This window comes from Squalius cephalus (genome assembly GCF_949319135.1).
Source record: "Squalius cephalus genome assembly, chromosome: 5".
Classification (NCBI taxonomy): domain Eukaryota; kingdom Metazoa; phylum Chordata; class Actinopteri; order Cypriniformes; family Leuciscidae; genus Squalius; species Squalius cephalus.
Genome location: NC_137126.1, coordinates 9,257,413 through 9,401,591, shown reverse-complemented (window position 1 = coordinate 9,401,591; position 144,179 = coordinate 9,257,413). Strand labels below are relative to the sequence as shown.

Sequence of the window (144,179 nt, the reverse complement as noted above, 5' to 3'; positions counted from 1 at the left end):
TGCTGGTTAACTGGTGAGACTGCATCTTGAAGTATAGTGAGCATTGTAACAGGAACCCGCTGCAATCATCCGCCTCTCCGCTGAATGTTGCTGGTTGGGCCATGGGACTGGCAGCGGGTGAAGCAGCGGGTGTGGAGTGCAGGAGAGATTGGCGAGCGGCGTGAAGGAAATCGGTGGGAACGGTAGGTGGGTTGTCAGACACAGTGGGCAGAAGGGAAAGGCTAACTGCATGAACCAATTCTGCAAACGGATCGATGGGTCGATCCGCTACAGTCTCCGTGGGACTCTGCATGTGGTCTGGTCTTCTGTCACAGTACAGAAAGAGGCAGACAGGTAAATAGTGAAATAGATGTTTATTGAACAGAGGCACGGAGTGGAACAGCAGATGAGACGGGTGAGTATGCAGTGGAGAATCAGAACAGGATGATGAACTTAGCTGGATGATAATATAGATGTCTGTTTGCAGATGGCGGCACATGATACAGCAGACTGATGACTGGAGACAGAAGACGGAAGATGGAAGACGGATGACGGGCGATCAGTGATCGGAGATTCGAGGGTGAAGTTCTGGTATGCGATCTTCAGGTGAGTAGAGGAGTCTGTATGTCAGGTAAGGACAAGACCAGTGAAGGGGAAGTGTCTTTATATAGTGTGCGTTGATGATAAAGTGCAGGTGCGGTGAATCAGAACTCCGGGGAGAGTGAACGAGAGGGCAGAGTGTGCAGATCTGGTGACTCCGTGACAGGAGGGGGCTTAAAAATGTTGTCAATCTGACAAATGCATGTGTAGACCAACAATTAAAAAACTTCATGTGCAATATGGAATGCGATAATGATTCCATGTCTACATTAGACAAAAGGACAAACTCAGTTGCAAAATGAATGTGGATTGTAGACCAATGATATGTTTATTTTCAATTATTGAAACAAACTTAAGCCACTTTTTATTAGGGGTGGGAGAAAAACAAATCAATTCTCTGATGCATCGCAATTTCCTCTTAAACAATTCTGAATTGATTCTGCAAACGTAAGAATCAATTCTGAGCTGTTTTCCCCCTGCATATCCACAAAGGTACTTTTGTGTGCTAGAGACATCCATATTCTGCATGATGCCAATTACACACAAAACCCACACAAAACTATCAATAAGTAAATAAACGTGTATAATGTTTCAAGGTTATGTGAAATACAAGGGCAATCACAGGCATCATTGCACAGCTTCAAAGCATTCTCAAACACTGAAAGCACTTTTTGTTTATTGTTTGTAATGTGCTTCTTTGTTTCCCTTTGCTTGATATGTTTTAAAGCTACATACAGGTATGTAATATTTATTTTTAATTTGTAATTATTTTTAAAAAAAAAAGTAATTATAAGCAATTGAATAAAATTCCACAAATAAATTAGATAATCGGTAAACTCAATAATAACAAAAAATGAAATCAAGAATCGGATTGTGATTCTCAGAATCAGAATATGATCGGATTTTGATCTGCCTAAAGATTCCAACCACTACTTTTTATAATATCTTTTCAATGCTTGTTTGTCACAGAAATGTCTTTGAATGGACTTAATGTAGGGTCTTTTCTCAGAAAATATTAAGATATTAGACAATTTGCCAATAATCTGATTAATCAGCATAAAATATAATAATTTTTTTTTTTTTTTAAATGAATCGATTGACAGCCCTAAAGATATTCTGCTCAAGTAGCATTTATAATATTTTAGTCATTTCAGAACCATTATTTTAAATGCATTATATCTGACTCACTGATTGTGTCTTCCATCATGTAATATGGAAAAAACAAAAAACAGCCAGCAGCCATATTGCCCTGTAGCCCAAGACTGGTTGCCCACTGAAGCTAAGCAGGGTTGAGCCTGATTAGTACCTGGATGGGAGACCTCCTGAGAAAACCAGGTTGCTGCTGGAAGAGGTGTTAGTGAGGCCAGCAGGGGGTGCTCACCCTGTGGTCTGTGTGGGTACTAATGTCCCAGTATAGTGATGGGGACGTCATATGCTCTCATTGACAAATGCGGAACAATTAGTTCATGCGTTCATGACCTCAAGGCTAGATTATTGTAATGCTATTATGGGTGGTTGCCCTGCATGCTTAATAAACAAACTACAGCTGGTCCAAAACGCAGCAGCAAGAGTTCTTACCTGAACTAGGAAGTATGACCATATTAGCCCGGTTCTGTCAACACTGCATTGGCTCCCTATTAAACATCATAAACATTTTAAAATATTGCTGATTAATTACAAAGCACTAATTGGTTTAGCTCCACAGTACTTGAGCGAGCTCTTAACGCATTATAGTCCTTCACGTCTATTGCGATCTCAAAATTCCGGCCAGTTGATAATACCTAGAATATCAAAATCGACTGCTGGTGGTAGATCATTTTCCTATTTTGCACCAAAACTTTGGAACAGTCTTCCTAACATTGTCGGGGAAGCAGACACACTCTGTCAGTTCAAATCTAGACTAAAAACACATATCTTTGGCCTAGTATACACATAACACATTATAGACTTCTATAATTCAATGTTAGGCTACATAGATTAGGTCAGCCGGAACCGAGAACACTTCCTATAAATCCGGATGTACTTGTTACATAATATTAGTCTCTCTGTTTATCCCGAGGTTTAACACAGTCCGCCGGATCCAGGCCATATCCAGATCTGATGAAGGACCTGCGCCTGGACACGACGACAACGCAGCCCTGAAGTGTCAACTAGTCTCTCCCCTGTGAAGGCCTCCTTCCCTTCACCTCTGTACAGATAAAACGTTGTCGGGATAATTCCGGTTCATGTGGCTACACGGAAGTGATTGAAAATCTGTATTATACATTTTATGGCCAGACAAGTAGTTTGTTGAGGGTTGGTTTGTAAAGAAGGACTACACGCCTGTGCACATATATATTTAAACGTGCATACCTATAGACTAAACACGTAATACGCATGTGCACGCCATCAGCGTTCTCACAGGTTTGCATTTTTAAAGTTTGCACAGAGAGAACTTAAGGGTTTTCTGTTAGAACGGTGTCGTGTTAGCGGCCCCTAAGTTAATAACTAATGATAGTTGCGACGGAAGTGAATCAATCAAAACTAACTTTAGCTGGACAATAACTTCTATAACTTCTAACTTCTAAATTCTAGAGCTGCTGTAAAGCCAAAACAATCTCTGTTACTTTAATTTCCTATTATCATTGTAAAGCTGCTTTGAAACAATCTATATTGTTAAAAGCGCTATATAAATGAAGGTGACTTAACTTGACTTGAACACAAACACAATCCCATAGATGTGTTCCGGTTCAGTGTTCCAGTTTCCGGGTCGAGTACGCTGTGCGCGTTTGTGCTGCCGCTTCGAATCCTGGATTGTTTGTACTGTTTGTCTGGTTCGGATATTTTTTCTTTTTCATCGGAACTCTGTGTTGATTACTCCGTTTCTCACTATTTGCTCACTGACCTGGACTGTTGTCACTGCACTGACCACCTCTGCTGTCTGCAAGACGTTGAGAATACTGTGCGTGTCTGTGCAGCTGTTTCGCACCTGGTTGGATTACTCTTTCACTGTTTAAACTCTGAACTGAACTGTTGATAAGTCTGCCATCGGGCTGCTGCGAGCTTTCTTCCCTGTTACATCTCTACCACACTCGGCTCCTCAGATGGGTGAGTTACCGCTCTCTCTGTCGGTTGCGCTGTTTGTTTACTGCTTACTATCTGGGTGCGTTGCCTCCTATTTAGTCAGCTGTTTTGGTGAAGTGACGTTCAGGTTTGGCTAACGTGGTTTTGCTTGTGATTGGGCTTTCACTTTCTCAGCATCAACATGCCTTGTGCAAAAACATTTTTTTCTTTTTTCCTCTGCATTATTTTTTGTCTTACATCTGTGATGGATATTGAATATTCTACATCACAACTGAGGGCCTTTAACTGCCGCCCGCGTCTTGATTCGGTGACGTATGAATACTGCCAGAGACTAGGGATTCTCCGTCGCCCAAGATACATACACCGTTCGCGGCGCACACTCTTGAGTTCCTTTTGTTCAAAGCCTGACGCTCCTCCTTGCATCTGGACCAACAATAGACTATCTTCCATGCCTAGACAACTGCCTGCCGGTCCCACCATTCAGCGTTCTCTGATCTATCTCACTGATAGCGATCTGCAACATACACCTAATTTGAATCCATCGCATCATCACTTTGCACTTTTGAACTGTCGATCAATTTCGGACAAAGCCCCTTATCTCAATGAAATGATCACTGACAATAACCTTGACATTTTTCTTCTCACTGAAACTTGGCAAGTTCCTGAAGATTTTCTACAGTTAAATCTACTTACGCCAGATGGATATAATTATCTGTCCAGACTGCGACCCCATGGTAAAGGGGGTGGTCTCGCTATCATCCATCGTGATAACTTCCGTATCAAGCAACTTGACTTTCATGACACCAGTACATTTGAGTACATGGTTTTGAAGGCTGACTCTCTCATAATTATTTTGCTCTATCGACCTCCTAAGGTCCTGTCTAACTTCTTTTCTGAACTCCGCGAACTGTTGACCCTTGCCTGCTCATTGTCATTTCCCATTCTACTGCTTGGTGACTTTAATATTCATGTTGATGCTGTTTGCTCTAACACCAACCAGTTACTTTCTATCTTTGAATGTTTTAATCTAATTCAGCATGTTAATTTTCCTACTCATACGCGTGGTCATACCCTTGATTTGATTTGTACATCAAGGGCCAATATCTCTTCCATCACTTCTACTGACACTGGTATTTCTGATCATAAATTCCTTGATTTTAGCCTCAGCCTGCCTATGCTTAAGAATTGTTCTACAACTGTCATATCTTACCGCAATCTCAAAGCTGTTGATACTGCATTATTTTGTACCTCCGTTTCCTCTTCTAATCTCTCTGATGTCTTTGATATCTCTTCACCCTCACTGATACTATCTAACTATAACTCCATAATCTCGGATATCTTAGATAAGCATGCTCCTGTCAAGACCAGAAGTGTCCCTTCCACACATTCGTCTCCTTGGTACACTCCTGAGCTCCGTATCTTAAAGGCCACTGGTAGACGGCTTGAGCGTTACTACAGGAAAACTGGCCTGACTGTTCACCATTTGGCATTTACTGAACATATCAAAAAGTACAAATCGGCCCTGAACCTGGCTCGTTCCAGTTTTGTATCTGCTACAATTAATAAATCAAGTAACAGGCCAAAAGCATTATTTAACACAATAAATAAACTTACCAAACCTCCATCTCATGTTGCTCTAGCTTCTGATGAACTTTGCACTTTATTCTTGACTTACTTGCTAGAAAAGACAGATGCCGTAAACCAGTGCCTCTTTAATGATGCTACTAACATTAGTTATCTGCCAAATCAACCTGGTCAATCCCTGTCTTTCTTTTCTCTGTCTACTCCTTCTTCTGTCTCTGAGTTAATCTTGAAATCCAACCCTTCATCTGGTCATCTTGACCCTGCTCCTACTACTCTTCTGAAACGTTGCCATTCAGTTATTTCTGCACCTATCTCTCACTTCATCAATGCATCTCTCACCTCTGCTTCATTTCCTCTGTCACTCAAAACTGCAGCTGTTACCCCTGTTCTCAAGAAACCCAACCTTGATCCCTCAGTTTTATCTAATTATCGTCCCATTTCAAATCTCCCCTTCATAGCTAAATTACTAGAAAGTACTGTTGCCTCCCAGCTTCAGTCTTTTCTAGTTGAAAATAATCTTTTTGATCCTTTTCAGTCTGGTTTTCGCCCTTTGCATAGTACTGAAACTGCACTAGTTAAGGTACTGAATGATCTGCTTCTCTCTGGTGACTCTGGTTCTCTGTCTATGCTCCTGCTGCTTGACCTCAGCTCTGCCTTCGATACCGTCTCCCATCAACTACTCATTTCGCGCCTTTCGGATGTGGGTATTTATGGTGCTGCTCTTTCCTGGTTTTCCTCCTATCTCTCTGACAGACTGTTCTACATTTCACTTCAGAATTTTCGCTCACCTACTGTCCCCCTGAAGCAAGGTGTCCCTCAGGGATCCGTTCTTGGGCCATTATTATTTATAATCTATATAATACCTCTTGGTCAGATCCTCCGCCGTCATGGTTTTAATTATCATTTTTACGCTGACGACATTCAATTATATACTACCTGTACATCGACTTTATCTCTCACAACTGACAAAATTTCTGCTTGTGTACATGAAATAAAAGATTGGCTTCATTCAAATTTTCTAAAACTTAACATGGACAAAACTGAGATTATTTTCACTGGACCTCCGTCACTCAATAATAAAATTCCTACCAACTTCACCTGTGAGATCGCTGGCTCTCTTATCAAACCATCTAGTACTATTAAAAATCTTGGTGTAATTTTTTATTCCTCTCTATCTTTCCACTCTCACATTAATTCTATCACTAAATTGGCATTCTTTCATCTACGTCGTATCGCTCAGCTCCGTCCCTTTATCAGTATCTCAGATGCTGAAACTGTCATCCATGCATTTGTCACCTCACGTCTTGATTACTGCAATGCACTTTTCATTGGCCTATCAGCTAGCTCCATTTCCAAATTACAATACATTCAAAACTCTGCTGCCAGACTACTCACCCACACCAAGCGTTCTGCACATATTTCCCCAATTCTGCATGATCTTCACTGGCTTCCTGTGGCTTACCGTATCAAATTCAAAATTCTCCTTCTCACTTTTAAGTCTCTGCACGGCCTGGCTCCCCCCTATCTCTGTAACCTGCTTCTCCCCTACACCCCGACTCGCTCTTTACGATCCGCTGATTCTAGCCTTCTCGTCGTCCCTCGGCATCGCCTTGCTTCAATGGGGGGCAGATCATTCAGTGTTGTTGCGCCCAAAATGTGGAACTCTCTCCCCCGATCACTCTGTTCTGTTAACACTATCTCTGAATTCAAATCCATGCTCAAAACTCACCTATTTTCTGAATGTTATAATTCTTAATTTTCCAATTTTCCAATTTTCCAATTTTTTTTTTTTTTTTTTTTCTCAAAGTTATATCTGTTTGTATTCTGCTGGTTGCCGCCCCATCTACCCAATTTTCACTTACTGTACTTGCACTCTCAACTGCCTACTGTTGTTCTGTCTGCTGTCTTTGTCAACTGCCTTTATTGTTGTTTGTTTATTGTAAAGTGTCCTTGAGCTCTGGAAAGGCGCTATATAAATAAAACGTATTATTATTATTATTATTTGACTTGACTATCAAAAAGCACTGTCCTTCGGATGAGATGTTAAACCGAGGTCCTGACTCTCTGTGGTCATTAAAAATCCCAGGATGTCCTTCAAAAAAGAGTAGGGGTGTAACCCCGGCATCCTGGCCAAATTTGCCCCTTGGCCTCTGTCAATCATGGCCTCCTAATCATCCCCATATACTGATTGGCTTCATCACCCTGTCTCCTCTCCACCAGTAAGCTGGTGTGTGGTGGGCGTTCTGGCACAATGTGGCTGCCGTCGCATCATCGAGGAGGAAGCTGCACATTGGTGGTGGTTGAGGAGATTCCTCCTTCCATGTAAAGCACTTTGAGTACCCAGAAAAAAATGCTATATAAATGTAACTAATTATAATTATCAAATGTAACTTTTGATCATGAATTAAATATCGAATATATTTGTGTTGATATCTCATTATCATCAAGTATGCATTTTAAAATTGTTTTATATAATCCTCCCTCTTTTAAAGATGTATTTTATGATGAGTTGAATAAACTGATGAAATTGGTGGCCCATAAGTCCGAAGTTATTGTACTAGGTGATTTTAATATAGACTGGTCTAATTCTGGTAAAAGGAAAAAACTTAAAACCTTAATGACTAAATTTGATTTCACCCAAATAATTAAGAGTGCCACAAGGATCTCAAAATCTTCTAGGACACAAATAGACCTAATTTTTTCGAATAAGGATGATCGGATTTTGAAATCATATAATTTTCTAACTGGTTTGTCTGACCATAACATGATTCTCGTTGCCCGAAAATTATTAAAAAAAAACGTCTGCTAAATATAAACAAAACACAGTCAAATATACTGACCATTTTAAAGCGTGATTTTCCTGCTGTCGATAATGAATTAAATGCTCTTGACTGGAGCACAACTTTAGACAATGATGATGTGTATATTTGCTGTAAAGAGGTAATGAACAAGGTTGAAGGGATCATTTCTAAATTTCTTAAAAAGCAAAAGCATTTGAAAAAGAGAACACTACCTTGGATTAATGAGGAGTTGAAAAAACTAATGAAAGAAAGAGATTTGGCTCTGAAAAAATCTGTTAAAACCAAATTAAGTAGTGATATAAATATTTTTAAAAGTCTTAGAAATCGAGTCACTAAAAATATAAGAAAAGCAAAAGCAGAGTATTACATCACAACAATAACAGAAGCCAAGGGAAGCCCTCTCATAATGTGGAAGCAAATAAATGGTATTGTGAAACCGTCAGGCAAATCAAAGAACATCCATGAGCTTAGAATTGGAGGTAGGCAGATTAGGGACAGTAAACAAATAGCACTGGAATTTAATACGTTTTTTGTTTCGTCAGTGGAAGAACTGGTGCAACAAGTTACAGTTTTTCTCGATTGCTTAAACACATTTCTTGAAACTATGCCTCGTATTCTCAAAACTATAAACACAAATCCATAACGTCTCACCCAATTCCCCAAACATCCTATTTTCAGGTCAAAATTAAGCTCTACACTCAAAACCATTCACTCTTGCTGAAAAACCAAACTTTGCCCTCAGACAGGACACACAAGCCCTCAAAATCACACACACTACAACATAGTCTAAGACACTGGTGCAGTAAATTCAAAACAACATTTCCAAAACTGGTAAGTTATGTTGCTTGTGGTTCCCGCCCTCACAAACCTTTTCACTTGATGAACACAAAAGACAGAACCAGAAAACACACACACAAAAACATTTTTTTTCTTCCTGTTTTACTCTCTTTTTTTACTCTTTTTTTTTTACTCTCTCCTCTAATTTTTTTTTTATATTTACTTACAGTAAGATGTGTGTGACCAACATATGACAGTAAAAGAGCACACACAAACCATATTCTAATATGGAATTCGAATTGTATTGGAATGGTAAAGAGTGTTGGGACGTAACAGGAGGGCCTCCACTCAAGGATACAATATGATGGACACGTCTAAGAATGTTCCACATATGGTTGAAATACCTAGATTGATAACATTCTGGGAGTCAAGACTATAAAGGAGAAAGGAAGCCCTCCCTTCGCGGTCACACTCTGTGTCACTCTGTGTGACTGTACGGCTGCTGGCCTTTTCTTGCAAGAAAATACACCTCATCAAAGACTATTGGAAATGTTTGTCTCTTGTTCAGTGATAGAATTTTGTTTGCCACCACACCTCCCTGAAGGTTCTCGAGGCGACGGTAAAGCGACTCAAATTTGGCCTTACTTGTAGCCGAGCCTTCCTCATAGTCATACCATTGACAAAGACATGGGCAACTAGAGTGGCTTGAATTTCATCTGAGACTGCTTGTCTTCTTGTCCTTGCCCTTCCTCCTCCTCATTCTTATCCCTCTTCCTTCATGTCTTTCTGGATCCATTGTTCCAAAATGCAATAAATTGATTTGGGCCCTTTTATATTGAAGGATCTGATTGATGTGTGCTAAATTTTGACTCTTAGTGTTTCCACCTGGGTAATTGTTTGCTAACTGAGCTGAAGCTGTGCTGACTTGAGTGAACAATTTTGAATGCTAGTGCTTTCTAAATGACAACATGGTCTAGGCAATGAGAAATGAAGGGATTTGTGTGTAGAGTTTTGCAGTGACAGTTCAACAAATCTGACTCATGTGTCAAAACAGGGAATAGTGTTTATAGTTTAGTGAAATGGGTGTGCTTTTTGATAAATGGCGTTATGGTTTTGAAATTTTAGTTCAAAAGCCTGGTTATAGTGTTTAAGCAATCGAGAAAAACTGTAATGCAGAACAGCAACTAAAATTCACTAAACATCAATCAATAAACCAATACTCTTCATTCTCACTTCAGCAGACCAATGAAGCAAAAGTGCTTGAAGCAATAAATTCAGTTAACAACAGCTATAGTAAGGATCTTTTTCACATAAATACAGTCTTTTTGAAACGAAATAAATACACTTTTGTAAAGCCGCTGACACACTTGATCAATTTGTCTATTCAGAGCGAACAATTCCCCACACCTTGGAAACAGGCAAAAGTTATGCCATTATTTAAGTCAGGAACACCTGACCAGGCATGTAATTATCGGCCTGTAAGCATCTTACCTGTATTTTCAAAGGTGTTAGAAAAAATTGTGTATGGTCAGCTTATGGCTTTTATACAATCAAATAAAATTTTACACCCATAACAATTTGGCTTCCATCCTCAATACTCCACCGAAACTGCAAACTGCTTCTCTGTGGAACAGCTCAAACTTGCAATAGATAGCCTAGTGGAGAAATTGTTGGCGCCGTCTTTTTGGATCTCAAAAAGGTGTTTGATACGCTAAATCATGACATCCTTATCCATAAACTGTCCAATTTTAACTTCACAACATTAACTTTACTTTTGATTTAAATCATATATTGAACTGAGAGATCAGTGTGTGGTGGTCAATAATGAAATGTCTACATTCTTAAAAATTAATACAGGAATACCGAAAGGGTCCATTCTTGGGCCCTTGCTCTTTACACTGTATATTAATGATCTGCCAGCCTCATGTCCTACAGCAGGATTTCAGATGTACGTTGACCAGAGTCCTGCACGGGTCCGATTTTGTAAATCCGCACCCGCCTGTACCCGCAGTGCTTCAAACCGCATCCGACCCGTTTTCCGACAGCAGCACTAATTAAAATCCGCACCCGACCCGCTTAAAACAGAACCGATACCCGACCCGCACCCGAAATAAAATCAGTTTAGCCAATCACATTATAGACACAATTACAAAAATGTTTATTGCCAGGTCATACAGAAGTTATTACACGACAATTAACACAAGGACAACTTCAGCCGAAGCTGTCAAAAGGCCGGTACATGAAGAACATGGCAAACGTTACCACAAAACTGAGTAGCCTTAACATTTTACCAATCGAACAGACGCGGCTACAACACTATATGCCACGCAATTTCGTCTAGCCTACATCTGATAATTTTGGGTTCAAACACGCCCTGCACACCATACTTAACAGTGTTAAATTTGAAAAATACTGTTCGATAGAACTGCTTGTTACCACAGTATCTGCGTGCTTCCTCGGCGATGAAGTTCCACATTTGCGGCTATCCAACACGAAAATGCATGCAGCAAATAAGCCTTTCACAATACTTTCTTCAGATAACTCCAAATTTCTCCCACATAGTGGATTTGATTTTTTATGACGTATTGTCGACAACTTTACAATCTCCACTAGCTATTCTTTTCTTCAACTCCTCAGCATCCATCTCAATGACTGCAAGCAGATCGCGCGCTGCGCGCGGTTATGATGCATTTTTAAAAGTGAAAGTAGCCTAGGTAACGTTATAGATTCCTGGGAGGGCGTGGCGCGTCGGCACAAATAAACTGATGTGGATTTTAAATTATTTTATCAACTTGAAATACAGGCATATTTTTATAGATGTGTTCCTAAAAATATGCATATATTTTTACGTTTGCATGTGATTGTTTTAAACCCGTGTTTAGACCCGTGTTTCCCCCGTGTCCGACCCGACCCGCACCCGTATCCGACACGGTTGGATATTTTTCACCCGGTTGAGCAAAATTTGCGGGTACCCGAACCCGTGCAGGACTCTAACGCTGACGATGCAGTGGTTTATGTGCGAGGGAAAAGTGTGCATGCAGTTTCTGATGAACTGGCAAAACACCTGCAAACTGTGGCGGTGTGGTTTCAAAATGCAGGTCTGACATTGAATTTTAAAAAGACTATGTCTGTTTGCTTTGCCTCAAGATTTAAGTCCATATCAGAAGAACTAAATTTACGGATAATGGGGCATAAGATCCAGCAGGTATCAGAGGTCAAATACCTGGGCCTTGTACTTGACTCTCAACTTCAATTTGACAGTCATATTAAAAAAATCTGTCGAGTAGCCAAAGCAAATCTTTATACATTCAGATTGATCAGGGATTACCTACCGTTTCATGCTGCTCACACTTTCATGCACGCCATGATCTTCTCGCATTGAGTTACTGCATCTGCTCATGGTCACATGGCTACTGTTAAGTGTTAAGCCACTTCAAATGATTTATAACAAAGCGGTTAAAATCCTAGATAGGAAACCCATTAGGTCACATCATTGTGTTAGTCTGAGGAATTTAAACATTTTATCTTTGGCAAATTTCACTAAATTTTCTCTGTTGAAGCTGATGCATAAATGTTTAAATCAGCAAGCCCCACAGGTCTTGAGTGAGTGCATATACTCAGGGCTGTGGGTTCAAGGACTAGAGGAGCTCAGAACGGGAACTGTCAGATCCCGAAATGTAAAACTTCATTTGGACAATCAGCTTTCTCTGTACAAGGCACTAAAGCCTGGAATTGTTTACCCACTGAACTGAAAGGTGAGTCAAACTGGGTCCTCTTCAAATATAAACTTAAAGACTCTTTAATCAGAGGTCAGAAATGTGACCACTGACTGTTCGTTGCATTTATATTGTGTTATACTGTATTATTATGTTTATTTTACCAATGTATTGTTTAATTTTATGTAAAGGCCCATTAGGGACAAACATTGAGAATTAGCTTTGGCTAAAATGTTGTAGTATGTAACATGAGTTTATGTAACATACTTGTCCCTATTCAAATAAACTTAAATAAAAATAAAATATTATTATTATTATTATTATTATTATTAATAATAATATTGATCAGATTTTTTCTTCTGTTGTTTGGATTTCTCATCACTGGTGACTTTTTTTTTTTTAGGCCAGACCCAAATAAACAGATGCACAAACACTGGAGAGGAGAGAATCATTATAAGGTCCCATAAGCATTTATTAAGTCTCTTGCATGGTAGAGGGAACAACAGCTCCTCTATAAATGGCTAATGAGATTGGAGAGAATAAAGCACAGGTTTTGCTCGGGTCACTCAAAAGGGTTCGCTGCTGATTACATTTGCTTCCATTTGCTTGATATATTTATCAGCCTTGTGAAAAAGAAAAAGCATCCCTTGCAAACCTGCAGAGATTTAATCCAAAGTATAAACAAAGCTGAGACTGCTGTGGGTCTTTGGTGCATTACCATTTCAATCACATCCAATTTTAGTTTTCATTTTCTTTGTAATGTTTTGGGTTGTACAGCACATCTACCTGTGGGTTGGTAAGACAAAGACAGAGATGCACTTCACCATCCATATCAAACAGATTAGCACATTCAGGCTGACGCAGACAGGGTTTAGTGCTGTTGCTGTGACCTGAGATCTTCCAGTACATTTGTGGCAATATATTTCCTCAAAGCAAGAGTGTTTTACATTGAATTCATAATAAAGTTAACAGTTTTGTGTATCTGTGTATGCTTATTTGTTGTAATATACAGATATCTTAGATACATCCATAAGAAAAATCCCTCATCTCATAAATGTCGCATACTGGCTGTGTAATTTAATCCAAAAACAATGTGTGACGCAGAATGAACAATATAAAGTGAGATGATCATTACTGGAATCAAGGAACAGGTGAAAACTGATTAGTATCCATAGACACCAAAGAACTAGAACTAAAACCGAGACAGCGAAAACCATGAACTATGAAACGACACTTAAAGGGAGTTAATCAAAAAAGGAAAATTCTGTCAATTTACTCAACTTATTGTATTGTTGTTCTTCTGCAAATAAAAAACTACGGAAGAAGATTTTTGTTTTAAACCACATTGACTATTATTGCATGAACCAAAAAGTTGCTACATTCTTCAAATACTTTCCTATGAGTTCCAAAAGAAAATTCTTGAATATATTCTGTCATTATATTTAATAAAATAACAGAATATATATTGACCAACCCAAATATACATGCTATTCCAAGATGGCTTATGCTAGTTTGATGTTGGTCATGCTGGTAAGCACAGCAGTATTGTGTCAAAATTACAAAATTATGTCATATATTTAAAATAATAACATCATTTTGTTGTGTTTCGGAGACTATTGTGCTAACAAAACATGATTAACTGGAGGTCAGTGACACTGTTTAAGCTTACTGTCACGTTGTGGGTTTTGCTTCTTGTTTCTTGTTCCTTGTTCTTGTCTGTCATATATGATCCCCTGTTCTAGTTTGGTGATCCTGCCATGTGTTCCCTTGTCTGTTGTGTCATGTTGTCATTGGGTCATTGTTTAATTGTTCACAGGTGTCCCTTGTCATGTCATTAGTCTTTTGTGTATTTATGTTTGCCTGTATCTTTGTCGAGTATTGAATGTTTCCTGTTATGTTGTGTAAGTTTATGTTCTTGTTTTTGAGTTCAATGCCTTTGTTTCATGTTTGATCACGTTTTGGAATCAATTGCATTTGGGTTCTGACTACTACTTGCCTTCGGTGGACTTCATTTGTTACATAATACTCGACCAACATGGACCCAGCAATTTATCTCTTCCTCCTCAGCCAAGGTAGCCGTCCTATTGAGGATTACGTGGAGGAGTTTTGCGGGCTTTGTCAGGGGATGGACCGTGACAATGTCTTGAAAGGCATGTTTCGCCATGGACTGGATGATCATATTTATTACTGCATGCCTGGCAATACCCCTCACTACACTCTGGCTCAATACATTGACTGTGCCCTTTTAATTGAGTGGCTCGTCATTTACTGTGGGCTTTGCGGATGAGGAGCCCCGCAAGCTCACAGTATCCTCTAAGCCTGAGCCAGTTCACGTGATGCCCACTCTAATATTGGCAACTCCAGTGCTCACACCGCTCACCAGCGCATTCACCCCAGAGCTTCATCTTGTCATGGCGGCTGCCGAGCCTGAGTCTCTTCATGTCAGTCCTGCACAGCCTGCTCCGCCCTGGCTCCCCGAACTGCCGGTGACGCCCACATTCCTTGCACGGCCCGGGTCCGCCATGTTAAAATGCATTTGGGTTCTCACTACTACTTGCCTTCAGCACGAGCCTGGCCCTCCATCCCTCCATCCCTCCATCCCTCCATCCCTCCCCCAAGACTCCGCTCCACTACCCTCCTGAACAATTGTGTTTTTGGTTTTGATTGGCATCGGGAGCCGCCCATAGAGGTGGGGCTATGTCACATTGTGGGTTTTGTTTCTTGTCCCTTGTTCTTGTCTGTCATGTGATTCCCCTGTTCTAGTTATGTGATCCTGCCATGTGTTCCCTTGTCTGTTGTGTCATGTTGTCATTGGGTCATTGTTTAATTGTTCACAGGTGTCCCTTGTCTTGTCATTAGTCTTTTGTGTATTTAGCCCACATGTTTGCCCTGTGTCTTTGTTGATCTATTCAAGGCGACATCTATTCTAGTGTATATATATCTATGCACCAGTCTGCGTACACGTCACACACCAGGATGCGCGCGCGCCCTCAGATCACTTGGACGTGGCTGTGTACAAGAGTTAAAAACAATATAAATACTGTTCGTTTTCTCACACAAACCGCTCGTTTCATGTCTTAGGCCATCAATGTGTACTTACGATGGGGAATTGTTTAATTTGGACGATGGGGAATTGTTTTAATTTGGACTCTGTGTATGCACTTTGAGACAGTGACCACAGACCTGCATTATAGGACTGACAGACAAGAACGGTTTGACCTAAAAATATCAAAATTGAAACTACTGCGGAAAAAAAGACACCTACATCTTGGATGCCCTTGAGGTAAGCTAAAACATACCAAAATTTATTTTCAAAGTGAACTATCCCTTTAATGAGAGATTCTGTGTTTTGACATATTTCTGCAGAAAACCAGGAGTTGACTATGAATTTTAAAGAATAATTCAAGTTTATCCATTAATGAGAAAACAATAATTTCATAGCTTCTCTGTATGATTATTTTTGCAATTTGCTGCATTAGTTATAACTAAGACATTCAGAATAGCTGATTCATTGTTTCAACATTCATTGATTGCTTTATAAAGATAGTGTGACTGTCTGATGAAAAGAGTGCAGAGATGGTAAAAGGCAGTCACTGCAAAATGCATTTTGTTCTTAACTTTTACGGTCTAACAACTGCAATTGAACCATGGAATGATTCAGAAAGCAGAAATAGCCAGAGAGAGAGAAGGTAATAAAAAACACAATAAAAAGCACATCCAGGTAACATTTTATTCCAGAAACAAATGAAAAAATAAAATGATCAAAAATGATCACATTCTACATAAATGATGTAAAAAATGCTTTTTTTTTTTTTTTTTAACCAACAATTGATTTTTGCATTGCAATTTCCCTTCTCATTACTATAATGCATTTGTTAAAGAATGCTAGATTATCATCACTGTAATACATTGTTTTGGTAACACTTTAGAATACTGTTCCTTCATTAATGAATAATTACACAGGAACAAACGAGTAACGCAATATTAACATTCTACTATTAACTAACTAGAAACTCAGATTAACAAATTAGTAAGTAATAGCGCTCAGATGAATGTAGTAGTTCATTATTAGCTAATTAATAACTACTATTTTTTTCATCCCTCCCAGAGAACTACTATCTACAGGTTCATAATTAACATGAATAATGCATAATTTATAATAAAAGGTTATGGTAACCCACTAGTAATGACTCAAGTATTACTACATCATTCTAAAGGAACTACTAATTATTTGGATCAGTATTCTAAAGTGAAAAACATGATAACTACCTAATATTGACTGAAGTCATTGTAAGCTTTTGAGATTTTTGTAAGCTTTTGAATAGTAATTCCTTCCAATGGATTTGGTAACACTTTAGTCATTACTAGTGTGTTTCCATGATCTTCACTTTAGAATACTGATCCAAATAATTAGTTGTTCCTTTAGAAAGATGTAGTAACAATTGAGTCACTACTATCCAAAACCTTACAAAAGCCTTAAAACTTACAATGACTTCAGTCAATATTAGGTATTTATCATGTTTTTCACTTTAGAATACTGATCCAAATTATTAGTAGTTCCTTTAGAAGGATGTAGTAACACTTGATTAATTACTAATGAGTTACCATTACATTATTATATATTATGCATTATTAATATTAATTATGAACCTGTATATAGTAGTTCTTAGTAGTATTCAGTGAGGTATGAAAAATAGTAGTTACTGATTAGCTAATAGTGAACTACCACATTCGACTGAATGCTATGACTTACTAATTCGTTAATCAGAGTTTCTTGTTAGTTAATAGTAGTTACTACAATGTTAATAGTGCGTTACTCATTTGTTCCTGTGTAGTTATTCATTAATGAAGGAACAGTATTCTAAAGTGTTACCATTGTTTTTAATACAGTAATAAATACTGCAATACAACAATTTGTTCATCAATCTAAGTAGATTTACCATCACAATATTACACAAACAAATGCTTCACAATTAAAATAATATATATTACAGTAATGAAAAATAGATTTTTGGATCTCATTTTTAGATTGGGATAATGAGACATTTATGTCATAAATGTCATAAAAATAGCGTCACAATGCTAAAATGCTTAATGGTCCTAAAAAAGGCTTAAATCTTGTTTAATAAATCTAACTTCTTGTTTCTTTCTTTTGATTTTGAGGTGAAAAACGACCTGGGTGTGTTCTTGACAGGTTTCATGAGATCCACCCTGTTATCTTATATGCTGCATCTGTTCAACCATACAGTAAAAAGCATGTCAAGCAAAAGCTGATCCACAGAAGTAGAAGTAGGTGGTTTTGCTATACGCTAAAAGGAGAGAGCTGCCGTACAAGAACATAACCATTGTTCTACTGACACATCACCATGGTTACTCTTGGTAGTGTCCTACTCACTTGCCTGAAGGAAAAGCCTCTATTCTGAATCAGGGTCAACCAAATATAGCCACAACTTATGGAAATGGCTTTCAGGATAAAAGTAATCTTTTAGCTAGTGGGAAATGAGGTCTACAGATGGTTCTTTAAAACTGGAGGTGTATGTTTACCAACAGTTCCCTGAACTCAAAATGTTGCCTAACTAAAAATACACCCAAATTTAATGACTCACAAGGAATTTTCATGAGCATTACCTGTAAGAGCTATTTCATTGGTGTAAAAGAAGAACTGTCCAGTCACTGGTGCATTTAGGGATAGGTTTAGATTCTACCTCTAAAGTAGTTTTTAGTCAGTGTAAAAAGGTGGTGTAATGGGCAACAGCCACTTTGGAATAAATTAATTGGTCATGGCTTCTGTGCTTGCTAATTGATTGTAAACAATGCATTCACTTGTACTGGACAGGGAATGTCCTCCTTGAAGTAAAATATGTGGGTAGTGTGTAGGATTAGCACTGAGCTCATTACAGACTAAAATTCTGAATCCAGGCTCAAACCGAGGGAGTAGTGCGTTTCTACAGCTCCAGACATTTGTCCTTATGCAAATTCTGTCTGATTCATCTTTTGCTCCTTTTTTGTATCTTTTTTTTTTTTTTTTTTTTTTTGGAATATACATATCAAAGGGTATCCTAGACCTTTCGAATTTTTATATTTGGAAATGTTGATGGTTTGGAGTAGACAAAAGCTTCAGACCAGGAAATCTGTAAGAAAATTAAACATGCCACTTGTGAAAAAGAAGTGCACTTTACTGTACTGAATGCTTTCATATCTTAAAAGTATGTTGGGTAACACTTTACCGAAAGCCTTTATGTATAATGCATCATAAAGGTATTAATAATGTATGTTATAATGCATTATTTCTTAATTGCAACTGAAGTTAAAATGCATTATAATATTTGCAGATACATCTGAAATTGATTGTTTGTTATGTGTTTTAATTAATGTCTATTACACTTTCTAAAGGTGTGCCTAATGAATATAAGTGCCCTATTACAGTATAATGTATTATAACTGTGGTTGCAATTATTCATGAGACCATAAAATGCCTTATAAGGTCAAAATAAAAGGCATAGTTAATGCATTAAAAATTATTTTATAATGCCTATAGTAGAGAATACGGTCCCACTTTATAAGTGGCGTTAAGTACTATGTACTTACATTGAAATTAATAATTTGATACAATGTACTTATTGTGTAACTACATGTTTTTACATTGTACTTACATTTTAAAATTTCCTGCATGTACAGTAATTACAGCTGTAATTAATTTATGTAGTTACATTTGTAATTACACAGTTGACCCTTCCCTTACACCTTAAACCTACCCAATCCACCACACCTGTCCCTAACTTTACCCGTATCACACATCAATAGCAGCAAAAGTGTTTTACAATACAACATGAACACAAAAAGTACATTGTACTTATTTTTCAATGTAAGTACATAGTACTTAACACCACTTAATATAAAGTGGGACCGAGAATACATTTGTAAGTGTCGATTAGGTAACCTGACACCTCAGGTTAGTCAGGTGCGTATAGGGGAAATCTACCACAAATATAGGCTCGGTTTCACAGACAGCTCTTAGACTAAGCCAGGATTGGGCCTTAGTTCAATAAGGGCATTTAAGTAGCTTTTAAAAACATTACTTTGTCTTGAGACAAAACAATGGCACTGAGATATTTTAAGATATGTAGTTGCTTAAAGGCTATAAAGGCTTTCAGTAAATTGTTACTGTATGTTTTTTTTAAAAACTGTACTTGCAGATAATATAATATTAATGAACCTAAAGGCCACTTAAGTGTATTTAAAGAGAGTGCACTTTCATGACCGTTTCTTAACACACTTTGGTAGGTTAAAAGTATGTTTTAATTACCTCTTTAAAGTTTTAAGTAAACTTATTTTGATGTGCTGACTAACAAACTAAGGCACATGTAAAACACTTGATTTTAATTTTAACTTTGATTTGTTAACTGTACCAAGGGAGTGAAAATCAATTATTTCTTTGTGTAATTGTTTAGAAAGGATCTGCAAAAAGGTCACAGAAGTTAATATAGACAACGGAAAAGAATAGGGTATTATTTGCATGTAGAAAACAAAGCAGCATAGAAATGTTATAGAGCTTGTCTAAATATAGCTAAAGCATTTTTTTTAAATGAAGCCAGGAAGGGGCTGATTTTCCCATGGGAGTGATTCCGTGAAGAGGAACACTTCCATAACGTGAAACAAGAAATTGTTTACCCACATTTTATCACAGTCACTTGGCAACAGTGTGTGCTACAGTATTGATCTACTGTTGTGTTGCATTATATTTAGTACTTATGCTGCATCCTTCTTCTGAAACATGTCTTATCAGCTTGTATGTTGTATTGTGTTATTTTAACTTTTATGTAACCAAATAAGAGGTTGAATGACCATTTCTCATGTCTGTTGAATTTATTTGACAAGTAGAAAGGGATTTTTTGAATGGTTCCGCATGAGTCAAAGGATTATGATACTGGTATTTTGCATACTTATCAATTATTTTAACTCGTTAAGTCTTAATACATTTGATATAATGATCAGTAAGACTGAAATACTGTGGGGAATTGTTTGATGCTAATGATAATGTTGCAATTTAGTGCATTGAAAATTATATTAACTTTAAATGTAATATTGAATAGCACACTGCAGTTATCATGCTTATTTAGCCACAGCTTTGATCTGTTCATATCCCAGCTTGTGATGCTAATAGACTTTGATGGTCTTGTCATGAAAATAAACCCTTTGTTCAAAACCTTGTTCAAACTACAAGGTTGCTTCTGACACAGGTCACCTCTTATAGCTTCTACATTGAGTGTGCTTTTTTCATAAATTCATCTAATAAGCCCAGATAAACTCTTGATGAGTACCTGATGAAAGCTTTTGTACTCATTAGTAATGCATTATGGGTATGCATCTGAAGGATTATATAAGTAGTGTCTATGCACTTGAGGATGTATTCTTGTCTCTCTAAGACAACTTGATGCATGTTAAGTGTGAATGGAGCAAACTACTGTTGTAAACTAAGGAGTGTCCATCCACTACCTGACATTCCTTCAATTAACAAACTGTTGTGATATTGACAGCTTTAGTATAAGTGTACTTTGCCCTCCAGTGGACAATAGGATGTATGACACTGGTATGTGTCTAGCTATCTTGCCTGCTGGCTACATATTCTAATTTTAGTGCTATCTTGCAGTGCGATGCACTCTGCACGCCTCAGTCACACTTCGGCAGCCAGTGATTAGGCTTGAGTCATGAAATGGTAGAAAGGTTCACTAATGGTGCTGAAATGACTCCACTATCCACAATCGGTTTCTAAGCCTAGCACAGCTAATGGCTGTGAGTGTATGTGTGCATTTGTGGGTGTGTAGAAGCTCTTGGGCCCTCTTTCCCTCTCTCTAGGGGGTTTGGAGTAATACCGCACAGCAGTGAAATCTAATAGCAGCTGTGAAGAAATTAGCTGGGGTATATGGCCCCACATGCTGCCCTAGTGATTTAATCTCACTTCAAAATCCACTGCTATAAAGATTAAATAGGCATGGTGGATAAAGATATGGTATAAATAGGCAGTGCTAATCAGAGTCAGGGCTTATCTTAAACAAAATTGTGTAACATATTTGACAAGATATGATTATGCTTACATTTCCAGAAACATAGGCATTTATAGGATGGAATACTAGCATACTGCTTACTGCGTACCCTATTTCACAGTAAATTGTATGCTATATTCTGCCAACAATTTATTCAAACTGCAAGATTACTAGGTTACTAGGTTGTAACATTGGTAAACTGAATTGATTCTGTTGCTTTTTGCTGTTAATCCAATTTTGTACAAAAATGTCTTAAAGGGTAGCCTGGGTTTCCCCATGCTGCCTTGCAGCGCGATTTTATTCACGCTGCTAGGCAGTCTGGCTACCATGGACCAGATTTTCGCCTCAGTTAGGGAACCAATCACAGAACGGGGAGGGAGCAGCAAGACGATGACGACATCTATGCGACACACCGAAGCAGTTTGTTTATATCTATGGATCTAACATGAGACGTAAAAATATAGGCCTATGCATATTTTTAGGAACACATCTACAAAAATATGCCTGTATTTTCAAGTTGATAAAATAATTTAAAATCCACATCAGTTTATTTGTGCCCACACGCCACGCCCTCCCAGGATCTATAGAGCTGGTAAGTCCCGCCAACCTCCGTAAAACCCGCCTGGACCTCAAGGTTGAAAAATCGTCAATGCAAGTGAATGGGAGAAAATAATTTTCTGGTCCCGTTTGAATTGTGCCATGAATGTGAACATATGTTGTCTGTGAATTTTTTATATAACTTTCCATGTTACAAGTTTGACAGTATATGGTATGATTCTTCGGCTAGCAGTTGTGGAAAAGACATAACGAGAAAGACTACATGTCGCCTATGTGACGTCACCCCATAAAGTTGACTTACCCGTGGTTTTCGCCAACCTCAATGATTTTGTCCTCTTCCTGAAAGAAGGCGGTGAAGTGCACCAAAGACACAGCCATGTTTAGCGGGATCCATGAGCTAGTGTCCGTGTGCGAGTGCTGCTGACGTTTTAAACGCGTCGAAAGCAGCGAGGAGTTGTAGTCCACAAAGTGCTCACCCACAAAGTCTACCCGTATCAAACTTCTACCCGCTAAATTGTAGCATTCTTTACACGAAAAGTTATATAAAAAATTCACAGACAACATATGTTCACATTCATGGCAAAATTCAAACGGGACCAGAAAATAATAATTTTCTCCCATTCACTTGCATTGACGATTTTTCAACCTAGAGGTCCAGGGGGATTAGAGGAAGGGGCGGGACTTACCAGCTCTATAACGCTTCCTAGGCTACTTTCATTTTTTAAAAATTCTTCATAACCGCGCGCGCGATCTGCTTGCAGTCGTCGAGATGGATGCTGAGGAGTTGAAGAAAAGAATAGCTAGTGGAGATTGTAAAGTTGTCGACAATACGTCATCAAAAATCAAGTCCAGTGTGTGGGAGAAATTTGGAGTTATCTGAAGAAAATATTGTGAAAGGCTTTGCTGCAAACATTTTCGTGTTGGATAGCCGCAAATGTGGAACTTCATCCCCGAGGAAGCACGCAGAAACTGTGGTAAGAAAGCAGTTCTATCGAACGGTATTTTTCATATTTAACACTGTTAAGTATGTGTGGTGTGCAGGGCGTGTTTGAACCCAAAATGGTCAGATGTAGGCTAGACGAAATTGCGTGGCAGATATAGTGTTGTAGCCGCGTCTGTTCGACTGGTAAAATGTTAAAGGGACAGTAAGTGGGATTTTCTCCCATCTAGTGGTGAAATTGTATTTTGCAATCAAATGAATAGTGCTCTCTAGCGCCTCGCATTTTCAAATGTGTGTTGCATCTACGGTAGCCATTATGTACCAAAAAGCTATGACAGGATGTCCTCTAATAGCACTTCATCGAGTTTTCCTTCGGGTGAACTGGTTTGTTATTTCAAACAAACTACAACTTGACACAACGAACAAACGAATGTTACAGTTTTGAACAAACAAAACTTACAACCTTGTTTATAGGGCCTTCTCTACTTTACTCAATAGTAGAGATACTACTTTGATACTATACCTTGAAATGTGCTGGGGTTTTTTTTATTTAATTTTTGATGTGCACAAATAAATGACAGGTACCATAAGATTTTCTTCTTGCTGTTCCTTTTTTTTTCTTCGTTCATGCATGTTACGAATGCATGAATGAATGAATGAATGAATGAATGAATGAATGAAACATTTATGTATGACTTGAGCAATAAATAAATAAATAAATAAATAAATGTATCAATTTTCAATACCACAGGGAAAAACTTATAGGCCTACTGTCATATAGATATTTTTATATGACAAACGCAACCTCCGCAATTCAACGCCGAAAACTTATGATTTGCATTTTTATTATCAATTTGTGCGCATTATTTGTTGTTATTAGAGACTTCCGACGATCCGAGATTGATGGTAAAAATTGTTTTTTTACACAGCACCCCTGCTCTCGCCAGAAGCACCCCAGGGTGCCGCGTCACTCCGCTGGGAAACGCTGGTCTATATAGGCTAATAAAAAAAATAAAAATAAAAAGCCTGTAATTAAGACCTTAACATTGACTTACCTGTCGAGAAGAAAGCAGGCAACTTCAGCGTCTCTTTTGAAAGCTTTCTCCTGCATTAGCTATCCCGACATTATAATAACCCTTGTTTTTGTAATCTCCGATCACGTTTCCTTTTACGGTCTTATTGTGGACTTTTTCGACGAAGAGGACTCGTTATCCTGTGACTTAACCGTGCAGTGCAGCCTTTTAAACTTGCCGGGGCAGTGACAAAAGCGCCTCTCACTGCTCTGCTCCGTTTCTGCTGGTTTCAGTCACGTGACGCGGGCTCTGAACGAAAACGCGTTGTGGAAACGCGTTGGCCTAGTACTTTTTGTCCCTCTCTGCTATTATAGTTTTTCAAGATGGCGGAACTACATGGAAGCCTCCGTGGACTTACCCGTCCTATGTATATAAAGATAATAAATTCTTCGTTTACGAGGATAAGTCACATCATTGGCAGAGGTATTTGTACACCATTGAGGACATATTTATGAATAAAAATATTGATTTTAGATAATAAAATACCTAAAAAGTTACTTATTGTCCCTTTAAGGCACTCAGTTTTGTGGTAACGTTAGCCATGTTCTTCATGTAACTTTACCGGCCTTTTGACAGCTTCGGCTGAAGTTGTCCTTGTGTTAATTGTCGTGTAATAACTTCTGTATGACCTGGCAATAAACATTTTTGTAAGTGTGTCTATAATGTGATAGTCTAAACTGATTTTATTTCGGGTGCGGGTCGGGTGTCGGTACTATTTTAAGCGGGTCGGGTGCAGATTTTAATTAGTGCTGCTGTCGGAAAACGGGTCGGGTGCTGTTTTAAGCAGTGCGGGTACAGGCGGGTGCGGATTTACAAAATCGGACCCGTGCAGGACTCTGGTGTACACATAAATCTCTGACCCATCGTCTTCTTTGTTGAATATCTGTCGCTCTACATACATGTGACGGCCACGATTACTGTTTCACATGCCTGGGCTTAAGTGTGCTGAAATTTGGAAATCCAAAAAATGTCCAAACCCATCTAAGGTTAAAAATTGTATTGATGTTCAACAAATAAAAAACAGATATAATACAGATGAGCAAATGCTAAAGCTTGGGTTGCTGAATATTCGATCGCTTACTCCAAAAACACTCATTGTTAATGATATGATTACAGACTATAATCTAGATGTGCTGTGTTTGACAGAAACCTGGCTAAAACCAAAACAATTACATTACTTTAAATGAGTCCACCCCGCAAGATTACTGTTATAAACATGACCCTCGTCTGAAAGGCAAAGGAGGAGGTGTTGCTGTAATTTATAGTAATATTTTCAAAACCACTAAGAAATCAAGTTTTAAATATACTTCTTTTGAAGTGTTGGTGCTTAATGTAAAAATATATAGTGTAAACAATAATTCACATTTGAGATTTGTGCTGGCTACTGTATACAGGCCACCAGGGCACCATAAAGATTTTATCAAAGAATTTGCAGACTTTCTCTCAGAATTAATATTGACTGCAGATAAAGTACTAATTGTTGGTAATTTTAATATACACATAGATAATGAAAAAGATGCATTGGGATTGCCATTTAAAAACGTAAACTCAATTGGAGTTAGACAACACGTGTCAGGACCTACTCATTGTCGTAATCATACTCTAGATCTAATATTATCATATGGAATAGATGTTGATGCCGTTGAAATTCTGCAGCAGAGTGATGACATCTCAGATCATTATCTAGTCTCGTGTAAATTACATTTAGCCAAGGCTGCAAAGCCGACTCTGTGTTATAAATATGTTTGACCTATCACTTCTGCCACTAAAGTTTGCTTTATCAATAATCTTCCTAATCAGTTTCATCATCTCAGCATCCCAGACAGCTTAGAAGAACTAGAGGTATTTCGCATTTCATGGAAGGAGAGCTCGATTACTTACAGAGAGGCTTTAAAAGCTGCTAGATCTGCTTATTTTTCAAACCTATTAGAAGAAAATAAACATAATCCTAGGTATTTATTTGAAACACTGGCTAAACTAACGAAAAAGAAAGCTTCAAGCCCAGAAGTTTCCAAGCAGCACAGCAGTAATGACTTTATGAACTTCTTCACTTATAAGATTGATAATATCAGGGACAAAATTATAACTATGCAACCATCTTCTACAGTATCGCATCAGGCAGTGCATTGTAGTCTCCTTGAAGAAAAATTTGATTCATTCGTTGCTATAGGAGAGGAAGAATTTACTAAACTCGTTAAATCATCTAAATCAACAACATGTATGTTAGACCCTATACCGACTAAGCTACTGAAAGAGATGCTCCCAGAGGTCATAGATCCTCTTCTTACTATCATTAATTCGCCTTTGTCTCTAGGATACGTACCAAAAAACTTTAAGCTGGCCATGATTAAACCGCTTGTTAAAAAACCGCAACTTGATCCTACAGAATTAGTCAATTATAGGCCGATCTCAAATCTGCCTTTTCCGTCAAAGATATTAGAAAAAAAAGTATCCTCACAACTGTGTTCCTTTCTTGAAAGAAATGATATCTGTGAGGATTTTCAGTCAGGATTTAGACCGTACCATAGCACCGAGACAGCTCTCGTTAGAGTCACAAAAGGTTTGCTCTTATCATCCAATCGTGGTTGTATCTCTCTATTAGTGTTACTTGATCTTAGTGCTGCATTTGACACTATTGACCACAACATTCTTTTAAATAGACTCGAACATTATGTTGGCATAAGTGGAATTGCACTAGCATGGTTTAAATCATACTTATCTGACCATTATCAGTTTGTAGTACTGTAAATGAAGAGATGTCTTATCGATCACAAGTTCAGTATGGCGTACCACAAGGCTCAGTACTAGGACCACTGCTGTTCACTCTGTACATGCTACCATTAGGAGATATCATTAGGAAACATGGAATTAGCTTCCACTGTTATGCTGACGATACTCAGCTGTATATTTCTTCAAAACCTAACGAAACTTACCAATTCACAAAATTAAAGGAATGCATAGCTGATATAAAAAATTGGATGACTAGTAATTTCCTACTTCTAAATTCTGAAAAAACAGAGATTCTAATAATTGGACAAAAAACGTCCTCACGTAATAACCTAGAATACTGTCTAAAACTTGATGGCTGCTCTGTTAAGTCTTTGTCGTCGGTTAGGAACCTGGGTGTGCTCTTTGATACCAATCTTTCATTTGAAAGTCATGTGTCTAGTATCTGTAAAACCACATTTTTCCATCTTAAAAATATATCTAAATTACGCCATATGCTCTCATTGACAAATGCGGAACAATTAGTTCATGCGTTCATGACCTCAAGGCTAGATTATTGTAATGCTCTACTGGGTGGTTGCCCTGCATGCTTAATAAACAAACTACAGCTAGTCCAAAACGCAGCAGCTCGAGTTCTTACCAGAACCAGGAAGTATGACCATATTAGCCCTGTTCTGTCAACACTGCACTGGCTGCCTATTAAACGTCGCATAAATTTTAAAATATTGCTGATTACTTACAAAGCACTAAATGGTTTAGCTCCGCAGTACTTGAGTGAGCTCTTAACGCATTATAGTCCTTCACGTCTATTGCGATCTCAAAATTCCGGCCAGTTAATAATACCTAGAATATCAAAATCGACTGCTGGCGGTAGATCCTTTTCCTATTTAGCACCAAAACTTTGGAACAATCTTCCTAACATTGTCCGGGAAGCAGACACACTCTGTCAGTTCAAAGCTAGATTAAAGACACATCTCTTTGACCTAGCATTCACATAATGCATTATAAACTTCTATAATTCAATGTTAGGCTGCATAGATTAGGTCAGCCGGAACCGGGAACACTTCCCAGAAATCCTGATGTACTCGTTACATCATAAGAAGAATGGCATCTACGCTAATTTTAGTGTCTTTGTTTATCCCGAAGTTTTCCCGCAGCCTGCCGGATCCAGGCCGTATCCAGATCTGACGAAGGACCTTCGCCTGGACGTGATGACAACGCAGTGCTGAAGTGCCAACTAGTCTCTTCCTATGGAGGACCCCTTTACCACTCTACAGATAAGGCGTTGTCGGGAAAACTCATTTCACGTACCTACCCCGAAGTGACAAAATAAAATAAAATTCTGTATCAAAATTTATAAGGAAAGACCAGTACTTTGTTTAGGATTGGTCTGTAGGGAATTACAAACCTGCGCAAATATATTCAAACGCACATAACTATAGAACCAATTCTTAATGCGCATGTGAACGCCATCAGCGTTTCTCACAGGTTTGCATTTAAAGTCTGTGTAGAGAGAATGGTGTCGTCTTAGCAGCCTCTAATTTAATAACAAATGATCGTTGCGACAGAAACAAATCAATCAAAACCAGCTTTAGCTGGAAAATAACTTTATTAAAGAACCACTATAAAGCCAAAACAATCTATGTTACCTTAAATTATACGCTTATCTCTGTAAAGCTGCTTTGAAACAATCTACATTGTTAAAAGCGCTATATAAATGAAGATGACTTGACTTGACTTGAAACTGTGCTCATGGATGGTTTATGTTCTCTCTTGAGAGCATGACCATGTCTGCACGTTGTTTGTCTTGCCTTTCTCATTAAGGTTTAAGTGATCAGCGTGCCGTGTGCCGTCAAGCTGCTGGCTGACAGTGTGGGTTGTCATGGCAACCCAGTGCGCATCGTTCTGCGATCTAGATGCGCGGTCGAGACTCAAGTGCCTCAAACGAGGTAGAGTCCCCTCACCTATGCCCCAATCTAGTTCTTCTTCTGGTGCTCCAGAAAAGGGCTACTTCTGCGTATTGCCAGGGTTACCGGAGGATTATAGTGAGGGCTTCCCCGCCCGGTAACCAATCCGTGTGGGCCCCTCACTCCTCTATCGCATCGCAAACATGTTGAGACTTGTTTAGTGTTTGTGGGTGGTTATATTCTCTTATGAGAACATGACCACGTCAGCACATTGTTCGTCATGCCTTTTTCATTAAGGTTAAGTGATCAGCGTGCTGTGTGCCGTCGAGTTGATGACCACATTCACTGTTCTGCATGCCTGGCAGCTTCATAATGGGATGCTGGTCATTCTCATGATGGACCTAGCATTTCATTCGGTTACACTGGGGGCTCAGTGCGACACGTAATCGCCTTGCCCCGCCCCGTGCCTTCCCGGATGTGTGTGAAAAGCTTTTTGCAGAAAAAGTTTTTCCTCTCTCACTACCCTCAATGGTGGGGCGGCAGTGCTACTGCAGAACGCCTATTCCCTGCATTTGACAGCCACCCTGCAAAAAAAAAAAAAAAAGAAATTGCCAAACAGTCATAATGCATGAGGTTAATTCTGAGTCGGGGTTGAGCTGTGCCTGATGACTGACCGTGTTTAAAGTCACAGCGCTGGCCCTTGGCCAGATGATGTCCACCCTAGTGGTCCAAAAGCGCCCCCTGGCTAAACCTTGCAGAGGTGTGAGACATCGCCAAAGTTCGCTTTCTCGATGCTCCCATCTCACGAGGTGGCTTTTCAGCGACACTGTTGGAGACTGTGCCCAGTGGTTCTCCGCAGTTCAAAAGCAAGCTGAGGGAACCAAAAGCTTGCCACAATGTTCTCCCTGAGTCACTGGTGGGCTGCCCCTCAGTCTGTTTGTCACCAAGGGTGTCAGTCCCCTGCGAAAAATGCCATCCGAGTCAGGTCCCTGCATTCCGCCGTGCTTCCCCACTCCGGGTACGTCTGTTGTGCCGTTGGTCCCGCTTGTACGGTGTCTAGGAGCCTGGCCATCGCTTAACATGACAGTGCGCCTCACAGAGGCCCGTGTCCAGTCAGTGTTGAACTGTGTGAGCTTGCTCAGGCGCAGAACAGCGGTACCACTGAAACTTTTTCAGAGGCTCCTGGGGCATATGGCATTTGCAGCCACGGTAAAGCTGCTCGGATTGCTTCATATGAGGCCGCCCCAACACTGGCTCCACGATCGAGTCCCGAGATGGGCGTGGCAGAGCGGCTCGTGCCGGGTCCAAGTTACCCCGCACTGTTGCCAAACTCTCAGCCTGTGGTTGGACCCTTCGTTCCTGCGGGCAGGTGTTCCCCTAGAACAAGTGTCCAGGCATTCTGTGGTCACCACGGATGTCTCTGCCACTGGCTGGGGAACCACGTACTATGGGCATGCAGCTTCAGGTCTGTGGACGGGGCCTCAACTGCATTGGCACATCAACTGCCTCGAGTTGTTAGCAGTACATCTTGCACTGGGCCGCTTCAAAATGCCGCTACTAGGCAAGCATGTACTGGTCTGTACAACAGCACTGCGACCGTTGCGTACATCAACCGTCAGGGTGGTCTACGCTCCCGCAGCATGTCACAACTCGCCTGCCATCTCCTCCTTTGGAGACAGAAGCATCTGAGGGCTGTCTCCCTCCACCCTTAAACTGTATGTTGCCGCTATCGCCGCACATCACGATGCAGTTGAAGGTAAGTCGCTGGGAAAGCATGACCTGATCGTCAGGTTCCCTCACTCGCCCTATACCCTCTTGGGATTTGTTTATGGTCCTTTCAGTACTTCAGAGACCACCCTTTGAGCCTTTGCAGTCAGCAGATTTAAAAATTATGTCCTGTAAAACAGTACTCCTGGTCAGAGTCCTGCAAAGGGTCGGGTACCCGCATAAAAGTGGCTAAAACGGGTGGATTGTGACATTCCTAAAATTCACGGCGGGAATGAGGGCGGATAATGAACTCCTTGCAGGCGGGTAGCGGATGAAAAATATGTGCAATATTTGTATGTCTAAATTACCATTACACATACGCAAATATGTGTTTTAGTCAGGCCATCCTTAAAATTTTCTTGTTTGCCGTAACCCGACCGACCCTGACAATTTAGGACCGACCGACTTGCCGGTTGTAAATTTGTTTTTTGTTTTTTTTTTTTACTCTTCAAACAACTAATACAAATGCAATAAAATGATATTAATTATATTTTAGTAAGTATTGTGTATATAAATTGCCCATATATAGGCCTACATACAATCATAGGCTACGCTCTTTCTTTTAAATAAAAACCCGTGGCGTCATCTATGATTATAAGGGCTGTAGGCTATATGCGAAATGAAACCAAAATCGCGACACTCAGGGCCAAGAACCTACAATTAAAACTTTCACAGAGATATTCAGAGATTTCACACAAATATTAAGAATTGGCATATCAAGCAAAATAATATTCGCTGATTGATCAAAAATCGTATCTCTCCCCCCACATGCTCACCGGCAACACTCCGACATTAAATTTCTCTGTACTGTAGGCTAATAGGCCTATGTGTTGTAGCCCAGTCATTAAAAAACGATTTACCCCGGCCCGGATACATGCCCAAGGTTCCTACCAGTCCCTTCCGGGACCAGGTAGTGAACCTGCAAGCGCTGCCTTCGGAGGAAGCAGACCCAGCCCTGGCTTTTTTCTGTCCCGTTCACGCTCTGCGCCTATACGTGGACAGAACGCAAAGCCTCAGGACCTCATATCAGCTCTTCGTCTGTTACGGAGGCCAGCAGAAGGGAAAGGCTGTCTCTAAGCAGAGGATGGCCCACTGCATAGTGGATGCCATCGCCTTGGCTTACGATGCCCAAGGTGTGCCCTGCCTGCCTGGGTTGAGAGCCCACTCCACTAGGAGTGTTGCTTTTTCATGGACACTGGCACACAGTGCCTCGCTGACAGACATCTGAAGAGCTGCAGGCTGGGCGACACCTAAAATGTTTGCTAGGTTTTATAGCCTACGTGTTGAGCCGGTTTCTTCCTGTGTGCTCGCTTCAACCAGCCGGTAACACCGCTCTAGTGTCGGCTTGCTGCGCCACTCCCCTCCTATGGACTGGATACGTGCGCCATTTGCTCCAGTTGAGTTCCCCTTTAGCCGAACCCTGTTGAGTTCCTCCACACCCCTTCGGCTTTGAACGTGGCGGAGCGTACGATGCTAGGCCTACCACTGGTATTCACTGGTGGAACGTGTGCTAGGCTGGGTCCATATGTTGCGATTCCTACGGCGATCCCATATTTGTATTCTTCCATGGTACGGCTCCCTGCGGCGAGCCTGTGTTTTCCCTTGGCAGAGCCTGCTCTGCCGTCACTGACCGGTTGCGTCTCCCCCTGTTATCGGCTGGAGCCACCTCAGTGACATTCCATATGTTGTACTGCCCGGTAATTCGCTCAGTCCATATGTGTTATCCTCCACATGTTACCTCCCTACGGGCAGGATGTGGCTTCCGCAGTGTATACCTTCAAACAAAAGGTTAACGCTTTCCCAGTGGTCTTGTGGAACAGCAGTGACTTTCCTGGCCTAAGCCCTGTCCTATCTCCACCTCAATATGCAGGAGGATCAAGTGGCTTTTGTCTAGGCATTGGAAGGTGGCAGCACTAGTTGCGTTTTAATAGGGATCCCAATCAGTCGACACGTCAACTACGTCGAACGTGAGCGACTGAAAGGCAACATCTCGGTTACGTATGTAACCCTCGTTCCCTGAAGGAGGGAACGGAGACGTAGTCCCATCGCCACTTTTGCTGGACCACCGCTGACTCCGGGCTCCGCTCGGCTCCTCAGCGAAAAACAAGAGGTGCGTGTATCCGCTTCCGTGTTTATACCCGCGCTGTGGGGCAGAGCGCAAGATGCAATTCACACACATCAATGTACATTGGCTCGTTTTAACAATAGTCGAAGATGACAGGCTCCCTAAGCGTGATCCCAATCAGTCGACACGTCGACTACGTCTCTGTTCCCTCCTTCAGGGAACGAGGGTTACATACGTAACCGAGACTTTTTGTATACTGCTGACTCAAGAATGGTTTATTGTAAACAAAAGCAGACATCACTTGGCCAGCATTTCGTTGGCCAGAGGAGAACTGAGACTGGTCCCCCCCACCCCCCAAACGTTGATGCATTATTTTCCTGATTTGAAACAATCTGTATTGTAAATAAAGCTGACTTGACTGAAAAGAACCTGAAAAAGAGCGATTTGTTTACAAACAGGTATTAACACTTATACTTTGATATTCTTGGAAACAGCATCCTTGGTTAGGCCACAACCTGTACCAGCATGATGAATATATACAGGAAATCTTTTCATTTCGTTTGGGCAGATGTTTGCTCATCTGTGTATCAATGTATCCTTCTATGCATAATTTATTTTCCCATCATTGGTGTTTGTCAAATACAGTCTGATTGTCCCTGCCCTATTGTGTTGTGTAATTAGTGAAATCATAGTGAAATTGTAGTCTCCAGAAGAGAAAATGCTGGAGCACAATCTGAAAATAATGAGAGTCAGCAGTACAGTCTATGACAGAAATGACTGTCTGTGTTTTTGAAAATGTGTACAAATAGCAAAAGGGTCTGTGTGTGTGCCCCAAAGTGAGAAAGATAATGTGTTCATGTCATGTGTTTTCAAACTATAGAAGACATTTACTTTATATCTGATAGGCAGTTTTTTAATGATAAAACCCCCTAAAATGAATGAGGTAATTTAATATCTTGTATCATTTTGGGCACCACAGACACATTGTTATCCTTTTTGGAAGAACCCTGTATCAAATTATACAACATAGAAACATCCATGTAAGGGCAGGCTTCAGAAAACAAAAGTGACTCCAATTTTAAGACAGTTTAGAGCTGGAGAGTAAAAAGCTGAAAATAATAATAAAAAAAAAAAAATTAACTGAAAAAGATTTTATTTTAAACATTTAAAAAAGATGACATTCTTTATGAGTCATTGAAGTAGATAATGAAAATGCCTTCCCAAACACTGAGATTATTGCTACTCTACTTCATTCTAAAAGGTAGGTCTATTAGACATCTGTACATCATACAGTATAATTGCTCTGTTATTTATTTATTTTATTAGAAAACTTTCTTTCTATGCACACTTTTATATATATATATATATATATATATATATATATATATATATATATATATATATATATATTATTTTTATTTATTTATTTATTTATTTTTACTGAATTACGAATCTCATTGAATATGTGGGCTTATCTGTTCCCAATAAGCCACAGTCACCGCCATAAAGCTCTGGTCTCCACTCGGATGGATGATTAAAATGCCGTGTCAGTATGAATATGAGACTCAAGGAAGTATCCAGCAGCTGTCCCTGCAGTGGAGAAGCCCCAGGAACCAGCTCCTCTGCCACCTGATCAAGCACAAAAAGTACAGCAACTGCACAGCTGGATACTCAGTGCACTACAACCCAGGGAATATTACTCTCATCATCACTGAGGTGAGACAGGAGGATTTTGGGAGGCATGTGTGTTCTGTGAGCAAGCTTCACGAATTCTCAGACTTCAGCATTGAATTAAGCCAAAAGGAAGGTGAGGATGGTGCATTAAATGAGGAAATTCGCACTAATATCTTTTCATTAAAAAGTTATGTCAGATGCATGAATGCATGTACCGCATCAAGTTCTGTACTAACTCACAACTTGAAATCTTGTAATATGTTTAGATCTCTCTGGTGAATTACCAAAAGGCAAGGTAGATCAGTCAGGTACTGTATGTAATTGTACTCAGTTCATTTATCAGAGGACATTCATAAAATATTATGGATACAGTTTTTATGATGATTTTAGATTATTGATTGAGTGCCTAACTCTTTTACCCACAGGTTCTGCAAAGGATCATTTCTTCCTTCTTGGCTGCAGTCTTTTTGTATCCATTTTTGGGTGATAATACAAGAATAATGATCATTAGTGGTCCCAGACTAATCTTTCACACTAGCAGATGCCATATATTCTGACATATGGGCTATCTTATACTGTATATCCCAAAAATAAGAAGTCATTGTTTTTTATTGTTACTTTTCATAACAGCACCACTGGATGGCAGTATGCTCATGAATATGACTAAACCCAATTTTAAAGAAATGAGGTATGAAGTACTTGATGATTGATGTTTAAATAACATTAATTAACTTTTTTGTTATTGTTAAAGATACAATAAAAGTGCAAAATTAAGAATAAAAATACATATAAAATATATATTTTTCATTTTTTTCTCTGTAACTGGCTATATACAGACATTTGACCCTGCACAACTCAAAATATGGGTAAAACAATTGAAAAATCAACTCTTCATATTAACGTTAGCTTTATTTTTTATGGACTACAGAGTAATTTATTTATTTTGAGATCAGCGTGGGTATAAGATGTGTATTTAAGTTCTTTCAGACCTAACCAAGCTAGGAAAAAAATCACTGTGCTTTGCACATCATTTCTGTCACTAATTCAAAATGCACAGTGTGTTTACGCATGTGCGTGTTAATAGTGGGGATGTGCAATGTCAAATCAGCATGTCAGATAATTGACAAAATAAATACAACAACACAAAGGTTTTAAAATACAGAGTGACATGTTGTTTACCAAGTTATTTGCCTTGTTATTCCTTGATTGATGCTTCTTTAATCAAAATTAATCTAGGATGTGATGAAATGACACTTGAATGAGCATTAATTTAGCATGAAACATTCAGCATTCATCTTTACAGACAGATTGGCTTGTATCCATTATAGGGGCCTGTGACATGAGCTCACATGAAAAAGTGTCAGCATATAAACATGGCTGTATGTGTGCCTGAAGGATTCTGGCTTGACATGCCTGCCACCTTCTCAAAGACAAATCAGCCTTAAAGCATTTAATGCTTGACTTGCTATTTTAGTCATACAATGTATTTAAAGGGCACAAATAGCTGGAAACAATGACAGTTATGTACATGTTAATACATAAAGATGCTGTGGTAACAAATAATTTCATGTTTTCATTGTTATAAATGCATTGTGGCAAAATATAATAAGTTATTAAGTATCTTGAATTATTAAATATTTAAAAATGTATAAAAGAGGAAGCATGCTTGTATAAGAAAAAAATATGAGACTCTCATTTATTCAAAGTGCACCAGAGGTTGTACAAGTGTAACTGGAATTAAGCATGTAATTTGAGAGTCTGCATGCATGAGACATCTTTATTCATTTTAACCTGTCAGCATAGAATAACATATTAGGCTGTGACCTACAGATTAAGGCTAGTATAAATGTTTTAACTGTGGTGGTGCCATGGCACACTGATGATTCACATGCTGTTCTTTTGAATTTTCTATTCATCAAAGAATCCTGCAAAATGTATTACTTTCTACAACAATATTAAGTAGCACAACTGTTTTCAACAATGATAAGAAACGTTTCTTGGGCAGCAAATCAGCATATTAGAATGATTTGCTGAAGGATCTTGTGACACTGAAGATTGGAGTAATGATGCTGAAAATTCAGCTTTGCCATCACAGGATAAAATATATATATATATATATATATATATATATATATATATATATATATATATATATATATATATATATATATATATATATATATATATTTATTTTTATATATATATAAATATATATATATATTTACACCAAAAAAAAAACAACAGTTTTGAGGTAAGAGAGTATCATTTCACATCAAATTTATAATATGATTTGCGCTCATGCTAGTGGATGTTGAATGACAGAACTAGTAACATCTGAATCATCAGGTTCTCTCGTTCAATTTATTATATAACATATACTGTACACAAGCTGTACATTTACATCAAAACACAACTAAAAATTTCTTATTTGACCAGACAGTGAGGGTTTTAACACTTTGCTGGATCCACAATGGGTGCACAGAATAGGAAAGTGTACAGTACAGTATACAATAGCCTTGATTTCACACAACTGTGAGGGTGACTAACACACACCCACGCTGTCTGTTGTGTTTTTACAGTTGTTGGCTTATGATTTATATATTTGTTTTCAAATTGAATATGCTCTTTTTCATTAAAATGTTTCATAATTGTTTCTCCTTTTTAAAGTAAAATGTTTTGCATTGTTTTTCAACCCATCTTGTAGTTTTAAAGGTCGTAACAACAGCACTTTTGTACATTTATCTACAAAGTTTAGGGATAAGTTGTAGATTCCCTTGTAAAAAAAAAAGATAAAAGAAAGGCTACACTTTTGCATATACTTTAAAAAAAGAGTAGCTACTTATTACAGAAACAATACTTAACTTACACTGAACTTAATGTATTGTTTTCAAACACATGTGCATGTTATTTACAATTAAATGACAATGTATTATAGTTTAAATTTATACTAAATGCAATTATTTGAACTTAAGAGGGCTTTTTGGTCCATTTAAAAAAGTAGGACTTATACATCGCTATATGTATTCTAGTAGAATACGTCTTTATATTTTATTTCAATAATTAAGTCTATTGTCTTCGATATTAGTGTACTGCTGAATATACTGACACGTATTTCTGGTAATATACTATGACTGTATGTCATGTATTTCAGTATATTTGTAATTACTTTTGAAATGATGGAGTTGAAATGTAGTACATTTAAAAAATATTAACTTAAAATGTAAGAACAAATAACACACTACAGTTAAAATTATACGTACGTTGGTAACACTTTACAATAATATTTCATATGTTTATATTAGATAATGTATTAACTAACATGAGCAATACATATTTTACTGTGTTTGTTAATCTTTGTTATAATTTAGTTAATAAAAATACAGTTGTTCATTGTTTGTTCACTTTAGTTCACAGCACATTAACTAATGTTAACAAATACAACTTTTGATTTTAATAACGTATTAGTAAATGTTGAATTAACAAAGATTTATAATTGCTTTAGAAGTGCGGTTAATTTTTAGTTCATGTTAACTAATGCAGTTAACTAATAATAAAACCTTATTGTTATGTGTTACCATTACGTTAGATGTGCTTTGTTTAGGTGTGTTAAGAAACATGAAAGTGTACTCTATTTAAGCTGGCCTACACACTTAAGTGGCCTTTTTTTGTCTTTAAAAAACAAACAAAATAAATATGAATTAGGCTGTTTCACTTTATTTTGATGGTCCTCCCTTTAACACATTCTGTTAACTAATGTTGCACCCACATCTATACTAACTCTCATTAGACTGTTAGTAGAGTATTAGCCTAGAGTGGTAGGGTTAGGGTTAGAATAAGTTGACATTTTCTTGCAAAGTTACTTATAGTTTGTAGAATGTCTGTTGGGGGACCATCATAATAAACAGTAAGCATATATTAGGCAGACAGTTTAATACTCTAATGAGATTTAGTTGACATGTAGTTGCAAAGTTACTTATATTCAACAGAAAGTTCAAAAGGGACTATCTAAATAAGGTTATATCATAACATGTGACACAGCCTGAGAGAAAAAAAAAAACTGTTATGGACGTTATAAAGCAAAATGTGTTCATTATAATATTCGCCACGTCTTGTAACAAAATAAATAAGTTAAACAAAATGACAAATCTTGTCAATGCTTCTTAAACTGGTTGCGTTTAGCCAGAACCTACGTTATTTTTAAGAGTAAAAAAACCCATCAAAATCAAGTTTATCTAATGTTTTCACTTTCTATTGTACGTGTTATATAAATACGTAGGCTACAATAAAAAGTGAAAACTGTACAAATATTTAATCTATAACAATCGGCACGAAAACCCAGATGAAGAAAGGCGATAAATGGTTGCGTGTGATGGGGAATATCACGCGTTCTGATTGGTCCATTCAGCTGATCATCATCTACAGACTGTCAGAGCACATACAGAGAGCTCAACACACTGAAAGAGAGAGAGAGACCACATCTTTACCGATATATTCTTCAATCATAGTTTAACTGGACAACAAATCTCAAACTACTCAAACCTGTCATCTCAAATCGCTATGGACTGTCGAAACGTAAGTGGAGTCCGTGTTTATGTTTGTACAGCTTAAAAAAACTTATGAATTATGCATTTTTAAGACATTTTCAACATTTATGATTTCTCTACAGTTAAGGTCAAATTGAACTGCAAATGTCGTGAGTTGATACATAATCCAGCATGAACTATACCAACTTGGTTGAGTTAATATTTTAGGATTTACTGTATATTTTAGGATTTGCTTGACTCTAATTACTTTAAAATATTACATTTGAAGATGAATTAAAAATCATTAGGATTACAGTCTGATTAATTCGCTTAAACCAAACATTATCTAAGTGACTATTAACAACAGCATGATTTAACAGAGAACCTGCTGTTGTTGGGTAGGAGTATTTTAAAAATGTTTCAATGGTATCAATGTCCTGGCACAACTAATAGCCTATGAATATTTTTAAAGTTTAAGGCAACATTGATGACTGGTCATGTTTTTGTTTTAAATCTGTTCATATATTCACAGTACAGAGAATGACACTATTCACTGTATGAAAGGACTTAAATGTGGTTATGTGTATATTATGTGTATGTTAAGGATATGTGCAGTGTATGCAGTTGTTTGTGGCGAGAAGGTTTGACATCTGGTCTTAGAGCACTTCATTTTTACAAGCTCAAACACAAGTACAGTTCTACTATTTCCACATTACATGTTGATTAAAGTGGTAAAATAAGATAGAGACTGAAAGCTGGTTAATGTAAAGTTGGTCAAATTGTTCCTTCCCATTTGTTTTATCTCCATGTACAGCAGGAGTACAAGCAGTCTTTGTTACACAAGTCATCTATTGCGTGGGCTTGGAGTTGTGTGTTTGTAGGAGGGTCTAGAACTTTCTAGAAACAGCAATTATCTGTGTATAATTTGGAAGATGTCGCTGTGACTGATGAGACAGATGGTCATGTTTCAAACTGATGGCACTCTCAAGTAAAGTTCACACAAGATGTTCCTTGATTGACAATTGGTCTCAGGATCAGCGGCCATCATGCTTGAGAAAGCTCTGTTGCGAGGAACATTTTTAGAAGTCAGATAAATGTAGTTATTGCTTATCTTTGGTATTGCACATTTAAGAGCAGGTAGATAGAAAGTTGTTGTGGTTGTTTGAGACATGAAGGGCTTTTTTAGGGCATGATCACGGTGAGCCCTTTGGTCCGTGTTTGTTGTATATTAGATTATTGTTTATCCCTGCATAATAGTGCTGAAACCTCAGAGGAGTATCAAGCTTCCACCTCACTCAGCTGGACATTCACACTGTTAGCCTGTGAAGCTCTGAATGCTTTCAGCTTCAGTCCCTTTACGGTGATGCACCCCCAGCAGGCAGGGAAAATTACTCGAGCTGTCGGAAACTTGAGGCTCGCGAGGGACCGCTGACAGCTTGTATCCGACTGGATGAGGAGAATAAAAGAATCAAAGAAATCAAACAGAAAGAATGTGCATTCCCCTAAACATAATGACTTACCTTTGAGATACTGTGTATTTTAAGTATTTGGATTCTGAGAGAAAGAGAAAAGATTATAGAGAGAGAAACTTAATTAATGGAATAGTATTAAAGGTATGGTTCACCCAAAAATGAAAATTATGTCAAGTTACAGAGATATTGATCAAATAAGAAGTTACAGAGATATTGTGAAGATTCCTAACTGTTTTGATTACCAGTGACTTCCATTATATGGACAAAAAATATCAAATTAACTTATTTTATGTTCCACATGAAGACATGAGTTTTATTTGTTTCATTTTACAGTTGCTGATTCTGTTTTAAATAATATGTAGCAGTATTATCAAAAGATGATATAAGGCTAATTAAATGATGGATAAGCACACTCATCCAGAAATAACTCATACAGGTGCATGAAAACATATTTACCAATATCAAAACCTAAAGCTGGTGCTCTGTCGCTCCCAAAGGAATTGTTTAATGGGACGTTCACCAAAAACTGGGTTGGTGAGAGTGCCATTAAACAATTCCTTTGGGAGCAACAGAATACTGACTTTAGGTTTTGACATGACTGTAACAATACTTCACCATTAGGCACCCCAGCAAACAACACTGCAAAAGTGAAAAGATACACATTCCACCACAATCTTTAGAAAAATCAACACAATTTGTATAATTGCAATTTATATTATTTTACATTTTGGTGGAAAAAAAAGTAAAAACAAAAGTAAAAAAGTAAGGCTGAATATATATGTGATTTTGTCACTCCTGGGAGATTAAGGCAGATCGAAATCCTAATCAATCTTAAATTATCTTCATATATACAATATATATATATATATTTAAATTCATACAATTTCACCTGCTTACAGTTGCCCTGACAGTTAGGTTTAGGGATGAACATCCAAGGTTACTTTTTTTCTAAAAATCATACATTTCAAATCACATTGTACTAATTCAATTAGTACCACCTTGTAAAATAGCTACATTTTCTCGTGAGATCGGGTTGGAAGAACCTCTAAGCACCTTCCGAATATCCTATTGTGTATTCAAGATTAATATAACTTCAATATATATTTATAGGCTGCCTCAAAGCTTTTCTATTATAATGGGGTTAATAGAGGAACCGCTGACGTAGAATCACTGAACCTCTTTAAGGTTTTTGCAGAAGCTTATTGGGATCCTTTTGTAAATTACTCAGATAACTGATTTGCAATCTGCAGTCATTTTACACTTAGTGTTCTTGATACAGATTGGTCTTATGGGGTATTACAAAGTGTGAAAGTTTGTTGACACTCTAGTGTAGATCTTGACAAGGATCTGTAACTGTTCTTCTGCCATGTACTGTAGTCATAGCTAAAATGGCTGACTGTATTTTATCTGAACTGCAGGAAGGATGCACTCAGCCGCAAGATGAGGACATCATGGACATTCCCCTTGATGATCCAGCTGCAAACAAAGCTGCTGCTAAGATTCAAGCTGGTTTTCGAGGTCACATGACCAGGAAGAAAATGAAGGATGACAAGCCTAGAGAGGAGGTAAGCAGCATGGGCAGTACATCAAAATACATTTGCCAAGGGTGACTTTACTAAAACCACAACAAAAAGACTATACAAAGTACCACACAAAGTACTCATTTACTAAATTAAATATTTTACATATTATATAAATTACTTTGACTTACAGATTAGATTCAGTGCCTGGTTACATCTGTAAATTACACATAGTAAAATATTCTTAAATCACTACTAATCTTTCTATGTATCTTTATGATTGGTCTGCTTTGCATTATAGCCACATTACCACCTTGGGTACGCATTAATTTTCAATATCTCAATGGCCCATCATCAATTTTTTCATTTATAACATGGTTACCGCATGAAATGAAAACTTGTTTCCGCCACTGAATAAAAATTTTAAAAAAGGTAATTGCAACTTTTTATATCACAATTCGGACTTTTTTTTCTCAGAATTGCGTGATATTAACTCGCAACTGTGAGGTATAGTCACAGTTGCAAAATAAAGTCAGAATTGGGTGATATTAAGTCCCAATTGCAAATTATAAAGTCAGAATTGCGTGAAATTAAGTCTTAAGAAAAAGTCAGAATTTTGAGATATAAACTCGCAATTGCAACTTTATATCTCCCAATTCTGACTTTATAACTGTCAGACGAGGAACAAGACGATAGGGGAAGTCTGATAAATAAAGCACACTTATTTCAGTCAGAGCAATTACACAGGAGTACAAATGATGACGAAGGTAAGTTGAACGCAGTAATAGCTCAGTCCACAATAACAAAACACAATACCAAAACTCCTTTAGGAGATGAAGAAGAAAACACGCTAAGCATGTAGGTCAAGCTCTTAACGAGACAAGACAGTGAGAATGGATAGGGGATGAGTATATATACGGTCATATCACGCAATTCTGACTTTATAATTTGCAATTGCAAGTTTATATCTTGCAAATCTGACTTTATAACTCACAATTACGAGTTTATTTCATGCAATTCTGAGAAAAAAGTCAGAATTGCAAGATGTAAGCTCGCAATTGTGAGGGAAAAAAGTCAGAATTTTGAGATATAAACTTTTTATTTTTATTCTGTGGCAGAAACAAGCTTCCATAACATGAACATGTTTATCTCGAGACAACTTTTATGTTTGGTCCCTAAACCTTTTTATGTGTATACATACTATTGGCACCACTGATTAAATATCTTACTTAGAAACAGAACAAGCCCTACAATAAGTTTAAAAGTGTCCATAAAGAGCATGGCAGACAGAAATACAACTGTAATTTTAACTCGTTAGTGTAATCCATTAAATGTTGAATGTATATGTGATTTTGTCACTACTGGAAAATTAAGGCAGATCGAAATCCCAATCAGTCTTAAATTATCTTAATCCTTCATGTATTGAAAGAACAATAAACATTAAAGGTTCTTTGGAACTATTGTTATCATAAACTCTACACAATCGTTTCTGTCTGGAATCAGTATTTCCCTAGCAGACATCAGTATGGTTAAAATGGTATCCTAGCAATAACGCCTTAATTGCTTGTTGCTAAGCAATAATACAGATGGTACCCATTTAATCTCATGTAAGCACCCTTCTCAGTTGTATTGCCTACGTATGGTAATGCCCCATATGTTTTACATAAAAAAGACAGCTATAGCTACAGAATTTTAACAGAGTTAGACTTTTATGAAATCATTTTGAAAAAGATTAAAATGAAACAATTTTGTAATTTTTTGGTTTGAATTTAGCAAGTCTGTTTTATGCACAGGAACACAATACAGTAATTTGTATATGTCAGTTTTTCATAACCATCTTTCAGGAGTTTTGTGCAAAACAAAAACAATTTGTCATCTATTTCAGAAACAACGAGAGCAGAAGTAGCTAAGAGGAGCACCATCACCACCGCCCGATAGCACATCACTGCAATAACCAGAGCTCTTTTGTTTAAAAAGAACCCTTCAGTGTAGGATATGAAAGCATCAACGTCCAAACTACATGCAGATTTTGCCACCTGACTAGCAGACTCTTTCACACGTTCCTCTTCTTCCTTTAGCATTTGAGTGGCTGTTTCTGACTTGAAACAGTTTCACAGCATGACATTATATATTCAATTCATTTTAAGATAGAAATTTGTTTGTGATCTGTCAGCTTTCAAATCTAAAGAGTTTTTCTTGTTGCTTCAAGCAAGGCTAAATTTGTTTGAAGTTGTGCTTTACTTCTTTGGCTGTACTGAATCTTACAATATACAAGTATATGCATTTATTAAACGTTAATGTTTTTTTCTAGCATAAATTTTGTTTATGCCTGTTTAATAAAGCAAATTAAGTTCCACATACTGGCTCTCTGTGTTCACTTATTGTTATAAATGCCTTATTATTGGCATTTCTGTTTTGAGGGTGATAAAAATGTGGTACCACTTTATATTAGGTGTCTTTATACTTACATTTAAAAAAAATGTTTAATGCAATGTATTATTGTGCTCATTTTATTGGTGCAATGTACTTATTGTGCTCATTTTGTATTGCAAAACACTTTTGCTGCTATTGTGGTGGGATACTGGTAAGGTTAGGGACAGGTGTCGTGGTGTGTGTAGGTTTAAGGGTGGGTTAAGGGAAGTGTCAACAATGTAATTATACATGTAATTACAGAAATGAATTACAGCTGTAATTACATGCAGGCATGGCTTGACATTAACACCCGCCAACCCGACAAATGCGGGTGGATTGCATCAGTGGTGTGTAACGCAATCCCTCCTACTAGCCACTTTGGCGGGTTAAATTTTATAATATATTCATTTTTCAGTTGTAGTCTTTTAAAAAGGCATCTGAAATAATAAACTAAGTGCAATGTAGTGTTGTCAAAAATATAATTTTTTCGCACGCATATTGATACTGAAATATCTGAACCGCTTCCAATACTAATTTTCCACAGAATATACACGATACCAGCTGCGCTTTTCTCTCATCTCTCCAACAGCGAGTTGACTCACAAACCCGCCTCCTCTCACTCACTCGTTTCATTTGCTCTGGATAAATATTGTTGGTGTTACAGGGCTTGAATTTTGGCGTGGGATTGCATGTATTACGCATAATTTTACTCATTCCCACAGATTTTGTGAGCCTCATTTAATTGTGCGCACGTAAAGCAGCCTCTCAGTACTCAATTTAGTTCTTTTTTGCTGCTTATGCAGCAAAATTGCTTATTGCGTTTGAATTTTAAAATGTATGTACAATGTAAAACATGTATGTACACAATAAATGCATTGTATCAAATTATTAATTTAAATGTCAATATAGTAATTAAAGCCTCTTAATGGGTCCAAAAATGTTAATTGCCGCTGATGGAAAATAACTGCTTAGATATGTTTTTAATTAATCAAGAGATGTGGTTTACATCACAAATATGCAAGCTGTGCAATAAACAAGTCAAGTCAAGTCAAGTCATCTTCTTTTATAGTAGATTTAACAATGTAGATTGTTCCAAAGCGGCTTTACATTGATAATAGGAAATTAAAGTGACAGAGATTGTTTTGGCTTTGTAGCAGCTCTAGAATAAAGTTACTGTCCAGCTAAAGGTAGTTTTGATTGATTCACTTCCGTCGAAACGATCATTAGTTATTAACTTGGGGGCCGCTAACACGACACCGTTTTAACAGAAAACTCTTAAGTTCTTAATGCGCAAACTTAAAAAAAACGCAAACCTGTGAGAACGCTGATGGCGTGCACAGTATAGGTATGCGCATTTGTATATATAAGCGGAGGTAGTCCTTCCCTACAAACCAACCCTCAACAAACTACTTGTCTGGCCTTAAAATTTATAATACAGAATTTTTATTGCTTCCGCATAGCCACGCAAACCAAAATTATCCCAACAACGCTTTATTTGTAGAGAGGTGGTTTACACTTCAGGACTGCGTTGTCGTCGTGTCCAGGCGCAGGTCCTTCATCAGATCTGGATACGGCCTGGATCCGGCGGACTGCGGTAAACCTCGGGATAAACAGAGAGATTAATATTAGCGTAGACGCCATACTTCTTATGATGTAACGAGTACATCAGGATTTATGGGAAGTGTTCCCGGTTCCGGCTGACCTAATCTATGCAGGCTGCATAGAATTATAGAAGTCTATAATATGTTATGTGTATTCTAGGTCAAAGAGATGTGTTTTTAGTCTAGCTTTGAACTGACAGAGTGTGTCTGCTTCCCGGACAAAGTTAGGAAGACTGTTCCAAAGTTTTGCTGCTAAATAGGAAAAGGATCTACCGCCAGCAGTCGATTTTGATATTCTAGGTATTATCAACTGGTCAGAATTTTGAGATCGCAGTAGACGTGAAGGACTATAATGCGTTAAGACCTCGCTCAAGTACTGTGGAGCTAAACCATTTAGTGTTTTGTAAGTAATCAGCGATATTTTTAAATTAATACGATGTTTAATAGGGAGCCAATGCGGTGTTGACAGGACTGGGCTAATATGGTCATACTTCCTGGTTCTGGTAAGAACTCGAGCTGCTGCATTTTGAACTAGCTGTAGTTTGTTTATTAAGCGTGCAGGGCAACCACCCATAATAGCATTACAATAATCTAGCCTTGATGTCATGAACGCATGAACGAATTGTTCTGCATTTGTAAATGAGAGCATATGACGTAATTTAGATATATTTTTAAGATGGAAAAATGCGGTACAGATACTAGACACATGACTTTCAAATGAAAGGTTGGTATCAAAGAGCACACCCAGATTCCTAACTGACGACGAAGACTTGACAGAGCAGCCATCAAGTGTTAGACAGTATTCTAGGATATTATGTGAGGACGTTTTTTGTCCAATAATTAGAATCTCTGTTTTTTTCAATAGACAGAGAATATTGTTTGTATTTCCAGACAGCTTGTGTCAGAGCCATATAATTCAGTGAAGTATTCCCAAAGCTTAATCAATCTTTCAAACAGTGAGACTGTAGCCTTCAAATAGCACAGATGCTCATTAAAAATGGATTTGCTCAAAAGCACTCCTTGCGTGCTGCCTGTGCAAATCTTTTTGATGCAATTGTTTTTCTGTACCTGTCTATTTGTATCACATCATCTGTTGGTAAAATACATCATTTTTACCTCGTGTTCTTGTAGCACAACTAGTAGCGCATGCCGCATGGCATTAGTGATGCTAAGGTCATATACAGATAAAATGTATAGCGCAGATGCGCTGTAAGTCACTTTGGATAAAAGCATCTGCCAGATGCATATAGATAAATGTAATGTAAATGCCACTGGAAAGCATTCTTGACCTTATTGCTCAATGTTTTAAACAAGGAGGTCTATAATACCTGTAGAAAGCTCTGTTGTCATTCCCATTTATTCCAATGGCAGACCTGTGTTTGGAAACCACAGAAGTACACAATTTGAAATGTGCCATCTTTAAAAGACTTTAAAAATATATAAGTTATTTTGCCAAGAAAGACATGTTCCTGAATCAACTTATTTTGAACATTCAAACATTCCAGTCCGAAAACACTACCCATAAGTGATCTCAAAATTAGAGGGAAATGATAGGTGAATAACACTGATGCAGAAGCAGCTAAACCTGGTTGTAAGCTTAAACTTGACGTAAACTGATAAACTGCTAACTTGTCTCTCAAATCTGATTGGAATGTTGTTCCAGGATCAACAAAGATGTTGATCCAGGAACATGTTGTACTTGGTGAAATTCACTGTGTTTTTTAGTGTGAGCACACAACTCGCATTATTTACGCTACAAAATAGCAAACAATGGGGTGCTGCAGTGATGACATTTTTTTACGATGAATTTAAAGGCCAACCAGGAAGTTAGCATCACCGTGGTTCCCTCAACAAAAACCCAATAGGATTTTCCATTGGCTTTTGAGTTGTTTCAGAAAATAAGCTCTGAAACAACGGTGATGCCAACCAGGAAGTTAGCATCACCGTGGTTCCCTCGACAAAAACCCAATAGGATCTTCCATTGGCTTTTGAGTTGTTTCAGAAAATAAGCTCTGTAACCAACAAAAGTGTATGATTCGTACAACTTTTGTTCATCATGATAACCTTCACAAATAAACACAACTTTTATGAATTGATGAATGAAGCATACATACAATTGGCAGAAGTAAAAAGCTAAACATTAAAAAGCTATAAATTAACTACAGCACGAACGCACTTCAGAGTTCCCAACATTAAGCTTCCGACAGCTCTCAGTCTTTATTTAAAAGACTTTTACTCTGAAAGAATAGATTAGAATAGTTTACAAATAGAGAGTGATTATAAACATAATAAGTCTGTCATCGCTAGTGATGAGCGGGTCATCGCTTGTGGGGGGGAAAGAGGGACTGTGTACAGGGGTCCTAGAGGCTTTGGAGGGCCAATTATGACCTCCCCTGAGGGCCCCCACAATTTCTATGAGGGAGCACAATTCAATAAACTGTACGGGGGCACAGTTAACCTAGCGATGCCACTGAACGCTAATCAGCCAAACCCTTTTTGGTTTTTAACATGCCTTGGTCAAACAGACATTTTACCAATGGGTTATTTATCTGACATCCCATTCTTCCCACAGAGTGCTCTTTGTTGGCAGTGAAAGAGTTCCTCTAGAACTCATGTTTTAATTACAGTACACAACTCACAATGGACAGGGGAAAGTAGAGCGTGCTGTAATTATCTCTTCCTGCCCTCTCCCCTGACAGAGTTTTTATTACATCTTGGCCTCTTCAGTGATATCAAGCAGTTAAAATAGAGCCGTGGCACAAGACTGCTGCAAGCTACAGTGTGCAGTTTGTAAAAGAAAAATGATATGTGAAATCAGGGTGCAAAAGTGGATGCAAGTGCACTGCAAAAAGGGAAAAAGTGCTGACAGCAATTTTAAAGTCAGCATGAAACAGAATTTGAGATAGTGTTTTCTTCCTTATTGTGACGGATGTCAGAGTAAAACGGCTTCAGAGACCCTTCATCAGAGAAGAGATGTCACTATACAAGAGAGAGGCAAAGTTATTTTGATTAAAGATTACGAGGCACATGAATTAAAATGATGTGCTCCACAGATTAATTGTTTATAATAAACACTGTAATATGCCATATAAAAAAAAAGTCCATTTTGATTTCATGGTGACTGTTACAAACTCCCCTGTCTAGGGTAGAGGAGAAAAAACAGAAGGCGATATATTCTATATATAGAGAAGACTATTCTCAGAAGGCAAAGCACTGGGAGATCGACTACTTTTGACTGACAAAATTCCAGCCACCGGAAACACTAACTGATAAAGTGAGTCATACAAAACCTTTCCTTTTAGTAAACTTTGTGTACACAAATAATGTAGTCAATGCTCAAGTTCATGTGTAGAGCCCCCGGTGATACTTCGAGCACAGTTTTATGTTGTGTCGAGCCTTTTAAGTGTTTTAAAAATAGCGATTTTGGTGCTATCATAGAAGTGCCCCATGCACTCCCATTCAAAAGGCATTTTGACCTAGAGGTAAAATGAAAATACGGTCAATCTTAAATGTGGCGTTTCCATTCTAATCATGCTTTTACACGAAAGTTTGACTCGGGTAGATTAACAAAAAGAGCCTAGGTTCTTTAACAAGGATAAACACTTTGACGTAACACCCCCACATTTAAATTCACAAATACACTGAATTGTAAATAAACCTCATTAACCCACAGGACTATAGTCAAGTCAAGTCACATTTATTTATATAGCGCTTTTTACAATACAGATTGTTTCAAAGCAGCTTTACAGAGATAACAGGAAAATAATGCAAAAAAAAAAGTTTGTTTCCAGAAGAAAATAGTGTCACAGTCCAGCTTAAGTAAGTTCAATGATGTTTTATTTTTGTTTTTAAAAAAAGTTATTCATTTAGTTAATTTACATATATATAGCCGCTCTCGCCATAGTCCAGCTCAGTTCAGTTCTTGAATAACAGTGTCAATGCAAGCAGATCAATATTATTGTTGAATATTAAATTTAATGTTAAATTTAATGTCCCCAACTAAGCAAGCCAAGCCAGTGGCAACAAAGGTGGAAAAAGGCGACAGTGGCAAGGAACCAAAACTCCATCAGGTGGCAGAATGGAGAAAAAAACCTTGCCAGAACTCAGGCTCAGTCGGGGGGCTAGTTCTCCTCGGGCCAATGAATGAACAGTGTATGATTATGATTCAGGCAGCATTATAGGTCAGAAGTCAGATTGGTTTGGAACAATCAGAATATTAACCAGTTCCATCTGGTTTAAGATCAGAGTCATCACACCAGGATGGAGTTATCCGGCTGACTACATCATGCGTTGTGGTCGTGTCTAGGCGCAGGTCCTCCATCTGGATTACAGTAAACCTTGGAATAAGCAGAAAGACTAACATTAGCGTAGATGCCATTCTTATGATGTAAGAGTAAGTGTTAGAAGTGTTCCCGGTTCCGACTGACCTAATTTATGCAGCCTAATAATCATTTAACCGATTTGAATAATAGGAATATATCATTTTCTATGTGTATGCCAGGTTAAAGAGTTGTGTTTTTAGTCTTTAAACTGACAGAGTGTGTCTGCTTCCTGGACAATGTTAGGAAGACAGTTCCAGAGTTTAGGTGCTAAATAGGAAAAGGATCTACCGCCAGCAGTCGATTTTGATATTCTAGGTATTATCAACTGGCCAGAGTTTTGAGATCGCAGTAGACGTGAAGGACTATAATGCGTTAAGAGCTCGCCCAAGTACTGGGGAGCTAAACCATTTAGTACTTTGTAAGTAATCAGCAATATTTTAAAAGTTATATGATGTTTAATAGGGAGCCAATGCAGTGTTGACAGAACCGTGGTCATAATATGGTATAATAAAAACAACCACCCATAAGAGCATTACAATAATCTAGCCTTGAGGTCATGAACGCATGAACTAACTGTTCCGCATTTTTCATTGAAAGCATGTCGTAATTTAGATATATTTTTAAGATGGAAGAATGCAGTTTTACAGATGCTAGAAACGTGGCTTTCAAATGAAAGATTGGTATCAAAGAGCACACCCAGGTTCCTAACCGACAACGAAGACTTGACAGAGCAGCCATCAATTGTTAGACAGTATTCTATGTTAGTACGTGCAGAGGTTTTTGGTCCAATCATTAGAAACTGTTTTTCAGAATTAAGTAATAGGAAATTACTAGTCATTCAAATTTTTATGTCAGCTGTGCATTCCATTAATTTTTTGAATTGGCAAGTTTTGTCGGGGCACAAAGAGATATAGAGCTAAGTATCATCGGTTTAACAGTGAAAACTAATCCCATGCTTCCTAATGATATCTCCCAAGTGTAGCATGTACAGAGTGAACGGCAACGGTCCTAGTACTGAGCCTTGTGGTACTCCATACTGAACTTGTGATCGACAAGACATTTCTTCATTTACTGCTACAAACTCATAACGGTCAGATAAGTATGATTTAAACCATGCTAATGGAATTCCACTAATGCCAACATCATTTTCGAGTCTATTTAAAATAATTTTGTGGTCAGTGGTATCAAATGCAGCACTAAGATCGGATTTTCAACCACGATCGAATAAGAGCAAATCATTTGTAACTCTAATGAGAGCTGTCTCAGTACTATGGTACGGTCTAAATCCTGACTGAAAATCCTCGCAGTAACCATTTCTTTCTAAAAAGAAACATAGTTGTGAGGATACTGCTTTTCTAGTATTTTTGACAAAAAGGGTAGATTTGATTTGAGATCGGCCTGTAATTGACTAATTCTCTAGGAACAAGTTGCTTTTTTAATAAGAGGTTTAATAATAGCCAGCCTAAAAGATTTCGGTACATATACTTGTGACAAAGATGAATTAATGATAATAGGAAGAGGATCTATGACCTCTTGAAGCATTTCTTTCAGTAGCTTAGTCGGTATAGGGTCTAACATACATGTTGTTGATTTAGATGATTTAACGAGTTTAGACAATTCCTCCTCTCCTACTGCAACAAATGAATGGAACTTTTTTTCAGGGAGACTACAGTGCACTGCCTGATGCAATACTGTAGTTGATGGTTGCATAGTTATACTTATAATTTTCTCTCTAATATCAATCTTGTAAGTAAAGAAGTTCATAAAGTCATTACTGATAATATGCTCTTTGGAAACTTCAGAAGTAGAAGCTTTATTTCTTGTTAATTTAGGCACTGTGTCAAATAAATACCTAGAGTTGTGTTTGTTTTCTTCTAAGAGAGTCAAAAAATAAGCAGATCTAGCAGTTTTTAAGGCTTTTCTGTACACAATCGTGATCTCTCTCCACGAAATTCTAAAAAAGTTTTGTTTTCTTCCAGTTGCACTCCATTTTTCTGGCTGCTCTCTTAAGGGCCCGAGTGTGCTCGTTGTACCACGGCATTGGACTATTTTCTTTAATCTCCTTTAAGTGCAAAGGAGCAACTGTGTCTAAAGTGCTGGAAAAGAGAGAGTCAAAAGTTTCTGTTGCAATCGAGTGCTTCTAAGCTATCTGGGATGCTGAGGAGATGAAACTGATCAGGAATATTTTTAATAAAGCAATCTTTAGTGGCAGAAGTGATAGTTCTAACATTTGTAACAGAGAGTCAGCTTTGCAACCTTGGCTAAATGGAGTATACATGAGACTAGATAATGATCTGAGATGTCATCACTCTGCTGCAGAATTTCAACGGCATTAACATTGATTACATGTGACAATATTAGATCTAAAGTATGATTATGACAATGAGTAGGTCCTGACACATGTTGTCTAATTCCAATAGAGCTCAGAATGTCTCTAAATGCCAATCCCAATGCGTCTTTTTTGTTCTCTCTCTCTCTCTCTCTCTCTCTCTCTCTCTCTCTCTCTCTCTCTCTCTCTCTCTCTCTCTAAAATCACCAACAATTAGGACTTTATCTTCAGCCAGTACTAACTCAGATAAAAAATTTAAAAAAGCAAATTCTTTGATAAAGTCTTTATGGTGCCCTGGTGGCCTGTATACAGTAGCTAGCACAAATGTCAAGCGCAATTTATCATTTACACTAGATAGTGTTACATTAAGCACCAACACTTCAAAAGAATTATATTTGAAACTAGTGTTTTTGGCGGCCTATTTTAATTTTAGTTTTAGTCTAGTCTTTGTGTCAAGCTGTCATTTTAGTTTTTGTTAGTTTTAGTCACGTTCATACTCTTTTTAGTCTAGTCAAGTTTCAGTCAAATAAATGTCTGAGCATTTTAGTCTTATTTTAATCAGAATTAAATATGTAGCGCTCCAAACAGGAAAAAAGTCCTTGTACTGCAGGTCCTTGTACTACAGGTGCGTAGAGCCAATGGTATATTGAAGAATGAACAAAAAGTGATGATACATCACTAAATGATGATACATCTTCAATTTCTCGTCATTTTAAGTTTGCCAACCACTCTCTGTCTGACATGAAGTTCCTGGGCATCGAGAGGAAAATTATTGAAAAGGGAGGCTTTTTGGATCTTTGAACTTAAATATTTATTTCCTGAGGGTATGAATGAAGAACTTGAATTTTCTTGTTTTTTGATACTAAAAGTGTTACTACTTGTATATATATATATATATGCTGTGTCTGTAATGCTGTATCATCCTTTGAAGCTGTATATCTGAAATATTCTGCTATATGTGTGCAAGATGGAACTTGCTTGGTATTCTACTTGTGATAATTAAGGTTTATCTGAGATAATTGTATTCAGCTGATTGTCTTTAATTGCTGACCTGCTTAAAAAGGGTGAATGTTGTTTGCTGAGTGAGCACTGAAGATAGCAATGTGCTGAAACGTTTGCTTGCTGGTGTCTATTTGTTTAAAAAAAAAACTCACATGCACTTTGCACTTTTTGCACGATGCAATTTATAAAATAAAAAAATGTTTTTGTAGACTTTTCCAGTCTTGAGTGGATCAGTGTGCGGTCAGCCACCCTTTTTGTTCATTCTTTAATCAGAATTATCCATGAATTGAGCGTCAGCGTCAGTTCTGGCAGGCCAGGTAGTCAAGACGCTGCTAATGCTATTGCTTCAACACTGTCCCGCCAGCTGATCTGCTCCAGCTGATCTGCTTCAGCTGAGCTGCATTAGCTGGGTAACTCCCCTCGCTGCTCAATGGCCAAGCTCAAACAAGGCGCCCTATTTAAAGCACATTCAGTTTGCTCATACATGCTTGCTGCTCGCTACTGCTGCCCGCCACCTCCCCAGCTCCTCCTTATGCATAACGTGGCATTTTGCTTTATGTCATGTTGCCTGCTCTGTTCACAGGGGGGATATTTTAGCTCTCACAGTCCTAAACTGTGTGAACGTTCCCTAATGCTGCTGCTGCTGTCCTCTGACTCTCTGCTATTTCATGGTGCTCATGAAAGGTCAGAGGACTCCCTGAACAGAGCCATACCGCCAAATTTCAATTCAGGAACATCAACCTGTTTGCAATCTATTCAATAAAAATTCTTAAATTATTTTTATTGTTTGTGTGTTCTTGACTTAATGGACCTGACAGAACTATTTTCATCTAGTTTTAGTGGACGAAAACTGATGACATTTTAGTCTAGTTTTAGTCGACGAAAGCTGATGACATTTATTCTACTTTTAATCAATTAAAATTGTATTTTAGTCTATTTTAGTATAGACGAAACCAAAATTTATAATAATAATATAATAATAATAATAATAATAATAATAATAATAATAATAATAATGAGACTAAACGGGACGAAATAACGTTATAATATTTCGTCTCGTTTTGGTCAATGAAAATGAAGAGACATTTTAGCATAGTTTTTATTTTGTAAACCACATTAAGTCTCGTTTTTATTCGTCAACAATATTGCATCACATGACCAGCATTTACGTTGCATCTTGTCTCGTTTTTGTCACGTGATAAAGGTTCGTTAATGACGATATTTAGTCATAATTTTCATTGATGAAAGCAACACTATTTGAAACAAGACTTCTCAGTAACATGTCTAGGTTATAATCTGTAATCATATCATTAACAATAAGTGCTTTTGATGTAAGGGATCGAATATTCAGCAACCCGAGCTTTATCATTTGTTCATCTGTATTATATCTATTTTTTATTTGTTGAACATCGATAAAATGTTTACCTTTAAATGTTTTTGGCAATTTTTTATATTTCCTAATTCGGGGAACAGACTATCTTCTATATGATGATATCTAGGTGAAAGAGGTCTCTATGCGATGGGATTTATCTGACCTCATTGACAGCTAGCAGACGGTTGGTTTAGCCAGTCTGTCTGCTTCCTGACCTGAGCCCCAATTCATGTTTGAGCTTTAAGAGCTTTATTATTTGCAGACGATACAAATTTATACAGTTCAGGAAATGACTTGAAAACCTTAGCTAATAATATTGAAGATGAAATGATTAAACTAAAATTGTGGTTTGATGTAAATAAATTATCTTTAAATTTGAATAAGACAAAGTTTATGATATTCAGCAATAAAAGAAAGGAGGAAGTCAGCTTATCTATAAATAATGTAAACATTGAGAAGGTGTCTGAAATCAGATTTTTAGGAGTCACCTTAGATGAGAAATTGACGTGGAAAAGTCATATATTGCATGTAAAAAATAAGATGGGAAAAAGCTTATTTATCTTGAATAAGGTTAAATACAGTTTACCATATAATACAATGAAAATGTTATATTGTTCAATGATTTTGCCTTATTTAAACTATTGTGTAGAAATATGGGGAAATACATATCATAGCAACATTATGCCTTTATTTATTTTACAGAAAAGAGCCATTCGCATTATTTTTAAAGCAGGATATAGAGATCATACAAATCAATTCTTTATTAGTTCAGGATTATTAAAACTTAAAGACATTATAGAATTACAAACTCTATTAGTGATGTTTAAAGCTAGAAGCAAAGCTCTTCCACATGACTTACAAAAGTTATTTGTTTTTACTTCTGAAGATGAAAATCACAGACGGCCGTATGACTTTAAACATCAAATAGCAAGAACAAATTTGAAACAAATGTGTTTGTCTGTTGCTGGAGTAAAAGCATGGAATTCTTTAAGGAAAGATTTAAAAAGCTGCAAAAATATTTTGGAATTTAAAAGGAGTTATAAAAAGAAACAACTTGAATTATATCAAACTGAATTTTGATTTTGTTTGTATGTGATCATTGTAAAATGTTTAAATAAATATCAGATATGTTGGAGTGTGGGTGATGGTGGAGGGAATAATGCTAATGTTATCTACTATTTATGTTAATACATTTTGGGTGATGCTAATGTCATCTATTATTTATGTTAATAAATTTTGGGTGGTGGTGGAGGGAACAATGCTAATGCCATCTACTATTTATGTTTATAAAGGGGGCAGATAAATATAAGAATATTATTCTTCCATCTGCTCCTTTCTGATCATGGAAATGTAAAGGAAAAATTCAAATGAATTGTATGTGCCTTGGACAAATAACGCATTTTCATGAAAGGAATAAAAGAGAAATGAATGAATGAAAAAAAAGACTATGTGCCATATTACTACAGAGAAGAGCGGCACCATCCCAGGAGGGATGAATACCATCTCTTTTCAAAAGGTCAGGTCCGCCCCAAAAACGTTTTCAATTGTCTATGAACCCTATATTATTCTGCAGACACCACTTAGACAGCCAGCCATTGAGTGAGGACAGTCTACTAAGTATCTCATCACTCCGACGAACAGGAAGGGGGCCAGAGCAAATTACAGTGCCTGACATCGTACTTGCGAGTTCACACACCTCTTTAACGTTAATTTGAGTGATCTCTGACTGGCGAAGTCGAACATCATTAGTGCCGACATGAATAATAATAATCTTAGAGAATTTACGATTAGCATTAGCCAGCACTTTTTAAATTGCTTTGATGTCAGGCACTCTGGCTCCCGGCAAACATGTTACTATGGTGGCTAGTGTCTCTATTTTCACATTCCGTGTAATAGAATCGCCAATAACTCGGGCACATTCAGCAGGATTCACAGTGGGTGTTTCACTGAGTGGGGGGAATCTATTTGTTATGGTAATCGGAACGGAGGAGCAGTGTTTTGTCCCGCGACTACACCGTCTCACGGTCACCCAGTTGCCCTGCTGCACGGGCTCTACAGCCGGAACCGAACAATGTTCAGAGTTCACTAAGCTAGTCGCATCCAAAGCAGTATCTAAAGCCCTTGCATTCTTACTATCCTCGATTAAAGTTTGGATGAGTGTCTCTAGTTCTGAAATCTTCTCTGTCAGCTTGAATATCTCCCTACATTTATCACATGTGTAGTGACACCTCACCGCTGACAGAGAATGCTATACTATACATGTGACACAAAGTGCAAGTCAAGTGACTATAACAAGAGAAGACGTTACTCGTCATGTTTGTTGACTGATCCTGCTCACCACAGTTGTTTGATGGACTTGTAAAAGGCGCGAGTGCACACGAGACGGCAAGCACGGATGGCAGGTTAACAGGCTAGCGAGATCCTAGTGTGTTGTGCTAGCGATAATGATTTAGATAAGAGCTAGCGATGTCAGATTAATGTGATATCAACATATATTACATATTGTCTAATATTGCCTGAGTAAATTATATTTAGCATTATAAACAACAAGGAATGATAGTAAATAGAGATTCAAAGCAGAAAACTATACAGAGCATACAAACGCAAACCAGCAGCAAGGCAGACAGACTATAGACTCTAGATAAGGCATCCTCTACCACATTCTCAGGTCACACTTGTCCCTGATCAACCTTTTTCCCTTGATAGGTTACAACTGCTTTTGTGAATTTACATTTGGTCAAGTTCAAAGCAAGTGAAGCCTTTTCCAGGCATTGGAAAACACACTTAAGGGACTTTAGATGTTCTTGCCACCCATCAGAACAGATAACCATGTCATCCAAATACGCTGCACAATTTGGGATGTTAGCCAGTCCTTTATGCATCAATCTCTGGAATGTCGCAGGTGCATTTCACATCCCAAAGGAGAGAACGGAGTACTGAAAAAACATTATCTGGCGTTACAAAGGCAGAAATTTCTGAAGCTCGTGGTGTTAAAGGAACTTGCCAGTAACCTTTCAAAAGATCAAGCTTAGTCACATACTTAGCTGATCCGACTCTGTCTACACAGTCTTCTAAACAGGGCAAGGGAAAAGAGTCCGGCTTAGAGATACAATTTACTTTTCGATAGTCTGTACAAAAGCGAAAAGTTGATTCTGCCTTTGGGACTAATAAGCAAGGTGAACTCCAGGGACTTTCACTTGGTGTTGTGAAAACATTTTGGAGTAAATACTCAACTTCAGCCCTCATAAACTCACATTTAGCCAGATTAACTCCAATATGAGTAGAGTTGGGTATTTGCTGATCAGTTTACCCACTTCACTACGTTGTTTCTCAGGAAGATAACAGGTAAGAATCTAGATCAGACAGTATGGAAGAGTTCTGCAAGCGTCCACACAAAAGCTTAGCATTACACCCAGACAATCCATCATCTTCAGGACTGTAAGGAGAGGGTAGACATAACAGTTAAAACTTTAGTCACTAGCTTTACCTCCATGCTTTACAATATAAGGCTTCATCATATTGATATGGCAGACTCGAGTCTTTCGCCTACGAATAGGGGTGCGAATTACGTAATCAGTGTCACTCAGTTTTTTTTATTAACAGTGGAAGGACCAGAGAATTTGGCATGTAAAGCTGACCCAGGCACCGATAGTAAGACAAGAACATCAACTTCAAAATGGTGTGCTACACTCTTTTTATCACTCTTTTTCCAGTTTCACAGGCTAAATTAAGTCTCTCACTGAATGAACTCACATACTCAAGAACAGATGTGGGTGATGATTGTTTAGATAGTAATTGCTCTTTAAGCAAATTTTAGTGGGCCGCGAACAGTATGGCCAAATACTAATTCCGTCGGACTAAAACCCGTTGACTCCTGAACAGTCTCTCTCACTGTAAACATTGAGAGGCAGACCTTCCACCCAATCCTTCTCAGTCTCCACACAGTACATTCTAAGCATGGTTTTTAGAGTTTGATGAAAGCGTTCAAGCGCCCCTTGAGACTCAGGATGGTATGCAGATGACAAACATCTAACTCTTTTGTCACTGGCTTGAACGTTTTGGAAGTAAAATTAGTCCCCCTGTCAGTCTGAATGACTCTAGCCAGGCCAAAAATAGAGCAAAACTTGACTAATTCCTTCACCATTACATTTGTTTTTAGCGATCGCAGTGGAATAATATCAGCATATCTGGTAGCCGCACACATAATTGTTAAAACATATTGATGGCCAGACTTAGACCAAGGCAATGGCCCAACACAGTCAATTATTAGACGCTCAAAAGGTTCAATAATAACAACAGGGATAGGCAGCAAAGGTGCTGAAGGAACTACCAGGTTGGGTTTCCCAGCTACCTGACAAGCATGATATGAGTGGCAAAACTGAGATACACTGGATTTTAATCCAGGCCAAAAAAGTCTACTATAATCCACTATACAAGTTTTAAAGTCCTCTAATAGGATAAACTCCTGAAGTTGGTCAAAAGTCTCAATCCTACTAGCACCGCACCACTTATCAAAGAGAACCTTTTTTTTCTAGCGAACTCTACAAAGGTTTGTTTGGCTGGTTTTGAATGCCCCCTGAATTTCTTATGGTAGGCTTCTGGCACCAACTTGTATGCTCTTAGTATGGCACATTAACAACATCATAGTCAAGAGCTTATTCTACAGGCAATGCAGAACAAACCTCTTAAGCTTTTCCTGACAAATTACATTGGAAAAGTAACACCCACATGTTTTTTGGCCAATTAAATTTAACTGCCACATGCTTAAATGTAGTAAAATATGAATCAACCTCAGCTTCACAGAACTGTGGTACCAATTTTACATACTTACATCAAAAACAGAATCCATGTGGCCTGACGATGGCAGTCTAGAACGAGGTGAAGGACTGGGTCGATTGTGTAATGTTTGAAGCTCAACTTCTAGTCTACAGAGTTTTATATCGCAATCTGATTCAATTTCAAGAGCTTTAATCCACAACAATTGAGTCTCATGTTCTGATTTTTTTAAGGCAATATCAAGTTATTTTAATTGAATCGCGACTTTAGGATCAGAATAGGATACCTCGTTATCCGAACCAGCTGAATCGCCTCCGCAGTCAACTCCATATATCCACTCCTTTCATGCGTCTGTTCTGAAAAAACAGCTGCTTCCAGTAACTGCCTATGCAACTCGTCTTTAATCTCTTGTTTTCTCGCCGCTCTAGAAACGGACATATTATAGAAGTCAGCTATTAACAACAGGTCTCTTTTTCTACAACGATAAAATTCCTCTAATATTGGAGCAAATGTAAACTTCAAATCAAAATCCATACCTTTTTGACCACTATACTGATCTCCTGCCCCCTTAAAGGGTTAGTTCACCCAAAAATGAAAATTCTGTCAGTAATTACTCACCCTCATGTTGTTCAAACCCCTTTCGTTCATCTTCGGAACACAAATTAAGATATTTTTGATGAAATCTGAGAGCTGGATCACTCACTCCATAGGCTTCTAAGGGATCAAAACTTGCCGGCCCAGAAAAGTCAGTAAAGACATAATCAGTTAAAATAGTCCAAGTGACTACAGTGGCTCAACCACAAGTTTATCAAGCGACAAGAATACTTTTTATGCGCAAAATATACGACTTTTATTCAACTATTCATTTTCATCTGTGTGGGCCTGAACGAATTCACGTAGTGTAACAGCGCAGCGCTTCTGTGTTGTACATCACACACATGACCAGCGTCGGCCAATAGTGAGCCTACGTGGTGACGTACTATCCAGACAAGCGCTGCGCTGTTACACCATGTGAATTCATTCAGGCCCACACAGATGAAAATGAATAGTTGAATAAAGTCGCTATTTTTGTTGTTTTTTGCGCACAAAAAGTATTCTCGTCGCTTGATAAACTTGTGGTTGAGCCAGTAGTCACATGGACTATTTTAAAGGGGTGGTATAATGCCCTTTTCACAAGATGTAAAATATGTATTTGATGTCCCCAGAGTGTGTATATGAAGTTTTTATATAGCATGTTAAAGTTGTCACTTTTTGAGGTTGTGCCTGGAGGTGCAGCTCATTTGCATTTAAAGGAACAGACACAAAACGGTACACAGAAACACACCGTTTTGTGTCTGTTTCTTTAAATGCAAATGAGCTGCTCCTCCAGGCACAGAGGGGGAGGAGCTTTAACTGCTTGTGTCCTTTTCCCTCACATAGACATGCACTGAAAATGTCAAAAACTTTTAGCCTTTTATGTTCAAACCAGAGTCAGACAATGATGGAGAGACTCAAGAAGAAGTTACAACATGTTTGTTTCTTTAAAAGAAAATATCTCTCTTTGCTTTGAACTTTGAGCGTTGTAACTTTGCAGATGTTGTTTATGCTCAAACAGCAACATTACACACTAACTAAAGTTAGAAAAGTGAAATCATAATCAACCACCCCTTTAACGATGTCTTACTAACTTTTCTGGGCCGGCAAGTTTCGATCCCATAGAAGCCTATGGAGAAGTGAGCCAGCTCTCAGATTTCATCAAAAATATCTTAATTTGTGTTTAGTGCAAGTGCACTTAGGGCGTGTCCGAATCCACTATTGCTAGTTTAACGACGGGAAGAAAGGCGCATGGTCTAAAAGGGTTGTCCCTATTCTCATAATGAGTAAAGGGTGTGTTTTGGGAATTATGTGTATTAAAACAATCAGAGTCTCATCTCCCATTCCCTTTAAATGCCTGTTGCGCTCGCGCCATAGCAGATTCGCTATTTACATGGTCTTTCTGGAAAGACCGAAGCCATCTCCAGAGCGCAAACAGAACTGCTCATGCGCGAGGTAAAAGTGTGCAAGCAGACATTCTACGGGACAAGCCGGATTCCACTATATCTTTATGTACACAATAATTATCTTTTACATTGTAATCCTTTTATTTTAAATATTTGGATTGTTTGTGTGCTGCTGTGCCTCCCTGTGTGTTTAATAAGCAGAGTGTACGCGCGTTGTGGACGTTGTGTAGCCTAACATGCGCTTCAAATAACAAAAAAATATATATATTAGACCAGGTTTTATTTGGTCAATGGCACAGTCTATTTCTGTTGCCTCAAAATAGCAACGTGCCAACAATGCGCCAGAACACACCTCGTTTTCAGACCAGCACGCCCATGGGCTCACAAATGGGCGCAAATGCATTTGCTATTTAAACAACATGGCGCAAGACATGAAAATGATAACTGCGTCGGACTGAAACTAGCAAAAAACACTTGCGTTGCATTGCACCAGGTGTAAGATAGGGCCCTATATATAAACAGGAGAAAAATAAGGGATTCAAATTAAATGGCGCCAAACTCCCGACAGCTTCCTTAAATTAAAACAAAGTGGTAAAGAAATCTTCTTCTTTAGTGCTGCCTAACGGCGTGTGCGACTTCACGATGATATTGGTCTCGGTCTAGCACGGCATGTAGAGTTTGTGCTGTTGTTAATTGTAGCCATGTTTTGATGTTACTGAGCCATGTCGTTTTTGGCCGTCCTGGTCGTTTTTTCCCTTCGATTTTTCCTTGCAGGATTTGCTTTAATAGCTGGTATTTGTGGTCGTTTCGGGCAATGTGGCCTAAGTAGTGACACTTCCTGCTAATGATGGTCTTCAGCAGTTGCCTGTCAGTGCCCATGTCTTGCAGAACTTGTGTGTTGGTGGTTTTGGCTGTCCATGGGATTTTCAGCATTCTTCGATACAGCCACATTTCGAAAGCTTCGAGCCTTTTTGTTGCTGTTGTTGTCAGTGTCCACGTCTCTACTCCGTACAGCAAAATTGACCAGATGTAGCATTTCAGTGTGCGCAGTTTCAGTGATGTACTCAAGTTGCGGCCTGCGAGGAGTGTTTTCCATTTAATAAATGCTTGCCTTGCTTGTTCAATTCTGCTCTTGATTTCGACTTCATGGTTCAACTGATCGTCAATGATTACACCAAGGTATTTAAATCGGTGTACTTGTTCCAATTTTTCGCTGCCCAGCTTGATTGTTGTTTCGCTTGTAGTTCGGCTGACCTTCATAGCCTTTGTTTTCTTTTTGTTAATTCGTAAGCCCCATATTTGACTCTCTGCGGCAACTTCGTCCAAGATTTGTTGTAGGTCTTGTTCCGAATCGGCCAGCAGTGCAGTGTCGTCGGCATATCTGATGTTGTTGATGTATTGTCCATTGACTTTAATACCAATGTTTTTGTCTGCTAGTGTTCGATCAAAAATCTGCTCCGAGTAGATGTTGAAAAGGATCGGTGACAGTGGGCAGCCTTGTTGTACACCTTTTTGTATTGGTGTTGGGTCTGTCAGTTCGTTGTCATATCGGAGTTGGGCTGTTTGCTTCCAGTAAAGAGCAATGATGAAGTTGGTGTCGTTTTTATCTAGTCCCAGTTGTTTTAATAGAGCTGCTAGTCGGTCGTGGTCTACTGAGTCAAAGGCTTTCTCGTAATCTAAGAAGCAGATGTACACTTCTTTCTGATGTTCGTAGCATCGCTGTAGTAGTATCTGTAGACAGAAGATTGCTTCTCTTGTGCCTAGTCCTTTGCAGAAGCCAAACTGTGTGTTCTTCAATGCATTTTCGCATGTAGAGCGTATGCGCTGTTGGATCACCTTCAGGAATACTTTCAGCATGTGGCTCATCAAGCTTATCAGTCTGTAGTCTTCGCATTTCCGGCTTGTTGCTTTCTTTGGTATGGCCACAAAGATGGATTGTAGCCAGTCGGATGGAATTTTGTTGCCGTTGTATATTTGATTGTACCAATTAGTCAGCTGACGCATGTTGTTGCTGTCTAATTGTTTGAGCAATTCGACATGGATTGTGTCGGGCCCGCACGCTTTGCCTGACTCAGCTGTTTTGATTGCATGTTCTACTTCTGATGTTAGAATGTGTAGAGCGTCTTTCGACGTCTATTGGTCTTTTTCTGCAGGTGTTCTCGCGGCGCCAAAGAGCTTGTGTATATAGTTTGTCCAGGTGTCCATTTTTTCTTGTTTATTTAGGATTGGTTGGTTGTTGTCCGCATACAAGGTTGCTGTTGGGGCTGGTCTGTAGATGTTACCAGCTTCTTGTGCAGATTAAAATTGTCATGTTTTTTAATTAGTTCTTCAATCTCGGCGCATTGTTCTTCCATCCACTTTTCTTTTGCCTGTCGGATTGCTTCTCTGATCTTCTGTTGCATTTGTTTGTACTTCTCCAAGTTGTTATTTTTGGACATTCTTCGTTTGCTCATTAGATCGAGAATGTATTGTGTCATCCATCGTTGTTTCTTTTTCTGTGACTGGTGTCCCAGCATGACTTCTGTTGTTTCTGTGATGCATTGTTTGAACGAGCGCCAGTACTCCTGAACATCTGATGTTTCTGTTGTTATTGAGCGGATGCTATCGTTGAGATGTTGCTGTATTTGTCTTTTATCGGCGCTGTTCTTCAGTTTCTCCAGGTCTGCTCGTCTCGTCTTTGTACATTGTATTGATCGCAATTTGAGTCTTATTGTAGCTGTTACTGGGTTGTGATCTGACGATATATCGGCTCCAGGGTAGGTTTTTGCTGTAAGCACACTGGATTTAAAACTGATGTTAATTAGGATATAATCGATTTGGTTCCTGACGATGTTGTTGTCAGAGTCTTGCGGCGAGGTCCACGTGTACAGTCGTCGAGGTGGTAATTGGAACCACGTGTTAGCAATACTGAAACGTTCTTCTTGGCAGAATTGAACCAATGCCACGTTACTGACGTATGGCATCAAAGTACCACAGGAATGATTCGAGAGCAGACGGCTGACTCAGCCGACACAAGCTCTGATGACGACACAGCTGTTTCACGATTGGCCGGATTCACCAATGACAACAATGACGTGTGTTTCGTGTTCCTCTAATGCTCACAAATCCGTGTTTTGAAAAAAGTAAAAAATCTTTTCATGTAACCATAATGTTATATTGTGTCACGTTTATAAAAATAACACTGATTACAAAAAGACCCATTTTATTGGTATTTAAATAGTAAGGTACAATGGGGTCAAAAGCCCACCTTAAAAAAAATGTCCTTTTCACTACTCCCATAATGTATGATTGCAGAAAAAAATATATTTGTTTGTATTAAGTATTGATAGAGCAACAGATTTTGTGTTAAAATAGATCATAAAAGTGGATTAATTTGTTTAAAAATATTATAAATGAATGAGGTGGCAAGCATGGGGCAAAAGGCACACATTATTTATACAAATACTTCTGAAATCATTGAAGGGGATCCCATATTAATTTATTCTAGATTTACAGTAGTAGCAATAAATTATAATTTATTATATTATATGATTAATACCTATATTATTTTTTAAATATGATGGTTTCATTATAAATATGGTGATTATCTCTAAGGTGGAAACCCAACTTAATATATGATATTTACCATCTGAATCTAACCATGTCATGTCAACAAATGGAAAAGTCTGCCATGCTATTTATCATATCAAGTAGGCCTAATTGTGCCTTTCGCCCCAACAGCAAGGGTGCCTTTTACAGCAAATAATATACTTTTACATATTCTTCTGTTATTGAAAGACTGTTGCTTCATTTACCTTGAACAAAACTGAAAATCATTAAGAAGACCTTTGTCTCAAAATATATTCAATAATTTTAGCGATTCACGTTTGCTACTTAAATCTACAACAATTTGAAAAACTATAAAATATTAGATCAAATTAGCACAGAATCAACTTTGCACTGCTGTCCATGATCGCGTCGATGATCAGCCACATTTCTACTAGAATCTTGCAGATCAATTGCAGATCATTTGGAGAGATTTGCTCTGGATGATTCAGTCTCTTGTTTGTATGTATGTGTGAATGTATTTTTTATTTTATTTTATTTTTGTTTTTTTGTTTAACATAAAACTCATTCATTTATATATTACCACATTAGGCACATATTTAGGTTACATGGCATTTTTTTTACAGCATATAACTGAGAGAGTTTGTCTTTGTGTGCTGTGGTATTTCATCTCCAAATGAAATGAACAAAACTTCCTTGTGCATATCAGAGAAGTGTGATCAGGAAACCTATCATTTTCTTTCACATAATGACACACCTAAAAAATACTATTTTCCAAAAATATCTCTTCAAGAGCCATTCTCAAAAATAGGCGCTTAAGGGCAAATGGTTCATATCAAAGCAAATCACAACTCAAGGAATTCAGCATAGCAACAACCCCAGCATGTCTGAATCCACGAGCAGTAACTGAATATCCTGCTCTGTGTTGCGCTGTGGGATGAGAGCCTTAAGTTGCTTTGGAGCCTCTGAGCCCACTTTACACCCACGTCGGCTCCCACTCACTCTGACACGTCCAGGGACTCAGCCGGGGGTGGGAGAGTTATGAAATATGAATTTCACTCAGGTTTCCAATGGCAACACAGACAAAATCTGCCACAGTGTTGCCTCTTGCTTCTGTAGGCTCATATGTTCGCCTTGCATCTCTCCTTTTGTTGGTAAATATGCCTTTTGTTTAGTACAGAAACCATGTTCATGCTAACAAGTACAAGCCTGTTATTGATAAGAGGTCATTACACCCACACTGACTTATATTACGGAAAATGAATTAGTCGCTTAACTGGCTTAATTACTCCCTTTATTGTATGTGTATTAATGAAAGTGAAATGTGAACATAGATGTGAATGTCATTTTTGATAAGGTTCCCTTCACTTTTAGGCTTCTAGCCTGAAGTGTCTTCCGTGCCCTGTTTAATCAATGTCTTTTATTAGAGATACAGTAAAAGTCAATATGGAGACCCTGAAGGGACACTGTCCATTTTGTAGTGAGAAAGAAAAGGAGGGGTCAATTTGGTGCTTTCAAGCCAGTGGAGGGCAGCATTGTATAAACATGCCCTATGGAACCCCAGCTGTCTACATGTAAAGTGCTTAAAAAGTTGTTGTCATTGAAAAGCATCTGTAAAGTTGCTGGGAATTCTGCCAATCAGAATCTTTTCGATTGATAAAACACAAGCAAAGAGATGAATACAGCCAGACAAAAGAAAACAAGTAATAAAAACTCGGTGAGTGTTTTAGCTCAATTTTCTCACCTCATGGGATCACAACACTAAGAGATAGTAAATCTTTTCCTGGATTTTTTTTTTTGTGCGTTCCCGAGATTAGACCTTCCTTAAAATAATGCCGAAAACCCGAAGTCTCTAGGTGGTCTGGTTGAGGAGTAGATAGAAGTGCAAGATTGGTGCGCACAGACGCACAGAACAGAAATCATGAGTTAACAAGCGCAATTTTGTCCGGTGGAAAATTGCGCTAAAAAAAAACAGTTTTATAGAGACAAGTGGACAGATGTATAAATTTGTATCATACAAAGGTTTTAAGAGAATGACTAATAATCAGCAAGCGTTGAACGGATTGTGTCTTTGTTATGCAAATTATTTAGGTGAAACTTATATAAGCTCATATAAAATAAATTCAATAAAATAAAGCATTGGGAATAAATGACAAATCACTGACAGTAAATTTAAAAAAGGGAGGTTTGCCGGATAGAAATTTAATCTTAGACTAAAATGGCCTTTTAAACCAGATTAATAGAATCTTTAAAACAAATAAATAGTCCTAGACTTAGTCTATAGAGTTTAATAAACTGGTTTCCTGGAGGAAGCTACTCCAGAACTAAATTGAGGTTTATACTAAACCTACCAGCGGGCTGGTATATATATATATATATATATATATATATATATATATATATATATATATATATATATATATATATATATATATACATATACTGTATAATACTGAAAAAAAAATAACTAAAGAAAACTGCAGCTAGTCACAAAATCTTAAATTATGCAAACTACCTTTGCATTCAAGTACATTTTAATCCAATATCTTAAAAGACAAAAAATATCCATGATATTTGCCAACAGTCCATCTAAAATCATTGGTTCTGTTTCTTGATATGCCTTTATAATGGTAAGTCAGATCCCAGATCAACTTAAATTTGAATTTCTTCCCTTATCTTTTTTTTTTGCCTGCTCTCCTCTTCCTATTGATGTTATGAACAATGAGGGGGAGGGAGATCATGAAGCAACAATACAAAAAATAACGTCTATTTGGATTTTCTTTATGATTTTTTTTTTTTAAAGTCTATCGGGAGAGGCATATACTCAAAGTCTTACAGTACTGTCACTGCTCCTTTTGTTATTGTTATTTTCCAATTATTTTCATTCATCTAAGTTTTAGTTATGGTTTTGTTGCACAATTATCTTTTTTTAAAGAATCCAGTTCTTTATCATAATAATTATTGTATATATTACTCAAGGAAAATGCATTAGTAAAATACAATAAACAGTCAGGCCGTGAAGCAACAACAACCCCCCCACACATATATTACCACCCCTTTCTCCCCCTTACACAAACAGACCCATTCAATGACTCACAAACATGATATCGTGTTGGACTGGTTGTGTGAAAGCATGTACACATGCACATGTGTGTGTGACTGCACGTCTGTGCGTGTTTTTGTTTTTGCGTGTGCGTTTGTCAGCAGCATGGCATAGCCCAGCCTCGAAAGGAATGGCAGGACTCTGAGTTGGGGGACAGGCTCAGAGTGAACAAATCATGCTAATTGTTTTGGGAAGACTGTGAAAGTTAGACCCAAGATGAAGGCAGAGAAGGAGTCTTTCTCTTGGGCATCAGCTGCTTTTGCAGCACCTCTCCTCTTGATCCTTCTGATTCACTCAGGTAAGAGGGACAAATGTAAATTTATATTCAATGACAACGCTCCACTGTTGGCCTTGACCGAGAGCTTATGGCGTAGTGCTGGCTGCAGGTTAAAAAAAATTACAGAAATTCTTTTTAGTTTTATATAGTCTATTATTTTGTATAAGATATGTCAAGGACTTCAGTGTTATTGCATGTGTTGTAATGAGTAGAAACCAGAAAATAACCACCATATTATTGATTAGACCACAATATACATATTTTGGACACTTCTGCCACACTTCTAGTGTATGAATTCCATAGCAGATAACAAAATATGAAATCAAGTGGCAAACAAATAATTCTAAAGCTTTCTATTTTTGTTTTAACAAGTCAACTTTTTTTTAGCTTTTTATTTCATAAACAATAACTGGTGTCATTGTGATAGACGGCTGGCTACCCAAATTGGTAACACTTTATTTCGATAATCTTTAGACATTCTATAACTATGTAACTCTGTAACTACATGTCTACTAACTCTCATTAGAGTATTAGTAGAATGTTAGTAGACTGTTTGGTCTTAGGGTTCGGGTTAGTAGAATAAGTTGGCATGTTGTTGCAGAGTTACTTATTGTCAGTGAACTTATAAAAAACTTATAGTCTGTTGGGGGACCATCAAAATAAAGTATTAGATATTAAGCAGACAGTACGAATACTCTAATGAGTGTTAGTTGACAAAGATACTTATAGTTAGTAAAATGTCTAAAGTGGACCGTCGACATAAAGTGTTACCCCAAAATGTTTTGTTTTGTTTTGTTTGTTTTTTGTTTTTTTTATATTTTGCTTTCTTTAATAAATGGTTTGATATCTGGATGTATAATGCAATGACATTCATTCATTTTAAGTGTGACTTGATTTATTGAAAAATCCTACCACACCCAAATGGAAATGAAAAAAAAAAAAAAAATAGAGTAAAATAAAAAGATGCTGCGTTTCTATAGGTTTCTGTGCTCTGTGAGTGTTTGCCTATCTGGATCTACTGTCAGAGCAGAAAGCAGCATTGAGACAATTAGTTACTAGAAGGACAAAGATGTATGGACTACTGTACTTCATATTCCTATTTACAACATCATGAAACCCCATTTCTATCCTCACATCATGACTACTTTAGAAGCTGTTTGTGTTGTACAATTGGCCAATGTTGTCATCAGCAAAGCCACAGGAGCCCCGTGTGTCACTTTTCATCTCATCACATGGATTGTTTGTCGCTCTGTGGGCCCTTTTCATTCCAGGAAATTGGGCCAAACAATTCAAGCTTTTGTGTTCTCATCGTTGGCAGACCTTTCATACTGTAAGCAGTTACCAGGGAGATGGGCTGTTTCCACACAGGCTTTATTATGCTGGTTATCAGAGAAAGAGGACACTTTACATTATATTACTTAAGGCTTTAAAAGGTGATCCACTAAAAATATTTATTGTACAGTACAGAAGTAAAACAAAACTTTTTTTAAAGAAGCATTGAGATTTATTAATATTATCACGAATGGCATAAAAAACCGATGTGTGAACCCATATTTAAAGTCTGGGTTGTTTGCATGGCTCAAAATACAAAAGCTCCTTCAAAGAAATAAATGCTTGATTAAACAAGAATGCCTTCAATTGGTCAAATGAGACAGTAAGATATATACTGTATAATATTGCAAAAGATTTTTATTTCAAATAAATGCTTTTTTAAAACTTCTATTCATCAAATAATCAGGTAAAAAAAAAATCCACAAAAAATGTTAAACAGCACAAATGTTTTTAATAATGATAATAATGAAAAAATATATATTGAGCAGCAAATTAGAATGATTTCTGAAGTACCATGTGATCATGAAGACTGAAGTAATGGCTTTTCAGAAAACTGAAACTTTTTTTTTTTTTGGTAATAATATTGTTACGTAACGTGGTATATTAGAAACTCGCACGACAAGGAATAATTCCAGTAAACAGACTTTAATCACAAACACTCAAGAACCAGGAGAAACGCAGGAGAAAACCACACAAACATTAACGAGAATGGACAGAGACTGGGAGAACTGAGGGTTTCAGTAAACAAAGAAAACAAAAGAACTTAATTAGTTAATTAACAGGGCACATGTTAATGACATAACTAAGTAAACAGACTGGGGAAAACTAGGTCACAGGACTAAACCAAAAACATATTGAAACATAGGAGACAGACCATAACAATATTTCACAATATTTTTATTGTTTTTTTAATCAAATGAATGCTGCCTTGGTGAGCCTAGAAGACTTCTTTCAAAAGCATTAGGACATTTTACCAACCCCAAACTTTTAAGCAGTAGTGTATATTGTTACAATAACTAGTTAGTTGGATTTTGTTATTTGTTATCTGTCTGTGAGCATATCAGAACAGACTTGTGATCCATGTTTGGCCTGCACCTGGCCATTTGCTATTACATGTGTGATTTGACTCATCAATATCTGAAAGAGCTCAGTTGTAAAGGGTGTTTTAAGCTGTGCAAGTGTCCTGTATGAAGGTTATGGTGTTTTTCTGTCTGGCAAAGGGATCTGATGAGTATTATTATGGCTTCATTTGCACATGATTGCAGTGAAGTTAGACAGAAGGCAGGGAGAGGCTTTAACAAACTGACACATTAAGTGTATCTTCCCTGTATGTGTGGAAACAATAATAAGGGGAACGCTAAATCTACATGAACTAATGAACAATCATCAAAAGTGAACACATATGGAACTTCAAGTCTAAATAAAATGGAAATTCATAAATGCATGTTATTTATCTTATGAAGATTTATTATTATTATTAAATAGCTTGTAATGTTTATCAACATCTTTGAATCTTTCTGTGAAGTGACAGACTTCTCTCTGATGATGTATGTTGGACTTCTCCAATCATTTTGTCCAAAACTCTTTCTTGCAGTCGACCTCAAGCTTGCATTATGTCTCCAACCAATCAACACTCAATGCATAGAACCAAGTCCCCGTCCTAATTTATTTTCAGTAATCTGTTTCACTCAGATGTCACTACAAAGATGTCGCTACTTCCTTTACATAGCAACTTTATAGACATTAAAGTCTGAAATGCTGAATTTACTTTAAAATGTCATGATTTCACCACTGTGTTAGCATCAGTCATATATCAGACACTTTAATCCCTAGTGTCCTACAGTGCACTTACTACAGGTTCAATCCTTCTGGAGGAGCCTGAGGTGAAGTGCTTTGCTCAAAAGCATAATGGCTCATGGCATGGGTCACTCCTTGTGTGGATCAAACCATTAATCTTCTGATTACGAAACCTGAGCTTTATCCACTACACAACTTTTACATCACATGACCATTAGTTGGATGCAAGAAAGTTTGTGGCATGTGATGTATGTTGGGGGAAACAAAAATGTTTCGATTAATTGAATAGAATACTTGTGGGTTTGTCTTTGTTTTGTTTTTAGTTAAAAAAGCACTATGCAAGTACAATAACTATACTTTAAATTTAAGATTTTTGTATTTGAATTGTGCATGAAATTTCCATTTGGGTAACACAGTTTTAACAACAAATTAATACACTTAATATGATGCATTTGTCAGTCAAATAAAACAGGTAAGATTTCTGTACTAAAAAAAAAACATGGCATAGTTTATTGTTAACTATTTGCATCCATTTGATTTTAATTAAATAATCATATTTTTTAAATACATTTATTCAAATTGCCGTCAGCTTAAGTCTGTTCATTGGGTCGGGAATACAAATACATTTATTCAGTTAAAAGGTATGAACATGGTTAAAATATGCTAGCTGTAGAACAAGCAATATTCAATTAGTTGAATAAAAACAAATTAGATTTACTAAAGATAAATATACACTGCTCAAAAAAATTAAAGGAACACTTTGAAAACACATCAGATCTCAATGGGGAAAAATATCATGCTGGATATCTATACTAATATGGACTGGGTAATGTGTTATGAACGAAAGGATGCCACATCGTTTGATGGAAATGAAAATGATCAACCTACAGAGGATTGAATTCAAAGACACCCCGGAAATCTAAGTGAAAAAATGTTGCAGCAGGCTTGTCAATTTTGCTGAAATTTCATTGCAGCAACTCAAAATGGTACTCAGTAGTTTGTATGGCCCCCACGTGCTTGTATGCATGCCTGACAACGTCGGGGCATGCTCCTAATGAGACGACGGATGGTGTCCTGGGGTATTTCCTCCCAGATCTGGACCAGCGCATCACTGAGCTCCTGGACAGTCTGAGGTGCAACCAGGTGATGTCAGATGGACCGAAACACAATGTCCCAGAGGTGTTCTATTGGATGTAGGTCAGGTGAGCGTGGTGGCCCTTCAATGGTATCATTCCTTCATCCTCCAGGAACTGCCTGCATGCTCTCACCACATGAGGCCGGGCATTGTTGTGCACCAGGAGGAACCCAGGACCCACTGCACCAGCATAGGGTCTGACAATGGATCCAAGGATTTCATCCCGATACCTAATGGCAGTCAGGGTGCCATTGTCTAGCCTGCAGAGGTCTGTGCGTCCCTCCATGGATATGCCTCCCCAGACCATCACTGACCCACCACCAAACCGGTCATGCTGAACGATGTTACAGGCAGCATAACATTCTCCACGGCTTCTCCAGACCCTTTCCTGTCTGTCACGTGCTCAGGGTGAACCTGCTCTCATTTGTGAAAACCACAGGGCACCAGTGGCGGACCTGCCAATTCTGGTGTTCAATGGGAAATGCCAATCGAGCTCCCTGGTGCTGGGCAGTGAGCACAGGGCCCACTAGAGGACGTCGGGCCCTCAGGCCACCCTCATGAAGTCTGTTTCTGATTGTTTGGTCAGAGACATTCACACCAGTGGCCTGCTGGAGGTCATTTTGTAGGGCTCTGGCAGTGTTCATCATGTTCCTCCTCGCATAAAGGAGCAGATACCGGTCCTGCTGATGGGTTAAGGACCTTCTACCGCCCTGTCCAGCTCTCCTAGAGTAGCTGTCTGTCTTCCTGGAATCTCCTCCATGCTCTTGAGACTGTGCTGGGAGACACAGCAAACCTTCTGGCAATGGCACGTATTGATGAAACATCCTGAAGGAGCTGGACTGCCTGCGCAACCTCTGTAGGGTCCAGGTATCGCCTCATGCTACCAGTAGTGACACTGACCCTAGCCAAATGCAAAACTGGTGAAAAACAGTCCAAAAAGATGAGTAGGGAAAAAATGTCAGTGGCCTCCACTTGTAAAACCATTCCTGTTTTGGGGGTTGTCTCACTGTTGCCCATCTAGTGCACCTGCTGTTAATGTCATTAACACTAAAGCAGCTGAAACTGATTACCAACCCCCTCTGTTACTTAACTGACCAGATCAATATCCCAGGAGTTTAACTGACTTGATGCTATTCTCTGATTAAAAAGTGTTCCCTTTATTTTTTTGAGCAGTGTATATAAACATGGTTATTGTGTAGAAATTTAACCTGTTTCTTACCTGTTCCATTTGACTGACAACTATCACATTTAAGTTTACTGTAAAAAATGTGTAATCCAAATGAATGGACATTTTATATGCAATTCAAACACTTTTTTTTTGTTTTACTGGTAACACTTTATTTTGCAGTGTCATTGTTAAATATGTTACATGAACTTACTGTAGTAATAACAGTAAATTAAACATAATTACATGCAACTAACCCTAAACCAAACCCAACTCTTAAAACTAACTCTAAATGAAGTGTAACCACCTTAAATTTACGCATAAATATGTTTTGAGTGCAGTCAGCACAAGATCAGGTAATGACTGTTTATGAACTTGATAATGATGCCACAGCAGCTGACTTGATCTCGTCACATTTTGACAAACTAACATTAATCTCGTAAATCAGATGTTTAATAGATGTTCATTTCACAGCATGTGTTCAGGGGGTGAACATTACCAGTTTTGAGACGCTGATCAGAGGGACAGTAGGTGGAGAAGCTCTGCTCTCTGTCCGATACTCAAGCAGAAGTCTGGATCCTCCTGTAATCAAATGGCAGCTGAAGAGGGACAAACCTGTTACAGTGGTCCAGTCCATTGGCACGGAGATCATTGGTAACCTGCGGCCGGAATACAGAGACCGTATCCTTGTGTTTGAGAATGGTACACTGCTGCTACATAACCTCAGGCTGTCTGATGAGGGCACTTATGAAGTAGAGATCTCCATCACCGATGACACCTTCACTGGAGAGGGCAGCATCGACCTGACGGTAGATGGTAAGACTCTAGTTTAAGAAAATTTTGGGAAAAAAATCGGACATTGTAGATATTTGGGAATCATTATGATCTTAAATAAATAAATCATACCAATAAAATCTTGGTTGATGTTTTACCAGAGCCAATCTCTAAGCCACACGTCCACATGGTCACTTCCACTGTTCTGGAACTGACAGAGAATTTCACGATAAATTGCACCCATGACACGGGCACAAAGACTACCTATAGCTGGGCAAAAGGTGGCCATCCATTATTAAATGAGACCCGTCTGGTGCTGTCAACGGACCAGAGGGTCGTGACCATCACACGCGTTCAGATGGTTGATGATGATGTCTACAGTTGTATGGTGGAGAACCCAATTAGTAGCATGAGAAGTCTGCCAGTGAAACTCACGGTTTACAGTAAGAATGGGAACATTTGAACATAATGAATCATTTTAAAATACATTGATACTGTATTATATACTTCATAGATATGTTTATGTAATATTTGCAGTTCTTTAAGAAACAAAATGGCTGAAAATGTTCTCGTTTCCAGAAAGGAGCTCCCTTTATATCATACTGTCTACAGTCGGCATCTTCGTCCTCGTCACCCTTGTAACTGTGTGTGCTTGCTGGAGGCCAACAAAAAAGTATAAACCTATTTTTCTTTTTTTCACTCATCCATCATTAAGTTAACAATATTAGTGTAAATTAACATGTCACCATAAATCCTTTCATTACCAGATCAAAAAAACAGAAGTCTAAAACTATTATACCAAGATCCATTCCACAAAACCACCACATCAGGTATCATGACGTCAAGCCCGAGGGTATGTATTCAGTGTAATTATGTTGTTATTTAATATTGATTTGCTGTCCATATCAAATGTTCATCAGAGTAAATGCACCCTGGGCTAACAAACTTATTTTACTGATTCACCTTCTCTTTGCTCGTTTTCAGTTGACCCAGTTTTCCCATGTGTTTCTTTGATTCATCTCATTCACCTGGCCCTTGTTAATTAACTCATTAGTTCCCTCATTTAGTTCTAGTATAAATGCTCCCTGTTTTGTTCTGTTCATGGTCCTGTCTTGTCAGTGTTAGAATGAGCTATTCTGTTTCTTCAAGTGAGCTCATGTGTGTTTCCTTGGTGGAATCAACAAGTAAAGACTATTTTGAGTATCTCCTTTGTCATGCTCTTTGTTATCAGCCACATACGGTGACAGAGGACAGGACCAAAAGACAATGAAATGGGCTGAGCTACAGAGTCTAGCTGAAGATCACCTTCTCTTCTCCCTCCAACAGAGCGGTAGGCCCCTGGAACAATATGTGGAAGAGTTTTTGCATTGTTACAATCTGGTGAGCTGGAGCACTCATATGCCCTAGGCTTGTTTTCAGGAGGGACTGGATGATGAACTGTATCAGTCTCTTTTTCCTGGTAAAAGCAGCTCTTTTTTGGTTGAATATATTAATTATGTCCTCTGGTTGAAAGGTTCTGATTTTGTTGTTGAGGAAATGAATGAGGACATACCCAGCTGTCATCCAGTCCCACCCCGAAATTTGTTTGGGCACTCCAGCAAACCCCAAGCCTGCGTCCAAGCCCTCCACGGACCTTACCATCAGGACCTCCACTCCAGAGTCCACTCCCAAGTCCGTTCCTGAGACTGTCTGTTCCAAGTCCTTTTCAGTGAGAGAAATCCCCAAGTCTGTTCCATTGAGAGAAATCCCCTAGTCCATTCCAATGAGAGAAATCCCCTAGTCCATTCCAGTGAGAAATCCCAAGTCCGTTCCAGTGAGAGAAATCCCAGAGTCTGTTCCAGTGAGTGAAATTTCCCCTGTCCATTTTAGTGAGTGAAATTCCAAAGCCAGCCCTTCCTGACTGCCCTGGTGGAATTGAATAGGTGGTCCTTACCATTTGTGTTGCTGTTATGTGTGTTTGGGCCACACACACATCCACTTCAACCCCTGGCCAGAGTCCAGTAATGGCTCCAGCCCATGAGCCCGCTCCAGAGTCCGCTCTGGTTCACAACCCCATAGCTCCTCGCAAGAAATTTTGTTTTGGGGGGGTGGGGCTATATGTCCCTAACTATAGTGGCCGAGCCAAGCTCCACGGAGGCCGAGCCTTCCTGGCTCCCGGAATTACCTGTACCTCCTTGGCTCCCTGAGCTACCGGCACCTCCCTGGCTCCCTGCACTGCCATTACCTCCCTGGCCCCCAGGACTACCTGCACCCTCCCTGGCTCCCTGAGCTACCATCACCGCCTTGGCTCACGGAATTGCCTGCACCTCCCTGGCTCCCGGCACTGCCAGTACCTCCCTGGCCCCCAGGACTACCTGCACCCTCCCTGACTCCCTGAGCTACCGGCATCTCCCTGGCTCCCGGCACTACCTGCACCTCCCTGGCTCCCTGAACTACCAGTACCTCCCTGGCTCCCTGCACTACTGATACCTCCCTGGCCCCCGGGACTGCCTGCACCTCCCTGGCTCCTTGAGCTACCTGCGTTGCCCTGGTGTTTTCCTAAGCATCCAACTCCTCCTGGCGCCCCATGCTAATAGCGCCGCCCTGGAGGCTTCACATCCTGCCAGCGCCATCCTGGTCATTCCCTGCCACAGCCTTGCATCAGCCTCCTGGATGCTCACCCCCTCTGGACTCTTTTTTTCCCTTTTTGTTTTGATGCGAGGCCGCGCCTTCCGGGAAGGGGGAGTACTGTCAGAGTCTGTTTGTCTTTGTTTTCATTGTTCCCCTTCTGTTTGCTCGTTTTCAGTTGACCCAGTTTTCCCATGTGTTTCTCTGATTAATTTAATTCACCTGGCCCTTATTAACTCATTAGTTCCCTTGTTTAGTTCTAGTATATGTACTTCCTGTTTTGTTCAGTTCATGGTCCTGTCTTGTCAGTGTTAGAGTGTGCTGTTCTGTTTCTTCAAGTGATCTCCTGTGTGTTTAACTATCTCCTACATCGTGCTCTGTTATCAGCAACATACCATGACAATATTATATTTATTATATTAGATTAGATTTATGCCATGTGCGATTGTCCATTTATATATTTAGATGATGATGTCATCACAATAATGGCTGATAATGAGTACAGGATGCTGGGGCAATATATTATATTATATTATATTATATTATATTATATTATATTATATTATATTATATTATATTATATTATATTATCCATTCATTCTCCAAATCGTTTGTCCTACGTAGGGTCGCACGGATGATGGAGCATTAACTTTATATTATATTTCATGTTAAATTTTTAATTTATATATCTAGATGATGTCATCCCAATAATGACTGATCATGAGCGGAGGAATCCTGTATCACTCTACATCTTAAAAGAGAAGGTATAATGACATCATTATTTAATTTCCCTCTCCCAGCACACCCACTTTATAGTTAAAAATAGTCTTTCAAGTGGATGAGTGGTCCATTATCTCAGCAGAACTGTCTGTGAGTCAGAGAGCAAAGGTTGAACCCGCAAACACCTGACTGCTTCAGAAACATTTCTTTGTATTACACATTAATATTCATGTTTTCACCACATATTCTAATATACAGAATAGGTTATGATGTTATCACACCTGTTACAAGAATAGCCTAGATGTTTTGCATGTCTTGATAATATGAAAGTGCAATGATGTAGGCGTGTGAAGACTGTAAATTCCTGTACTTGACATCCTCAGGATTCTCCTCCTGGTGAACCAGCGTCAACATGTGAAACATGCAGCTCTATTAGCGGCAGCCCTCCAAGCTACTGCAGCTCAATACCTCCTCCATCCGACTTGCTTGAGCCTCCAGCTCGCTCCACTCGCAGATACCCTCGCACCTCCACCAAATCCCCACCCCACCATCGCCGGAGGAAGGGACAGAGTCAAAGCCCACCAGCCCCTTCCTCGCCGCATATCCGAGAGTCCAGTCGAGTCTCACAGCCCCCTGAGTCCTCGTCTCCAGCCAGGAGGCCTGAGGATATATCCACCTCTCCACAAGAACCAAGAGCCTCCCCAAAAATATAGATGTTGATGCACTGACCACGTCTGCCAAGCCCACATGCTGCAAAAAGTCAGATAATGACCTGCACAAATACTTTTGCATTAATGTATGTAAATATGTAAATACACAGTGTCTATGCTCCAAAACTCTGCATTTCAAACTTGTTTAGCTTCATCATGTTAAGACACATTTTATTTGAAAGCATATTGTGATTGTTGAGTTGATCTAACACACTATGTATGGGCCAGATTTACTAACAGCTTGTGCCAGTGCAAACTCGTTTAGTGTTTAAAATCTATTGTCAGGATTTAGTAAAGACACGCAGTGAAAAATTAGTGTCGGAAAGGCGTGGACAGGGTTATTTTTGCGGCTGATCTAATTGCATATGCATTTGTTGGAGTTTCCCTTTCAGACGCAAAATTTATGGGAGTAGAGTATTTAAGTAAATCAAGCAGTGTTATATACTAAGGTTTGCACTAGTCAATTTACTGACATTTACGCCATTATTTAAAGAGATAGATCACCTGAAAAGGGAAATTCTTTCATTAATTACTTGTCATCAAGATCTTTCTGTACTCTCCGTACACAACTACCCCTTTGACACTTCAAAAAGTTCATAAAGAGATCGTAAAACTAATCCATATGAATTAAGTCAATATTTTCTAAAGATACTCAATCGCCTTATGTGATAAACTGATTTAATTTAGGCTTTTATACACATTTAAACATTAATCAGTGAACATAAACAGAAGCTCAACCGAACCTGCTTGACGCACGAGAACAAAACTCATTGGTTCTTGCAGAAGCTCAAACATGCTGCGTAACACATGAGAATTAACCCCATCGGTTCTCGCACGTCAAGCGAACATGCTTGAGCTTCCGTTTACCATGTCGATAAAATCCTAAATTCAATCTGTTCATCAAATAAAGCGATCGTGTCTCTTCTGAAAATTTTGACTAAACCTCTCAATTCATATGGATTTGTTTTACAATCTCTTTATGACCTTTTTGAAGCGTCAAAAATGTAGTTGCGTAGCTGTCAACGCAGGGATAGAAAGCTCAGATTTCATCAAAAATATTTTTATTTGTGTTCTGAAGATGAACAAACGTCTTATGCATTTGAACTTTGCACTCCCATTGCGTTTTTTTTTATTTTTTTTTATTACTCTTTCATGCTAATTTGTCCTGTTTAGTAAATCTGGCCCAAGGTCTCTTCACTCTCAGAGATGTCTGGGTATACTGCAATGTGAAAGGGGTTGTGGGAATTATATGCGTTGAGGTCAAATAGGGATGCAAAAAACCGACAACATAATTTGACGATACTTCGACATTTTGTTCTACAACGTAAATTACACACACTGAAAATGTGAATTTTGAAGCAGTTATGTTTATTTTTGAAAACGTATGTTTCTCATAAGTAACTAAATAAGACAGTTTGGGGTCACACGTTTACACACTTTACGTGTGTGTAGTTTACGTTGTAGAACAAGACCTCAAAATATCGTCAAGTTTTGGTTACCACATGTTATATTTTACTCACAAAATGAAAAAAAAAAAACATTATAAAACCTCATTGGAAAATCTAGAAGGAACCACTGGTGAATTAGTCTTCCGGGTTCTGACGTCACCTGCAAAATCATCTGCTAAAGTCTATACCTTAGGCTTAAGTCCCAGAATAAAATATGTAAAAATATATCTTAAAATATGACAGTGCCATTGTTTTGTCACAAGATGCACACCAGTAAAGTTTTTTTTTCTAAGGCACAATAATAAAAATTACTTAAAGTCTACCGAAGCACTCATAGCAACACACTAGCAACTAACCAGAATTCCCAAGCCATAGACCTATCTACATAGATACCACATTGGCGGCTGTTTCAATGGGCTGCTACATGTAAGCCATCAGCCATATTGGAGCGGTCCGTGAACATTCGAGACCAAGTTGACTGACTGACTGCAACCGTAGTGAGACGCATATATGAATATCTATATGAAATAGACTTTAGCAGATGATTTTGCTAAACTAACACAATACAACAAGACGAAGTCGTCAGCTAACACGTTAAAAAGTTAGCATAGTAAAAGTAAAAACATGTAATATTGAGTTATATAAAAACACAAACAAACACATTCTCACCTGAGAAAGTTTATCCCATTTCTTCAGGAATTTAAATCTCGGCGGTTTCAAAACCATAAGCTGCGCAATGTTGTGGCATCATTGATTCTCACTGTGAGTGACAACACGCTGACCGTTGCAAGATGGTGGGCTCGCTGACGTGTCTCGCGGTTGAATGTGGATCCTACGTATAGCTACATATCTATGTCGAAAGCAATCCACCCAGAACACCCTAGCAACCACCTAGCAAGATCTGGATTCAAACTACTTAATTGAATAAATTGTTTACAGTTGTTGTAAACTCCAGGCTAGGCTTTTGTCAAGCCAACAGTGAATGTTTTTCTTTCCTTTTTTCTTTCTTTTTTTTCTTCATTCACTTAAAGAACATGAACAGGCCTGTTTTTATTTTGGTGAATGTAAATGACAAGTAGAGTTGATCTGTAAAGAAGATGTTAAATAAAATATTGAGAAAGATCTAAATGCAATCTTTCACATATTTGATGAGACTTTGCACAGTGTTTCACCCGCTAATAATCTGAGCATTATGTAATCGTGTCTCTCCCGTTGAAGTTCATTCTGTCCCTGAAAAGGGAGAGACAATGTGCGTGCTGATTCACACAAAAGACACAGTAGGCTCCTTGTTATGCATGGGCACGGCCGTTGAGAACAGGCATTGTAAAGGGAGCAGGCTGATGTTGTGTTGATTCATACCCATGCATAAATGTATAAGTTGGAGACAGAAACCCAAATAAGCACAGAGAATGCAAATAGCTTACCCTGTGGAAAAACAATCACTCTAAAATTGTTTCAGATATTTAAAAGTCAAGTCAATTCACTTTTATTTATATTGCGCTTTTTACAACACAGATAGTTTCAAAGCAGCTTTACAGTGATAACATGCAGGAAAATGATACATTTCGGCTGTCAAGTCATTTCAGTGTTGATTCAGTTCATCTATAAAGAACTTCTGCAAAAAAAATTATGTAGCTAATCGTCAAGCTCAGTTCAGTTCTCTTCTCATACAATAGCATCAGTACAGTCAGATCAATAATATTGTTGAATATTAAAATACTACCTCCCGGTTTCATGGTGTTTTATATATATATATATATATATATATATATATATATATATATATATATATATATATATATAGGCCTATATATATATATATATTTATATGGCACATTAATAAAAGCTACTTAAATGTCCCAACTAAGGCCTTGGCTGTGAAACACGGCCTACACGTTTTAAAAAGAAGCATAAGTAGGACACATGGCAACAGTGGCTATTTAAAATGCTAAAATTACCATTTTCTTTCTCGTATGCGCATTAAAAAATAAAACGTTTGCAGTGAGGTTGTAAATAAATAAATACATAGTCTACATGCATCCATACATACATACTCTGTTTTAAATTTCTACACAATATACATTAGATTTACAATAACAAAAAACAGGGCTATGAAATTCTGTGTAAAACCTACTATATTTAATTTTAGTCGCTGCAAATTCGGTTAGGTCTAGAGAAAAGGTAGTATAATATGCATGGAACTAAAACGAGCAGATAGTCTGTTTCCCATCGAACGTACATATAGGAACACATCGGGCGTGACCAAATCGCTACAGCTTTTGAACGGCGTTACTTTCGACAAATAAAATCATATCTTTACAAAACTGTGGCCAATAGCATCATAAATGGGAGTGTCTAAAGCGGTTGCGATTCTGTTAGCGTCATTGACAACGGAGTTTTAATTCTGTCAGTTACAGGAATTGAAATATTAACCCTATTTGTATGAGGACGGTAACAACATTATGAATCGCTGTCCTTTAAAAAGACTCCAGTAAAGAAGCTCGAAGGGTCAATGTTGTGTTTGCTAATAAGGTCAGAACATCAGTGACTCCCGAAAAGTCACACATGCTAGTTATACCCATTCATATCTAAGTTACCAGAAGAAGTTATACGAAAATGAATCAAGCAAGAACAGCTAACGTTATAGAAAGAGTTTGCTCTTCGATAACGCAAAAGAATGTATTAAAAGAAAATAAAAGGATAACCTCTGGAAACAGAAGAAAGACTAAAGGTGTGAGAGTGTTGGCCGAGAGGAACCTGGCTGTGGCGCCTGTGGGTGTTTGGGTGGAGAGTGGAGATGAGTGTCAGGAACATCCCGCGGTAAGAACTTACACTGATCTGGGAGCTGTAGAGATTTAGTTCAAAACGGGCTTCATTGACGGACACTTTGCACTAAATACGATACACGTTGGTGTCGCGCTTAGTGTAGTCTGTCCCACATTCTTTATTGACCTGGAAAAGAAACTCTCCCACATTTTTTTTTCTTTAATTTATTTGGAAAAGAAATAACAGTAACTAATTACAAACCAAAATCTAGGCCCAAACTAGCTGCCACTGAGTTAACTTACATCTAAATCCTGGCTACAAACCCCTGTTACTTATATTACTAGGGTTATTATATTATAATAATTGTATTATATTATATAACTAAGCTAATTTCCAAGGCCGCATTTCGAATTTTCATTTAGTTTAAGTTACTAAAATAACCTAACTAAAACTGAAACAAAAAATAATAAAACTCTATAGACTTTTAAACACAACAAACACAACGCCAAAAACACAACAAAGTTACTAAAACTAATATTAAAATGTAACATTATAAATATATATATATATATATATATATATATATTAATGTGAATTTATTTTTTATTTATTTATAATGTGATTTTTAATAAATAATTTATTATTTTAAGCTGTTTTTAGACACATTCCAAATTTTCATAAAAGGGTTGCAAAACTTGCAAACACCAAATAAATGGGATCATGGGATCATCAAATGACTTCTTGAGGTTAAAGAAGAAGAAAAGGAAAAAAAAAATACTTTAGGGCCCTATTTTGTACCTTATTTGTGGAAAGTGTCAACTAGCCAGTCATGTAACGTAAATCTCACCCTGTGTGTGGGGCAGGTCCGGGCTTTGCTTACGGAAGAGCTTCTGGAGGAGACCCGACGAGAGAAAGAGGAGAGTCTGCGCCGGTTTCAGGATGCAGTTCGTAAACGTGTTTCACAGCAGGTCCATCTGCGCAAACAACAGCAGCTACTGAAATCATATGAGACAGTAAGACATGTCTGTTAATGAGCAACAAAGGATTGCACTTTGTTCCCTGAGTAGGGCACAATTTGTCCATTGACTGTTTTATAAGCAATAAAGGCACAAATCATGTGTTCTTTGGAAATAGAACCATGTTAAACTATTGCATAAAATTAACACTTTAGTTAAAAAATGTAGAATAATTTTTAATGTTTGTTTCAGAGGTCTCTTATGCTCACTTAAGCTGCATTCATTCGATTAAACACACAGTAAAAACATTAATATTGTGAAATATTTTTGCTAGTCTTCAAAAATAGAGTTTTCTATTTTCTATTTTAAAATATAATTTATTCCTGTGACGGCAAAGCTGAATTTTTAACAGCATCATTACTCCAGTCTTCAGTGTCACACGATCCTTCATAAATCATTATAATATGCTGTTTGATGCTTGTTGATGATTTGACAAAATTGATTTAATTAAAACATATTTTTGTACAATTGAATGCATCTTTACAGAATAAAAGTATTATTTTAGTATTTATATACTGTTAGATTGTTTATTAATATGTACATTTTCAGTTTTCATTTTCATTTTAGTTGATATTGTAATTTTGTTGCGCTTTTGTCATTTTATTAAAAAAAAAATGTTATTTAGCTTTCATTTATACTTATTTCAGTTTTAGTTAGTACTTCAACTTCAGTACTTTTTTTCCCCAGGAAGTTGCCAAGACAACCAGTTTTGCATCTAATATTAATATTCTATTTCAGCTTTACTATTCTTTTTCGAAAACTATTTCTAATAATTTTAGTTTAGTTAACAATATTATTAAAAAAATAATAATCTTACTGACCCCAACATTTCGAACAGTAGTAAACATGTCATAAAAAATTAGCTAGTTTTAAACTCATCAAATATTTGTGAAAAGTGCCTTTTGTATTTTATTGTCACCAACAACCATACGTTTCCTGTGTGGAAAGTCTAACAAATGCTCAAATAGTCATTTGTGTGAACTTTTCTTCTTTTTTTTTTAGTGGTGGGCCGTTATCGGCGTTAACGCGCTGCGTTAACGCGAGACTCTTATCGCGCGATAAAAAAAATATCGCCGTTAATCTATTCTCCAAGTTGGGTTGGGAGCTGGCTCAAGCTACACAAGCTATGATGACGCAATCTACCCGCGGCCGCGAGGAACACCCGGCTGCAACGCATCATATTCGTCGTCATCTTAAGTAAACACGGCTGAAAGTGAAAGCTGGTGTAAAAGATCCGTGCAACATCCATTATTTGGACTTGGTTTGTATTTAAGCCGTCCGACGTAGACTGTGTGGGGTAACAGTTCGGTAAGTTAACACACGACTAATCCGTTCTACCACCTCAAATACAAAACGAAACATATCACTGAATACCAGCGCGCGCGTATTATTCCCAATATATCTTAGTGAGTGGTGTAGCACATAATCTCTTTTTATTAAAAGCGCCCGATTTTAAGAATAGTTGTTGTGTTTCTTTTTAACTGAAAAGACATCAGTTAGACAATATTCTAATTTTAAATTTGGGGTTTCATAAGCTCCAAGCCATAATAAACATTAGACCTACTTAAGTCTCTGCAGCTAGTGTACTTACATTTTATTTATCTGCAAAATTATGTTGTATACTTACAGTTTTGCACAATATATGTTCTCAAAACTACATACACCCTTTAAAAAACAATCAAAAAAAAAAAAAAAACATTTAGCAGTTGTTTAGCAGGGTCTGTGTAACCTGTTCTGAAATGGTTTTATTATAATATCGTTATCGCAAGAGGCTGCAATGTATATCACAATATGGATTTTAGGCCATATCGCCCATCCCTAATTGATAGCCTCTAGTAGTTGATAATAACATAGGCCTACCTAATGTTGCCTACGGACGGTAACAGTACAGTAGTAACCTTTTACAGTCTATGAGTAGAACAGCTTTCTCAAGCAGTTTGTGATGCATTTTGGAAACAGGAGATGAGCACCTGGTCTAATGCGCCACCTGGCTTGAGAAACCCGTTCTCAAAGACTTACTTTATAGTCATTATTTGGGTAGCACACAGAATTCAAATGAGCCATTTTAATCTAGATTAATCTAGATTAATTTCAAAATTAATCTAGATTAATCTAGATTAAAAAAATTAATCTATGCCCACCTCTATTTTTTTTTCAGGTTGAATGTGAGGACAAAGTATTGCAACAAACCAGCAAAGCAGCCCATCGCCTTACACCTCAAACCAATTTATTCCCTTCCTGGACACATGGGCAGCGAGTTATCTGCAGTCCCAGCTCTCACTTGGTCAGTGCTCAGGGGACAGAGGCCATTTCTTCCAGTCAGCACACACATCATGTACGGGTATTTACAGGCAGAACCTGATTTCACCAAGTCCAACATCTTTGTTGATCCTGGAGCAACATTCCAATTAACCAATCAGATTTGAGGAACAAGTTTAGGCTTACAACCAGGGTTAAGTGCTTCCACATCAGTGTTATTCACCTATCACTTCCTTCGGATTTTAGGAAGAACTTATGAGTAGGGTTAGTTTTAAGGGTAGACTAAATTTTCAGACTGGAATGTTGTTCCATGATCAACAAAATAAGTCGATCCAGGAACTCGTCTAACTTTGCAAAATCAGAATGTGCGTATTTACAGAGCATGATTCTTTTGCATCTATCTGGATCATTTTGCTTGCATGTTTTTGGCAGAATCTAGATGTACATGTTTTCCAGGTCAGTAAAGTCAGGAAGCAGGTGAGACACAGACTAGCTGCTCGTCAAATAGTGCAAGATGGAGATGAACTATCACAGCTACCTGGTGGGAGATGGAAAATATCCCCAGCTAGAAATGTGAGTCATGCATGATGCATTTGGGTCATTTCTGAGACCTGACCGTTCAGTGTTGTAGTATTAATATCTTCACATTTGTTATATACAGAAACCTGAATCACATACTTTGAGTGATCAGAAGGATTATACTGAAGGTTCAAATGATGGAGGAGAGGAAAACGAGCAGGATGTTGACTCGGAAGATGAGATGCTGTTGGGGCAACATGATCAACCTCTTCATTTGCATCGCCACAGAAGCAAGGCTGTAACTTTTCAGAACGATATGGTGAGAAGATCTTGTTTGGCCTTAAATTTAGTCCCAGATGGCACACCTACGTTATATACCGTGTAAAAAAATTCCTGCTTGTCAGTCCGCTGGAAAGCAAGGCTTTGCTTACAAAAGTCTGTGCTGCTACATTGAAGTTTGTGCGTCTGAGGAAAAAACAGTATTTTTCAAAGTTTGTGGCGTAGGATCTTAGGAAGACATGGAGAGTAAACAAGGTATCATTGAGAACAACATTATATCCTGCTTTTTTTTGTGCACTATGTTGATTAAATAAGTGTTAAATTGTTAAAAGTAATTTTTTTATTTTTTAGTTTACACACACGTCTTCAGTGTTATCTATATCACAGGTTTTAGAAGCTACAGACCCCCCAAGTATGATCAGGGACCTCCATGCTAAAATAAGGGTAAAAAAAGGCAGTGATATGTATTCATGTATAAAGATCCAAGTTATACTGTGAAAAAATGTGTATTATAAATGAAAATATATTGTAAAATACTGAGTTTCTGTTACGCTACATTAGCAAGTCTTTTTCTTCTCACTAAAGTATTGTAGTCTTAGGGGGCTGTCAAAGTCAACGTAAGATACTAATAAAATACATTTAACATATTTTTTTGATAATATTACTATTTCATTTAGCTTCTAATTATCATTGTGATCATTTTATTCTATTAACAACACTAGTTTTAATACGAATTAAAACATGAAATGTCCATATAGCTTTGTGGGGAAAAAGTTAACAAAAAGTAATTGATTTTAATCAATGACAATATAAAGGCAAATTATTTAGTTTTCTGGTCTTTGTAATATCACACATAGTATTCTTCTCACATAGTATGAATGTGTTTTAATACATGAGAATATATAGCTGCTTTATGTTTTAGACAAAACACTTTTGCATCTTGGAATCAGCTATCAGTTTGTTGCACACTTAATTATGATTGCAATATAATTTTTAGTTTCACCTTTCCTTAAACATCATATAAAAACCGGTTGGTGTTTTTTACATATACCTTAGATTGCCGCTTTCTGTTTTTAAGTGGACGCTTTAGAATACTTTCTGAATCTGTACTGTTCAAGCTGTTCTACACCAAATGGCCTTTTATTACATTTTCAACTCAATAGGTTATTATTTCATGTAAATATTTTGATGTCTCTTTAGGTCTATGAGCCAGATCCCACGACTTCCTGCACAGCCTTCACTACTGACTACAGAGCTTCACAAGTGCTTTGGCCTCATGAGAATCAGGAGGAGCTGAAGAGGCAGGTGAGGAATCACACTTTATTTTGAATAAAGTCTCCTCTTTAGGCTCTTTTTATTAGGGAAATCAATGTAGATTTTTATAAACATGGCAATGAAACTGAATGTCTGATACACTGAAAACACTGAAGCATATTACACTGAAAAATATAGATTATTCAAATGTACACTACAGTTCAAAAGTGTGTCAGTAAATCTTTTTAATGTTTTTGAAAGAAATCTATTATGCAGACCAAAGCTGCATTTATTTGTTCAAAAATACAGTACATAACTGTTACTTATCAAATATTATTACAAATTAAATTAACTTTTTTATTTTAATATATTTTAAAATATAATTTATTCCAGTGATGTCAAAGCTAGATTTTTATCAGCCATTACTCCAGTCTTCAGGGTCACATGATCCTTCAGAAATCATTATAATATGCTGATTTGCTGTTCAAGAAATGTTTCTTATGATTATCAATGTTGAAAACAGTTGTGCTGCCTAATATTAAGGTGAAAACGGATATATATATTTTTCAGGATTCTCTAATGAATAGAAAGTTCAAAAGATTAACATTTATAAATTATATTGAATATTAAATAAATGTCTTTAATGTCCCTTTTGATCCATTGAATGCATCCTTGCTGAATAAAAGTAATATTTCTTTAAAAGAAAACAAATACCAACTCTAACTGTAGTGTATTTAGCGTTTAGTCCTGATTTAGGTGGAGTCTTCAAAGTGCTAACTGTATTGTTTCAGAGGCAGTCTCAGTTCCTCATGTATCGACGTCACTTCATGGATACTGAGCGAGAGCAAGTGAAGGAGCACCAAAGGCACAGGAAACATTTGAAGAGAACTGCAAGGTCGAACCTCACCACATGTTCACAAGTCTTTTTTCTACAACAGCGCTTCATGTTCATAAATTGACTGCTACTGAAAAGAATGTCTATTTTCATTCCTTTCCACGTGATGGTTGCTCACTTCTCTTTTAGTTTCTGTAAGAAAAAATGATGATCTCGATTAAGCAGTTTATTACAGCATAGCAGTGACAAAGTACACAAAGCACCTTGGGTTAAATGGAGTCAGAATGAACCCTGAACAATACAGGCTCAAACATTTTATACTGTTTCCACACTAGTCCTCCCTTGCATCATGTAAACAAGGTTTCATTTTAAATGTAAATTAAGTGATAACCTTCCGTACCCACATCACAGATGTTGGTAAAGGTGTGATCACTAAAGGGGTCGTGTGATAGGATTATACTCAGAAAGACATCTGTCTTTATGATTGGTAATCACAGGATAGTTCTTGATGTCCTGCTGCCGCTTCCATGCAATAACTGATTAAATACTATTCCGGTGGTACTATTCTCATATTACTGAGACCAGAGCAAACTGTCTCTATGATAACAAACCCATTTTGGGGACGAGTTCTTTCTAACATGTATTTTGGAGAGTAATCTGGGATGAGGCAGACTATAATTTCTTACATTTCTCTCCTGTAGTCAGGCTACGAGAAATAGTTTACATGACTGATTAGTTAATGTAAAATAGTAATAATACTGAATTTAACATAAGACTGTGAGCAGGGTTGCCATGTCTTTGTGACAAAGACCAATGTAAAAAAGACATGATTTAATATTCTAAAAGGTCACTCCCGTAACAAATGGAGAGATTTTAAACTTTCTAGTAACCATTATGCTGTTTCCTTTTGATTCCCAGAAAAAAAACATATACATTGTCAAAATGTAGCTTTTCTATTGATGATATAGAATTTAGGTAAAAGTAAATAGATTCTAACAAACTGTATATGTATGTGCACATATATATTATCATTTAATATTTTCATTACAATTAATAAAAAATGTTTTTTTCATTTTAGAAACCTGTCCCTACGCTTTACTGCATGTCTTTTGCTCTGTTGAAGCAAGTAACCACACATCATTTTCTTTTCATTAAGTTGTCCAAGAACACAAAAGACTTCATGTTGCGCTTTATATTGTACTTTCTTTTATAAACCCAGAGAACTCTGTGCTGTGTGTAGGATTAAGAATGAAAAAGAACAACTCAGGAAAGCTGAAGAGAAGAAGATGGAAAGGCAGCGACAGCTGGAGGAAGAAAGAAAAGACATGGCTGAGAGGGAGTATTTGATTTTGGAGCGATTGAGGCTTGATGAGGAGGAGGCAGTAGAGAAGGTAGAGAGACGAGAAAGAACAAAATGGATCAAAGAAAGCAAACGGTACATACTGCCAAAATGCATGACTATGTTCATTATTACCATAAAAACACTACTGTTCAAAAGTTTGGGGTCAGTAAGTCTTATGCTCACCAAGGCTTCATTTATTTAATCAAATAACACAGTAAAATTCAAAGTATTGTGAAATATTATTCATTTAATATAACTGCTTTCTCTTTTAATTTATTTTAAAATGAAATTTAATCCTCTTTTGGCAAATCAGAAAGAATTTTTAGCATCATTACTCCAGTCTTCAATGTCACATGATCCTTCAGAAATCATTTAAATATGCTGATTTGCTGCTCAAGCAACATTAGCTATGTTTCCATGCAAAGCTGCGAATTTAACTTGTACGCAAAATTGGAATATCGCATAAAACATTTGCGATTCTAAGCAGTGTCTCCATCCCATGTTTTCAAGAGAACAAAATGGCCACTTCCTGGGAAATTGACTCAAAATATCTGTAATAAAAATGGAAATGGCTGCAACCGGATTTTCTTTTCCTCCATCATAAATGACTTACTCCTCAGATCATGCAGATGAAATGCAATAAATGCTGTCATCCATCTTGTGTTTGGATGCCTGATGTTTGGGAATGCAATCATGTGATTATGGTCATTATGCCAAATCATTTTGATGACAGACTTTTGTTCAGACATTTTAGAATAACTAAAACAACATTTGAGATGCTGTTCAATATAACTGATCCGCTGTTTAGTCCAGTTATCCAATCACATCCTCTGTTTAGGCAAAGTCACATGAGTTTTGTTTGTTTGTTTTGTTATTTATTCTGTAAATGTGTTTCCGTCATAGCTTATGCGCATGTCTTCATGACTCAGTTAAGCGTGCACATTTTTAGAATTGATGTGCATCTTAGCATTTCCATCCGGCGTTTATTTTTTATGTAATATCCCAAAATTGGCATAAACATAGGTGGATGGAAACATGGCTGTTGTTGAAAATAAAACAAAAATATTTCAGGATTCTCTGATGAATAGAAAGTTCAAAAGAATAGTTTTTATTTGAAATAGAAATCTTTTGTAACATTATAAATGTCTTTACTGTAACTTTTGATCAATTTAATGTGTCATTGTTGAATAAAAGTACTTTCAAAAAAAAAAAAAAAAACGTAATGACCCAAAAACATCACAAATGCTAGGATTCCATAAAAACCATTACCATAAACAAACCGTAAATGCACCATAACATCTATCGTTTCACATTCAATAGATCAGAATTGTGTTGTAATAACATGTAAAGAGCTGTCATGGCATGTGATGATTCTGTGACAGGTACATTGAGGCAATGCAGGCTCTGCTGAAGGAGAAACTGGAGAAGGACAAAGTAGATCTGCCTCCTCTGTGTTCCTGTGGAGACACTTTCTGGGACAGCCATCCTGATACCTGCGCCAACAACTGTATCTTCTACAACAATCCAAAAGGTAAACTGCTCACTCTGTATCCATTTCATTTTATATTTTAGAATAAGTACAGAACATCTCACTGCTCCTTAAATGAAAATAATTTGGATGTCCTTTGACACTGTGACTGTGACAAACAAGTGACAAACATGTTGTTGGTTGCTTGGTTCCTATATCTGTGGTGTTGTGTGAGACAGTCCCACCCACAGTGAAACATTATTCGTCCAAATTCCTGCTTCCTCATAACTGTAGAACGAAATTCAGGAGTGTTCTGATCGTGTTGCTGGAAAGGAAACCTTGTCACATCGTGCCTGGTTAGAAAATGGTTTTACTCACAGTACCGTGACTTGACGGACGGTGCATGTGGCCCCTCTGTCACAACTGACATCTTTTGTTTTTCCACTTTCCATGACTGTCATAACTGTAGATAATTTTACCAGACAGTGTGAAGTTTAATCATGGATTTAGTTAATCATAGGAACAACAGCCTTATATAACTAGATGAAAACAAGTTTTAAAATACCCTTGTGAAAAAGAAGTACACTTTGGCATACTTTTTAAAAGGGTACTTACGGTTATATAACTAAATGGAATGTATAATTTATAGTTAAATTAAATGAAATGTACTTATGAGTGCTTTTTTGACCCACTTAAGTTACTTTAGGCACATCTACGTAATCTCATAATTTTTTCTATTGTCTTTGAAATATGTTTAAAGTGTACTGCCAAATATAATGACAAGCATTTATGGTAAACTTATACTTTAATGACATTTTTATTGAAACTTATATGTCATGTATTTAAATATATTTGTAAACATTTGTAATGATGAAGTTGCAATTTAGTACATATTACAGTTTTTTTAAATTGCTTGCACACTAAAAGTGGTACTTGAGGCCCACTCTGTGAAACCATTCAATTAGCTAATCTTCACACAAAAAACCACAGCAAGCACGTTATCTGCTTTACACTCAGTTTTTATTTGTTAAGCAAACCTTTTGCTAAACACGGTTCTCTACATTAGACATAGTAATAGACACATGCTGTTCAAAACTAACAGCTCTTGTGTTTAATTTAGAAAAAAACTGCCCTTTAACACTCATTTACTGATTACCTACACCCAGTGATCATGTATGAAAACACTTATAATTTGTTCTCTCTGAAATCAAAACTTGCTGTTTTGAGAAAGAATAATGCATTTTCACCCCCTTGTATTTCTGTTCATAGTGTAAATATACCTAATTTGATCACTCAAAACTCAATGTTTTGAGAAACGAATACATTTTTCATCCTTGCATATGTTTATTTTGTAAATATATACTGAATATGCTTGTAAATCAAGTCACCTTTATTTCTATAGTTCTTTATACTTACAGATTATTTCAAAGCAGCTTCACAATAGTAACAAATTCAACTTCTGCTGTAAAGCAGCTTTAACGAGCCAATAGTGTCATTATTCAGTTCAAGTCAATTTAGTGTTAATTCAGTTCAGTTCAATAACTGTAGAGTTTATTAATGCATGTTGTATACAGTGTATTTGTGCACATACATACATGTGACAAACTCCTGTACACTCCACTGCACAGTGATCAAACAAAAACACAGTTCTGTTTTACATTTTTCACATCCGTGTGTAGTTTGGCATGTATATGGCTAGTTACTTGATGGTTTGTGTGTAGAGTTACTTTGCAAAAACACCATATTTAGAAGAGTTAAAATAGTTTTGGATGTAAAAGCGTTTGCTTTTGCAAAAGATGTGTGACGTTTTGCACAGTATGTGTGTGTTTTGTGTGTAGAGTTTCGAGAAATGAAGCCATAGTTTCAGAAAATGTATTTAAGCAATTTTAACTTTAAATGTAATATCAAATAACACTACAAGTCCTTTACATGTGCTTTAGTAAGTCAGCACATGAAAATAAGTGTACTTCTTAAAAGCATGATTAAAAATGGTTAAAACATGATTTGATTTACTTTTATTTATTTTACTTTATTAAACCTTGCATTGTATATTAAGAATATTGTTGGCTTCTTGACGAATTGCTTTGTTCCTCATTTGTAAGTCTCTTTGGATAAAAGCGTCTGCTATGCATAAATGTGATGTTATCTTTTTTCTTTTTCTTTTTTCTTTCTTTTTTTTTTTGCAGCATATGCTCAGGCTCTGCAGTCTGTCTTGCTTAGCTGTGATCTGAAGGAAGGAGGTTTTGGACAGTATTTGTCCACCTGGAAGGCATCCTCTATGGATGTCCATTCTCAAAGGAAGTGATTGTATTCCATCTTAAGAGTCATTATTGAACGTGTTTTAAGATTGGACAGCCTGAAGTGTTATGTTGTATTAACTTAATGAGTACATGGTGTGATCTTTTTTTATTGTACTCATGGATGGTTTTAAATAAACTGACATACCTCAATGTGACCAATATTTGGACTGTTTTAATAAACCTCAATAATAAACCTGTTTTAAATAACCTAATGAACTGAGGAATTCAATTCTTTGATTGTTTATTGTGTCACAGGTTGGTTTTCTTAGAGCACCTAAATGCAGTGCTCGAATTGAAGAAGGCATTAGGGACCCCCCATACAAAGTAAAAAAATGTCTTGGGGGTTCTGCCATATATTTTTATTTTAGTAGGGATGAAGACAAATCTGATTAAATTCATGCAGTTAGGATACGGTAAATTCCGTGAATTAATTATTTACAATCAATCTTGTGACTGAAGTATGTTTCAATGTTAATGCCCCTACATCTTAAATCGCTAAGGGCACATTATGCTTGCCTGGCACCGCTCCGGTGAAGCTAACTTTAGTGAAAAAATGGAGAATAATAAACCTCCACTTGGAGTCGGAAAGACTTTTCTCTCTCTATCTTTCTACTCTATTTATCTACTTCATGGATTCCTTAACTGCATAAATTGGAAACATGCACTCATTATTACTTTCATTATTACTATTTTTCACATTTTATAATTATTGCAAAGTCATCAAAACTAATTATGTTGTGAACTTAAAAAAAAAAACTTAAATTTATCGAAAATAAAGTCAAAATGATCATACATGACATGTGAAACTATGTGAAACTCATTTGCAAAATCACCACCAGGTGACGCAAAGGGACAGTGAGCACCATTGATCAGTAAGGCTGGAATTGTGACATTTTCACTTGTAACTGAAGATAAAATAATGAAATCAATTAAACAGATAATTGAAGGTCCTTTTTTTTACTGCTCCTTTATCACTGCATTCTGAGAAATGAAATAATTATTCCTGTGCCACAGCTGAATCTGACAGTGAGACCCTCCAGTGAGTTTAGAAGCCATCGGATTATTTTAAATGTTTTTAAGACATTTCAATGTATTTTGAAGTCGCATGGTTTTTGTGGGTCTTCAAGTGCCTTATATCAAGTCAAGTCACTTTTATTTCTATAGCGCTTTATACAATACAGGTTGAGTTAAAACAGTGATAAACAGGAAAATAGCAGAGTCAATTATGGAAACTTTGAGCTCTATAGTGTCATTATTTAGCTCAAATTTAGCTTATATGGGGTTTGGGTCTGCTGCTTTATTACATAAGAATAGTATAGCTCATCTCTATTTTGTTTTATATATGTACACTGTATACAGTATATACTGTTGCCTGGACAGAAAATGTATAGTGTATATATTTTCTTTCCTGATCATCAACACAAAAGCCAGTTCTCTGGTACATAGTAATAAATAAATATATTATATTTTTTTATTATAAATATATTTTATATTGCAAGATAGTGCAATATATATATATTGTATGTGACCTTAATACACTTATTCAACCATTATGCAAATAAAATCCCTGACTATATGCTTTAGTATCTGGTTGAGAAGTCAGTAAATGAACAGCAGCCACATTTTTTTCTGTCTGTGTCTATGGAAATAAATAAGAAGTATTTATTTCCATTCCAGAAAGCATCATCCTCATTTCTAGTCAAATGTAAGTTGTTTAGTTTTGATACATACAATATTGGGTTTATTTGGCATAGTACATAACTCATTTGTATTGTCAGTGCAACCTATGCTCAAGATTTGTGCAGGATAAGCAACATACATATTTTGAATAAACATTGTAATATTAAAATGATTTAAATCTGATTCCTAAATCTGAGTGGATGAGTAAAACAGGAACTATAAGGAACTATTGTACTTTATTTTGATAAAGTATTGAATGTGTCAAATATCATACTGTTGCCTAAATAAAAAAAAGAAAGAAAGCAGGACCATGCACAATGAATTTATCACAAGGTTTTGGGTTTTTTTTTTTTTTTATATTTTATTTATTTACTCCTACTAAAATCACTGTAACTGGTGTATTGCTTTAACACTTAGCGATTTGTTTTTATAATTAGGAAAATATAATTAGGAATAAATAAATAAATAATTAGGAACAGCCTTCTAAAATTTATTTAGAATCTGTAAAGTTTTTAAAAAAATCGAAAAGCTCAAAGAACTGTATTCCTGCTAAATGAATTTAACATTATGTTTGTGATGCCCTTTAATTTTAAGTTCCTTTTTTTTTTTTTCTTTTTTTTTTTTTATTATTGTTGTTTCAACTTATACTTGCAAAATGTGAAAATGTGTAAAAGAAATGTCAAGAACTTGCTGTTGAATTCTGTCATTTTGATTTTTGAAAATAAAAAAATAAAGACCAAAACAACCAAAGTTTCCCAAACTGGGATCTGCAAAACCCTGGCGGCTCCTGTGGGAAATGCAGGGGGTTCTTACATGAATTAAACTATAATAATTAATTGATATAAAGGTCAAATTTAAATGAATAAATAGTTCGAAAATAATAACAATTTAAATGTTTGTACACATATATTAAGCACAATATTTTATTTCTTTACATGCATGTCATGTGACCATTGACCGACATCAGAGAACCGTGAACATGTGACAATGTTGCTAAATTATTGAAATATTGAACATTTTAAAACATTTGAATACATATTCACTAAATAATTAAATAAATATTTCAGGTCAAAGTGGTTCGGCTGACAAAAGTTTGTGAATCCCTGCCATAGACAATGGGGCCAGTTTAACCGAATAAAGAAGGGTTAAGGCTCCCATGACGTCAGGCTATCACATGTTCACTCCGCCGTGAGATCGAGTCCAGTGTGTGCCGCAAATCCGGGATGGAAATTGAAAACAGGAATGGCGACGGTACAACTGCACTGCCTGAGCTAAAGATCAATGAATTCTCATGTGATGTTGTAGACCAGACTAACGGGTATTAATAGCACCCGGCTTAAAACGTAGACGGACCACCAGTCAATGCAACCATGGAAATCTTTGGAAATTCAGAGCGCTTTAAGGTTTTTCCACCTCTGGAATTAGGAAATGACAGTACGTCTCCGATACTTTAAAGGCAACATTTACATCTGGTTTAGGATTCCTGGCTTCCAATGAACATGTTTAGATGTACTCGTAGTTTTAGGTCGTGAGAAATTAACGCAAGCTGATCTGAGGTACAAAACGCGAGTAGTCAGCTAGTTTCGTTGTATGTTTTAGGCTAACGTTAACTTACTTGCTTTTGATTTTACGGGTACGATTTTAATCTTAAGTTTGCGTTTTTTCGAATTTTAATAGAAATGGGATTTTTTAATGTATTGTTTATAACGTCGGTTAATCTTTAGTAAAGCTTTTTTTTTTTTTTTTTACAACGAAACCAACAACCTGTAAAAATGAGATCTCTTGCCCCGGGCATCAAACTCATCACCTCTTTCTCCAGAGACAGCTGGTGAGTAACTTAACAGCCCTGTGTAAACACATCATACTTCTGTACAGATAACATGCTTTATGATGTTAAATTTATCCCATCCTGTGTGTTTTGTATTGTTGCAGTCGTGATTATTGAGTTTTGGTAATGTTATTAATTTTTGACGCTGCTTACATCAGTCCCTCATTAATCATCGGTAATGTTTTCAGTTAGTGCTAATGTACACAACGTGTTGAATACACAATTTTATTTGATTTTTGTATTTGTTTTATCTGATTAAAAATCACTAACCACAATTGAAGTATGCAGTGCACCATATCAATTAATTTATTTACTCAAAAGAACACTGTTTCAATATCCAAAACTTTATTTTTTAGAATTATTATTTTTGTTTTGTTTTATTTGTTAAGAATCTTCCATCACAGTTTAAACCTGCTTATTCATATGTGCGTACCTGATCAGTAAGCACAGAGCAGAGAGGTTTCTCTTTTGCAGTGTGCATAGCCCTCAAACTGATGTACACTGTGTTAACCATGCTTTCCCCCACAGGAAATGTGTAAAAAAAAATCGTATAGATCATTCAGTGTGTGTATGTGTTTGCCTTAGGTGAAGTGTCTTCCTGTGCGTCACGAAATGTGGTTTCATTTCTATCACTGCTGACTGATTTATGTAATAAGGCAAACACATTCTGCTTTCACCAATGTTGTAAATAATTTCATTTAAAAACGTTCCTTTTATTTATTCCTTTTGATTAGGTACAGATTCTCCATCCTCATCCTAACATTTGTCTTCTACACCAGCTACCACCTCTCTCGAAAGCCTATCAGTATTGTCAAGGTAATAAAAATTCAAAAATTCATAGACCTGGAAACTAAACATTAACTAGCTGAGTGATAGGCCTGATCTGTAGAAAGGTCATGCATGCAACAAGCAGATTTTTTTATATAGATAAATCACATGATTGCAGTTGCATGTGTGAGGTGTGTTAAACAATACATTATATATATATATATATATATATATATATATATATATATATATATATATATATATATAATATATATAATTTTTTTTCTTTTTTTTTTTTTTTCTTGACAGAGTCAGCTGCACAGAAACTGCTCTAATGTTATTCACCCAGCAGACCTCAACATCACTGACAATGACACCTGGTGTGATTGGGCTCCTTTTGGTGAGTTTGATTCGCATCCATACACTTTCAAAAGTTTGCTATTTGCTTAAAAATGCAGTAAAACAAATTACAATATCTATTTTTACATATTTTAAAAAGTAATGCATGGCAAAGTTGCATTTTCAGCATCATTACTCCAGTCTTCAGTGTCACATGATCCTTCAGAAATCAGTCAAAGATGGTGTTTTGATTGCTCAACAAACTGTTGAAAGCATGTTTTTGTGGAAACAGAGATTTTTTTTTTCAGCATTCTTTGTGAATTGCACGTTTAAAAGAACAACATTTATTTGAAAAAAGAAATCTTTTGCAACATTGTGTTTTTATTGTCACTTTTGACCAATTAGAATGTCCTTGCTGAAACTAAGTATTAATTTCTCCAAAAAAAGAAAAGTCTTTCTGACCTTAAAACTTTTAAACAGTAGTGTGTATTAACGCATCAATCTCTGTGTTCAATTCAGACCAGAACAATTACCAGAACCTATTTGGAGTGTTGGACAACTGCTTCCTTGTTGCATATGCTATCGGCATGTTCTTTAGGTATGATATTGGATTTTCTTTGTTAGACTGGTGTGTTTTGCTTGAGGTATAACACCTGTTTTTGAAATATTTTTGACAGTGGGATGTTTGGAGAGCGACTGCCCTTGCGTTACTACCTGAGCTCAGGGATGCTTCTCAGTGGCCTTTTCACTGCTCTTTTTGGCCTGGGATTTTACTGGCGAATCCACTCTTTGTGGTATTACTGCTTAGTTCAGGTAAGCTAGATATGTTTTATAAATATAAACCAATGTGAAAAGGTGTGTTGCTTAGTGAAAAATTCATCTAAATCTCAACTTTGCCAGAGAGAGAGAGATAGTCCCTGAATTTCTCATTGTGAAACCAAAAAAACAGAAGTGATTCTTCCCCAATGGCACGTTTCTAGTCAGGAGTGATTTTTCGAAATGAAATGAAAAGCATTTGGCATATCGTCAATTAAAAACATTATAAAAAACATTCTAAGTGTTTGACAGACAGAAATATATCACGTTGAGCATCATCTTAGTTCAGTCTTACTGGCCCAGAGTTATTTCACAGTAAACCTTGAGTCATGTTGGTACGAGTCACACGGCTAGCACATGACCGAACCATGCGGATTACACTGCTTCTTGAACATGTCCCATGTGCTCATCAGGTTTGCTGATTGATACGTTTTTTGTTGTTGTTGCAGGCCTTAAATGGTCTGGTGCAGACAACCGGCTGGCCTGCAGTGGTGGCGTGTGTTGGGAACTGGTTTGGGAAGGGAAAGTAAGTGACATATTCTGTGCTGCTTGCTCAGTATATGTGTTGTTGACAGTGCAGAATTGTATCTGCATTTTCCACTAACACAACTAAATGCAGATCTCCACAGTCCATACCTGCTGCTACAATCCCACAATGCCTAACATGAATTGTGCTTTAAAATCAATATTAAACCTCAATTGCAAACCATTTAACTTCAAAAATATGACACATTTCATGGTGAAACAGGATATTTAACAAGAAAATGCATCATTATCCATCAGGAATTGATTGGATGGTGAACAGTGTTTTTTTTTTTTAAAGAACCAGATATGAATTTGAGTTAGTAAAACTATTCCAAATAACTATTTATAAGCTATTTTTTAACGTTATCCAATAACCTTTATGGCCTAATTTATGCCAGAGGCAGACAAATTTATTACATTTTGATTAAAAACTTTTGGGAACACTTTACAAAAAAGGTTTCATTTGTTAGCATTAGTTAACTACATTAGTAAACATAAACTAACAATGAACAATACGTCTGCAGCATTTATTAATCTTCGTTAATGTTAATCTCAACATTTACTAATACATTATTAAAATCAAACATTTTATCTGTTCAGTTAACATTAGTTAACACACTGTGAACTAAATTATAATGCTCACTGTTAGTTTATGTAAGTAAATGCATTAACTAATGTTAACAAATGGTACCTTATTGTAAAGCGTTACCAGGCTTTTTTTTCATGCTTTAAATATTATTCTCATAATTTTTGGGTCAGTACGATTATTTTTATATATATTTTTTTTATTTTATGTTTTGTTTTATGTAAGTGACAGTACATACATTTATAATGTTTCAAATAAATGCTGTCCGTTTGAACTTTCTAGTAATTAAAAAAATCCTGAAAATTTTTATCCTGGTTAACACAAAAATATGAAGTAGAACAAAGACTGGAGTAATGATGCTGAAAATCCAGGTTTGCCATCACAGGATTAAATTACATTTTACAAAATATATTCAAACAGAAAATGGTTATTTTATATTCTAATAATATTTTAAAATATTACTGTTTTTACTGTGTTTTTGATCACATAAATGCAGCCTTGGTGAGCAGAAAAGTCTTTTTAAAAACATTCAAAGATCTTAACACCACACTTTTGAAAGGCAGTGCATTAATAAATTAAACGGGGTCCATTTTGATTTCATGTTGACCTTGAAATTCCAAATTCAATTTAACTCCAAATTAATTGGTAATTGAATCTTAAGATTGTCAAAGTGCCAGGTTGCTCTGTATATTCAGTCCTCCTGATGCTCTGTTCATGCAGGCGTGGATTCATCATGGGAATCTGGAATTCTCACACCTCAGTGGGAAACATTCTTGGTTCGCTCATTGCTGGTGTCTATGTGTCATCCGCGTGGGGCCTGTCATTCATTGTGCCTGGTATCATCATCGCTTGCACTGGAGTCATCTGCTTTTTCTTCTTGATTGAAAGTAAGTCACACGTTATATCGGAGGGGAATTGGTATGTTTATGCATCCATGTTGTTAAAAAAAAGACAGGAACAGAATCACAACATGCGGTTTCTCTTTTAAAGAACCTGAAGATGTGAACTGTACTCCACCACAACACCACGTGAGTTCATTTAAAAATGACTTTTCTCCTGCTGCAAAATATTTGACGAGGTATCTACTCAATGAAACTTTAAAGCTAGGGTCACTACCATAAATTTGCTTAACTTGAATGACCAGCAAAACAGAAGTTCTCCCCTCACAGCCATTTCATATGTGAGCCGAGTTGCAAACTAATGTGAAAGGGCTTACTGACGCTTGTTTGACTGCCATTAGATTACAACAAATAAAACATTTTTGCATTACCTTTGGCCTCTCATTTGCAACAGGACAGTACACAGCACTAGTGAATTGGCTGAGAAATTACCTGAGAATTGAAAACAGAAGCACTCGTGAACAGAGAGAAAATAGCTTGTTATGCAATCTGGATGAGTTTTAGCTGTCTGTTGAACTGTGTTATTATCTAAGTTGATCTCAGTGGCTGGAATTCATTACATGACTTTTAAAATCTGAACATTTTAGAACACTTGCTGACTTTGTAAATGGTTACATAGGACAAACTGGGCTCATACACTAAATGACTGAGAATCACACACTACCAGTTTTTCAAGTTGTACCGAACACAACAAACCTACACAGAAACGTGCCTCATTGCTAAAAGGCACATGATCAAATAAAAACAGTATGTGTTCTAAGCTTAGAAAGAAAAATGGGAGTCTCTGGCCATCATACACTGATTTTCTATGAAATCGGTCAACTCTGTCTAACCAAAATATGCAGACTGGCTATAATTTCCAGCAACTAGCATTGACTCCTCCAGACTGCAAATCAGGAGGAAAAGCTGTGCAAAAGTTATGTAGTGTATTCCACCATTAAGTATACAGTATGCATTTTAAGTATTGTCTCTTACTGTTCTTCCTTTAACAGACAGTTTTTCCTCCATTATATAACACTAACAGGCTCTATTGTGTTTAGGAGAGTGTGGAGCAAGAGCCTCTCTTGAGGAACTCGTCCAGTAATGAGGAGATCTTCAGCAGTCACACCTCCACAGCCGTGGAGCCGGTGGAAGATCACACAGAAGCCATCAGCTTCAGCGGAGCGCTCAAGATTCCTGTGAGTGACCTGTTATTCACAGTTTTACTCCCACAGCTGTTAGTCAGTCTATGTAAAGAATTTATTTTTAAGAGATGGAGTTGACCTGATCTGTTCATTATTGTAGATGAGCCAATTCTGTCAAGTGTGAAAAAAAAAAAAAAAATCATGCTTTTTGATTTCCCAATCTAATTATTTATTTATTTTTATTTATTTTTGCTAAAGTGTACACTGAAAGAAAAATGTTTTTCTTGCTAGTATTTTTGTCTTGTTTTCTATAAAAAATATTTAAACATTCTTAAGTCAATGTACATTTACAGGGGGAAGCAAAATGACTTAAAGGGATAGTTCACCCTAACATGAAAATTATGTCATAATTTACTCACCAAGAAGTTGTTCTAATGCCGTATGCCCTATCTTTTTTAGACCACAAAAGGAGAATAATAAAAAAAATAAAAAAAAATGCCCCGCTCATGCTCGTCCATGTAATAGCAGTGTGTAGTGACCAGCATCAAGCTTTAAAATTTTTTTTTTTTTTTTTTTTTAAACCTTCAAAAGTCTGGGCTACCCTGCGAAAAAGCAAAAGGCTCTTTTGAATTCCTGAGAATTAACATTTGAACTCTCTCTTGCATACGTAACAACAACATCAGAGATGCACCACACAGTGCAGCTCACACCTCACTGTTACAGTCTCATCATCTCCCCCTACTCCCTCTCTTCTCCTCCTCACCTAAAACTCACTAAAAACCTATGCAATGTTAAATGTGTACAATAAGTAATTATACATGTCTGGTATCATTTGAAATGTCTCAGTGTGACTGGTACAAAGGTCTCATTCACAAAGAAGTAAAACAAAAGGTAATAAAGTTTTTAAGAGTTTAGAGATAACTTGCACACAGAGGAGGATGCGTCTTCCAGGCAAATGGCCTCCTGCTCTCAAAAGGTGTAAACTCTGAATGCAAATTCCCATTGTTAGCAAATGATTCCATGTGAAAGAAGTTTCTCTCTTGGTCTGGGTATATGATGAAGTGCAACAAGAGGCTCGGGGCGATTTGTAACTCAAATGAGCCTGTGATGCTGAGTGTATGCTAAACACTTCGCATCATGTATTTTATAATGTCAGGTTCGCGTCTTCTCTATTTTATTCCAGAGCATTTGATGTTTTGTTTTTATGATCCCTGAACTGATTATGAAATTGGCATGATACACTTACCTGACATAATAAATCGTTACATTTGATTTTATTCCGACTGACTCTGAAATTGTTTTCCCAAGTAGATTAAACAGATTCGTATGTTAGCACAATTTTTGCGTCAGATTAGTGACTACTAATATTTGGCACTAATTCAAGTGTACGTGTTTTGTAAAGACAAGAAGTGAATTTCTGTACAGGGCAGCAAAAGTGCTGCTTGACCAACCTAAATCTGGCTGTGTTTTATTTAATGTTACTTTAGATAAGTGTATGTGGGAAACCACGGCATGGCCAATCCAAAGCTGTTATAAGACAAGTAAAGTTGGTTGACTTATATCTGTAGTAGTGGCCATCCCTCTACTGAAGTAAACGTTATTTTAATTAAAAAAATCAAAATTAAGTGAGTTTGTGCTTAAAACAAGAAAAAAATATGTTTAAAAAAAATTATTCAAAGGGAAATCAAGATATTTTTTTCTTACTTCTAAACTCCCTTAATTTTAATCAAATTTCAAGCAAACAAGACTTAAATATCTTAAGTAATTTTGCTTCTCATGTTAGTGTATCTTGATTTAAAAATGTTTCTAAATTTGTAGTGGAATATAAGACAAAAATACTTAGTAAGAAAATATTTTTTTACAGTGGTAAATGCAAAAATAAAAAGTCTTATTTAATGGTCTTCAAACATTTTTACATTTATTCCTTTACCTTTAGCAGATGCTTCATGTAAAGTAACTTGTATGACGAATGCTACGAAATAAGCAATTCACCCTATTGAGGAACATCAGAAATAAGGAAATATGATGTTGCAAATGTGTACAAGTTCGTACAGAACAGTAACAGCTATGTTAATTTGTTGCCAGGACAGAAGTAAATATCATAATGTCATTGTTGAAAAATGTACTGTCTTCATTCTGCAGGGTGTGGTGGAGTTCTCCTTGTGTTTGCTCTTTGCCAAGTTGGTCAGCTACACCTTCCTCTACTGGCTTCCTTTATACATCTCTAATATTGGTAAGAATCCTTCATCAGATGCTCTCAGATTTCCTTCGGCTCTTCTGCACAAATAAACAGTCCAAAAATCCCTATAAATTGCAACAAATCACAGAGTATGCTCTATTCCTTAGCTCATTTTGATCCTAAAGAAGCTGGAGACCTATCTACATTATTTGATGTTGGAGGAATCGTGGGTAAGCAAGTGGATATGATAAATATTCGATTTATTTTAGCCATAAGAAATATCTAAGTGTTTTTCTTTTCTGTGTTAGGTGGCATACTGGCTGGATTGATATCTGACTACAGCGGGGGCCGAGCCACGACTTGCTGTGCCATGTTGATTATTGCTGCTCCTATGGTGAGTCTCAATTGTTCTTTTGCCTTATTTTTGCCCAGACTTTGAGCAAAATGTCTACAAAATAAACACGAAATGCAAACTTCTGTTTTAGCGAGATATTGCAAATTGATTTGAACTATTAAGAGGATGTAAAAGCATTGAATGTTCCCTTATCCAACTAAAGCTAATCCGTTAGCTTTATGGACCATACAATTTAGATTTGTTCAGATATAATGTGCAATGTTTATTTTCTAGTGACACTGATTCTGTCTGTAAATGTTCCTCATAGTAGATTGTGCTTCCTAGAGAAAAGTGTCAAACTGGCTAGCTCGCAACAAGTTGTCAAAGTTTGCTCTCAGTTTTTACAGACTACTGAAATCTTGTACACACAACGCCTTCAAGCTCGAGTTTACCTGTGAACCTCTCTAAATGGGTGGACAGGTTGATCTTTCCTTAGAGAACTGCTTATTCATATTTGCTTTTCTTTCTCAAGCTGTTCCTGTTTAATAAGATCGGCCAGAATGGCTTGCCAACCACCATCGGTGAGTATAGAGTACCAAGGGTTTTTCTTTTTGTGTGTGTGTTTGTTGTTGTTGTTGTTTTTTTGTGTTTTTTTTGTGGTTGTGTTTTGTTTTCCTATTTTGTGTGTTTGTTTATTTGCATGTGTTGTTTTGTGTTTTTTTGTTTTGGTCAGAAAAAATATTGTTTATTTTGCATAGGGGATTTGAAATCCACCATGAACTTTTTTTTTTTTTGGCATGCGTTTAAGCCTGCATGATCAGAATTGAAGATTGATTTTTTTTTCTTATATATGAAACTGCATTAAAGTTAAGTTTGCCTTTGAATCCACCATAACAGTCTAGTGATGTTGTTAATTATCAATTAAACAATTATCTTGAGAATATTGATTCCCACAAATAACAGCATGTCTCTTTTGTGTCTGCACCTCCACCTATGCCCTTTTCTGACCCGCAGTCATGTTGCTGTGGTGTGGTGCTCTCGTGAATGGACCCTACGCCCTCATCACCACTGCTGTATCAGCTGACTTGGTAAGCGTTTTCCTCCATGTGCTCTTCACATGGACATTTGTAAAGTTTCAAAAAATAAATAAAGACTTAAAACCGATATATCAACACTGACCTTTAAAATCTCGCTGTCAATAACTGATCAATAAACTGTTTTGTAATGCATCAAGCTTTATGTGTTGTAAATTTCATAATGTTTTGCTTATCTTTTAGGGAACCCACGAGTGTCTGAGAGGGAACTCTAGGGCACTGTCCACTGTGACCGCCATTATTGACGGCACTGGATCAATAGGTATGCAGGGAATGTGAGGGTTTTTTTTTCTATTTATTGTGTTATAATCTGGCAGTGAATTTTAAACGTTTGGTTCTTGGCATTTAAAAACCGAGCAATGTTTTTAAAAGGCTATTGACAGTAAATTTAAATGTAACATTCAGAAACCAATGTTTGTTTTGAAAACTTCACAAATGTTACATATTGTGTAACATGTTTAATGACCTCTAGGTGCCGCTGTTGGGCCTCTTTTGGCTGGTCTGATCTCTCCCACCGGTTGGAACAATGTTTTCTATATGCTCATTACTGCTGATGTACTGGCCTGCCTGGTGAGACTTCAGTTGCTGTTTATCATAATGATTGTTTATTCCAATATTATCTGTAATATTATCCAATGTGTAATAGCATGAAGGATGTGTGTTTTCAAGCCAGTTTCTCACTGTCTCCCCTTGTTCTTATTTCTGTAGCTGCTGTCCAGACTCGTCTATAAGGAGGTCAGAGGATGGTGCGGATACACTACAAGGCAGAGAGGGTGAATATCCCTAATTCACTCTTGTTCTTTGCGTTTATGGTGAAATATGTAAGGAGATCCTGAATATATTCATGTAAATGTATTGGTATATGTGTGTGTGTATATGTGTGTGTGTATGTATAATATATATACATATATGTATAATATATATACATATATAGGGCTGTCAATAGATTAACATTTGCACCCTTTAGTGTTAATAATTACATACTTATTGTGAAATTTAAGCATACATCATTTATCTTGTTTAACGTGATTATTTTGTCAGCATTTGCTATCCAGTAAAGTAAACTATCAGATTGAAGGATGATTCTCACGAAACAGTATTTTCTGCAAGCTTTTTTCAAAGTAAATTTAGGTGTCTTTCCAAAAAAGGACCCTTAGAGACTCCAAAATGACATCCTAATAACCAAATGATATAAGGAGTCCATATAATTCATACATTTATGCACACCAAAGCTCACATGAAAAAAAAAAAATTCAGACCAAAACTTTTCAGAATTCAGTGTACAGTATGTGTACAGTGCAACAGCAAAGAGCTTGTTTAGAGCTTTTTAGTGCTTGTTTACGTTTTAGAGATGTCAAGTTTCGATACTGAACAGAACCACAGAAACAAAACCTAAATCAACCGCCTGGACCTGACTGCATTATATGCCTACTCCTGTACACGGATCCATTCAGAATTACTAAACACAGCAGCATACACATGACAGTTATAAAATGTACTGAGTTGTGTCTGTGTGTAAATACAATGTGCGATCAGTGTGCCAAAAGCGCACGTGCTCGTTTTTTGTAGCATCTATATAACGGACTCACGCGTACTTACTGTACAAGTCCTATATGTTTGTGTTTTAAAGCTAAACGGACAACTGACTGCGAGTTACTGTTCTCTCTGCCATCTCAGATGTTATAGCCTGAGACTGATTTTCTTTGCATTAGTGCTTTTTTGGACTGGATAACTGAACTGAAAACTTTACTGGAGTTTTGCTGCTTAAAATGATCTGATTAGAAACAGAGAAGCGAAAGGTTTAGAATAGAAAGTTCTGCGGCATTGTAGATGCGTCTGATAAAACTCCTTCTAAGATCATCTAACTGCGTGACATAAATTACTTTGTCATAATTTTGCATGCTTCATTAATTTATGTGCGTAAAATCATTTTAACGTGCTAAAGATTTTGAATTAATTGCATGCATTAACGTTGACAGCCCTAATTCAAATTCATGCATGTTTATATGCATGAATTTCTCTGTTGTATATATTTTTTTTATCACCTTAAGATTGTAATGATATTTAATAAAAAATACATTAATAGAATTAATTATTCAAAAATTTTGACCTGTAGTGTATAAATAAAGTTGTTGTGGTATATATTTTAAAAAGTAATTTATTTCCTGTGTTGGCAAAGCTAAATTTCATGTGTCACATGATCCTTCAGAGATCATTCTAATAGGCTGATTAAGAAATGTTTTGATTATTCTTCAATAGGAGTTCATCATCTTTAATAGCACTTTTACAGGTTTTTTTTTTTTTTTTTTTTTTTTTTGCTAAATCTTCCATGCTATGACATCATTGGCAGATGACTTTATTAAGGTTTATTTTTAACCATCAATATTTAGCTAGTGACCTTTAAATCTGCAGAATGATGCTGCTTGGGCTAATTGCCATTACATGTTCTTGATATTAGTGGCTGCCCAAAATACATATCGTCATTACCAAAGCAATTCTGTACTTGAACTAATTGGGCCTTCCTGCTTTCAATATAATTCAGTGAAGGCTATTTTTGGAGATTGCAAGGCAATCACAATTACTCCAAGAGGATGCAACCCGTCTTGGGAGTTGTTAGTTTTTACTGTTTTCCCAAATGACTAGCAGAAATGTGTGTGTTGAGGTGGAAAATTATGTATGCACTTCAACTGTAATATCATTATGTCTCTAACACCCTTGTAATTATCAGTCAGTTTTTTTCCGGTAATGAATTTTCCATTAAAACAAAAAAGGCTAAACTAAGCCTTTTTTGTGCTTTTTACTACATGCATTCATTCCACTAATGGTCTCCAATAGCCACTTTTGACACTCGTCAAATCCACAGGTGGTGATTATTTGATCTGGTTTTTGTTTCATTACATTGAGTGAATCTGCTGATTATTAGGGAAGCGTTTAATTTTGCACCATGTGTTTGCAGTGGTTTCATCTGTTCTTTTCTTTCAGGTTCAAAGAGATCTGAGGAACAAGTGAATGTCACACCTGCGACGGAAAATTACCTGCAGCATAACGACAAAAAGGGACCCAGGATTGATCCAACACGCCAAGCCTTTTTAAGCCCCAGGGTTATTTTATATGAAAATTGTAACATGAGACTTTCATCCTTTTATACTGACAATGGAACAAAGCTCATCTGCTGAAGTGAAGGAGGAGGAGAGTTACACACTCCCTCGTCCACACGTCACCTGAGCGAGATGAACACAAGAGAATCACTAAGCTCCTTCATTTTAATACAGGATGTTTTTAGTGACTGATGCTTAATACAAATGTACCTTTTTTCTTGCATTAAAATATGCCATCAGTGCTCAGTCCTTTTATCTGCGCGGTGTTTGTGATTATTCATATCCTCACTTCATGTTTGTTATTGGCCTGGCTCTCCGTGCGATTGAATCGTACCTGCAGTATGTGTGTTTGAACAAGACCTGAATAAGTATTGCAGTTGGTACTGAGGTCGTGTTCATGTACGTACACACTTAATCACTCAACTTTATAAAAATAGCAGGTACTGTAGCTCTGAGCATCCCAAGAGAACCTCTCGGCTTTATTCCCTGAGGCTTCATATGTGCGGAAGAACGCTAGCTGGCTTTCTTGCTTTGGGGTCCAGATACTATCAGCCTTTGTCAAAATGAAACCGCATGTGAAAGGCAAACAGTCATTGCTGCAGAATAATGCTCTGTAATAAATCATTTCTGGACACTTAGATTCTTGACTGCATATTAGTTTAAAAGTAAACTATGCCATTGTTTTGTTTTTTTAAATTCATGTGCAGGTCATTTCACACTATATGCGGTAAGTTGTCACAATGCAACCTACCATCAAACAGCCTGTTCGGCTTTTTTTAGCATAAATTTAAATAGTTAAAAAAAAATGTATTAAACAGCGAAAATGCACAAGATGACATACAAACGTATGAGACCATTGTTTCGGACAACAGAAATTGCAATCATTTCTGTAATTAATTAATAGATTAAATAATTATTTGTAATAGTATAAATGTATGAATATGTACAATTTGCCTTTTAACCTTTTTTTTTTTTTTTTAATCTACACTACCATTAATTTGCGGTCCGTAAGTTTTTAGCACTAGTAAGACCTCAGCACTACTTCCGGATAACTAAAGTGCATTAAGTTCAAAATTAGTTGTTACAATTTAGCAGACTTTAAGTACACCAGCTTAGTACTAAGAGTGTAATTGCAGGATATTTAAGTACATATGTAAATGTGTTTGTAGTATACTTATAGAAATAAATATATTTCAAAAACATTTAAGTATATTTATTTTTCATTATAGAGCAAACCCTAATCCTAACCCTGACCATATAAGTATGTGTATTTAATTTATATTCCTCAGTACTTAAATGTATAATTACACTGAAACAAGGACAGCCTAGTGACCAAAACCTTATAGTTTCTGACATACAGCCCTTGTGACAACTTACCCCGGGTTTTCCCTGTATGTTTCTCATGCCAACAAAAAATAAAAATTTATGAAGCATAAGGTAGAAAATTAGGTTCCACTTTATATTAGGTGTCTTTAGTACTTACATCATTAAAAAAAATGATAGTTAGGTACATCTACTTATAATGTTCATGTTGTATTGCAAAACACTTTAGCTGCTATTGAGGTAAGATTAGGGGCAGGTTTGTTGGTGGTATGGTTAGGTTTGTAGTACACATAGTTAAAGACACTTGCAGTAATGTAAAGTGGGACTGAAAATTGTGTCTATAAAAGAACATCAAAAGTGTTCTTTATTTGAGTATGTTTAGGTAGATATTGCATGTGTAGCATGAAAAGGAGCAGTGTTGTAACGGGTACGTGTGTCGCCTCCAAGCAGTAGATGACATGGAGTACATAGTCAGCTCAGAGCTGGAACAGTTCCTTGGCAACGCTGGAGAGCAGGGGAGTGAGTGATAGTCTACTTAAAGAGCAGAGCTGTGACTCCATCAGCATCTCTGAGTGAGCGGCTGCAGGAAACTGATGGCACATGTTGAGGTAGGGCAACAGCTTGTATTTATGTGCTGTCAAATATTCTGCAAATGCCTGTTTAAGTGCCATGGATCCACTTTATATCCTATGAAATCAGCTGGTGCACATAACTTGTGAATTAAGAGAACGCCGAGTTAATGTTCAAAATGTGTTTCTAAGCGTTTTTTTTTTTCTGGCTCAGAGAAGGAGGTAACTATAGATTGTGTATCTGTTGCAAAACCATCATCACCATCAGAGGTCATGGGGTCGAGTTCCTCATCTTATGCCCCAAAAACTGTTTATCTGGATGTGGATGGAAAGGTACAAAGGGTGAGTCTCATGATTTTTAACATAAAGGATTAAGATACTATTATAATGAGATGCATTATACTTGCTAATGCAATTGCTCATTTTATGGTCAAATATTTAATTGTATGTGAGGTCAAAAAGTATTTGGAGGCACACATAAAAATATGTGAATGTCATTGTATTAGAAAAGTCAGTATAACACTTTGCAATAAGGTTTCATTTGTTAACATTCGATAACATGAACTAACGCTTAACAATACTTTTGCAGTATTTATTAATATTAGTTCATGTTCATGCATTATTAAAATAAAAAGTTTTATCTGTTAACATTAGTTAATGCACTGTGAAATAACACGAACAAACAATGAGCAATTGTATCTAACATTAAAAAAGATGCTTTAAAATATATTTCCCAAAGTGGTAACACTTTATAATAATTATACAGCAATAAAGTATTATAAATCATATGCAAACTAGGGAATTCATAGTTAATATATTGTAGTCTACCTACAAACTATATACAAACAGTGAGTTCTTCATTCATTGTCACTGTATACCAAATTATTATATTTGAATTAGCTCATATGTAAAGATTTAGATAATGCTTTGTTAACAACTTATTAACTGTAAATAATTCTCACTTTAGATTAGGTCACGAAAATGAAAAAATGTTGAATGTATATCGTTTCAAGGTTTAGGGTTGAAAAGTCTCTTAATCTCACCAAGGCTGCATTTATTTGATCAAAACAGTAATATTGAGAAATATAATAAATAAAATTGAAATATAAGCAATTTTAATATATTTAAATTTATTTTAAAATGTCATTTATTCCTGTAATGGCAAAGCTGAATATTCAGCATCATTACTCCAGTCTTCAGTGTCGCATGATCCTCATGAATTTCCAATATGCTGATTTGGTGCTCAAGAAACATTTCTTATTGTTATCAATGTTGAAAAACAGCATTTATTTTAAATAGAGATCTTTTGATATTATAAATGTCTTTTACTGTCACTTTTGATCAATTTAATGCACCTTTACTGACTAAAACTGCTTATGTTAAAAGGGTCACTGTGGGTGACACATAGGCACGTGTGACTCCTGCCAAGGGCAAATTATATATCATCACCTCACAGCTAACATGACTGATGGGGTTAGTAACAAATAATGTTCTTTGATTCTTTGACTTTTTCCTTAATATGAATTCTTATGTGTTTAGGTGATTTTTAGTCGACACTGTAGTCCATGTGACATTAAGGACCTTCTTTGTTCATCATCCAATATTGCCAGGTCAGTATCATTGTATGACTGCAAAAAGTGATTTTCAGACTCAGTATTTTTTGTCTTGTTTTCCAGTACAAATATCAAAACATTCTTATATCAAGGTACTTTTGCTTGAGAAGCAAAATGACTTTAGATATTACGTCTTGTTTGCTGAAAAATGTATTAAAACAAGTGTGTTCTTCACCCTCATGTTGTGTTCGGATCATTTTCTTTTTCCCGGAAATGTTAGTTAATGTTATCGCATTGGACTAAAACTTATTGGCTTTGCTCACACAGGGTGTGAAACTACTTCCCAAAAAATTTGGAATAATCTTTGTACTTTTTTGGGACTTTTTTTCACCTTGTGTCACCTTTGTTCCCAGTCAAAAATGAATGGTATACAAAAATAGCTTATAAATCTTGTTATGCTATATTATCACCAAATATTTCCATTCAATCTTTTAGTTTCTAGACATTTTTAATGGGAAACAAGACAAAAAATACTTAGCAAGCACTTTTTTTTTTTTTTTTTTTTTTTGCAGTGTATGAATTTCCATAATTTCTTTTAGTGCGGATTATTGTCCCAAAAGTGACTGGAATATGTTGTGCTCATGTCTCTTCAGAAACACAGCTATACTTCTGATTGACTCAGAAGGAGCACTGATATCTATTGACCCTACCATGCCTGCAAACACTCCAAAGTAAGAATTCAAAATTGGGATAATGGTGACAACTTTAATAAAGACTATAAATTATATATTACAGTTACTCAGAAGCAATTTGTGTTTTACTTTCTTTGTTTGTTTCAAGCAACTTATATAAGGTTATGCCCCATTCCACAAACCAAGGAGGAGGTTGGAAAATGTTTTACTCTTGAAATTTTACATAATTAGTCAAAGGCAATTGCGATTACATGTGTCTAAAAATAGATTAGAAATGAGGCAACCGACAGTAGCATACACTATAAATACACAACTTTTTATTCCCTTTAAAAGAGAAGGAAGACATGTTCCAGAACGTCCTGTCACAAGTGGCTGAGCAGTTCAGCAGGTACAGTAAGACACGTCATATTCTGTCAAACTGTCTGCATTTGCTGTAAAGTAAATGATATGATGATTCAAATCAATGTGTGAAATTACATTACGTGTGCACTGTGACGAATGTGAACATTTTTTCAGGGCTTTCAGGATTAATGAGCTGAAGACTGAAGTGACCAACAGGCTGGCCATGCTGGAGAAGAAAGTGGAACGTGAGTGATTCTCTGGGGTCTAATGCAATCTCTGTGTAGTTTATCTGGATGTGGAGGGAAAGGTCTCTAACCTGATGTTGTAAGCTAATTGTCTCTGTATTATTACAGTCGAGGGACTGAAAGTGGTGGAAATTGAGAAGTGTAAGAACGATCTGAAGAAATTAAGAGATGAAATGACCTCTAGAGGAGGAGTAAGGTATGGACGCCTATTTTTTATTTTATTTCATTTTATTTTATTTATTTATTATTTTACTTTATTTTTTATTAGGAATTTTTTTATTTGTTTGTTTATCTCTTGCAACCAGAGTGAACTGCAATTGCAAATTCAACTTTACTGATGATGGGAAGAAACTCTCTCCCAGACGAGATGTCCCAAGCTACCCAAAGGTAAAATCAAACTAAATAAATAAATAAATACCATTTGTATTTTGGCATACATAGTGCAACCATGTAAAATCATTGTACTGATGTTTCAATGTTGTGTTTTATCACTCTGTTATGTGTTTGTGCAGTACACTCTTTCTCAGGAAACCATAGAGGCTCTGAAAAAGCCCACCTTTGATGTATGGCATTGGGAACACAATGAGGTCTGTCATCTTTTTTTGTGTTAAGATACCTTAAGAAATGCATTGTTTTGACAATTCATTGTTCAGTTTTTCTTTAAAAAAAATTCAAACTGAATAGGACAAATGTAACGTTTGGCTGAAGTAATACGCACGACGCAGGAGATTCAGAGAGACGAATCGTATTTAATAATAAATCCAAGGAGAAACTCATAGAATGCAACCATCAAATATAAGTAAGACAATAATGAGGGAAATAATGAACAACAGGTGAACATAATCAAATCAGAAACCATAGAAACTAACTAGCAAACAGATCTCAGGCGAAGCAGAACAGGGAACAGAATGAAAACCAAAACACAATTAAACAGACTTAGGGTACATTTACACGACAACAATGTACTAGAAACTGAAAAGTTTTTCCTTTGCGCCTTTTTTTTTTTTTTTTTGCGTACAGAAGACAACGTTGTCAAAACAATCTCCATTCACATAGATCTGTGAACGACTAAAAACGTTGTATTATGCATGCCAGGCCAGTAGTTGGCGGTCACTTTGTAAACATACTGTACGCGCCTATAGACTGAACTCGTAATACGCTTTAATAGAATAAAGACTTATTGTAATATACAGTACTTAAAGGAATTAAATTTTTTGCCACTGAATTGCATGTTTTTTGCAATTAAATGAAAATGTATTATACTTTAAATTTATATTAAATGTAATTAGCTAAACTTTAGAGGGGTTTTTTACCCACTTAAGTACATCTTTATACATAATCTCATAATTACTTCTAGTCTTTGGTCTTTAAATATGGTTGAAGTGTACTGCTGAATGTACTGACAAGCATTTATGGTAAACTAGAACATATTTTATTTAATAGTGTCCCTGTACTATGTACTCACCATGGTAATAACAGTAAGCATGCATAATTACATGCAACTAACCCTAACCCTAACCCTAAAGTATATGTTGTTATTAATTAATATTACTCAGAACTTAAATATAGAATTAAACTGTAACAATAACACCTTAAAATAAAATGTAACCACACTTTAATGTCATTTCTATTGAAAATTATTTAAAATCAAATTTTTATCTTTTATTTAGCATTATGACAAAGTGGAATTTTAAAAGTGTACTTAAATGTATTAATAAACATAGTTGTGAAAGTGTACTCTTTTTAAGTGCACTTTTATTGAATTAATATTATCTGCAATTACAGTTTAAGATCAGAAGGACACTACAAGTGCACATGCAATCACAAGGGTGCATTCTAGTAAAAACAACTGAGATATAAATGAGATTTCATTTGTAATTTGTCATAGTTGGTAATAAAAATGAAGTTTGTGGTTATCAGCATTAGTTTTTATATCAGACATAGGCCTACAGGTCACATGGAGTAATGTGTTTGTTTGTTCATTGGCTGTTTACAGATGCTTAGCTGCCTGGAGTATATGTATCATGACCTTGGGCTGGTTAAGGAATTTAACATGAACCCCATAACTCTCAAAAGATGGCTGGTAAGATGAGCTTTCTGTGACCTGCGTATTAACTGAAGTAGGCCTCAAAACTCACCTGCTGTGTCTCTGCCCAATCAAAGCTGGCAATTCAAGAAAACTACCGCGACAACCCTTTCCACAATTTCCGTCACTGTTTTTGTGTGAGCCAGATGATGTATGGAATGATCCATCTGTGTAACCTTAAGGTGAGGTCATGGTGACACATGTATCTGTCCTATAGAGACAGTGCTTGTGTGTGTTTGTCAGATCAACATGCCACTTGTTTTGTTCTCTAGGAGAGGCTGACTATGACAGACATGTGTATTTTGGTGACTGCAGCAGTGTGTCATGACCTGGACCACCCGGGATACAACAACACGTATGTCACTGACATATCACCCTCTCAGAGAACAATACCACTGACAACACTGTTCTGTGTAGACTGTAAAAAACTTGTTTGATTTTAGTAAACTAAACTTAATTTACTGTGTTTGATCAATTGATTTGTCCAATGTATGTAAGTTAAACTTAAAAAAGCCCATGCAAAAAAATACATACATACATACAGTGCTGGGTAGTAACTGATTACATGTAATCTGGATTACATAATCCAGCCCGTTCTCATCCCAAGGCGTCATATACTGACGCTTTTGACATTTCGTCTACATCCAACACACATGGCACCCTTTATCGTCAATATGAGACGCAGATAGATATGGGCCAGAAGGCTCCTCCTAGCAGTCTAACCCTAACCCTACCCCAGACCTAAACCTACCCATAACCGAACAAAGCTATCTGCGTCTCATATTGACGCTAAAGGGTGCCATGTGCGTTGGATGTAGACGAAATGTCAAAAGCGTCAGTATATGACGTCCTAGGATGAGAATGCGTTGACATAATCAGATTCCAAAAATGAAGTACTTGTAATTATATTATATTTTAAAATACTCATAATCAGACTACAGTTACTTTTTTACTGATTACATGATTGCATGTTAGTCTCACAATGGCAGTAAATTATTCATTGATTATCCCTACTTCAGCCACTAGTCATGTGCTTATCACTGAAATCTAAGACCCAGACAGCTTTTGATCATTTCAAATGAGAAATAATTTCAGTTCAAAGTGTTTTCTCAACATTGAAACATTGCATATCTAATCAGCTCTTGACAAACACATTAATTATTATTTGAATTATCCCTCAGTGAGTCATTTAACCATGCATTACTGTCTTTGGAAGGCAAAAATGTACAAATTTACGTCATTTCATATTTACATGCAATGCAGGGAATCTCCAAATATTTTGTCAGCTGAACCTTTTTGGCATAACATCTCAGGGGGTACTTGAAGTAGATATATTAAGTTAATAAGTTAGGTCAGTAATAAAATTAAGTCAATAATAAATAAATAAATAAAGTTCACGGCTCTCTGATGTTGGATAAAGGTCACATGACATGCAGGCAAACAAATAAAATATATTTGACTTTAGTAAGCATTTTATTCTGATTGTTTTTATTTTAAAATTATTTTATTTAAAAAAATATACTTAAAGGGATACTCCACTTTTTTTGCAAATAGGCTCATTTTCTAACCTGCGTAATAATCAAGATATGACGCAGTGCCTGAAAATAGGTCTAATAGGTTAGACAAACTTAGTCCAGGTCATGTTGGAAGTTACCGAGCTGGGGAATATTTTCAGTCGCTGCGTCATATCATTACGCCTGCTGGACTAGAGCAGCAAAGTTTCTTGATTATTACGCAGGAATGAGAGTATAGTTCCTAGCCATATCAGCCTAGAAAATCGCAACTTTTCATTTTCCGTCGGTCTTAGTACACGATGTAACTACAGAAGAGTCAAGTTTTAAATAGGAAAAATATCGAAACTCTTTGGTCATTTTTTTGAGAGAGATGCTAATGGTCCTGTCCGATTCAATGATCTATGCTAAGCTATGCTAAAAGTGGGACCCCCAGACCCGGAGATCGGCTGAATGGATTCGAAAACAGTAAGACTCAACTGTTTAACTCTGGGGGAGTTGTAAATGAGCCTATTTCCAAAAAAAGTGGAGTATCCCTTTAATAGCTTTTCATTAAACTCACAAACACCCTGCAGATCCATCATGAAATCCACACGTAATGTAATATTTAATACACTGTTGATAACAAAGAATGGGCTTTATTTTCTTTCTCTTTGTATTTTTAGATCAATATGGTACAAGATTATCCTATTCAAATCAATGTGATAATTACAAAAGTAATCTAAAAGTAATCAAAAAGTAGTCTGATTATATTACCTTAAAGGGGTGGTTGATTATGATTTCAATTTTCTAACTTTAGTTAGTGTGTAATGTTGCTGTTTGAGCATAAACAACATCTGCAAATTTACAACGCTCAAAGTTCAAAGCAAAGGGAGATATTTGCTTTTAAAGAAATTGCTTTTTAAGGACTACAACACACAGCTGGTAGGGACTACACGACTTTCCTCCCGGGTTAGTGACATCACCAACCCCTAGAATTTACATAAACCCAGCCCCCGGGAACGCGATTTATAGAGCTGGTAAGTCCCGCCCCTTCCGCTAACCCCACTGGACCTCTAGGTTGAAAAATCGTCAATGCAAGTGAATGGGAGAAAATAATTATTTTCTGGTCCCGTTTGAATTGTGCCATGAATGTGAACATACTGTATGTTGTCTGTGAATTTTTAATATAATTTTTCGTGTAAAGAATGCTACAATTTAGCAGGTAGAAGTTTGATACGGTTAGACTTTGTGTGAGAGTACTTTGTGGACTACAACTTTTTGCTGCTTTCGACGCGTTTGAAACGTCACCAGCACTCGCACACGGACACTAGCTCACGGATCCCGCTAAACATGGCTGTGTCTTTGGTGCACTTCACCGCCTTCTTTCAGGGAGAGGACAAAATCGTTGAGGTTGGCGAAAACCACGGGTAAGTCAACTTTATGGGGTGACGTCACATAGGCGACATGTAGTCTTTCTCGTTATATCTTTTCCACAACTGCTAGCCGAAGAATCATACCATATAATGTCAAACTCGTAACATGAAAAATGATATTAAAAATTCACAGACAACATATGTTCACATTCATGGCACAATTCAAACGGGACCAGAAAATAATTATTTTCTCCCATTCACTTGCATTGACGATTTTTCAACCTAGAGGTCCACTTGGGGTTTTACGGATGGGCGGGATTTACCAGCTCTATAGATTATCAACACAGACTGTGCTAATCAATGAATTGAAGATAACTACACATCAGCTACATAAAATCATCAACTAACCATTCAGAAATGTCCTGTTGCATCCTACATGTTGTCACTTCTTCTTGAGTCTCTCCATCATTGACTCCGTTGACATCATCTGACATCGGTTTTGAACATAAAAGGCTAAAAGCTTTTGAAATTTCCAGTGCATGTCTGTGTGAGGTAAAAGAACACAAGCTGTTGTAGCTCCGCCCTCTGTGCCGGGAGGCAGCAGCTCATTTGCATTTAAAGGAACAGACACAAAACAGTGCGTTTTTGCTCACCCTCAAAAAGTGACAAATTTAAAGCAACACTAAAGCCCCGTTCACACAGCCAGCGACTTTGTCGCTGTATGTCGCTAGTCTCTGTACTGTGAAGTCGCTTGTGGGCATTAGTAGCGCTGTCGCTCTAATGTTATTGGTAGACGCTGCACGTCTGGCCGTATCTAAAACACCATCACAAGTGATATACAACTATATCATTTTAATTTGACTAGGAATTAGGCTCAAAAGAAACAGTAGGCTATGCAGTTGGGAGAGTGGTTATATATTACCACAGCAGTGTTCAGTGGATTAAATCATTTAGCCTACTAGATTAACGATCGATCAATCAACAAATTAACTCATACTGTCATAAATTACTAAAACATCATTCGAATTTGACAAATAATCAATTTTCTTGTCCCTAATAGTCAACAAAAAGTCTTCTTTCCTATCGGTTGTCGCTCGCGAAAATCGCTTCTCATTTGCATAATGTTGAAATTTCTGAACTTTTGTCGGGCGTGTTTCGCATCGCTTGACACGCCCACATTCTGTCGCCAACGGTCACTGTCGCTCGTGTCGCCGGAAGTCGCCAGCGCTCCATTGAAATGAATGGGATCATGTCGCTTTATCGCTGCGTGTCACTGGCGGTTTACCTTAAAATAATGTTTCCAAAATCGTATCAGTGGTTCATCAAGTGGTAACAGGGTGAAAGGCACTTCTGGATTCGCTTTGCAGCCCTATATCTGCTATAACCACACCATGCAAGTTTGCCAAACCGGGTCGCGTTTCTGTAGTTCGAATGAGACATAAGAAAACTACAAATTTGACTTGCTTTACGTCAAGCGTTACAATAGTCATTATTTAGTTTTCCTTCGTTTCTGATGTCACAATACATCATATTTTCATGAAATCATGCAACATACTCTACCTTGTCTGTGGACATCGTTCATTCCAAAGCCAGTGCTAGATAAACAGCGAGTGTGCGTGCGACAGTGGGCTGCGGGCGGCGAAATTATATACGACAGCGGTAATGGTATATACAGCGGTATATACTGTACGACGCTTCCAACCTGTAGGGTGACCGAAGAGGAAAAGTTCCTTAGTGTTGTTTTAACATGCTATATAAAATATCTGTGGGGTATTTTGAGCTAAAACTTCAGATACACACTCTGGGGACATCAAAGAAATATTTTACATCTTGTGAAAATGGCATTATACCACCCCTTTAAATGTGCAATGTAATGTGATTAAACTACTAAATACAATATTTTTCATGCAATTACAGTGTTAATGGGAATGTTACTTTTGAATGTTTTCTCAATATATATATATATATATATATATATATATATATATATATATAGGCTATATATATATATATGATGAGTTAAGATTTTTACAGTGTAATGGGAATGTTACTTTTGAATGTTCTCTGAATATTCTGAAACAAGTAGCATTTAAAAAACGTTTGGTGAAATAAACATTTTTGAAACATTTCAAACATTTTGAAAAAAAAATATAGACCAGATAACTTTGAACTATTGTTTTATTAACGTTACTGGAAGTACATTTGTTCATAACTTTGAGAGCGCCTTGCCACAATGTTAGCGAAAGTTCTGAGAACATTCCCAGTTAGCTTGGTAGTTGAATGTGTTTATTTTTTTTATACAGTAGGAAGTGATGAAAGTTTTGCCCTCTATGGTTCTGTAATCAGGTATCAGATTAATGCTCGCACTGAGCTGGCTGTGCGCTATAATGACATCTCTCCACTGGAGAACCATCATTGTGCTGTGGCCTTCCAGATCCTCTCCATGCCCGAGTGCAACATATTCGCCAATATAGAGCCTGACTCCTTCAAACAGTTACGACAGGTACCTCTGATCCCACACACACATCCACATCATGTTGCAGATGCAGTTTCTATCCAGAGGAGCAAAGTTTTGCTCAAAGGTTGTTTTTTCATAGCTTCATGAAACCAGTTACGCCACTATTCAAAAGTCTGGCTGCATTTATTTGATCAAAAAAAGGTATTATGTTTTGTTTAGCAAAAAAAGTAGTAAAATGTCTTACTGACCCCAAACTATAGTGTATGTTTCATTTAAGTATCAACTTCATTTTCAACACTTCTTGTAAAATTGGAAGTGGGACATAACAAATGGGACATTTGCTGACAGTCTACAGTATTCACAGTATATTCACAGTATAGCACTTTCAAATCAATCTGTAGAAATTTGCTTCTTTGCATTGTACACAATTTAAAATAAAGGTTCTGCATTGGCATCAGTAGTTCCTTAAAGAACCTTTAACATCCATGAAACATTTCCATTGCACAAAAGTGGAAAAAGGTTTTTCAGATTATTAAAATGTGCTTTACATGTTCTTTACGAAATGGATATTTTGGAACCAGCTTTTGGAACCTTTATTTTAAAGAGTTTAGTCAAAATTCTGCGGACCATTTTAAACAATCCTGGATGTATTTTCTGTGTCTGCTGTAGGCGATCATTACTCTTATTCTGGCGACGGATATGGCCAGGCATGGAGAGATACTGGACTCCTTCAAACAGAAAGTGGACAACTTTGACTTTACAATTGAGGAGCATGTTAAATGCGTATGTGTTTCTTGCTATTATGATTGAAATAGCTTTCTAAGTATTTATTGGCTTTATACTGTATATTCAATTCTGTGTCTTTCCAGCTGAAGATGGTCTTGATCAAGTGTTGTGACATCTCCAACGAGGTCAGACCCACTGAGGTGGCAGAGCCGTGGCTAGACTGTCTCCTGGAGGAGTACTTCATGCAGGTATCTCTTTATGAAAATGAATATGGCCAAAAGCTTATTACGCTTTTTTTTTTTTTTAAAGAAATGAATACCTTTATCAAGGTTTTTATGTTAACTAAAACTAAAACCATAAAAAAACATGTTCATTAATTGAAATAAAAACAATAACTGAAATAAAACAAAATAAAACAAGCATTGTTAAAATCAGCATATTAGATTGTTTTCTGAAGGATCATGTGACACTGAAGACTGGAGTAAGGATGCTGAAAATTCAGCTTTGCAATCACAAAACCCACCTTTTTGGGCCTCATTATAGTTTGCTTTTTGGTTTGTTGTGGCAGAGTGACAGAGAAAAGTCAGAAGGTCTTCCTGTGGCTCCGTTTATGGATCGTGAAAAAGTCACCAAACCAACGGCACAAATTGGCTTCATTAAATACGTCCTCATCCCAATGTTTGAGACTGTCATGAAGGTTTGCACAGCCATTATACCCACTGACATTTGAACTGGCACTTTGAACTGAGATGATATAACATGGAGACTGTGTCTGTGTTCAGCTCTTTCCACAGATTGAGGAGATCATGGTTCAACCTTTGAGAGACTCCCGTGATCACTATGAAGAGCTCAAGCAGATTGATGATGCCATGTCGGAGGTAACAAGAGCGTGTAGAGGAAGTCCTAAAACTTTAACAGCCTTCAGAATGCAATGCAGATTAACTATTATTTTGCCTTTGTATGATGCATCAGGCACAGAAGAAGAAAACAGAGAGCATGTCTTTGGGTGGAAAGAAAAAATAGGCAATCCGCTTCTTTAATGGTATGCAGGACGAACTTTCAATCTCGCCATTTATTAAAACAGAAAATTGTCTTTCTTGCATCAGATTCATGACCTGCTTTTGCGTAACTTCATTGGATAGGAACTCAAAAAAGAAAATTCTGTCATGATTTGCACATTTACCCTCATGGTGTCCCAAACCTTTAAAATTTTGTCTGGAACACACACAAAAAAAAAGATAATCTGACAAGTGTTTCAACTGTTTTTGTCCATATACTGAAGCAGACTGTTTGCATGGACAAAAAACTGAGACCTTGTTGACTCACTATCCCATTCTCTTCCTCTAGGGATCTCAGGCTGATCCAGCTCCCAGTTTCCTGAAACCGAGGTTTTGAACTGTTTGGGCTCTCCATGCACCCTATTTCTGAAGGAGAGTGTTGGACACCTTCTATGTATTTAGACATCAAGAATGTCCAGAAAAGGCAGTCACCTGTAGTGAGGGAGTCAAAATGACTGATTATGTTGATTTTGGTGGTCTAATTATTCTTCACAGATATGTTTGTACTATTTAAATGAAGTGCTTGACCCTCAAATATTGATGTATTGTCACAGGCTAGACTAAAATAAATCCCTTTAAGAAGGTGCAGTCAAGATTTGTAACTTGAAGATGCTCGATCAGATAATGGCATTATATGAAAACACAAATCGATTTGTACTTTGGTACAAATTGTTTGTAATTCTGGCACTAAGTGAATTTCGCAGGAACTGATTTCACCAAAGCCATTATAATTACCTCAGGAAAACATGTTAAGCATTGTTCCAAAAGAATAAACAAAAAACATTTCAGATCAATAAAATATACAGTAATCTTGAAACTCTTAAATTGGTGTTGTGTTTTTATTTTTTGATGGGAATGTAAAAATGTTCAACATTCAAATTAGATAACTATTAAAAATTAATTTCTAGATGAGCATCTTTAAAAAGAAATGAATCCGTAAAAAAAAAAAGTGAGGCATGTTTCAAGAAAGGCCTTTACTAAGGCACATCGTCTGAGACGCCTGTTTAAAGACAGGTGTTTTTGAGGGCTGCAGGTGCGAGAGACACGTCTGTTGCTCTCTGTCCTCACTGGATCTGGATGTGACAGTTATTACACAGCTAGAGTCATTCACAGGTTTACAGCTTTACTTAAAGTCCCCCTGTGGTCAATATCAATATATACCTCATTTAAAATTTAAAACTCATTTTGATCACCAAAATGACATATTTAAAAGTTTTTTCCTGTGAAAAAAAAAAAATGTCTTAATGCCTTAAAATAGCTTGAATATAACTCTACACCCTTGCTTCATTTAATATACGCAGATACATGAATATGCTAATTAGCGTGACTGGTTACAAGGTTATTTGTGACATCAAAAACACCAGCGATTTCAAACCATGTTTTTGGGACTGTCTTTGGATCACTGCAGTTTTAAAGAGAAAATACTCAGCAATGGTGTTGACTTATGAATTTGCACATGGTTTGTCTTGAAGCATATTAAAATCACCACATAGACATAAACAACATTAAAAGCTTGATTTTCAACACATGGGGACTATAAATGCTTCTGTTATTGCCCAGCAGAGGAAGCAATTAAATACTTTTCACATACTGTACTCATGATGATGTTTCCTATTGCCTTGAAAAACAAACAAGAAATGCAATTAAATGTGTCAAAGTTGATGAGACCTGATTATACAAAAGGGTTTTTTAGACCTTAGATTTTAGGAAAAAAATGAACTAGTTAGAAAACCATCAGAAATATCGGTCCCACTTTAAGTGTCTTTGACTGTAGGCTATGTACTAAGATTTTAAAATAATCAATTGATCAATTGATGCATGTTTTACAATTTACTTGTATTTAAAAATGCTTGCATGTAATTACAACTGTAATTAATTTCTGTATTTACATCTATAATTACACTGTTGAACCATCCCTTACACCTTCACCCACCCTTAAACCTAACCATATCACCAAACCTGTCCCTAACCGTACCGGTATCTCACCTCAAGAGGATTTTTTTTTTTAGAATAGACAGCATTTGAATTGGATAAACTGAAGAATTACATTCTTCAATGAGTGATTCATGCCTTTAGTTTCAGACCACTTGTCTGAACCCCCTGCCAGCAGTTAAGGTCTCTGCTCTGAGGGGAACCTCATTTCGAATGACTCCAGAGAGTCTGGAGATTCATGAATTCATGAGGCTGTAGTGAGGGAGGGTACATATCTCCATAAACCTCACAGTTTGCAAGGGTCACAGGTCATAAGTGGCTCAGTGGGAGCACTTTACAAGCCAGGGCATGTTTTCACAGCTCTAGTTATCATGACGTTATGTTATAAATAGAGAGGTATGCCGTAGATTAATCAGATTTAACCCTTGTGTGGTGTTCATATTTTTGTTATTCAGCCAGTGTTCGTGGGTCTGGTGGACCCGCTGCATTTTGGGTTTTTTAATTCAACATAAAAAAATGAAAAAATGTATGTTAAAATACTCAACAGATGTTTACTTCATCCCAATTACAAGCAATATAAACAGCATATATGGTTAATATTTTCTCTTTACCTTTGTTAAGGCAGGGGTAGAAACACTCACTTTTGCACTCACACTCTCTCATTCTTACACACAATCTCTCTCTCACATGCATGCACACACTCATGCTATAGTGCTCATAAAAGTTGGCTTTCTGCAAAACTGGGCCCAAAAAATATATGGCCATTATTTTATCTTAGTGTTGTAACGGTTCCATTGAAGTTTAGTCAGTTTTCTGTGTTTTATCTTAAATCTTATTTTAATCAGTTTTGCTAAATCAGTTGTGTTTAATCAGTTGTGTGCTGCTGTCTTCTTACACATTATTATAGTGAATTATAGTGCATTCCATGAATGCGTGTTTAACGCAAGCTTACAAGAAGTGTTGAGAAGATCAAAAGGTGAAAGTTCAGGGTCTGTGTTCTTCTGGCATCCTGCTGCCACCCACATCTGATGTGAGGCTCAGGCCTTTTTAACACTAGAAATTCATATTTTGTTGTTGCTGATGTTAACAGGTTAGAGTCAAGTAAATATTTTTCTAGTGTGAAAAAACATTTAAAGCTGCAGTCCGTAGTTTTTCCTCTTTGTCGCCATCTCTGTTCGAAATCTGCAATTGCAGTTATTCGCGGAGTTATCAACTTTACGTGGGTTGTGCCTCGGCACGGCACAGGCTGCGCGGATGAATACAATGTTTTGAGGAGAATGTGCGGCTGTCAGTCACCGCGCCGGTGTGGATACTGTCATTCGCAATCACAGATTCTACTTTTTGGAAGTATGACCAACATAAGAATTTTCACCGGAAAATGTCATCTGAACAAGTAAGTAACATCCACTTTTGTTCTGACGAACTAAGGGGAAAAAATCATTGCAGCAAATCGCGCTGATTAAATCTAACGATCGCTTATCATATCACGTCAAACCGTGCAAATTACTTTGTTCTCAAATTGTTAATGTTAACAACATCAGCATTGCGTGAGTACATTTAATGTGTATTTGGGCTACCTGTAGTTCAGTAGCCTACTCCATAACTTTATGAATTAAGCAAACAAGTGCGCTACTGTAACATAATTGAACCAACTGAAATGTCTTACCTGTCCAGCAGAAAAAAAGCCATCTCTGTGTCCGTTTTGAACCCCTTCAAAACACAGAGTTCACACCACCTTTCAAAAGCCCTTCCAATATTATCCTTGTTTTCGCACGGGCCCGGTTGCAATCTCTTTTTTTCAGTAGCCACTCCGAAGTCTTTTGCATTTTACAACGGGTGAATCTCCAGTTGTCACTGGTGATTGTCGTTTGAACCTTTCTGGATCCGCCATCAAATAGAAAAGTTTGATTATATCAAGTGCTGTGAGAAAAGGCTATAAATCTCCACCTCCAACATCCTCACATGCAAATTCTACTAGTCTAGCCTACTAGTCGAGACTCCTTCTTTATGTGTGCAGATGTGACATAATGACGCAAAGACATGCTTGAATTTCCCGTGGAAATCCACCAGTATACCACTAGAATTAAAAACATTATTACAAGCTTACCGTTTTGAATCGAGCTAAGGCAAGCAGCTAGTTTTGAACACTGGCTGGATTAAAGATTACCAAAAAACAAAAACAAAAAAAAAAACCTTTGGTGACTTTAATGGGATAGTTCCCCAAAAAATCATGTAATTCCAAACCCAGAAGACTTTGGTTAATCTTTAAAATACAAATTACAGCATTTTTAATTAAACCTGTGAGGTTCCTGTCCATCCACTGAAAGTCCAGATAACCAAAAATTAGAAGATCCAAAAAGGTCATAAAGGCGTCGTAAAACAAATCCATATGAATCGAGCGGATTAATCCAAGTATTGTGAAGAGATATGATCATTTTTATATGGCAAACAGATTTAATTTAGGCTTTTATTTTACATCTAAACAATGACTGACACATATACATCGAGCACCAGATATGGTAAACATGGAAGCTAAAACGTGCGTGTGTGTGTGATGCACGAGCACCAACTAGGCTTGTTCTAGTGAATGATGCACGCATATGAAACGCACTGCCTTCTATGTTTACCATATGTGATGCACTCTATGTATGTATGTGTGTGAATACAACCCTACATTTTATATGTAAAATGCCTCAGTTTTGGTTAATGGAGGGACAGAAACCTAAAATATCTTAATTTGTGTTTCGAAGATTAACCAAAGTCTTATGGGTTTGGAACGACATGAGGGTGAGTAAATTATGACAGAATTAATAGTTTTTGGAGCAAGTGGTAAGTGGTTTAAAGAAATTGATAATGTCTCTTGTCTTAATGTTGGCAAGTCTGTGAATTAGATTTTTTTTTTAATCATGATTTTAATAGAAATTGGAAAATAAATTGCTATTTTAATAGATAAAATAGCTAATTACCTTGATAAAAAATAATAATTATATTATTATTAGTAAGGGTCAAGCTTCTACTGGTTATGAAATCTGCATAATGGCACTAAATGAGCCTGTTCATTAAACAAAAGCTTAACATAATGGGTAACATAAAGGAAAAAATTCAAAATTTCCTCATTGTGTCCCCTTTTTACAGGATGCTAAACTTAATAACATTACTTTAACTGATTGAACTCTGTTTAGTGTGTAATGCAAAAAAAAAAAAAAAAAAAAAAAAAATGGAATGAAAAAACTACTTTATTTAAACTAAATAAAGAAATAAAGAATACTGTTTTAAAATTATGCTTTATTACAATATAAAACAATGTGCATACAATGTGCATGCACCACATTTGTGAATCCAGTTAGAGGTGGCAAGTCTTGAAATCTGAGCCTGTGTCTTTAAGAAGTGGCCCCATGCAGTGTTGGGAGCCCGAGGCGCCTTCAGCCAAAGTAGCCTACTGAAGTTCAGAGGAAGTGACGGGAAATACAGGAGCTGTAAGAGTTACTTTTAAAAAACTATACGCAGTGAAGAATTTCTAGAAGAAACTTTTCGTTTATAATTAATTGTGTTTTCCGAATATCTAGGCAAAAAAAAAAAAAAAAGATGAAAATTATATTTTTGATAGAAGCGCAATTTGTTCGCGATCATCATCGAACTGTACACAGCCTGTAGACTAGTTTACCAACTCGCTTATTTTATTAACGGACATTACCTCTCTCTTAAACAGTAGTTTGCATTCGCTGTCCACAGTTTTGTTTAAAGTCGTTTACTTTGACGCTATGTCCCATTGTTGTGTTAAATGAGTTTGCATCCTTAGTGCCTTTTGTAATGAACGCGAGAGTGACTCTACCGGCTTCAGTCCAGATAGCGTTTGTCGTGTTTACTCTGGTATTATCGGTAAGTGTTTGCTCACAGTTGACGGTTCTTGTTCGTCTTAACGATGGTCAAATAACGGAGGAGCTGTTAGAGGCGGATAGTGAGAAGGACATTATAACAGTGGAGTTCAAGCAGGCAGACGGGACTCTCATCACATTCCTGTCTGATTTCAAGCGCGTGAGTACAAATCCAACTAAACAGAATTCAACCACAGCTGTAAATGAACTGAAAACCATGCACTATTAAATACCAGTGGAGGGGATCACTGTGTGGGAAGAAAACATGAAGTCAAGAGTGTAACAATTAGGCCTATGAGTTTTTTGGGACATGCACCATTGTAGGACCTTCTTGGAAGCACCTTGGAGTAAATACCATTCATGGTAGCCTATATGAATTTCACTTTCATGTTACATCATACTATGTATCATGTTATGCCTGTTCCATGCAAGGACCGAGGTATTTCCAAATACCATCATACATTCTAAACAACATGGTAGTACCATGATACTTTTTTGGTGGTTTTTGTAAGTGAAGCATTTTTTGTTTGTTTGTTTTAGTATCAGGGCAAACTAATTTCTAAAATCTAAAATCAGGGTAAAATCTTTAGCATCATTCTCTGTCATGGGACTGTAATATCAAAGTAGGCTATACCATAAATAGCATAACTACCATAAATATACTTTGAGAAGGTACAGTAAATGAAGAACAGTATAAACCTACAACAAACAAACACAATAAAGATGATTACCTCCATATAGGAGTATTGCACTGTCCTGAGATAATACATATAAATAATAAAAATACAAAATACTGTAATATAACATTCTCTGTCACATAAACACGTCACAGGTATAAACTACCCTTTCTAACATCCCTATATAAAAATAGATAACACTTGTCATCTTATAAAGTCATAATTAATGGTGATATTTTAGATCTTTAAAAACTGTTTCACAATTTCACACTTATAATCGAATAGAGTAAAGATAATGCGTATTTGCCGGTCTGTCCGTGCATGGGGACAGCTCCAAGCCTGGAACGTGACCCGAAGCCAGAGTACTCCCCCTATCCCAGGCTGGGATGGGAACAAATAAGTGTGAGGAGTTAGGGTGGAGGAGGGATGCTGGAAAACTGTCTTGGGACAGAGGTGAGTTGGCTCCTCGCGCTGATTGGGTTCTGAGCGTGCTTCTCCCAAACTTTGTTAATAAAACAGCATTTGTGATTCGATAGCACTCCTTGAATAATGTGGTTTGATTTGGTTAAAGAACTGAGCTTAGTCCTTTTTTACATAGTGTGATCAGATCATATTACTTTAATGAATCAGACACATGTAATTAGCTCTTTATGAATGTTATTTTAAACGTTTGAAAGAACTTTAAAGTGGCAGTGTTAGATATTGAACTCTCTAACAGATGAGTCTAATAAAATAAAATAAAAACAGTTGTTAGACTTTCATCACGCACAGCATTTTTTTTCCCCACTAGACTTAAATGTAGAGACTTTTCAGGATGGATTTTTTTCCTATTTGATTTTTTTCATCCATGGAAAGTTGGAGGCTATCGAGCTGTTATTTGCCAGAAAGTCATGCAGCCAAATTCATGATGTGGGCTGTATGGGGCAACATCAGGCATTATGCAAAGCAGACAATGCAAAACAGAGCTGGGGACTGGGTGGGAGCTGGGAATCATATAGGCTTCATAATTATATATTATACAACAATATAAATAAATTAATTGACCATATGTGGTACATTAATTAATTACACTAATTACCTTGATATGAAAGTCAATGATACGGATGCATTTGCCAAGGCAAAATAGTGATTACCTCAAAATGAGTTTCATTTGTCTAGTTTCACTTCATCTTTTTCTAAATAAATAAATTCAAAGCAGCTTTACTGAAAATCATGATGTGAATGTTTTTAATATCTTACCATCTTTCCTCGTAGTCACATTTAGCAGGTTAGAGCTGGTTGATTACATTTTGCAGCAATACAAGCAATCAAGAAGTTGAGGATAAATGCAGATCTATACTGAGGATATATGTGGGAAAAGTTAGACATACTTGTTTGTAAAGAGCTGAGCCATGATATAGTTACATTTTGCTTTGAAATAAAGATAAGAAAATTGAGATTTTCTATATAGTAGATCACTTATCCTTCTGGAAGTAGCCATCAGAAGATGGGTACACTGTGGGCATAAAGGGATGGACATGGTCAGCAACAATACTCAGCTTGGCTGTGGCATATAAACAATACTCATTTGGTACTAAGGGGACCCAAGTGTGCTGAGAAAATATATCCACACCATTACACCACCAGCAGCAGCCTGAACTGTTGATACAAGTCAGGATGGATCCATGCTTTCATGGTATTTACACCAGATTCGGCCCCCACCATCTGAATGTCGCCTCATCAGACCATGCAATAGTTTTCCAACTTTCTATTGTCCAATTTTGGTGAGCCTGTGTAAATAGTAGCCTCAGATTCCTGTTCTTATCTGACAGGACTGGCACCGGTGTGTCTTCTGCTGCTGTAGCACATCTGCTTTAAAGTTTGACGTGTTGTGCGTTCAGAGATGCTCTTCTGCAGACCTCGGTTGTAATGAGTGGTTATTTGAGTTACTGTTGCCTCAGCTCGAACTAGTCTGGCCATTCTCCTCTGACCTCTGGCATCAACAAGGCTTTTTCGCCCTCAGAACTGCCGCTCACTGGATATTTTGAAAAATGAAATTCCCAGTAGATCAGCAGTTTCTGAAATACTCAAATACTGGCACCAACAACCATGCCAAGATCAAAGTCACTTAAATCACCTTTCTTCGCCATTCGGATGTTCAGTTTGAACTTCAGCAGAGTGTCTTGACCATGTCTTCATGCCTAAACGCATGGAGTTGCTGCCATGTGATTGGCTAATTAGGTGTTTGCATTAACAAGCATTTGAACAAATGTACCTAATAAAGTGGCCGTTGAGCATATATATGTAATATATATAATCACAAAGCAATAATATAAAGTTTTTATGGAATTATAAGCTTATTCAACTTCTATTGTAAGTTTTGTTTTTAAGGAGAGACAAATCCAAATTATGATTGGTTGTTTTAATCAATATAATGTCACAGATGCTGCTGATTGAGCTTATATACTGAACCCAGAAAATTCCTTTAAGAGCTGCAGTTATGACTAATCTCAACTAGGACCCTTGATAGATGAGATGACCCACCTTCTCTATGATTTCATATCTCTCTGTAACAGAATCTACAAGATAATTTTTTAAGTTATTTTGAGCAAATGAGTCTGGCTGACATTCACATTGCTTCAGTCGTATTCAGTGTGAATGCTGTAGTGCAGTTACCCCTGGGACGGACGCAAAGAAAAGCAGTGTTGTCATGAAAGAGGCTGTATTCTTGGTTATGTGCATATGGGAGCAGTTGGTGGATCAGCTGATGCTCGGGGTCGTGGTAAGAGGTTACGCTTCAGTTGCATGTGCTCTATAGAGCTGGTCTGTTTATAGTTAGACAGGGGCCTCTGCTTTGTTTTAGTGCTCATGAAATGAAGGCTTTTAAAAATGTTTTTAATTTGGTTGCCTCTCCCTGCAGTCCAAAATTGCATTGTTCACATGCATTATTTCTCATTCGTTGTCAATGGAACTTATACTGTATACTGCAAAAATATAGTAAAATCTGAAAACTGCAAAAGACCAAGACAAAAAATATATATTTTATTTAATCAAAAATATTTGCAAAGCTAACCTTTGATGGAAGTAAAATTTTAGAAAAATAAAAGTAAATAAAATTGTGACATAATTATAAAGATAGTAGAGATCTGTTACAAGAGCTGCTATTTTGGCAAAGGGAAGGTGCACAAAGTAATACATTAAAGGGGTGCCAGTAATTGCGGCACACATTTATAAGGTTTATAAAAAAATATCTACGTTTTTCTCAGTATTTACCAAGGTTACCAGTGTTAAGGCCCGTTCACACCACGAACAATAACTATAATGATAACTTTCTCAGCATCCACACCAGCAAATTCTAAGCGCACACTGCAGTTTTGTCATCCGTCGTTTTTAATGCTCGAGCTATTTAAAGCAGGACGGATTCTGATTGGCTGTCAATGTTTTAAACGCTCATCAGATGGGAAAAAATGGCTCTAAAAAAGTGCTTCCAACGTTATTGTTTCTCTGTGCCATTATCGTTATAGCTGTCGTGTGAACTCTACTATTTTTTAATATTTAGAACAATTTTTAGAACTATGTCTTTATCGTTATCATTATAGTTATTGTCCTTGGTGTGAACTGGCCTTTAGTGGAAGACTGTATATCAGCACGGCAAAAAAATAAAAATAAATTAAAATTTTTATACTTAAAAAAAAATTTAAACTAACGTTAAGATATATTCTTATCTTACATCGGATCCCAAGTAAATTAATAGGTTTATATATTTTTACTGGACAATAATGTATGTCTGTACATATATGCCTGCCTGTTCTTCTAATTTGCATGTCCTAGAGTTTCATAGGAAAAACATCATGATAATAATATCCCCTAATTCATTGTTAAAGGATTAGTTCACCTCAGAATGTAAATTCTGTCATCATTGACTCACCCTCAAGTTGTTTCAAACCTGTATGAATTTCTTCTGCTGAACACAAAAGAAGATATTTTTAAGAATGTCGGTAACCAAACAGTTGATGTATACAGTACCATTGACTTCCATTGTGTTTTTTTCCTATTATGGAATGGGGTACAAGTACATCAACTGTCTGGTTATCTTCAAAATATCTTCTTTTGTGTTCAGCAGAAGAACTTCATACAGGTTTGAAACAATTTGAGGGTGAGTAAACGATGATAGAATTTTCATTTTGAAGTGAACTATTCCTTTAAAATCTAGGTTTGTCTTGTGACTGTGTCTATGCTCACATTTTCTTTATTGTTTTTTTCTAATAGCGTGTGAAGATCTTTCGTGCCCTGGTGCTTGGGGAGCCAGAGAAGGGCCAATCACAGTACCAGGCCCTCTGCTTCATCTTACATTTGGACCATGGAGAGCTCATCCCCAGTGAAGCCATGGCTAGACTCAGACAGGTCCAAATTTTAAAGATAAATAAAGCACCATCTGTGGCACCTTGCTGAAAAGACCAGCTTAGACTAACTCAGGTCCAGACTTAAAGGGACAGTTTATCCCCCAAAAATGAAAAAGTCTAGGGACAAGGCATTGCGCTAGCCTGGAAATCCAGACCTAAATCTAAAAGATTAATGGTCTGGGATCGGTCAATGAAAATCGGCCAGTTCGAAGGGCGGCACCAAGCATGCATTTGAAAATCTCACTGCACGCAATTGGATAACAATACGACCAATCACAACAATAAACCCCATACGCTATCAGCGGAGCTAACTGGTAGATTAGAATTCTTACCGTATCCGGTCGGCAAAACAGCAAAAACTTCCTTCTTCCAAAGGAACGATTTGAGCGCCGTCTTCTGTTTCTCTTTTAGGGAAAAAGCCAAGTCTAACTCGTTCATTGTGGCGGCCAAAGCCGTTTCAAACAACTGCTATGTTTACTAATGACTTCGACGTCACAGCGCTGTCGTCATCTGTTTAGCTCGCCTCTCGCCCGCCTATATCAGATAACCCGATGTGATTGGTGCAGCTCATATTGAGGGGCATATTTAATAAGCTCCATTGCTCGAAGCCAGAGTAACTCGCTGAGCAAATTCAACTTGTGCTCTCGCGAGAACTCTGGATTACCAGGATAGCATTGCGCAGGAATACACATTAATTTTAAAGTAAAGCCACAAGCTACACAAGTATTGGACCATTGATGGTGTATTGTTAGTACTCTTAGGTATTGTGTATTATTATCAAAGTATTAAACTTATGACCGTTCTTATGATTGTTGTTTGAACTCAACAGAAAAACCCTCATTTGGTGCGGAGTGCGGAGGAGAGACGTGGTGAGGAACAGTTCACTATGAACGCGGTGCTCAACATGAGTCGCTCCTGGCACCTCAGTACTCACATACATAATGTCTGCGGGGATGCACGGGACCTTGTGTACACACGGCAGCAAGATGTCAAACACTGGCTGGACAAAGGTTAGATGAGAGGGTTACCACTGTGTGTTCTTACACAAGTTGATGCAGTGCTGTAACTGTATGTTTTGCTGCTAAGAATTTTCAGCAATAACTGGGTCATTCTCATAAACTGTGTCATTTGTGCCTGAAAATTTCAGGAAACATTTTTCTTTCTGTAAGTTTACAGCTGAAATTTTAAGCAAATAATTATACTTGGAATAAATATCTGAGTAAGATGTGGTAATATAATTACCATATATTATTATTATTATATTATTATTTAGTGGCCAGAGAAAAATAACTCTTTCTTATGATGTTTTATAAACAAAGTTCAGGAGGAGCACGTTCAAATAATCAATCAATCAACTCGTCATCAAACAATTACCATGTCTACCCTATCAGCATGAGAGGAAGCATATATATATTCACTGTCAACTCACCTAACATTCCTTGACAGTTTTCAGCATCCCTCCACCACCCCGACTCCTCACTCTTGGCTTGTTCTTTCACAGCCAGGAATACGGGGGGAGTACTCTGGGTTCGGGCCGAATACCGAGCCTGGAGCCCTCTCCTCGGACAGCACGCCAAATACGCATTTATTCTATCTGACTTATTTGTAAGTGTGAACTCGTGAAATGGGTACAGTGCTACTCAAGAGCATGTAGCTGTAATCGCATCATTAAGGGGACGTTGTTTTGCAAGCAGTGACACAGAATTTAATACTCCAATGAATGTGCACAAAAGTTTTATTTAACTAAATCACGAACACATAACTAATCTAAACATACGCATACAGACAATCACGCATACATGGGTACATGGAGAGTGAAAATGAATGAAGGAAACCGAAACAGAAACAGGAACAGGGAAATGAGGCTTTGGAAACATCAGAGTTAGTTACTGAACTGAACCATCAGCACCTTGGTAACAAAGGGTTATACGAGCTTATACTAAATCTCTGTTTATGTACGATACTTGCACAATCCCTTAGCCGTTGAACGAACGTCCGAATATTCAGTCTCAGAGGAAAGTGGTGATGCTGCAACAGGTTCTTCCAGGTTTAATGTCTGGTACACATTGTACAATTTTGGGCTGTCCAAAGATGACCAATTGTGGTGATTTCTGTGGTAGTGGCTCCTAAACGGTGGTCCTACGTCGAACAGTGAAAGAGGTTCAAAGACGGCCATTGTCACGATCTTGCGACCAAAGATAGCTTGCGATCATTTTCTGACAGTGTCAGAAATTTAGCATGATCATCTCACAGTGTGTTTGCTGCTACGACCAACGTCTACTGACTAGCCAATAAAAATGCAACATGAAATGGCGTATTGATCAACGCGATATGGTGCTAAAACCTAAAACTACTAACCTGAAGCTCCATTTGCAAAATTGGCATTTAGCTTTTACCTAGCCATGACCACATCCATATTCTCCTCTTATTATTCTCCATATTCTCAGCGAAAGTGCCAAAGTGCAATTCATTTAGCTCTATTTGTTTACTACTAGCGCAGGCTAATGACGTTTTGTTCTTCTTTGCTAACTTGTGTCATAGCCTATGATTCAATAGGTGTCATCTTCGTACAGTCTGCATGTCATACCCAAATTTATTAGATCCATGTCGTACAGTGTGTTTTGTAATGATCTTATAGGATTGCCGAAATCGCACAGTCTGTAGCAGGCATAAGAATGAAAACGATGTTAGTCTAATCCTGTTAAGGTTAGGGAAGTTACAATAGGGCTGGTTGTAACTTGAGGCCCCTCTGGCTGCGCAGATGCTGGAGTAGAGGTCCTGCGGCCTCTCGGTCAGACCGGATGTCTCCAGTCTTTTCACATGAACAGCAAACCAGAAGTAGGAGGAAGAGAGGGAAGGTAACCGAGATAGTGCCCTTTAAAGTCCTCCTGTGGTGAAAATCATATTTTTAGTGTTGTTTATATGTCTATGTAGTGTTTTTAATGTGCTTCGAGACAAACCATGTGCAAATTCATAAGTCAACACAATTGACCTTTCGCCGAGCCCCGCCCCCCTTAGTTACTGTTGCTACGTCCGACAAACAAATGGTCAAACACGACCAGCGCGACAGATTGCCATGACGGAAAAAGGTATACCCGTGCGTGTCAGTGACCTTTTTTGGAGCAATACCTCCGCGATATCCTCCAGATTGAGGCAAAAAGGGTTACAGTATGCAGTGGAGGGATATATTATAATATAAAAATACGCAATGAAGGAGACACGACTACTATCTACGTCTCTATCGAGGCTAATGCTTACCGGTGTTCACACATCATTTGTGATTATGGCAAAGAACAAGGAAACAAGTGTTTAAAAGCATTGTAAGACACTTACTGTTGTGTTTTTGTGTGAAAGAAAAAACTGTCTCTGAAAATAAAAGTGCTGTCAGCAATAATTTCTTATGTGTGTTTTTTCGCATAACACTATGACTAAAATTTTAAATGCTGCAACACATGGGAGTTATATTCCCGATGCTGTAGTTTATTTGATCAGTCACTATATCATTAATTAAGCTTAATTTGACTTTTCAACTACAATTAGGCAGGTGAACTGAAAGCTTTTACAATCTTTTAGCTATAACTTAGGCCTATATCATTGACAAAAGTAGCCTATGTGGTGCATTTTCTTCCAAAAATGATTTTCTTTCTCAAATTCATGCTTCAAGTTGACAAAGCACAATAAACGAAATCACACAATAACTGTTTAACCAGACATAGCCTTAATTTGCATCTAAATAACTTTCATTGATTGTCTTTCATAATGCACTTACCATAATATTTATTAGGGGGACAACAGATCACAAAAATCGCGGTTGAGACCATAATATTTATTAGTGGGGCAACGGATCATAAAACTCGCGGTTCAGACAATATTATGTTTTTTGAGTTACAGATAGGAGTTTTTCAGATCAGAAAAACAAAACAAAAAAAACTTTAAGTAGCCATCGATACCACAGCCAGCAGACGTATTTATGCCTCGTAATGTTCGACACAGTTAACTGGGATTGGGGCCGTCCACACTGTTTTATCCATTGTAGGCACCGCTCACGTTGTGTTTTCGGCTTTGGGAATGGAAGAACATAACTCCTCCAGTCCAGACAATCTCTCGGGGTATGTAATGTCCGATTTACAAACGCCATGGGCGCACGCTTCACCATCTTGCTAATGTTTGTCGGACCTGCTCACATAGTAACGGTTGCTATGATGTGTGATTGGACAATGGCCGTTTTGGGGGAGGGGCCGGCGAAAGGTCAATTGCTGAGTATTTTCTCCTTAAAACTGCAGTGAAAAAAAAGACAGTCTCAGAAATGCGGCTTGAAATCACTGGTGTTACTGACGTCACAAACTACCAATCACGTCAACGTCCCGGCGTGCTTGAGCATATCATTAACAGTGAACTAGCAGGGGAGTCTCGAGAGATGCCAAGTTATCCTGGTATATTTTTTTGTTGATATGAAAAATCAGGTAGATTTAGCAATATAGCGGGAGTATGATGTTTATAACGATGTTATGATGAACTATATGCCTTTCTCCACTGACGTTCGGAGTTGTTCAAAGCGTTTCTGATGATTGTTAGAAGGCAGACTGAGATGGCAAATGGGAACATAGTGTGTGTAAAATTAGCAACACATTATTAGCTGTTTGATAACATAGTCAAGCAAAAGGCTTATAAATTTAATTACGGTTATGTGTCCGACATTGTAAAGAGCGATACCTTTGTGTAGCGTTTACCTCAGTAAGTTAGCCGAGTGAATCTGTGAGCTGGCATGAGTGGAGGCGGGGCATATTCATGGATCTGCGTATACTAAAGAAAAAAGGTTTAAATATGTAAGATGAGTTTTATGGGATAAAATGACTGACTACAGGGGGACTTTAACTTCCACAGAGGTCACACCTCTCGAGTTTGGCTTGACCCACTGAGAAAGGTGCAATTTTGAAGCGGGAATGTCGTAAACTAGGGGTGGGGGAAAAATCGATTCACATATGAATCGCGATTCTATCTTATGGCGATTAGCATCGATTCACAAATTGTAAAAATCGATATTCTAAAAAGTGTTACATTTCTTAAAATTTGCTGTACTACTTAAAGTTATTGGCACATTGAAGTGTTATTAATCACAATAAGCAGCAATTCAGCAATCCAGATCTCTTTCACAGCTTATTGCACTTGAATGGTCTAATACACAAAATTATGTCTTCACATAAACACAGTCTGTTATGTCCTACGTGAATGTAAACAGAAGAAAATCAGATGTGTAACAGTATTTTACATCTTAAGTCACCATCTTAAATGGAATTTGTTTTATAATATTGGGTTGAAATTTTATAACTTCTTTCGAAAACATTTGTACCGACCCCAAACTTTTGAACAATAGTGTATGTTTTTCTTTTTTTCAGTCTGTCAGTCAAAATGTTTTTGGGTTAAAATGAATAATTATGCACTTAACCTGCAAATACCATGACCACCCTGTATTAGATAAAGTCAACATTTTTCTGCTTTGTGCCAAGAAACTTTTTTTTTTCTGTTGCATTTGTTAAATTTTTTTACCCATTTCATTTTTCTTTACAGGGGTTGAAGGTTCAATATTTGAGGTCTTTCCCCAGAGTCTGAATGTGAGTGGCTTGCAGAGCTGCAGCTCCACAACAGACCCATGGCAGCCCTGCGCCTGCACTTACAGGTTAAACCTGGAGTGGTTCCCCTGCCAGCTGAAGTACTGCCGGGGTCAGGGGTCCAACCCCTACAAGTGTGGCATTAAGAGCTGCAGCAAAGGCTACCGGTTTGACTTCTACACACACCATAAACACCTGTGCCTTTGGGATGAGGAGACTTAGTACCACCTAAGAGAAAGGAAACTTGTTTTTTTTTTTTTTTTTTATGGGAAGCATGCTTTTGTAAGGTACACTACAACAAAGCAGAAGTTTACTTTTACCTCAAGGAACATTTCTGATAATGAGATTATCCAGATATTACTTGTGCGCTTCAAGGTATTGAAAGCAACTTTATGCATTGACTTGACTTTTATGCATTGAGTGAAAGAATGGATATTTTGAAGTGGATTGTCAAGCCATTTGTCTTTTCACATTTGGGCAATACAATGATACCTCAGGGCAGAAAATTCTGTTTTAATGATTAAGTTGTATGTTTAGTTCTGCTTTAGTTCTGCTTTCTTGTAGCTCTTGTTTTCATTCCGTTTAGTTTTTACATTGCTGACTGAATTTTTTACTTGTTAAAATATTTGAATGTTAAAGTATTAGCTTTCCATAACATTCTTTTAGTTGAGGATATAATTAGTATAAAGGAGAGTATTTTGATAAATATTCACATCCTATTGTACAAAATGTTTACAATATGAAGTCTGAATGTTGTAAAATGTTGCCTTCACTTTATGTTGTTTAATAAGCTTATGATTCTGCTTACTGCATTGTCTTGTCATGCAATAATCTGCAACAGTTTGACTGCTGCAAAATAACATTTGACTGTTTACAATATTGTCATACACGTTTTCAAAACAATTCACATTTTTGCTCTCCTGGTAAGAGTGCAAAGCTGCAACAAAAGGCCTAAGTGGTAGCTAAGACATTGTCACTGAGCATATTGTGAAGTCTATTTATTGCAAATTTATTCAGTAGATGCCAAATTTCTTATTCTCAGCTAAGTTGCCCTCTATAGCCATGACTAATTCTAATTTACATTTCAATTGCAGCTGTCTTATGAAGAGTCTTTTGCTTTGGTTTGTGATATACAACATGAAGCTTTGGTCTGGCTTTGCATTCTGAAGATATGGCCCAGTATTCTCATCTCTTGTTCTCTGCTCTCTTGTGCCTTCATCTTGATGTTGTCTGCTATTTTCTGAGATTTATATGTTTAGACCTTTTTTGTCCAGACTTTTTCTTTAATTGTAGTATGAAAATATTTTATATAGCCGCTCTGGAGAAAACTGTGATGTCATCGTCCAGCTCAGTTCAGTTCTCATATAATAGTGTCAAAGCAGGCATATCAATATTGATGAATATTAATATTGACCCTGGATCACAAAACCAGTCATAAGTCACACGGGCATATTTGTGGCAATGGCTAACAATACATTGTATGGGTCAAAATTATCGATTTTTCTTTCATGCCAAAAATCATTAGGCTATTCAGTAAAGATGATGTTCCAAGAAGATATTTTGTAAATTTCCTACCGTAAATATCTAAACATTTATTTTTGTGAGTCAATGCAGCACAATCGCGAACATAAAACTTTAAAGGAGATTTTCTCAATGGTTTGAATTTTTTTTTTTTTTTTTTGCACCCTCAGATTCCAGATTTCAAATAGTTGTATCTCGGCCAAATATTGTCCTATCCTAACATACCATACATCAATGGAAAGCTTATTTATATATATATATATATATATATATATATATATATATATATATATATAATTTGTTTGTTTTTTTACCCATGTGACTGGTTTTGTGGTCCAGGGTCACACTTAAAGGGATACTCCACTTTAAAATGAAAATTCGGTCATCATATACTCACCCTCATGTTGTTTCAAACCTGTATTAATTTCTTTCTTCTGCTGAACAGAAAGGAAGATATTTAAAAGAATGTCAGTAACCAGACAGTTTCTGGTCTCATTGACTTCCATAGTATATTTATTTCCTACTATGGAAGTCAATGGGACCAGAAACTGTCTAGTTACTGACATTCTTTTAAATATCTTCCTTTCTGTTCAGCAGAAGAAAGAAATTAATACAGGTTTGAAACAACATGAGGGTGAGTATATGATGACAGAATTTTCATTTTAAAGTGGAGTATCCCTTTAATGTTTTACTACCAAATTATGAGTAATATCGAATTAATTTAATTTACAGTGGAATGTTTTCCTTGAAATCTCATGATTTCGGGGCACATGAGTTCCTGAACATGATGCATGATGGGATATGCTTGACCTCGAATACTGTGTGGGTTTAGTGTGTCAAGGGCACTGACAGTCCTGCACTCTTAATTCCTTTTGCATGCACGTGCTCTCAAGTGGACAAGACTACAAGTGTGGGTATTTGGACCGGCCCACTCTTACTTATGCAATAAAAACCAAAAGGTCAGCTGCAAAGACACTGGTTAATAAAGTGAGATTAAATACATAAAGTACATTTTTGTAATTTTACGTTTAATTTTTGCAGGTTTGCATTTCACTGTTTTTATTCATTTTGATTATTCTGAATCTGTATTTGTGTAAGAGATGAGTAAATGCATGCTCACATTTAGTCTAGAACTATGGTAACCATGTTTACACAATGACTGTGTCCGAAAACGCATACTGTCTTGAGTAGGTACTTATTTTGAATAAGTAATTACTTCACGAGCGCTAGAAAAGTATATTCTATATGAATATGTGTAGTATGATTGTATCTGGAAGTACTACATTCGCCATGTTGTCATTATCATGTGACCTACCAGCTCACTGCCATTCATAACTTCTCTCCTCATTTCTCTCTACATGGGGACATGAGGTGTCAGTCAATAAATGAAAATGAAATTAAATAACCCACCAAGCAAAAGTTGTCATTTCACCGTCTAGGTTAACTATAGACCCGATATAGTCCGGCTATGAGTAACCCACTTCTAGCCAAAATAACCTTGATTTTTGTTACATTTCGTTTTTGCCAAAATAACTTACGAGATGTATGATATTCCATCATGTAAGTAAAGTAAACAGTGATTACAAGGTGTTTGGTTTAATTTCTTCACTCATTTCATTTCTTTATCTAATTGATGAGTTTATTCCTGAATCCTGGGCTATGGTTTAGACGTCTATTAAATTTTTTACCGACAGCCCAAATTTTGCCTTGCTTTAGTCTAGACGTCTGGGCTGTGTTGGACGGCTATTAGACGTCTTTTAAACACAAAATTACTTGCTGGGAAGTAAATGAAAAAAGTAATCTGATTACGTAACTCACGTTACTTGTAATGTGTTACCCCAAACACTGTGTACTACCCCTCACAACAAAAGAGACCTCAATATTTGTATTTACTGTACATTTATTTTATATATAGTTTTTTTAAATACAGTTTTATTTTAGTACTTTAGCACTAATTTCAGAACCCTAATTTCTTTTTCAACACTAGACTCAAAAAGGTCTTTACTTGTAACACAGGCTGCCCAATGTTCAAAACATTGCATTGTGCATTCATATCTTTAAATAAACCTTTAAAGGGGTGGTATAATGCTCTTTTCACAAGATGTAAAATAAGTCTCTGATGTCCCCAGAGTGTGTATGTGAAATTTTAGCTCAAAACACCCCACAGATATTTTTATATGTTAAAATTGTCACTTTTTAAGGGTGAGCAAAAATGCACCGTTTTTTGTGTCTGTCCCTTTAAATGCAAATGAGCTGCTGCTCCCAGCACGGGGGGCGGAGCTACAACAGCTTGTGTCCTGAAAATTTCAAAAACTTTTTCTGTTTATGTTTAAATTTATGTAGCTGATGTAGAGTTAACTATCTTCTAGTCATTGATTAGCAAATTCTGTCATGATAATCTATAAATCGCATTCCCCGGGGTGGGGTTTATGTAAATTTTAGGGTTAGTGATGTCACTAACCCGGGAGGAATGTGGTGTAGTCTCTACCAGCCGTTTGTTGTAGTCCTTAAAAAGCAATTTCTTTGAAAGAAAATATCTCCCTTTGCTTTGAACTTTGAGCATCGTAACTTTGCAGATGTTGTTTATGATCAAACAGCAACATTACACACTAACTAAAGTTAGAAAAGTGAAATCATAATCAACCACCCCTTTAACTTGGAGAACCATTGGTTCAAATACCTTAGCGTGATATACCACAGCAACACTAATTTAGATTGTCCACAAGACACTGATAGTTTCTTTGTATAGTTGTTCATACA

General features: G+C 37.0%; 6 protein-coding genes across 10 annotated transcripts; all 6 read left to right on the top strand.

Annotated features, from left to right (window-relative positions):
• Nucleotides 1-38,376: 38,376 nt before the first annotated feature.
• Nucleotides 38,377-45,247, top strand: nrgna (neurogranin (protein kinase C substrate, RC3) a). The gene is made up of 3 exons (XM_079872883.1): nt 38,377-38,847; nt 41,689-41,835; nt 43,676-45,247. Exons 1-3 carry the CDS (start codon nt 38,833-38,835, stop codon nt 43,694-43,696), a joined length of 183 nt encoding a protein of 60 aa, XP_079729009.1. The 5' UTR covers nt 38,377-38,832; the 3' UTR covers nt 43,697-45,247.
• Nucleotides 45,248-68,224: 22,977 nt separating this feature from the next.
• On the top strand, nt 68,225-81,344 carry hepacamb (hepatic and glial cell adhesion molecule b). The gene is made up of 7 exons (XM_079871783.1): nt 68,225-68,530; nt 74,413-74,754; nt 74,874-75,155; nt 75,292-75,385; nt 75,480-75,565; nt 78,013-78,083; nt 78,423-81,344. Exons 1-7 carry the CDS (start codon nt 68,449-68,451, stop codon nt 78,750-78,752), a joined length of 1,287 nt encoding a protein of 428 aa, XP_079727909.1. The 5' UTR covers nt 68,225-68,448; the 3' UTR covers nt 78,753-81,344.
• A 1,188-nt stretch (nt 81,345-82,532) lies between these two features.
• Nucleotides 82,533-94,445, top strand: ccdc15 (coiled-coil domain containing 15). 2 transcript variants are annotated; one of them, XM_079871782.1, is made up of 10 exons: nt 82,533-83,017; nt 83,827-83,976; nt 86,138-86,314; nt 86,695-86,811; nt 86,900-87,076; nt 88,237-88,341; nt 89,082-89,185; nt 90,366-90,560; nt 91,850-91,998; nt 94,122-94,445. In XM_079871782.1, exons 1-10 carry the CDS (start codon nt 82,814-82,816, stop codon nt 94,238-94,240), a joined length of 1,497 nt encoding a protein of 498 aa, XP_079727908.1. In that variant the 5' UTR covers nt 82,533-82,813; the 3' UTR covers nt 94,241-94,445. The 2 variants fall into 2 exon arrangements, with proteins under 2 accessions (XP_079727908.1, XP_079727907.1); XM_079871781.1 differs by having other exon boundaries at nt 82,549-83,017; nt 86,138-86,320.
• Nucleotides 94,446-97,067: 2,622 nt separating this feature from the next.
• slc37a2 (solute carrier family 37 member 2) lies at nt 97,068-109,760 on the top strand. Of its 3 annotated transcripts, XM_079872764.1 has the most exons (19): nt 97,068-97,349; nt 97,693-97,743; nt 98,478-98,559; nt 98,821-98,911; nt 99,370-99,448; nt 99,528-99,663; nt 100,116-100,192; nt 101,498-101,664; nt 101,768-101,805; nt 102,717-102,854; nt 104,943-105,033; nt 105,147-105,209; nt 105,288-105,373; nt 105,846-105,894; nt 106,328-106,401; nt 106,591-106,669; nt 106,880-106,977; nt 107,116-107,180; nt 109,390-109,760. In XM_079872764.1, the coding sequence occupies exons 5-19, from the start codon at nt 99,438-99,440 to the stop codon at nt 109,403-109,405; spliced, it is 1,188 nt and encodes a 395-aa protein (XP_079728890.1). In that variant the 5' UTR covers nt 97,068-97,349; nt 97,693-97,743; nt 98,478-98,559; nt 98,821-98,911; nt 99,370-99,437; the 3' UTR covers nt 109,406-109,760. The 3 variants fall into 3 exon arrangements, with proteins under 3 accessions (XP_079728890.1, XP_079728888.1, XP_079728889.1); XM_079872762.1 differs by having other exon boundaries at nt 97,068-97,743; XM_079872763.1 differs by having other exon boundaries at nt 97,068-97,743; nt 107,116-107,228.
• Nucleotides 109,761-111,382: 1,622 nt separating this feature from the next.
• On the top strand, nt 111,383-124,151 carry pde9ab (phosphodiesterase 9ab). Of its 2 annotated transcripts, none has more exons than XM_079873050.1 (20): nt 111,383-111,436; nt 111,617-111,739; nt 112,937-113,007; nt 113,604-113,681; nt 113,791-113,834; nt 113,976-114,030; nt 114,159-114,229; nt 114,338-114,425; nt 114,535-114,616; nt 114,742-114,816; nt 116,226-116,312; nt 116,393-116,497; nt 116,588-116,670; nt 121,528-121,684; nt 122,309-122,422; nt 122,509-122,613; nt 122,934-123,062; nt 123,148-123,243; nt 123,338-123,407; nt 123,713-124,151. In XM_079873050.1, exons 1-19 carry the CDS (start codon nt 111,422-111,424, stop codon nt 123,386-123,388), a joined length of 1,629 nt encoding a protein of 542 aa, XP_079729176.1. In that variant the 5' UTR covers nt 111,383-111,421; the 3' UTR covers nt 123,389-123,407; nt 123,713-124,151. The 2 variants fall into 2 exon arrangements, with proteins under 2 accessions (XP_079729176.1, XP_079729177.1); XM_079873051.1 differs by having other exon boundaries at nt 111,612-111,739.
• A 4,628-nt stretch (nt 124,152-128,779) lies between these two features.
• Nucleotides 128,780-141,164, top strand: oafb (OAF homolog b). The gene is made up of 4 exons (XM_079871303.1): nt 128,780-129,390; nt 134,156-134,290; nt 135,119-135,299; nt 139,858-141,164. The coding sequence occupies exons 1-4, from the start codon at nt 129,166-129,168 to the stop codon at nt 140,118-140,120; spliced, it is 804 nt and encodes a 267-aa protein (XP_079727429.1). The 5' UTR covers nt 128,780-129,165; the 3' UTR covers nt 140,121-141,164.
• Nucleotides 141,165-144,179: the final 3,015 nt, after the last annotated feature.

Bases quoted from the DNA above. Each gene is read 5' to 3' on its own strand.
- nrgna (XM_079872883.1), top strand. The intron at 41,836-43,675 runs GTAAGCAGCATG...CATCTATTTCAG, and splicing joins ATGACAAGCCTAGAGAGGAG to AAACAACGAGAGCAGAAGTA.
- hepacamb (XM_079871783.1), top strand. From the start codon at position 68,449: ATGAAGGCAGAGAAGGAGTCTTTCTCTTGGGCATCAGCTGCTTTTGCA. The intron at 68,531-74,412 runs GTAAGAGGGACA...TTCATTTCACAG, and splicing joins GATCCTTCTGATTCACTCAG to CATGTGTTCAGGGGGTGAAC. The intron at 78,084-78,422 runs GTATAATGACAT...TGACATCCTCAG, and splicing joins TCTACATCTTAAAAGAGAAG to GATTCTCCTCCTGGTGAACC.
- ccdc15 (XM_079871781.1), top strand. From the start codon at position 82,814: ATGAATCAAGCAAGAACAGCTAACGTTATAGAAAGAGTTTGCTCTTCG. The intron at 83,977-86,137 runs GTAAGACATGTC...TTTTTTTTTCAG, and splicing joins TACTGAAATCATATGAGACA to GTTGAATGTGAGGACAAAGT. The intron at 86,812-86,899 runs GTGAGTCATGCA...TGTTATATACAG, and splicing joins AAATATCCCCAGCTAGAAAT to AAACCTGAATCACATACTTT.
- slc37a2 (XM_079872762.1), top strand. From the start codon at position 97,688: ATGAGATCTCTTGCCCCGGGCATCAAACTCATCACCTCTTTCTCCAGA. The intron at 100,193-101,497 runs GTAAGTGACATA...CTGTTCATGCAG, and splicing joins AACTGGTTTGGGAAGGGAAA to GCGTGGATTCATCATGGGAA. The intron at 102,855-104,942 runs GTGAGTGACCTG...TTCATTCTGCAG, and splicing joins GCGGAGCGCTCAAGATTCCT to GGTGTGGTGGAGTTCTCCTT.
- pde9ab (XM_079873050.1), top strand. The intron at 114,230-114,337 runs GTGAGTGATTCT...GTATTATTACAG, and splicing joins GCTGGAGAAGAAAGTGGAAC to TCGAGGGACTGAAAGTGGTG. The intron at 123,063-123,147 runs GTTTGCACAGCC...GTCTGTGTTCAG, and splicing joins TGTTTGAGACTGTCATGAAG to CTCTTTCCACAGATTGAGGA.
- oafb (XM_079871303.1), top strand. From the start codon at position 129,166: ATGAACGCGAGAGTGACTCTACCGGCTTCAGTCCAGATAGCGTTTGTC. The intron at 129,391-134,155 runs GTGAGTACAAAT...TTTTTCTAATAG, and splicing joins TCCTGTCTGATTTCAAGCGC to CGTGTGAAGATCTTTCGTGC. The intron at 135,300-139,857 runs GTTAGATGAGAG...TTTTCTTTACAG, and splicing joins CAAACACTGGCTGGACAAAG to GGGTTGAAGGTTCAATATTT.